This window comes from Amblyomma mixtum, chromosome 10, assembly GCF_055824585.1.
Source record: "Amblyomma mixtum isolate Tamu chromosome 10, ASM5582458v1, whole genome shotgun sequence".
NCBI lineage: Eukaryota > Metazoa > Arthropoda > Arachnida > Ixodida > Ixodidae > Amblyomma > Amblyomma mixtum.
In genome coordinates, this window is record NC_143021.1 from 46,461,796 (window position 1) to 46,605,974 (window position 144,179).

The following is a 144,179-nucleotide window of genomic DNA, read 5'->3' on the forward strand; positions in this document are numbered from 1 at the left end:
CACATCTCCTTCTCTCATCGCCCCACGTACCTGTAAGTGCGATTCAGGCATCCACTGTCCCAGAGAGACAGTTATAAGCATTTCCTTTCCTTGAAATGATCGGAGTGTAAAACGTTGTAAACGCCAACGCCAATGAATACAACGAACGCCGAAGGTTTATAGCTTCAGCGCCGCATTTCTGGCACAGCGTTGTCAATGCCAACGCATGCAGCGCACATGGGTCACTACCGACATGTAGCTTAAAGCACGATTGAGGTGTCCACTGTTCTAAAAGGGCAGTTATGCGCCCTCCCTCTGGTTCAGGTGTCCACCGAGATGTGTGAGACAGACACTGCGCCCTTCCCTTTCCTCAGAAACCAATTTACCGATTTTGCCCTCTGCTTTCCAAGCTCCGGCTCCATTGGTTTCGCAGCCTAAAGCACGGCTAAGGTGTCCGCTGCTGGTTACAACAGACAACGGCGACGGCGACGCCGCGAAATGCAGAAAGGGGCACCAAAAAGCGGCGCTCTAAATGGAAAAGGCGCACAAATAAATTGACAGGTTATCGGTGGGCGGATTTAACGCAAATGTGAAGCATAAGGCTTTCATTAACCTTTGTATGACGGGATATATCAGACACATTTCTTTACATCCGCCTCTGTTCTTTGCGTTCACTTTTTCCACCGACACTCGGTTCTGGAGGAGGTACAACCAGTTGAACAGAAGAGTGGCATCCGGCCGGTGCGCTGCTCGGCTGTCTCCTCTCATTTTTTTCGCTAACTTCCTTCCTCAGCCAGTGCCTTCCACAGCCGCCTTCCGCCGGCTTGTTACTGTGGGAGGAGGAGGAGAAGGAGGAAAAAACTTTTATTAAGCAACCGTTAAAAGGAAGCCAGTGAGGGTAGGGATGAGGGGGTTGCAGGAACAGGTTGGCCCTCGCGGTCGCGCTAGGTAGTCAGCAGACCATGGGCCCTGGTGACCTCCGTGGCCCAGGTCGCCATCCGGAGCTGAACCTCCGGCTGTGAGCTGTGCATCACGGCCTCCCATCTCTCCCGGTCGGGGAGTCGCAGAAAAGGGGGAGGAAGCCTAGAGGAAGCCCTAAGTATGTGACAAACATCCGCCTGAGGGTGTTGGTATAATTTGCAGGACGGATGATAGTCCCCTGGGTGCATGAGGGAATACAGCCAAGGGTTCGGAAAAGTGTCTGTCTGAATCCGTCGCCAAACGACTTGCTCGGCCTTATGTAGCGATTTTTGGGGAGGGGAGTAAACTTGTCGGGAACCCCGGTAGTGAAGCGTGACTTCATGGTACGTCATCAAGCGGTCCCTAGCACTGCGGAACGAGGGGAGGCCGTCCACCGCCCGGTCGACGAGTCCTCGGGCGTGATTGTGTGCAGCCGTATTCCCCGGGTGTCCGCAATGCGCAGGAACACAGATTAGTGTGATGAGTCGACTCGGTGGTTCAACACTGTTCAGAACACGATGTGCTGGCGTGTGAACCCGTTGTTTGGCGAAATTTCGTATGGCTGATTTAGAATCCGAGACTATGTATTTTACATTTGTTTGAGTAATGACCAGGGCTATAGCTGCTTCTTCAGCGCCGACGGGATGGTGAACGCGATTGAGAGTTAGAGCTGAGCAAGGATTATGATCGCGGTTAAGTACCGTTATGGCATAGGCTGAAGTGGTAGAATATTCTGCAGCATCTACGTGTGTGACTGTTGGATCACTAGCGTAGTGCTTATGTAGGGCTGTTGCCCGAGTTGTGCGACGATCTTTTTCATGCTTAGGATTGCTGTTTCTGGGCAGAGGTGGAATATAAAGATTTTTTGCTAGGTGTAGAGAAATATTATGCTGATCCGAAATTTGGTCGTAAAGGTTGATTTTGAGTCTTTACAGAAGATTCTGTCCGGTAGGTGTTCGAGATAGGCGATAGTATTGCTCCGTGATGTGGGCTCCAATTAGGTCTGCCATGGTTTGAGGAATTTGCTGGTGGTCGTTGAATTCGGGAGGTGAAGGGCAGTCTTATATATACGAGGGGCGTTCAATAAAGATTTCCTCTGACTCACTTCTACTTATTGCAGGATGCTGAAACTGCGCATGTGTAATGACTTAAGTCCCTATAGGTCACATGCTAATATGCAACTCTTAACTAATAACGGTCTTCCTTTCACAGGTGCTGAAGTGGTGTGAGGTGTGATAATGGATGCAGTGGAATACAAAGCAGTCATCAAGTTCCTGTACTTGAAAGGCCGCACTCCAAGGGAGATTTTCGATGAGACAAAACAAGTTAATGGGGAGGATTCCCCATCATATGGTGTAGTAAAGAACTGGCATCGTCAATTCAAATGTGGTCTGACTTTGGTGGAAACAGCTCCGATCGCAGGGCGACCTCACTCCATTATCGATGAACACACCATCCAGCAAGTAGAGGCCGCCATTTTAGAAAATCGCCGCGTAACCGTTCGAGACCTAGCCCAAAATATTAAGATTAATGTGGGGTCCGTGACAAAAATCATTCAGAACCATCTTCGCATGCGTAAGGTATCCTCTCGCTGGGTTCCCCGGCTGCTCACACCTTTCCGAAAGCAGGAACGAGTCGAATGCTCCCAGGCTCCTTTGAGCATGTGCCATGGAAACCAGGAGGACTTTTTCAACAGACTGATTGCAAAGTATGAAAGCTGAGTCCATTACTATGATCCGGAGACTAATGTCCAGTCGGTACAATCGAAGCACTTGGACTCACCGCCCACAAAGAAGGCACGCGCCCAGCCCTCGGCGGGCAAGGTCATGCTCAAAGTCTTTTGGAACCAGTACGGAGTAGTCTTGATGGGTTTCCTAGCAAATGGTGCCACGATTACTGGGGCATACTATGCTTCACTGCGGCGCAATTTGCGGGAGTCCATCAAAAGCAAGAGACGTGGCATGCTCACCAAAAGTGTCCGCCTTCTGACAGACAATGCCTCAGTTCACAACTCTCATGTTGCCCAGATGGAAGCACGCTGCTGCGGGTTTGAAATTCTACCGCATCCCCCTTATTCACCCGACCTCGCACCATCGGACTGCCTCCTCGCACCATCGGACAATGAAGTCATATTTGAAGGGCAAGCATTTTCCAGATGATGAGACTCTGATTTCCGAAGTCACAACACGGCTATTGGAGCTACGTGTTGACTTCTACAAGCAAGGTGTTTACAGATGCATAAAAAAATGGGAGAAGTGTGTGTCCCTGGGTGGCACCTATGTACAGAAGGACTAATAAATCTGCAAAATTTCTTTGCTCTCCGTCCAAAGGAAGTGGTTCAGGGGAAATCTTTATTGAACGACCCTCGTACCTCTGATCATTCTATCTATCTGCTCCTCCTCTATCTGAGTGAGATACAGATAGGGGTGAGTATAAATGAATTTGCTGATACAGAAGGCTTGAACGAGACGCTTATTGAACGAGACGTCGTGTGTCTGCCTCCCTCATGCCTCTGTGTTTAGTATTAATTCTACGAATGTTCGCAGTCGTATTGTAGACAATGCGGCGGAGTGATTTAATGGTGGCCGTGTTGAAACCCCCATTCGTGATGAGCATACCCAATACCCTAATGACGGAGTTAATTGTAATTGGAATGCCTTCATGTTTGAGGACAATTTGTGGCGGATCAGGATCCGGGTATCGGGGTCTAATTAGGAGTTCTGATTTGGCATAGAAACATGCCAGGCCTAGACTGTGCATAATTTTGGACCGCGTGTGTTGCATTTTGTAGTGTTTCCTCTATCTCATCGCACTTGCCTGCGCTGGTCCAGACGGTGATATCATCCACATAGATGGAGTGATAGAGGTTGGGGATTTTAGACAAGATTTGAGGAAGAGGAATGAGCGTGATATTGAACAAAAAAGGGGAGAGAACCGCACCTTGTGGCGTGCTGGGCTGCCTAGTGGGAAGGTAGGAGATGTGACTGATCCGATTTGGAACTCCGCGGTCCTGCCCGTAAGGAAAGCTGTCACATATGCATAGGTGCGCTCTCCCTTGCGCATGGAGCTCGAAGCTTCTAAAATGGCCGAATGTTGCACATTATTGAATGCTTTGGGAAGAAGTGCTTTGGTGAGGTGAGATATCGAAGGATCAAGTATGTCTTCCTTGATCGGTATCATAACATCCTGTGTTGAAAGGTGGGATCTGAAACCGAAGATGTTATGGGGGTAGGTGTTCTCTTCCATGTGTCGGATGAGACGGTTTAGGACAACATGCTCCATGAGCTTGCCCGCACATGAAGTTACAGATATGGGCTTAAGATTTTGCAGGTCTAACGGTTCCCCTGGCTTAGGTATAAAGGCAATTCTGGCAAGTTTCCACTGTTCTGGGAGCGTGCCAGCTTCCCAATGCTGATTCATCAAGTCTGTGAAGGCCGCGACAGTTTTTCCATCCAGATTTCTCAAAGCCTTATTGGTGACTTTATCTGCTAGTGGTGATGAAGTGGTCCTGAGCTGCTGTAAAGCTGCCCAAACCTCTGCTTCTGCTATAGGGGCTTCCTTCGAGTTCACAGTCACAAGATCCCTCATTTGTAAAGCGGTTAGTTGAGGGGTGTCTGGGAAGTATTTATCTCTAAGTCTTTGAATAATGTCCTGACCTTGTTGTTGTGCGGAATGAACTAAGCGTATAACAGCTTTGGAGGCCTCTTATCTAGGTGAGTGGGGATCTAATAAAAATCTGAGGAAATGCCATGTGTTCTTAAATTTGAGATTTCCATCCAGTCTGTTACAGATCTGAGACCATTGTTGAGTGGTTAGCCAGGCAGCGTGTTCCGTAATGTGCTCTAGAATTTTGGCCAATGTACGTTTAAGTTTGTGATTATATTTTTGCAGCAACCATCGCTTTTCCACTCCTTGATAGGCTTACCACAGTTGTTGTAGTCGGCTATCTACTTGATTCGACTGCTGAGTAGTTGCTGCTTCCTTTGTAGGAGCTTCTATTTCTTTGTTTAATTGGGTAACCCAGGAGGAGCAGTCCTCTATTTTCTGAGTGGCAGTGGACTCTCGCTTTTTCGTGAAAAGGTCCCAGTCCACTATGCGTTTAATTTTGACTGGCAGGTTGAGGCTTTTTGCGTAACACGTGAGTGAAAGAATAAACTGATCTCTTCCGAGCTTTTCGTCTGTATTTGTCCAGGTCACAAGGTTTAGATGTTTTCCAAGGGTGAGGTCTGGGCAGGTGTTTCTGCTTAGGCTGTTGTCTATTCTAGTTGCCTTATAGGGATCTGTGTTAAGAGTCATGTGATTTTGGTGGATGGGTTCCCAGAGATGTTTTTCTTTGGGTTAAGTATATTTGTATTCCCAGTCCGTGTGTAAGGCGTTAAAATTCCCGAACACAATTAGTGGTGAGTGCGCCTCGACAAAAAAGAGCTTTTCTTAAGGCCCTGAGAAGGTGTGGATGTTTATCCTTTGGGTGGCTTTAGGTTTTAAGGACATAGTAAGTAGGTTGGCCTGATTTGCGAGGAAGGATTTCAATGTACTGGCAGTCATGGAACATGTCTGTCATATCATGAATGATGTAGGTGATGTTGCGATGCATGAATGTAGTGACACTTGGATGTGATGCATCAGAGGGGTGGATAGCTTGATAGCCTGATAACTTATACGTGTTGTTAGGTTCCTGGATTGCTATAAAGTCTGAGATTTGAGAGGCTTGCTGAATATGGAGAAGAAGATTATCTTTTTTTTTCTTTTTTTGGCCTCGGCAGTTCCACTGCCAAATACGGAGGGAAGAATTTTGAGGGGGGTTGGCGTTGAAGAGGGAGCCATCTCTATGCTGGTTGGGAGGAAGGGTTAGACTGCAGGATGCGTTTTTGGGCAAGTTGGTTCATATTGCTTTATTAAGATGGAATGCACACATGAAACAATCACGAGAAAGAGGACGGGACGGCCGCAAACTAGCAACGGAGGTTTATTCAAGGAATCGGCATTTATACATCAGCATGTCAGCACTGGCAACAAAGGGCATCAAGGCAGAAAGGGCGGATGAAAGACGAGATAAAAACACTAGGTGGATTCAGGTCATAATGTTGTCGAGGAAACGTGCCTCTCTATTATAAAGAATGCTTGATGTGTCACTGATGCAATCTTTTCCTTTCTTTTTGATGAAATATGCCTCGAGCAGTTCCTGTGCTTTATCGTTACGGCACTTGCGTAGAATCTTCACTTGTGTCAGGAGAGGCATGCATTTGTGTTCTAAGCAATGTGACGGCAAGTGACGCTGCTCCTTGTTTTCAGTTGACCTTTCGTACTCACGAGTGCGGATATTGATACAGCGGCCTGTCTGTCCTATGTAAACCTTGCCATATGTTAATGGTATCTGATAAATTACGCCAGCATGGCAGTCCAGATAACGGTTCTTATGTTTTACGCCGCACTCATTTTTCTTCTTTTTAGAAGCATGTCTCCATTAAGGTCAGACGGGGGGATGCTAAGTTTATTGACAATATCATCAAGTACTTGCTCCAGGTGAGTAAATCGTTCAGCGATTTGAGTTTAGCCGAACTCGACTTTTTGTTTATCCTCGATCTCCCGAAGTTGTTGGATTGTTATTGTTTGCGTTCCCTCATCAACCAGGGGACGGTTTTTACAAGGAGCGAGGTCTGACTTGGGTATAGAGGTTTGCTCCAATTATTGAGACTTATCTTTAGGGTTGGATTCGTCTGTTTTCGGAGGAGGTGAATTGTGGGTTGTGGATGGGGTGGTGGGACTCGTAAGGTTATTTAAACGAGCGAAAATCTGCGCCATCTGCTGTTTAAGGATTCGATTCTCTTCCATTAGGTTGTGTATGATTTTTTGCGCTTGGGATTTTTGAGACTCTGATCAATCGCGCGAAAGATCCCTATACACCCAGCTCACCTGTTTGGATGTTCCAGACCTGGACGAGCCACTAGAGTCTCCGCTTCTTGTTGGACTTTTGCTGGAGGATCTGGAACCCTTGAGCCTGGGGAATGAGTTGGGCCTGGAGCGTGTGGTCGAGGCGCTGCCCTTGGAGCTTGCTCTTGAAGGTCGTTTCTTGGCCCACAAGAATCCCGATGCTTTTTTGGTCGTGCGCTCGAAACGATGTCTGCATCTTGCGTCTCCCGTTGTGTGGTCACCTCCACATATGATGCAGACTGGGGTGCAGACTTGCTCTGATGGATGGTGAACACCGCACCACTGGCAGTGATCTTGGACTGGCATTGGGCACACGTCACGCCTGTGTCCAACTGTGCGACAGTTCGTGCATGATTCAACTTTCGGACGGAAAGGGTAAACCGCATGTAGGATTCCGAAGAACCTGATGGATTGTGGCAGCCCGTCCGCCGCGAAGTGGATTAGAAGGGATAGGATAGGATAACTTTATTGAGCTCTAGCAAAAGTGCTTTTATGCGGTCAGATGAGTCTATCCGCAACAGTCGGTTGCCCCTATTCCAGGGCTCCGCTGGATGCTGCCGTCAGCTGAGCTCGCCGTATCAAACCGATATGGTGTTGACGTCTTTCCTAGCGAGCGTGCGTGCACTAATGGAAGGAGTGGATTTGCTCTTCTCAGTTCTTCAAAGATTTCCGTTGGAGACTCATTCCCGTAGGCCTTGTATATGATTCCCTGGATTGCAGTGTCGGGGGGGGGGGGGGTGGCAATGTAGGTTGACATTGCCACCTTGAGTCCCTGCACAGTGATGGATTTTAGCTTGACGTATTGAAGAGCGCGTTCTTTGCTGGCTGCCGCCATTGTGAGAATGTTTTTGACTGGTTTATTGCGCACTAGGTCCTCTTCGGCAGCCGCGACTTGTACCGCGCTGCCGTTCAGTATGGCTGCTCTAAGCTCACGCTCTGAGAATGTCGTGACATCAAAACCGCCGCCTGTTGGCCTAAAGACAATCTTGTAGTCGTCGCGCGGCAAGCGAGGTAAAGGCCGTGAGTTTTTGTAGCGAGGTGGAGCGGGGGGCAATTTCTCTTGTTTTCAGCTGAACCACATGCCGCGTATCCGGCTTGCGGCGTTGGCGTCTCTGTGTTGGCTGCTTGAGTTGAATTCGCAAAGTGGGCGTGATTTTCTTTTCGAGAATGTCGATCTCTCACTGTGAGGACATGTTTCCAGTCGGGAGTTCGAACCTCGTGTGGTGAAATGGGCTCACCTTGCACGGTGTACTCCATGGCGGGAGATGTGGCAGATGCGGGCCAAGCTGCCGCTGTTGCTGCGGCGTTCGGCTGAAGGCGGCCGCCGGCCACTTTTGGTCTCGAACTTACCGAAATGGTGGTAAAGGTGACAAATACGGTGTCCAACGATGCGGAACGATCTTCTGGAAGTCTAGTGGAGCAGAAGCGCGAAGTAAGCGGCAAAACTATCTCAAACACCGTGTAAAACACGAGGCTCATTCGGCGAGCGTCCGCTCCCGTTGGCCCCCTGGCGGGGAAAAAAAAAACTTTTTACTGTGGGAACCACCCTCAAGTTTGGCATTCCTCCGCCCGTGTCAAGGACTTCTCTTCCCACCTTCTGGACTCGTCCCGTGACATGAATTTCTCTTTTCCGACTTTGCCACCTGCTGACCGTGGGAGGCTTCAGAGAACGGCGGAAACTTTTTTGGGAGTTTTAATGCTAGTACATTAGAAAGATATGGTGCAAAATTAGGGGTCACTGTGATACCATGTGAGCCCTGCGACCATTGCAGCTGCGCTTAGATACCTTGCCGGCATTACAAATCTATGCATGAAAGGAAGTTATATTAAGGCGAAAGCCGTTAATGCCTCATCGTTGTAAGCAGCAGTTGTCGACAGAAAATGTCACGCTTTTCAATTGGTCGAAACGGCCGTGACGTCACAGTGCGCGAATTTCAAACGGGGCCAATTGTACTTTGCCTAGTAACCATGCAAACAATTGAAGGGATCGTATAGTGATACTCCAAGTAAGTGGGACTGAGCTTAGTTAATAGCTTAATTACTCAATTGCCCTAATTAATTTTTCTAGTCAGGTCATATTGCTACGGACGCTGGGAGGACGACGAAGTGGTTTTGTTACGAAGACGACGCTGAGGTGCGAGCTTGTGTGCTGTGAGACTACTCCAAGCCGTCGGTCCCTTGCGTAGCAGATTACCTCTGCTGTTTCTATTGCTGCATCTAGCCGCCGCGTAACATTTGGTGGAGGTGCGGGGGTCCCTTCATTGCCATCCTGGTCACGGAGCTTCGGGGTCCTGGGCCTGCCGTGGACGTCGGCCGTGAGTACCTGGTCAGCGCCGCACGGCCGTGCCCCAGCCCGCCCGACTATGCTATGGCTATGAGATGGCTATGAGATGATTTAATGGCCGCTGGCCTAGCGCGGGCGCACCGTCCCGCGCCACTGCCAGCTTCGTCTTCGTCACACTACCCGGGGCCTCCGAGCCATACATAGCCTACATACAAGACGTCCTTGCCTTGTACCGTAAAGTGGATAAAAACATGTCCGAGGCAGATCGAGTTGGCCACATACTGAAAGGCATTGCCGACGATGCCTTTAACCTGCTTCTATGCAAAGACTGTTCCACGGTCGCCTCTGTTCTTGAGGTGTGCCGGCGTTTCGAGCAAGCCAAACACCGGCGCATTTCTCACCGTTTTGACCGGCTGCCAAACACTGCTGCTAGCTCCTCCTGTGAAGATCTGCCAACATTGCGGCAGCCTTCCGACCCGGCTAACTTAACCCGTATCGTGCGCCGCGAACTGGAGGCGATGACGCCCGCTGTTTCTTCCTTGCCACTGCCGGACAACACGTTGGCCCTCATCCAAGCCGTCGTTCGACAGGAGGTTGCGAACATGGCCGTCCCTTCTCGCGTCGTGGACAACGCTCATGCCAGCCCGGACCCTCCAGTGATCGCAGCTGCCACTTACAGTCGGAGCTTCTCGCCTCGGTACCGATATCGCAATCCTGCCGAATGGCGTACCTCTGATGACAGCCCGATCTGTTTTACCTGCTCTCGCGTCGGACACATCTCCCGTCACTGCCGCAGCCGTTGGTCCCCGCCACCTCGCCCCTACTCCTTCGTCGACCGCCGCAACGACTACGGCCCGCGCCGCTTCACCCCACGTCCCGATCCGCTCCGTGACGAGCCCGCTCCGCACCCTCGTGGGTCCAGCCGCTCACCTTCCCCATTAGGCCGCCGCTCCCGTTCTCCTACCACACGCCGCAGCCCTTCTCCTTCGACCTCCCGCCACTTCTCGGAAAACTAGCCGATGCAGCCCCGGAGGTGACGCTGCATCATTGACCCGGCCTGAAAATCCTCTCTTGACCCCCGCTGCCCAACGTAATCTCTTGAATGTTCTCGTGGATGGTGTCCCGGTCCTTGCCCTCATTGATACTGGCGCCCAAGTGTCTGTCCTGAGCTCTTCTTTGCGCCGCCGTCTGAAGAAAGTTTTAACGCCTGCCGCCATGTCCACGGTTCGCGTCGCCGATGGCAGCCCCGCTGCCGTGATTGGAATGTGCACTGCGAGAGTCAGCATTGCCGGACGTCATATACCCGTTCTGTTCACCGTCCTGACCAGGTGCCCTCAGGACATAATCCTTGGCCTTGACTTTTTAACCGCCCATTCAGCTCTTATTGACTGTTCCTCAGCCCTTCTGCGATTGGATCTGCCCCTGTGCAATGACGACTCCACCAGCTCACCTCATCTTCAATCCACCGAGTTTGCTCGTCTCCCGCCACAAGCTGCTATCTACATCCCTATGTCGCCTTCTCCTCCCGTCCCTGATGGAGACTTCGTCGCCTGCCCTATCACCGCTGTGATTCTGAATCGTAACGTCCTCTTTCCCCACAGCATTGTCCACATCACCAACAACTGCACCTGCCTCCCTGTCCTCAACTTTAGCCTGTCCCCTCAGGTACTTCCGACCGGCATTTCACTTGCTGATCTGTCCCCATTGACCGATTGCACAGTCTCTGTCCTGGCTCCTGACCCAACGACTGCTGTCTCCAATGTCCCTACATCGCAGCCCTCCCGTGAGGATTCCATTTCCCGGATGATAGCGGCCGATCTACCCTCTGCTGATTCTACAGCTCTTCACAGCCTCTTGTCCTCCTACAGCGATATTTTTGACTTTGGGGACCGTCCCTTGGGTCAAACCTCTGTTGTCGCCCACCACATTGACACCGGCGAGGCCCACCCTATTCACAGACGGCCCTATAGGGTCTCCCTCGCAGAGCGCCGTGTTATTCAGGCAGAAGTGGACAAGATGCTGGCCCGCAACATCATCGAGCCTTCGAGTAGTCCTTGGGCGTCCCCTGTCGTGCTTGTTAAAAAGAAAGATCAAACTTGGCGATTCTGCGTCGATTACCGCCATCTGAATGCCGTCACAAAGAAAGACGTCTACCCTTTGCCCCGAATTGACGACGCTCTCGACTACTTGCACGGCGCCAGTTACTTTTCCTCCATCGATCTTCGCTCAGGGTACTGGCATATCGCTGTCGATGAACGGGATCGGGAGAAAACCGCCTTTGTCACCCCGGACGGCCTGTACCAATTTAAAGTCATGCCTTTTGGCCTGTGCAATGCCCCTGCAACCTTCGAGCGCGTGATGGACTCCCTCCTGCGCAGTTTTAAGTGGACGACATGCCTCTGCTACTTAGATGACGTGATTGTTTTTTTCGTCCACATTCCAAAGCCATCTTCATCGCCTTTCAACCATCCTTGCCGTTTTCCGCCGCGCTGGTCTTCAGCTGAACTCGAAGAAATGTACCTTCGGCCGCCGACAGCTCAAGGTCCTTGGCCACTTGGTCGATTCTGCTGGGATCCAACCCGACCCCGACAAGGTCCGCGCCGTGCGTTCATTTCCTACTCCGCGCTCCTCCGGTGATGGGCGCAGCTTTCTCGGCCTATGTTCCTGTTTCCGCCGGTTCATCCAGAACTTTGCGGAAATAGCCCGACCTCTTACCACGCTCCTCAAGAAGGACATCCCGTTCTCTTGGGGACCCCCCGAAGCTGACTGAAGCCTTTCATATTATCCGGAAAGATAAAGGGTGCGTGAGTGCGCCATCTGTAACATTATCTGTTAGGGAAATGAAAATGCTACACAGTGGATAGCGGTTACGGGGATACACACGTGCTTTTAAAGCGGTTTTACCTTTGTAAGCACAGTGAGAGTGTTGACTTTGCGCATGTGCGCTGTTTTTTCGTGTGTGTTGTTTTCGTGTGTGTATATTATGACATGCTTCTTCCTAATAAAAAATCAGTTGTAAGTTCAGCGCTGTGTGTGTCTTGTCTCCTTCTTGGTCTGTGTGTGTTTGCGCTGTTGAAACCATCACTTTGATAGCTTGCTTGGAGCGGAGAAGAGCAATTTTGTATCGTATCTGCTTGCAACTTTCTGAACATTATGAGAAACTCTGTGAAGGTGCGGAATTACTTGAGTTGTCATCCTCTCACTCGCTTAGCAGCGTCTCTGCAACAGCTCACAATGAATCTGGAGGAAAGCCGGACATGCGCAGTCGGTCAGTTTGCAATTGAATACTTTCAAACATTTTTTGTGGACATGGCTTGTCCAAAGCGAAATTGAGTCAATTTAATCTATTGCTTTTTTGATTATCTTCGAATGTCACTACTGTAATGGAGTAGTGCATTTGGTGACCTAGGATTGTACATTCAGCATATATGCCCATCCAAAAAATGAATTCTTAGGTCAAGAAAGTGTATACAATTTCCACTTGGGAGTTGAAAGGTAATCTTTAAGCCTTTTGCTACAATTTTGAACGATGCGAGATCACTAGCATAAGCTTCGTCAATAGATAAAACATGCGGCTTGTCCACTATTACCATATAATCATCAACATATCTAAAATTGCGAAGGTTAGGTAGTAAGCTGAGCAAGCTTTTGTACAGTTCGACATAGAGTACAGTCCGACAAAGCGGGTGGCTTTGTAGTGCTTCCCAAAGGAACGTATGAACAGAATGCTTCTCAACCCATCCAGGAAAATTTCAAGAAAACTAACTTTAAGAAGATGCTACAGAAGGCTACAGCGATCAAGTTGTTGCCGGATCTTCACCTCGAATCACTTGAGACCAGTGTCAAGAAGTCGGATATGTGCACTCTGGAAGCATTCTTCTCATGCAAAACGCACAAGGCTAATTTCAGGTGTAGAGCTATAGTGTCCGAAAAGGGTAGCTGGCAGGCAGCTACAGGAAAGTACTTCCAGAAGCAGCTGACGACACTGACGATTGAAGACCCCTTTCTTGTTAGAAGCTTTCACAAAATAGCAGAAGAATTGAAGTAAGGGCTCAGCATGTCTTCAGCAGCCACCTTGGGGTCTCCATCTATATAGAAGATCTGTACCACTCCGTACCCCGCAAAGAACTGCTTAAGGCGGTGAGATCGGTAATTGAGGATTCGGGAGAAGTGCCATTTTAAAACATGGTGGGTGTGAACAGTAACCGTTTTTTAGCCCTTTTACATTTATATATACAGTCAACTGCAATTAATTTTAACAACCGTTTTTACACACAAAAAGCAGTAATCTGCATTGTGTCGTGTGTGGCTCTCGTTCTTCGTGACATTTTTCTTTCCGACATGGACAAAAGCTTGCGCAGCTTACTCCCTAACCTAAGCATTTTCAGATATGTTGACGATCATTTGGTGATAACAGACAAGCCGCATGTTTTATCTATTGACGAAGCTGTTGCTGATGCTCTTGCATCGTCAAAACGGTAGCAAAAGGCTTAAAGTTTACCTTTGAACTCCCTAGGGGAAATTGTATACAGCTTTTTGACTTAAGAATTCTTTTTGCAGGAGCATATGTGCTGGATGTACAATTCTAGATCACAAAAGACACTCCTTCCTTACAGTAGTGCTCATTCGAAGATAATCAAAAGAACAATAGCCATGAACTACCTCAATTCCTCTTTGGAAAAGTGATTTATGTATTTATTTATTTATTTATTTATTTATACAGAATACCCCGAAAGGCCCTCGAGAGGGTATTACATGGGGGGGGGGGGGGGGGCACAGGCAATTGAACAGAATAAAACAAAACCACAAATATAAAACAATTAACAAAACCACAAATAAGACACTTTGCATGACATAAGTAAGCAAAAGAATCAAAAGAATGGCAGCGCGGCAAAGAACGAAGATTACTGCAGTATTAAAATTATACGAAGAGAACAATAATGCAATGAATCATTTTAGTAACATACCCTGCAAAAAAGGAAGCCACGAACAAATAAAATAACAATGTATGCGAAGAGTTAAGCAGTAGTTGTTGAAGATATAAGTTTAAAATATTTATCAGGATCAGTGGTGGTTGCGATATGTGAAGGCAGAGTGTTCCAGTCAGATATTGTGCGTGGTAAGAATGAATGCGCATAGTTAAATGTTCTGCACGTGAAACGTCTAACTTTAAAGGGATGATCGCGGCGGTCAAAACTCGAAGGAGGCAAAAAAAAAAGTCATTATGAAGTGATCGATGATGATAAACTTTATGAAAAAGTGATAGTCGTGCAATTTTGCGGCGGAGGCATAAATCCTGGAGACCTGCGCGTTTCTTTAAGGCTGTGATGCTGGTGTTACGTGAGTAATCGGAGTAAATAAAACGAACGGCGCGGTTCTGCAAAGATTCAATGTTATTTATTAGGTAAGATTGGTAAGAGTCCCAAATAGCCGAGGCATATTCAATTTTAGGTCGAATTAGAGTGGTATAGGCATGGGCACGGAGGCGAGGAGGAGCATGCTTTAGGTTATATTTAGTGAAGCAGCGCTACGGCACAGGGCCCAAGGGAAGAAAGGGACGAACACAGCGCTGAACTGACAACAAATGTTCATTCCGGCCATGTTAAGAACGCGGCCCGCCACATAGGTATTCACTGTCGTGAGTGCTCATGTTACCCAGAATTCAAAAACAGCCAAGTAGTTACTAAACACAAGAATAAACTTACATGAGAGATTATCGAGGCATCTGAGATCATAAAGATGGGTGCGAATTGTATCAGCACTCCTTCCGTTGCCATCTCGCTGAAAGAGCACAACTTCCTGATTTCAAAATGATCGATGTGCACTTGATACAGCTGCATGCGCATAGTGACTGGGATTAATACTTTCTGTGCTTCTCTGTTTCTTTTGTTTTTTCTAAGGTGCAAAAGAGTATATATATGCTGTTAGCATCCGGAATAAACATTTGTTGTCAGTTCAGCGCTGTGTTCGTCCCTTTCTCCCCTTTGGCTCTGTGCCGTAGCGCTGCTTCACTAGATATGTCAGACCAACTCGCCCACCAGTTGATGTTATGCTTTAGGTTTTGTTTTAAGAGACCTAATGACCGATTAGCAGATGCAAGCATAAGGTTAATATGGTGGTTCCATGCTAAGTCGGAATGAAGGTGAAGTCCTAAGTACTTATACGTGGTGACTAGCTCGATTGAGCTATTATTTAAGGAGTATGCTGTTTGAATTCGAGAATTTCGGTTAGTAAAAGACATCAATTTAGTTTTTGAATCATTAAGTTGCATAAGCCAGGTTGAGCACCATGCTGTTACTGAATCCAGGTCAGATTGAAGGGATTGGCAATCGGTGTTAGAATAAATTTTGCGATAAATTACACAATCATCAGCAAAAAGTCTGATATGGGAGAAATGTAATCCGGTAAATCGTTGATAAATATTAGGAAAAGTAAAGGGCGAAGCACACTTCCTTGTGGGACTCCAGAGCGTACTTGGCTGAAAGACGAATTGTGGTTATTGACAGATGTAAATTGAGACCTGGAAAAGAGAAATGCAATGACAAGAGGGTGAATATTAAGCAGTGCTAGTTTCATTAATAACCGGTTGTGAGGTACTGTGTCGAGAGCTTTAGAAAAATCAAGAAATATGGAGTCTACTTGAATGCCAGCATCAATCGATGAATGTATGTCTTGAATGAATCCGGTAAGTTGCGTTTCGCATGAGTAGCCTTTACGGAACCCATGTTGATATTTAAAGATAATGTTATGTTCTTCAAGGTAGTTAATTACCTGCGAGTGAATTACGTGTTCAAGAAGTTTGCAAACAGCGCTAGTTAATGAAATGGGTCGGTAATTTAGTGGTGAGGAACGATCGCCAGACTTGAAAATTGGCACAACTTAAGCTAGATGCCGATATAAAATGTTTGAAAGTGTTCAATTGCAAACTGACCGATTGCGCATGTCCGGCTTTCCTCCAGATTCATTGTCAGCTGTTGCAGAGACGTTGCTACAAAAGAAAAAGCGCATAAAAGAGACAGACAGACAAGATGAGAGGATTGCAGCTCAAGTAATTCCGTACCTTCACAGAGTTTCTCATAATGTTAAGAAAGTTGCAAGCAGATTCGATGTAAACGTACTCGTCTTCGCTCGAAGCAAGTTATCAAAAATTTGTCCTATGACGGTTAATAAGAAAAAGCCGATTTGGTCAATCAACCAACAAATGGGCTTCACCCGCTTAAATACTAGTGTAGTGTACAGCGTTCCGCTCACTTGCAACAGAGTGTGCATAGGTCAGACTGGACGCTGTTTTAATGAGAGAGCTAGGCAGCATTACACTCTGGTGAAAGAAGGGAAGAGCTGTCTGTCACCTTGCCATCCACTGCCGGGGCTGTAAGTGCAACCCTATCTTTCGGAAAACTAAGTTTATTGGGTGTGGAAAGGATCGGATGGAAAGAGAGATTATTGAGGCATATCACACCAAAAAAGCAGGTGGTCAGTGTGTCAGCACTGCTTCCTTGTCTCTTCTTGATAATGGACTCGCGTTTGTGGACCATTGCGGTTGATTGCTACGAGGCGATAGTAGCGCTGTACTTCAGCTTTGGTTTTCTCAATAAAAATCGGTTCGAAGTGCGGCAGACGTCCTGTCGTAGTAGTGTCTTTTTCGTCTCCGTTTTTTTTTTGTGCTGCTAAGTTTTTTTTTAAGATGCGCTCACACAGCACGAAAATCAGATACAGCTAGCGGAAACACAAACGGACGTGAACAATCACTCCCTCTACCTGATGGGGCCCGCCGCAGCCCCATAAAACGATAGAGGGAACAGAAACATAACAGACGCCTCAAGAAACGCATCCTCGAACTCACACAGCAGGGATTGCTACTCAGCTAGCCGACACTAACTGGGTGCAACACGGCTGCGCGCCCGATGCGTGGTCGCAACATGTGGCGCTTTTTCCGCACTCACCGATACAACACAAACACGCACGGAAACCCAACGCCACTGAAATAAGCGATCGATCGATCGATCGATCGATCGATCGATCGATCAATCAATCAATCAATCAATCAATCAATCAATCAATCAATCAATCAATCAATCAATCAATCAATCAATCAATCAATCAATCAATCAATCAATCAATCAATCAATCAATCAATCAATCAATCAACCAATCAATCAATCAATCAATCAATCAATCAAGTGATCAATCGATCAACCAATCAATCAATCAATGTAAGTAAAATTCTCTATCATCAGCTATCGACACTTGCTTCGCTAAAATCATCGCATTAACCGAAGCTTGGCTCACTGCGCATGTTCGCGAACACAGGCCACGCATTAGGTAGTGATCAATACATAACATCTACTTCCTTTCACACCACACCACAGAAAGCTTCGTTCACAAAAGCGATGGTCGCAGAGTGTGATAGGTTTAGTGATTGGCGCCACTTAAGAGCTCCCAGAACGATCACAAATCTTTCGGAATGGGTCGATTCCCAAAAGATAGACACAAAGGCTGCCACCGTCAAGCAACCGGTTGAGGAACAGTGTCAGATTTCTGACTCTAGGCTACTGCACATTCGGGAGGCCCACCTCAGCCTGCAGAAGCGGTGGAAAAAACGAAACACAAAAAATCTCTGCGCAAACGAATTTCCTAACTTGAGCGACAGGTAGAGGAGTACAGACTAGACCTACAAGACAAGCAATGGGGCCAAATATGGAATAAAATGAACGGGCATATCCCTGCTGAAAAAAGTTCTATGATGCAATAATCTCATACAGTTTATCATACAAATATCATAGACTTACCATACAAATCATAGAAAATTATCATTCAAATGTCATAAATTTCGGCAAAATCATAGTCATGAGAGAGATGTCATAGAATATCATACAAATTGTATGATATATCATAAATATTGTATGATATTCTATGATGAATGATCTATGAGGTTATTGCATCATAGAACTTTTTTTCAGCAGGGATGGGCTGTAACAGACATGGCAGCTACTGCGCCAGACAGACCAAGTCTACCGAGTGTAGTCAGCTTAGGTGACTGGTAAACAAGTGCACGGGCACTATAGCACAGAGCTTCTCGAGGACCTGCAGACGCGATTCCTAAACACTGGCCCGGGCAACCTCCTCCTCGATTACCGGGAGCTCCCCATTGACGAGTTAGACGCAGACGCAGTCAGGCGTTCATTGCTATCGCCTTTTGCCTCTGCCCCTTGGCACTACTTCTGTACTTTCTTAAGCACAATAAACAAACAAACAAACACCACGGACGCCGAGGTGTGGTACGCCCTCAGTCAACTCTGCATCACCTCAGCGGCCGGACCGGACGGAGTTACAAACAAAATGCTTAAAAACCTCGACCCTGGCTCTGCCGTGGCTTTCACAGACCTCAGGAACACCTAATGACGCGAAGGAAAAATCCCACAGGATTAGAGACACGCTAAAGTCACCTCCATTCCCAAACCGGGCAAGAAAGTTTCTGTAGAGAATCTTAGGCGTATATCACAAATTTCCTGCGCAGGCAAGTTGACGGAACACGTAATCCTCAACCGCCTACAAGGGTTTGAGGAAGACAGCGACTTACTTCCCCCCACAATGATTGGCTTCAGAGCGCATCTATCTACACAGGGTAGCATGCTTCAATTGAAGTCCGATATTTTAGACCCCGTTCAAGGGGCGGGAACGGAGGCAGTGCTCGGGCGAGACCTGAGCAAGGCATTCGACAACGTCTCGCACAAGGCTATCCTCACGAGCCTATCTGGCGTTAGTCCCGGGGAGCGGGTACCTTCCTCCTAGAGAGGACCGCGGAGCTCGCAGTGGGTGAGATCAAATCTTACCCCATTTCCCTAGGGGGCAGAGGAACACCTCAAGGTTCAGTCCTCTCGCCTTTTCGGTTCAGTCTGTCACTCATCAAACTTCTCTCTAAACTCGCCGCCTTACCTGGGTTGAATTATACTTTCTACGCGGACAAAATTACTCTGTGGGTAACAACAGGGAGTGACGGCCAAGTGGAGAGTGCACTACAGCACGCGGTGGACACGGTGGAAACATACGCCCAAGCGGCAGGCCTCTCGAGTTCGCATCAAAAATCTGAACTCTTTGTACTCAGAAGCAAGAGGCATACGTCTCAAAAACTGCGCTCCCCCACCTCCCTTAAACATATTCCTAGGAGGTTTACCCGTGAAGGAGGTGTCCACGAAACAGCATTATAGTGCTATACATGCAAACCAACCGCAAAAATACCCAAACTATTGAAAAATTCAAATCTACTCTTATTATTATGACTAGACTCATCAGACGAATAGCCAATCGCAGACGGGGCGTTAAGGAAAAGGTTATTTGTCGTATGGTTCAGGCCTTCTTTCTAAACACAGTCGGATACTCAGTCCACTACCTGCGGCTCGATGCAGCGGAGAAGAATAAAATCGATAGTATCATCGGGCAAGCGTACAAGACCGCCCTGGGTATACCGCATTACACGTCAACACATAGGCTCTTCGGCTTTGCATACACAACACGCAAGAAGAACTCTGCGAGGCATACTTCACTACCCAAGCGGCGAGACTCACTCGTAGCAGTGCGGGCAGAGCCATTCTCTACCAACTAGGAATGGGCAACGCACCTTCGAAAGCAGATGCGAAAACTCAGCTACCGAAACATATTTGTGTTTGGTTTAATGGCGCATAGGCAACTCAGACCATCATGCACCAAACTCAAGGTATAGGAATATTTTTCTGCGGCTTTTAACAGAAATGTGAAAAGTGATCAGTGGTGTAGAGGGCTTAAAAAGTTTAGGAGCACAGACCTTTGGGCTAGTTGGTTCATAGCAGACATGTACAAACGCTAAAAAACACGGACAGAGAAGAGACTTGGACAACACGAGCGCTTACTTTCAACTGAAGGTTTATTGATACACAAGCACAATTTTATACACCTTGCTGCATGACGTCAAACTGATAGCCCTCCCCACATCACGTGGCTGCTCCCAAAAACATTATTTCCTTTTTAGTCAGTGTGACAGATGGCGCGCTGACGCAGGATGGACCGGCTTTTCTAATCAAATCTGCCTCTATTATCTCTCTCACATCCTGACAACTATGTTTGGCCACAATCTTGCATGCGCTGAAGACAGGTTTACATGGTTTCTTATTCTTTACAGCACAATCATGACAATGTTCAGAAAGATTACCGTCTCTATAATTGCCTACCTTCCTCCTGTGTTCCAGTAATCTCTCGTTCAGACATCGGCCAGTTTGACCGATGTACCTAGAGCCACACGATAGAGGAATGTCATAGACCACACCAGAAACACATGGTACAAAAGGATCCCGGTGCTTGATACCGCATGGTTCTTTAGGCTTTAGAAATGGATTAGTCAACTTGACTAGTTTTTCCAACTTCTCAGGCGCCGAGAACACTACTCTGACGTCACTGCGTTTCGCAATCTTCTTTAGGCGATGGGAGGTGTTGTGCACATAGGGGATGACTACCGTTCTGTTTCCATTTGCTTCGATCTGGTTCTTGTCTTTTCTCTTTACGGTTTTTAACATTCCTTCAGATACAGATACAATGAGGCTTGTCGGATACCCAGCTGACTGAAGACGCGTCACTTGCTTTTGGAAACCATGGCTCAGTGAATGGCAACACGATTTTTTTAGTGCATTATTTAGGCATTGCTTAGCGATTGCTCTTTTAACAAGTTTTGTATGAGATGAATGAAACGGTAAGAGGGGTTTGTTAGCTCTTGGATGGTACTCCCAACACGTAGATTTGTCAGTGAAAATTAGGTTCAAATCTAAAAACTGTAAAATACCATCTTTTGGAATTTCATGCGTCAGTACTAAAGGATTAAAACACTCACCAAAAAGGGCTAAAAGCTTACTGACAGTGGTCGAGAAATCACTGCACCCTTGTAACAAAATTTAAAAATCATCGACGTATCTAAAAACAGTCACATTGTTAAAAACCTTCAGGCGGTCAGAAACGACTCTGTCACAATGAGCTAAAACTATATCGCTAAGAACTGCGGCATTGTATTGCCCCATTGGGGCATTGTAACAGTCACATTGTATTGCCCCAGTTCTTAGCGATATAGTTTTAGCTCATTGTGACAGTGTCGTTTCTGACCACATGATGGACTTTGGAATTATTTTTGCTAGGGAGTTCATTTTTACAATGAAGAGCGTAGTGCTTAATATGCATCCCTGAGGTACGCCATTCTCTTGAATGAACTTTTAGAAAGGGTGGCACTGACACGTACTTGAAATGAACGGTTGGACAAAAAGTCACTCAAGCATTTCAGCATCCTTCCGCGCATGCTGAGGTCTCTAACGTCCCGCAGAATGCCGAACCTCCATGTGGTGCCATAAGCTTTCTCTAAATCAAAAAAGACCGCAAGACAGTGTTGTCTGTGTATAAATGCTTCTCAAACTGTGTTCTGAAGGCGGACAAGATGGTCGTTTGTAGAGCATTTTTTTTAAACCTACACTAATGAATGTCGAGAAGTTCACAGGAATCAAATACAAACATTATCCTAATGTTCAAAAGATTTTCAAAGGATTTTGCATATAGTCTTGTCAGGGCTATGGGCCTGTAATTGCACGGGATGTAGACAGCTTTCCGGGCTTCAACAATGGTACCACAATGGCCTTTTTCCAAGGCTCTGGTATCTCTCCTGATACCCAAGTTTTGTTAAAAAATTTTAGAAATGATACTACAGCGGGTTCAGACAGATGGGCAAGCATATCGTAATGAATGCCATCTGGTACTGGTGCTGTCTTTTTACCGGAAGAAAGTACGCTCTTAATTTCTTGCGTAATTGGACTATTATATGCTTCGTGAGCATTGCCTGTTGTCGGCAGTTTCAGTCTTTCAACTGTGTTTTTATATTTTAAAAATGATTCTGTATAGTTAGAGGAACTCGATATAGTGGAAAAATGTTCACCTAATATATCTGCTTGTTCTTTTATATTTGTCTGCACACCAGGAGCCGACAGAAGAGCCGACCACATGTTTTTATGATTCTGTCGTACTATTCCTGAAAATTGAGGTATAGCTAAGTGTGCGGCAGCGAGAATACAAGTTGTGAACTTTTCATTTATTTCATTGACATTAAGATTCTCTAAAACAGTTTTTTCTAAAGTGGCTTGTGTTCTACAAAGTTGCCAATCTGCTAAATGAAGCTTCCAACGCCGTGGTTTTGTCGGGATTACTGATGGTTGTATGGTGATGTGTGTCGCACTAGGGATAGAGGCAACTACATGGTGGCAGGAACAAGAAGAACAGGAAGGGTTTATTAGCACGCCCTTTTATAGGCGATGGAGGCGGGCGGGGCAGTAGCAGTGCCAAGCGTACTGTTTGCGGTAGCACTGATAAGACAATGCGCTGACACGATAAGGCAGACAGCGCATGCCCGATACATCCTCCGAGGGGTAATGAAAACGACAAATGTTCCAGCTATTTGATTAAAAGCAGCGTCGTACTGAAGACGTTGAGGTGGCTTTGCTGTCCGTGCCGACCTTCTTGGAACCGGTGTGGGCCCAGGCAAAGTTAGTGGCATATGGTTCCCAGAGCCTCCGAGCGCCGAGCTGTCGGTGGCGGACTGTTGCCGAGGGAAGTCAGCAGATGTTCGTGCTGTGGCACCAGGCGAGATATTTGGAGCAGATTGGCCGGAGTTATCCGCTTCACGCTCGGACGAACTGCTGTCGTCATCACTAGTGTCTTCTGCACACTTCTCACGGGTTTGCAGAAGATGCCGCCTATTGCGCCTAAACACCCGCCGATCCTCGGTTTGCACTTTGTAGGACCTGGGAGCCGCAGTCCCAACGACAGTGCCTTTTTTTGACCATGTTTTGTCCTGGATCCTCACGACAGAACCTTCAGCCAAAGGTGGCAGAGGCTTTCCGCCACACTTCTGATGGTGCTTCTTGACCACAGTTGTCTGCACAGCGCCAAAATCTGGAAAATTAGCTCTCAAGCACCTGCCTTGGAGAAGTTCCCCAGGTGATCGGCCGTCCTCCAGTGGCGTACAGCGCTAGGCCAGCAGACCTAGCCAGAAGTCTTCCTGTGAATGTTCACATTTCTTCGTGATCCGCTTTACCACCTGGACATCTTTCTCTGCCAGTCCGTTGGATTGTGGGTAGCGGGGGCTGGATGAGACGTGAGTGAAGTCGTATGCTCTTGCAAAGGCTGCGAACTCGTGACTGGCAAATTGTGACCCGTTATCGGTGCACACTTCAAGTGGTACGCCGTACCTCGCGAACAAGGCACTGAGTCCAGAGATTGCCGTCCTTGCAGTAGTGTCGAGAAGTTTCTCAACTTCTGGGAAGTTAGAAAACGCGTCAAATGCCAGGATGTACGAGCTTCCCCCAAAAGAAAAAATATCAACACCAACGCGATACCACGCACATCGAGGAACTGGGCGCATCAGCATTGGTTCTTGCGCTTGCTTGTAAGCAAATTCGCGGCAAGTCGGGCAACCCTTGATCAATACACTGATGTCACTGCTGAGACCGGGCCAAAAAAGACGACGGACTCTTTCTTTGTATTTCTGTAGACCCAAATGCCCGGCATGAATTCTCGCTAAAATGCCACGCCGCATGGATTTTGGTATCACCACCTTCGTGCCTTTTAACAATATCCCATTTACGACGGAAAGCTCAGAAGAAAATGGTTTAAGTTCCCCGTCGACATTCTTGCCAGTTTCCAGGCAAGAAATGACTGCCTGGAGGTAGTCATCGCGGGCAGTTTCATTTACCTGCTGTTGACATGTTGTCTCCATGACCATGTAGCCCAAGGCGGCAACTGCATGTACCTCCACGTCGTCAGTTGCGCCAGTGGTGTCGTCTTGAGCAACCGGCGACGATCGTGACAGCATGTCTGCCAAGATGAGGTGCTTTCCTGGGACATACTGCAATACAAAGTCGTATTTCAAGAGTTTCAAAAAAAACCTTTGGAGGCGGGGGGGGGGCATGTCACAAATTCCTTTTGCAACTATAGAAAGTAGAGGTTTATGATCTGTCTCGATGAGAATCTTCTGTCCGTAAATGAACTAGTAAAACTTGTCGCAGCCAAATGAAATGCTAAGCGCCTCTTTTTCAATCTGAGCATAACGCTGCTCAGCTTGCGTTAGCACACGAGATGCATAAGCCACTGGCCACCATTGGCCGTTGTGGCTCTGCAAAAGGGCGGAGCCCACGCCGTCTTTCGATGCGTCGCAAGTTATCTTATGGTGTCTTCCACTGGTCGTTTCAGATCGCTCTAGAGCGGTCTGAGATGCAGCCGCACGTTCGGCTGGTCGAAATCAAGCGCTCTGACTACATTCGGCTGCTTCTTTCAGAGCGGCCGCCTCCAGCTCAGAGCGCTCTGAGGCCGGAGCGGCCCCGAGATGTGTTCACGTGACAGAGCCACTTCCGCCGTTTCGCGGAGACGGATGCGAAGCCAGGGTAGCCACGGCACACCACGACCGGTCTGGCGAGGCCTAACGCGTCAGTTTTTACGCATCCGTAGAAGCAAGTTTAGGCGCTTTAGGTATTACAGGCAGTTAAAACGTCCCTGCTGTGTGGCTCTGTGAGGCGAAATGTCGAAAAGAAGACGAATCATTGCGCTGGGTACGCCATCTGTGTTGCTGTCACATCTAGGGCATCACAACAGCGACTACAGCAGCAGCAGCTCGGACGAGGACGACGGCGCTGTTTACAGGACAATGTTTCAAGAACTCTTTAGTGTTCCTCCGTGTGTACCAAAGGTTCAGGATTACATCTGCATAGTGGTGCAACACTACTCCGGAGAAGAGGTAAGAATTTGTGTTCGTGTATGTGCCGATATGCAATGATGAATGAATAGAGCTTGCGTTATATAGCCCCCAGTGGATGGAGCCCTTAGTCCAGGGCCCCATTAGCTGCTGCAATCCGGCTTGCGCGATCGATCAGTCATATGCAGTGATGTTTTACAGTTCCACAGGAACTTCCGACTGAGACGCCAGGCCTGCTATGACCTCATTGGCAGGTTCGAGAAATCGGACTTCTTTCCATCCGATAGACACCATGGCGGTTCTCCAGCAAAGACGCCAGAGGAAAACATTCTTTCCTTTCTCTGGTGAGCTTCGTTTTAAACACCAAAAAAGTGATACGTTTGGCGGGCACGCGCATAATGCGTTATTAGAATTATTAGAATCCTGTTATTAGAATCCAGTATGTTTTTATTTGGCATACAAGGTTTGGTTCATGGGATTTACCGTCGAAAACAACTCAGGCTATGAGAGACACCGTTGTGAAGGGCTCCGGCATCGCACAGTACACGGATGCATTGCGTTTCGCCTCCATCGAAATGCGGCCGCCGCAGCCGGGTTTGAACCAGGGTATTCCGACTCAGAGGCATAGCGCCCCTAAGCACTGAGCCACCGTGGCGGGTATTTGGCATGCGAGGACACGTTAAAAACATCTTATGCAAGACCACGTGTAAGACTGAATACCAGAAGCACGGCTTACTCCAACAGCTTTGTTGAAGTGTCTTACTTTCTATTCTCTTGTGTGTTCATCTCATAACTGCAAGAATGTTTGATCTAAGCTGGTTTGATAAATTATAATCATTCGCGTTGCAATTTATTTAACAGGTATGCAGCCAACAAGGCATCGATGCGTGAGTGCTCTGCACTGTTCAACATGGCAGAGTCGACCCAGCTAGTGGTCATCAACAGGGTCCTGGATTTCCTGTGCCAGATAGCCCCGAATGTAATTCACTTCTCATCCGACAAGCACGCACTGGCCAAAGATTTCCTGAATGTGAGTGTTTAAATCTCTCTCAGGCTCCTCTTAAGCCTAGAACAACCGATTGACTAGTGCCATGCCCATAATTTTAGGCTTTTTTTTTTTCAATCGTAACACATCAAATTAAATGCTGCAATCATTCATGCATTGCATTTTCTAGCTTCTTACTCAAGCTTTAAAGAAAATACTTCTTTAAATGTCAAACTGTAGCCAATAGAAAACGCTCAGACGCATGAAGTAGTGACCGTTAGGTTTTGCTTACATTTGCACACTGCCTTAAAATGGAGGTATCAGAGTAAAATCAAAAGTACCACATGCTGCTTCTATGTAGGCTGTATTCTCCCATTGCCACAAGGTTATAGCTCCATGCTTAAGATGTTACATTGATCAACTCTGCAGAAGACCTACCTTTCCCCTAGTAACTGTAGCTCTCTCGTCTTTTCCAGCTTGCAGGCTTTCCCAATGTCATTGGGTGCATTGACGGAACATACATCCCAATACGCTGCCTAAGCAACAAGATCAGATCAACCTACATCAATAGACATGATCAAGTCTCAATCACTATGCAAGGCATATGTGATGCAAGAGGGAGATTTCTGGATGTGTTCACCGGGCCACCAAGCAAAGTGCATGATGCTCGAGTTCTGAGGTTGTCTCCAGTGCATGAAGACTTGTCAACAGTGTGTGAAGTGAACAAATTTCACATTCTGGGTGACGCTGCCTATCCCATTAGGGAGCACTTGTTAACGCCTTACAAACACTATGGGCCAATGACAGCAGCCAAAGTTGCCTATAACCAACGCCATGCAGCAACTAGGGTCATTATTGAAAATGCCTTTGGCATGCTTAAGCAAAGGTTTCGGCAGCTCCGTTATGTAGAATTCACAACTGTGGATAAAATAACAAAGTTTGTTATATCATGCTTTGTTCTACATAACATATGCTTGGATGCAGGAGATTTTGATGTCAATGATTTGCTCACAGATGCTGAAAGAAATGAACGCAGAACTGATGCTACCCTTCACAGCAGGCTCAGCCTAGCAGAGTTAAGGGCAAGTCGACAGCCAGTGTCTGCAAGTGAAAGCGCTCTTCGCAGATTGGGTAAATTGAAGCGAAATGCTTTAGCCGAGAGTTTCTAAGCTGCTTCCACAGAGACTGCAACCTTTTTTTTGTGAAAAGATTTATTGTACGCTGCAAAAGCATTTCATAAATAGACGTTTGGCTTTATGAAAAATGAGGTTGAAGTATTGCACATTGCAACAGCGTTTTACAAATAAAGGTTGGTAAATGAAGTGTTGCGTCCTACTTTTCTGCTAGTAAGACATGATGTTGGGCTAGTCGGTTCATGGTTAGAGCGAAACAAAACTGCGCGAAGAAGACGGGACAAAAGAAAGGCCTTTCTTTTGTCCCGTCTTCTTCGCGCAGTTTTGTTTTCTGCTAGAGTGCGCAAAAATGCCATGTGCTCTGAATGAGCTTTTAGCACCTCCCGGTGTCGTCGCTCCTTCCTTTCTTCTCTTTCTTCCTTTTTTTTTCTTTCTCACTGTTCAATTTGTCCATCTGTTCAAAGAACAGCTGCATATGTTGAATTCTCGTATTGCTTGCGCACATCCTGCGGTCAGCCCTTTTCTTCTTTGGTTCTTCGTCGTCCCGAGACTCTGTGCTCAGTTTCAATGAGCTGTCTCCCGATGTCAGGGGCAGGCTATCGTCGCTCATCTCCTAAGCTTTGCAGAACGTCTGTGCTTGTCGACGGTCGAGGCGTTGATTTACTGTGAGATGCTTTTTTGTGCCTCACCATGTCCACGCCACGCGGCACTTCCGGCTCAAGACTGTCATCCAGAGCCTTGATGGCATTGAATTCTTCCTCATACTCAACGCGGCAGCGGGAATTGCGTTGTTATGCTTAACTTCATTCATCTTGCGCTTTGAAAGCGTTTTGAACCGCGTTTCACACTGCACGGCATTGCGGTGTATCCCCAGAACACCGAACATGTCGCATGAAATCTGTTCAAACATTGCATGCTTGCTGCGGAATTTCTTCAGTGGGCCCACTTGTCTAGCATAGCGTGCATAGTAATCCAGCAGCAACTTCGTTTGACTTTCATCCCATGCAGCTGCACTGGAGAAGAAACAAGAGAAATAAGATTGACATCTTTGACTACAAAGTCACATGTTTTAGTGGCTGTTGAAATGCTTTCAATGTTCGTTACACCTGGACATTTAGCTTCATGCAGACCTTTTTGGGTACGTTGCAAAAGGTGAAACTGTCGAGGTTGTCCGAACAAGCAACAATTATTTTATCCATATGCTCATCCATGCTTACTATATGAACTTTTTTCTCCCAAGCATATTCACCACACCAAGTCAAATGAATGAATGCGTGCTCTTTGCAGGTACGTGCATAAAAATAAGAATGCAGCCGCAGCATTAAAGCCCAACAGTGATCGACAGACAAAACAGACAAATTGTTTAAATGCATGTAGGGTAGCCAACTTGGCTTTGTCATTTGTGTATGCACTCATTCAGCATTAACATGCATTCTGAAAAGTGAGTTGAGTATCATTTGTGAACTAAAACTAACCAATTGAGAGCACTTTTTCACTCAGCTCCTTTTCTGAGGCCCCATCCACAACTTCAGGGGTTGTTCGGTCTTCCTCCCCTGTGTAGAGGAAAATCAATACAACATAAAATAAAGAGCGTGATGTGCAGCGACTAGCGAGGTAGGTGCTGAATGCTACACAACTGACACGGGTAATGTGAACACTGATTGAATGCATCGATTGCTAGGGCATTTGTGCTGACCACGTGAAAAATCATTTCTCGCGCCAGTTGTATTTTGGTGAAGGCTTATTCCAACAGCACAAATAATTCTGTTACTCATTCCCGGGCAGACAAACTGCACCGAAGTTTTTCTGGAGATGGTAATGCAAGGGATAAACTATGCACAAATATCCTTTGTCAGCCGCTACAAAATGTGCAGAGCACGAGGGAAAGGCAAAAAAAAAACGTGAAGTTGAAAGCACTCATACGTGAGCAAATGTTATTGTCCGAGAGCAGATTGTAGCTATTTCGCGCAGTTTATTTTTTTTTATGCGAAGCATATTACTAGAGCTACACTACAGCCTGTCGAGCGCGGCGGTGGAGCTACCATTGACCTTTAGCGTGACAACATGACGTCACAGCAGAGGAGAGATGGGCTGCCGGCTCGCGCGGTCGGCCGCGGTGGTGGAGGCTCCACATCAGAGGCGCGGCGGCTGACCACGTGACGCTACAGCAGCGGTATAAAGCTGAGCTTGCCTCGCTCTCCGGGCACTTAGGAGGCGGCCAGGTGTTGGGATGCCGCCTAGAAGCAGGGCTGATTTGAACGAGAAGCGAAAGCTTCAGCGTGCCACAGAGACCGATGAAGAGCGGGATGAACGTCAACCAAGGAAAGCCATGTATTACCAAGCCTAGCCATCAATATGCTTCGCATCTGGCTAGGCTTAACCTTAGCTAAGCCTCAGCCATTTTTTTACTTCTCGCACCAGCATTCACACGTAGTACGAATGCCAATGCGTAGGATATTCGCTATATCATGCGCACTTAGGGCAGAAAGCACAATGCTGCCTTCGGCATCATCGCTGGAAACTTTCACAGCCTTCTAGTAGAACTGTGGCAGGTCCGTTTTCCCCCACACCTGCCGCCATTAAGCGCGCGCTGCGAAAAGGCGCCAAACCACGTTGTCCGTACTGAAGACGAATAAGGCTGGACTTACCGTCCACTGTGGCAAACATCACGACTTCGGCAGGTGAAGGGCTTTCGGGGCGTTGAGGGGTTGCCGCGGCATATCCAGAGTGGTACCACGGGACACTCATTTTTTTTTTTTCGACGCGAGCCGAGGCGGAGACAGCTGAGGCAGCGATACAGGTTCAGCGGCGTGGGCGGTGCGGACTGTGTGATTGCTGCCGTTGACACCAGCGGCAGCGGCGGAACCACTGCGGTGTGGCGGTTCCGGAAGTTACGTCCTTTTTCTGCTTCCTGCGCTTTCGCTCTGAAAACTTGCTGACTATTCGGCTTGACCGGTCTCGCTATGCGCTCGGAGCTAGAGCGGCTCTCACTTTACGAAATCCGAAGCGGATCGTGGGAGCGATCAGTCGAAGACACCATTGGATTCTTTTCGGGGATCAAAGATGGCTAACACGGGAGTCGTGCTTAAAATCTGGACGACACTTTTCCACTCCCTCGTGTGGTTTTCAGTCCACTGCAACTCTGAGTGCGACTTGATAAGGGCTCGCAGCAACACGGTTCGCTCAGACAGGCGCGGAACGTATTTGCCAAAATAGCTCAACACACCGAGCATGCGCTGAACATCGGATTTGTTCTTGGGCACTGGCGTTTGCAGCAAACTTTCCACAAGCTTTGGGTTTGGCGAGATGCCCTTGCGTGTGATGATATCGCCTAGGAACTGCACTTGGTGACGCAAAACTTGCATTTCTCTGCGTTGAACGTTAGGCCGGCTTTTTCAGCTGCTTTCATTGCTGCCACTAGTCTCTGGTCATGCTCTTGCTTGGTTTCGCCCCACACCCAAAATATCATCGATGTAAACGTGTACACCGTGAAGGCCATCGAAGACTTCACTCATCCGCTGTTGAAAAACTTCGGGAGCAGATGAGATACCGAAAGGCAACCGGAGATAACGGTATCTTCCAAAGGGTGTAGAAAAAGTGCATATTTTGTACGTCTTTTCGTGAAGTGGTATCTGGTGAAAACCAGAATTTGCGTCCAAACAGCTGAAATAGGCTGCGCCGGCCAATTCCCCTTCCATGTCCTCACGCTTTGGGAGCTGGTAGTGCTGCCTTTTTACGTGCTCGTTTATTTTCCTTGGGTCCATGCAAACCCTAAGTTTGCCATCCTTTTTCTTAACCAAAACCAATGGGCTTACCCAGTCTGTCGGGCCATCCTGTTTGACGATGACGCCTGCACGCTCCATTCTACGCAGCTCCTCCCGAAGTGGTTGTCGCAGGGACAGGGGTACCCGTCGAGCTGGTTGAACAACTGGAATCACGGATGGTTCCATGACCATGCTGTATGGTTGCTTCAGGCAGCCTAGCCCCTGAAAGACATGTTTGAAATTCTTGAGAGCTTGGTACTCCGAAGCATTTACAGTAGCCACCGTGCGATGGACAAATCCCAGAGCTTCGCTTGCATCTAGTCCCAGAATGGCTTGACGGCCATTCTTTACAACAAAGAACTTCACGGTGGCGGAAGCGTTACCGATAGTTACTTCCTGTGTCGTTGTTCTGAAGTGACTTATGACACCCCCGGTGTAAGCTCTCAGAACCGCACTTGTGGGCGTTAACTGCTGTGACTCCCGAGTCTTGCGGTACATACAGAATGGTAACAGACTGGCCTGGGACCCGGTGTCTACTTTGAAGCAAATATTTCTTCCGGCAACTTGTGCTTCCACTATCCAGTCTTTGCTGCTTCCTTTTTCAGTTCCTACTTCTAGAATGTCAAAGTCGTCATCGCTGCTGTGTTTACTAACTTGTTCAACTTTAGATAGTCCTTCACAGCAAACCGCGAAGTGGTGAAGTTTTCGACATTCATGGCACTTTTTCCCGTAGGCTGGGCACTGTGTGGGCCTGTGCCGCCGGTTGCACTTTTTGCAATGGTACTGCTTCTTGCAGTCATCACTTTTGCTTCGCGATGGTGGCGCATGCCTTGAAACAGCATCGACCCTGTCATCCGCGGCTTTCCAGACCTCGTTTCGTTGTGCGAGAGACTCTGCTACCTTGCACAATTCTTCAGCTTTAAGCAACGTTAAAGATTTCTCTTGAAGCATTTTCTCGCGCAACCGAAGCGTGGCCTTGCAATAAAGAAAAAAAAAGCGTGGCCTTGTGGTAGAGCATCCGCCTCGCATTCGGGAGGTGGTGGGTTCGATCCCCAGTGTCGCCGGGTACCCACCGGTTTCTTTAATGGGTACAAGATTTCCACTGGCCTGGTGCTCGGCTCTTCTAGGGTGAAATGCTTGGGAAAAGGGTCTTAGACCAAACAGTTGCCTTGCCGGCCAAACAGTTCCCCCGCCAAGCAACCATAAGTCCGCCTTGTGCGGCGTAAGCCCAATTTGTGGCCCTTTTTTCGTGCCAAACACGATCTGATCCCTGATCAGCGAATCATGCTGATCTCCGAAATTGGATTGCGCGGCTTGCTTTTTGAGGTCCCGGACAAACTTCTCGAAAGGTTCTCCATCTGCCTGCTTCCTTGAGCGAAACACATAACTTCGGGGATGACAGGCTAATTTCCACAGGCTGATGATCGTTTCCATACCGGTTGTCTAAAACATCCCATTTAAAATCGCTAAAAGCAGATGGATAACTAAAAGACAAATCTAAAACACACATTCTTCCTGAGCTAGGACAGCAATAAGCGGGCTTACCGGTGTTTAGTAGACAAATATTATTAGAAAGTATAAAATCCTCAACGACATGACCCCTGCTATCCGTTTTCTCACTGTCCTCAGAAAAGATTGTGCATTAAAATCTGCCACTGCCAATTATGGCTCGGCAACTGTTCTGAAAGGTTCTCTAATTAATGGTGTGTTACTTCGTGGTGCGGTTGAAGATATATGAAGCAAAGTGTGATGGTTTTGTGAGCAACCACAGTGGCTGCTACGGCTTCAAATCTAGTTTTCAGTTTGAGCCTGCGAGCTGCTACTCCAGGCTGCACAACGATGGCTACGCCTCCCGAGAGTCTACGCTCCTTTTCTCGGTCATGGCGGAAGACAGTGTATTTCTTTAGCACCTTTATGTGCCGAGGACCTAAATTGGTTTCCTGCAGGCATAAAGCAACAGGAAAATTTGTGCTTAAAATGTCTTTTATATCAGTGTAGTTATTTACGAGTCCTCGGCAGTTCCAGTGTATTATAAAGCCGTCTTTATGTTCGGTGCGCGTGAAGAGAAAACTGAATTAACTTGGATTCGGCCCCGTGACTCGGGACCTCCAATTTTTCGATCGATCCAAGGAGCTTCGCCGTCCGTCCGACGTGGACGGCACGGGGCTGCCTTGGGTTGTGTCCATCGCCTCGGCAGAGGCGCTGGACGACCGTGCAGGAGGCATGTTGATTTTCAAGGTAGACCTCGACCTGTGGGAAGAGGTCTTGAGGCAGGCCCGCCGACCCGGGGGTCTGCGTTGCTTCCTTTGGGGTTTGCGGAGTAGCGCTGCCTACTCCACACGGGGGCGCGGATGGCCCCGCCACAGGCTCACTGCGTGTGGCCTGGACAGGTGCCGAAGCCGGGTGTGGTGTGCCGCGCCCACGCACCACATCGGCGAAGTATGCTTTTGCGCTGAGGGAGAATGTGTTTGTTTGAGCACATCGTCTTCGTGCTTCCTTGAAAGAAATGTTTTCAGTAGTCTTGAGAGTAATTATTTCTTTTTCTTTCTTCCAGGATGGACAAGGCCTGGAGTAGGCAGCATGGACTCTTTCACAGTTTGCACACCGCGGTGTAGCAACACATTCTTCAGATTAGTGTTCCTTCGACGAGCATTTTGCGCAAGTTTTGCGGCCGCGACAACTCTGTGAGCCATGGCCGAATCTCTGACAATTGAAACATCTTCGTGTGTTGGGTATATATTAATTTATTTATTTCAAGATACCCCTAAAGGCCCTCTTCACGAGGGTATTACATAGGGGTGGTAAAAATTACAAGTTGTATACATAAAAGGAACATTTAACATGAGTAACAGGGCAAAAAAGAAGCAAGAAAAGAGCAATAACTGGTAGTCAGGAACAATCGAAATGTGGCGGAACAACAAGACGCAAAAAAACAAAAAAAAAATAAAAACATCGGAATAAACAGAACGAAAAGCGAAACTCAAACATATTACGGTGAACAGAACATAACTAGAAGAAAACTACACATCGCTTTGATTTTTTAAAAGTTCATGAAATGATGTCGCGTTAGTTTCAGTTGCGATTGTGGAAGCCAGCCGGTTCCAATCAATAATGGTTTTGGGTATGAATGATTTGGCAAAACTTGAAGTGCGACATGTGATGCGTTTGATCTTGAAAGGATGGTCACGGCGTGGAAACACTGCTGTGGGTAAGTGAAAGAAATCGTCGTGAAGGAAAGGGTGATGGTAAATTTTGTGAAAAAGAGTTAATCGGGAGAGTTTACGACGATGGGAAAGGCTGCCAAGACCAGCACGAGCTTTTAACGCCGTGACGCTAGTAAAACGTGAGTAGTCGGAATAAATGAAACGAGCAGCACGGTTTTGCAGGGATTCTATGTTATCTTTGATGTAGGCTTGATCTGGGTCCCATTTGCTATTAGTCCAAATAAGCTACTGCTACTGCTGCTGCCCTTGGCGTCTTTTCTTGTTCGGTTTTTTGGCCGTCACTTGCTAAAAGTGCGTTATGCCTGATAAGTGCTCGTCCTGCCATGAAGTCTTTGATAAAGACGACTTGATAATGACATGTTCTGAATGTGACTTGCAGTTCCATCTTGGAAAGTGCAGTGGCATATCAGAACGGTCCTTTCGACAAATGAAAGAATCAACTAGAAAAAAACAAAAATGCTCATCTTGCAAGCCTTCTGGAAGCGAACATGAAACACAAAATCCGTCTGAAAATATACATGCAGAGCTGGCGAAAATCAACAGAAAGCTGTCCCTAATTCCGGCACTCGAAGGTAAATTGGATAAATTGATGAACTTGCAGGAAACTGTTGCAAGTATCGAGAAATCCGTCCAGCATTTGTCGGATACTTATGACGACATAAGAACCACACAAAACAGGCACGACCAGGAAATTAGCGACCTGCGTCGACGGGTAGAGGCTATGGAAAGTTCCCCAGAACTGGAAACTGTGCGCGGACTAAAACAACAGATAAACGATCTAGAGCAGTACAGTCGAAGGCAAAACATCGAAATCCACGGTCTTAAGCCACAGGAAGATGAGGACATCTTGGAAGAAGTAAATAAAATAGCTCAGCACCTTGAAATCGCAGAACTGTCTAAAGATGACATTGAAGGATTGCACAGACTGTCCTCTAAACCCGGCAGGCCAGATGTGGTAATTGTCAGATTTGTGTCGCGAGCTCTCAGATCAAAATGGTTTAAAAGAAGGAAGCAGTTGCAGACTAAGAAACCTGGAGTCATATTCTTTGACAACCTGACGGCAACCAACAAGCGTCTGCGCTGGCTCGCGAAACGTAAAGCGAAAGAAAATGGGTATCAGTACGTTTGGATTTCAGAAGGACGAGTCTTCGTGCGCAAATTCCCTGGTGCAACTGCTGTCAGGATCTAAAACGAAGATGACCTCGAACAAATTGTCTAGCGTTCAGTTCATGCACAGTGCGGCATCCAAATCAAATCATGGCCACTTACACGACTGAATCCTTTAACAGACTGTATAACAGTGAAAACTGGTTGCGTGGGAAGCACGTTGCTGTCTTTCATATGAATGCGAGAAGCCTCCGGAACAAACATGTGGAAATCGAAACATATCTTTCTCTTATTGCATGTGCTTTTGACTTCTTGGTTTTTACAGAAACTTGGTATTCTGATAGCTCAGAGGTACTCAGTTTTTGTGATTATAGACACGTTTCTGTTTATCGCTCGGAAAGACGCGGTGGGGGCGTTTCCATTTATGTTCGGCAGCATCATCTGTTTGAATGTTTGCAAGATTTCACATTCAAACACGTTGATTGACCTGTGTTTTACAAACATTCCAAAGGATATAACTTTGTCCGGTGTCCTTTGTTCTGATATTAGCGACCATCTATCTATATTTTCAGCCCTTCCAATAGATGAAAATTTTCAAAGTATCAAATACACTAGAAGGCATATTAATCACCAGAGTGTCAGTTTTTTCACGTCTTTAGTTGCTAGCTCACAATGGGTAAATGTGTACTCTGAAAGTGATCCCTCTCAGTCATACGATGCATTCATTTCCACACTACAACACTGCTATAATGCTGCCTTCCCTTTATCAACTGTGCTTCAGTACAAAAAAGCCCGGAAACCATGGATAACTAAGGATCTTTATAAGCGCATCAAGCAGAAGGAAATAATGTTTAGTCTGTTTCTGAAAACACGTGACGTTGAAACACTGCATGAATTTAAACGCTTCAGGAACAGGTTAAATTCAGATTTAAAAAAAGCCAAATTCGCGTTTTTTCAACATAAACTTGAGAACTTATCGCGAAATAGCAGCAGAGCGTGGAAAGTTTTTCGCGAGTTGACCAATGCTCCTACAGCAGACTTACCATCTGAATTACAAATAAATGGAAAAACATATTCTCGCGAATCGCTAGCCGGTCTGTTTAATGATTATTTCATAAATGCCGGAGCTCCAGTGACCATTCCCGATAACCAACCAGAGTGCAGCCCTTTATATTATATTAACGATGTCATAAATGACAGTGTATTTCTTACTCCTACTTCTGAAGATGAAGTTATTTCTCTGTTAAGTTCCCTTGACAACAAATCCGCAGCTGGCGAAGATGATATTAAAGCCCTACCGATTAAAGGAGTTGCTAGTGTTATCGCAAAGCCCCTAACCCATATTTACAATCAAATGTTATCCCTTGGTGTTTTTCCACAAAGATTAAAAATTGGTCGTGTTACTTTAATACACAAAGGTGGTCAATACAATGAGTTAAACAATTACAGACCAATCTCAGTCTTATCACTGTTCTCCAAAGTTGCAGAGCGTATCCTATATAAACGATTTAGTACCTTTTTATTGTCAAAGAAAGTTATTGTCGAACAGCAGTATGGATTTCAAAAAGGGAAATCAACAGAAACTGCGCTGCTGCGCATTAAGGACAAAATCATTCGGAATATTGAAGCTAAGTTATTTACAGTTGGAATTTACTTAGATTTTCGGAAGGCATTCGATTCTATACAGCACCATATCTTGTTGAACAAGCTTGAAGCATATGGCTTTAGAGGCATCACACAAAGTCTTATACGCAGTTATCTGCATGAGAGGTCCCAGTTCACATCCATACACGGCATTGCATCGGGGAAAGGTAACATTAAATACGGCGTTCCTCAGGGCTCTGTACTCGGGTCGCTATTATTTGTCCTGTATATAAATGACATCGTTAAAATTTCGTCAGCGGAAGAAGTGTTGCTCTATGCTGACGACACAAGTGTATTTTTTTCCGGAGAGAGCCTTGAGGAACTTGAGGCGACGTCAAACGCATGGCTGCATGAGCTTACTTTGGGTATTAACAAACAAGCTTCAAATAAATACAAAGAAAACAAAATATATAATATTTTCTTCAAAAAATAAACCCAGTGTCTTCAACCTAAACCTGAACTTTAATGATGCATTGCTTAAGCGCGTAGATTGTCATTCCTTTCTAGGTGTTACTTTTCAGTCGAACTTGTCATGGTCCTATCATGTAGAAAATATAAGAATGAAAATAGCCAGATCTATTGGAATGTTATGCCGCCTTCGAAATCTCGTCCCTGCCAGGCTCAAAAAACAGCTTTATTTTTCACTTGTACACTAACACTTTAATTACTGTGCTTTAATATGGGGAACCGGAATTAAGACCGATAATGATAGATTATCTGCACTGCAGTGAAGGGCGATTAGAACATTACATAAAGATAATGTACACCCTGAAACCTTAATGAGAACACAAAATATCCGACCTTTTCACGAAATATACACAGAAATTATCTGCCTACATATTCTCTGAAGTATCAAGCAATTACACTAGATTTGTTAGTCATTATCTAAATAGAGATACTGGACACAATTTGCGTAGGACTTTCATTGGCATAGAAAAACCAAGGACAAATTATGCTAAACAGACAATTGATCATCAAATTATGAAACTATGTAATAATTACCCAGACATTCTCGAGATCGCAAAATCATGTAGAAGTCTGAGAACTTTCAAGCGCAGAATACAACTTCTTTTCCCTACAAATAGCTTGCCAAACATATACGAATAATGATTTCTAATTGCAAACTTATTGTGTTCTGGTTTCTATATTTGTGTACAAAGTGTTAACAATATGTGTTTTTCTTTTTGAACTTGCACCATGTGCATTTTTGTACGGTGATGACTGCTGTATCCAGTTGTATGTGTACTGTCTCCATGTATTTTGTAACCTGAATTGTATTTTGTAACCGCTGCTGTTGTGCCCAGTGGGGCCAGGGCCTCGTCAGGAGACAATTAACTCCTTTTGTCGTGCCCCACGGGCAGTACCATGTATTGCCCATTCAATAAACAAATAAATAAATATGGCGGAAGCGTACTCAATTTTAGGTCGAATTAGTGTAATATAAGAAAGTTTACGCACGTGTGCCGGAGCATGTCGAAGGTTACGTTTTAAAAGGCCAAGAGAACGGTTAGCAGCTGCTAGAATGAAGTTAATATGATAGTTCCAGGTTAAGTCTGATTGAAGGTAAATCCTAGATACTTGTAAGTGGAAGTTGTTTCAACTGTTATGTCATTAAGAGAGTATGTGGTTGGGATGCGATAAGAATTTCTAGTGAAGGAGACGAGCTTTGTCTTAGAGGGATTTAGGGTCATAAGCCACTGCTGGCACCAAGTGTTAATAGAATCGAGGTCAATTTGTAAAGATTGTCGGTCAGAGTCGTTTGTAATGGTTCGGTACACAACACAGTCGTCAGCAAACAGTCTAATGTGTGAATAAATGCAACTTGGTAAGTCATTAATAAATATTAGAAAGAGAAGGGGACCAAGAACACTTCCCTGGGGCACACGAGATGTGTCATGCGCCTATGTAGAGTTAGAACCATTAACAGAAGTGAACTGAACGCGAGATGAAAGGAAGTCTTTAATCCATGCTAGTACCTGAGGGTGAATATGAAAAATGCGATAGCTTGAGAAGTAGTCGATGGTCTGGAACCCGATCAATTGCCTTTAAGAAATCTAAAAACAAAGCATCGACTTGAATTGCTGCATCCAAAGAAGTAAATAAGTCGTTAGTAAATCCGGCGAGCTGAGTGTCGCAAGAAAAGCCCTTGCGAAAACCGTGCTGATATTTAAATATGATGTTATGATCTTCAAGATAATGAATGATCTGAGTGTGTAGGACGTGTTCAAGGAGCTTGGAGAAGGTGCAAGCCAATGAAATGGGTCTATAGTTTAGAGGATCAGAGCGGACGCCAGATTTGAAAATTGGAATCACTTTGGTTACACGCCAGTCGTGAGGGATGGAGCCAGATGATAAAGACTGAGAAAAGAGTGCAGACAAAACTTCGAAAATACTGTGAGATATCTTTTTTAGTATTATATTGTTAAAGCCCAGTGAATCCGTGCTTGTGGTAATTTTAAGATTATTTAACAAAGAAAGAATTCCATCTTCTCTAATGACTATTGGGGGCATAGAATAATCATGAAATGGGTCGAGAACTGGAGAGGTAGTGATGACTTCTTGAGTGAAAACAGATGAGAAGGCATTCTTGAAGAGCTGAGCAGAATGGACATCGTCCAGCTGGTCACCATTAGAATTTGTCAAAAAAGAATCAGCACGCGAATGAGGGTTAATAACGCTCCAAAACCTACGGGGGTTATTTGATAGCATGGTGGGCAAAACACCACTACAAAACTGGCGACGGGTAGCTTTAAGCATTTTTTGGTAATTTTTATCACTTTGTCTGTATTTTTCCCATGTGTTTAATTGGTTGTTAGCAACTGCCTGCCTATACAAACGTTTTTTCTTATTGTTAGCTCTTCGCAGCCGCCCACTGAACCAGGGCGCACTTTTGCTGCACTTAATTGTGATAACCGGAATGTATTTTGTAATGAGAATAATTAGAGTAGTTTTAAACACTATCCAGTCCTGTTCAATGGAACGGAAGGAAGATTCAGCCAAGAACCGCCCAGAAAAAGAGGTTAATTCAAGGTTCATTTGGTCAAAATTAGCTCTGCTGTAACACCTGATTATCTTGGTGGTAGTTTTTCTCTCGATAATTCTGCCATTGATGCACCCAGTAATAATATTGTCCCGAGTGGAAGAAAAAGACGAGGAGTGTTTGCCGCGCGCCGACGACGACGTTGCTGCTGGTGGACCTCCCTGTGTTTTCTGTGCTCCCTGTCTTCACCCGTTCTCGCCGCCGGTCTGTACGTCAAGCCGTGACATTTGGTGGAGGTGCTGGGTAACGCATCTCATGCAGCGCACCCCGCCTCGTAGTTCGAGCCCCGTCCTAAGTCCTGGCCGTCGAGTTTTCTTGGAGGAGCCCTCGGCGGAAACTGAGACTCGCGCTAGCCGACGCCAGCAAGGCCAAACGCCGGAATTCGGACTCTTGCCCGAGGGATCGCGGACATCTAGGACAGCCAACGTCACCATGGCGTCCCAGTCACAACAAACCGACCCCGCGATTGCATCGAGGATCGTCTACGTGCCTCTCACTCCAAGATCTGTCGTGCCGTTCCGTGGCGATGGCCTTGACGATGTTGAAGACTGGGTCCAAAATTATGAAAGAGTAGCGCGACATAACGGGTGGACTCCAGACCAATGCCTGCAAAACCTGTACTTCTCCCTGGAAGCCACAGCGAAGTAATGGTTTGAGAACCATGAGGCTTCCTTAACATCATGGGAGACGTGCAAGAGCGAACTGGTCCGCACGTTCGCGAACCAGCACCGGCGACAGCAAGCTGAAGATCTGCTCCACGCTCGCATCCAGGGACCTACCGAAAGCGTCAGGAGCTTCGTCGAAGACGTGCTGCGTCTGAGTGCTCGCACCGACCCGCGGGCTACTGAGGAGAAAAAGGTACGGGCGTTGATGAGGGGTGTCCGGAATGACATCTTTGGAGGCCTCATCCGCAATCCTCCGATCACAGTGGCCGGATTCGTCGCCGAAGCTACAAACATCGAGCAGGCATTGGCGACAAGAACCAGTCACTTTCAGAGACTGAGCGCCCTTCCTGTCGTCTCAAGTCTTGCCTCGTCTGACCTGGGCGAAGTTGGTCTCGCCGATGTTCGAGAAATAATTCGCGACGTCATCCGGGAGCAGCTGAAAAAGCTCTTCCCTACTCCTGAGCAGCCCGCCTCTGTCTCCATCGCGTCGGCCGTTCGCGAAGAACTGCGACACGCGCTGGCGCCAGAAGACGTCCCAATTGTAGCTGCAGCCGACCCACCAGCTCTGAGCTACGCCGCCGCAGTTCGTCGTCCTCCTCCCGCCCATCGCCAGGACCAGAGCGCTCCCGATTCCGGCCTTCGACGCCGTGAGTTCCTGCACTCGTCTGATGCACGCCTGGGACCGCCGAGACGCAGGAAGACCGACATCTGGAGGACTGCGGACCGGCGCCCACTGTGTTTTCACTGCGGTGAGCCTGCGGTGAGCTCCTGTCCATGCCCTGAACTCGGCCTAAGGGGTTTTCACCGGGCCGATCCGTGCCCCCGCTACGGTGAGCAGCCCCGCGACATACAAGACTACCTTCGACGTTCTCCATCACCGGTTACAGCTGCTCCTCGCACCTCTCGGTCGCCGCCACCTCGCCGCCCACCATCCCCTTCTCGCGGGTCTCGCCGTGAGAGCCTTTCGTCACTTCGGGAAAACTGAGTACGGCGGCGCCTGGAGGTGGCGTTGCCGGAGTCGCACGAAGCAAAGAACCTCCGTCTACGTTAGTGTGTCCCAGCTCGACTGATGGTATCCTTGGAAACGCAAACCGTTTTGAAACCTCTAGCAATGGGAACATTCTGATTGACGGGCGCGACGTAACGGCGCTTGTGGACACCGGCGCTGATTAATCGCTCTTCAGCGGCAGTTTCTCTCGGCGTCTTCGCAAGGTTACCACCCAGTGGGACGGACCGCCCATACGTACCGCGGGCGGCCACATCGTAAACCCTGTTGGCAAGTGCACTGCCCGCCTCGAGATCCACGGTGAGACGTGCCCCGCCACTTTCGTGATATTGGAGAATTGCTCTAAAGATGTTATTCTGGGCATGGACTTTCTCCGTGAATATGGCGCCGTAATCGACATAGGGCAGAACAGGTTGACCCTCCGCGCAAGTTCTTCATCGCCAGTACCGCCCCGGGCCACAGGCTTTGCGATGAAAATTGATGCCGACCATGTCCACTTGCCGCCGTTGTCGACAGTTTTCCTGCCGGTCCGAGCCGATACAACAGCATGTGGAGAAGGCGTTCTGGAAGGCAGTGTCCAGATGTTACTTACGCGCGGCATTGGTGTTGCCCGAGGGGTCGCAAATGTTCAACGAGGGCGAGCCAACATCTTCGTGACCAACTTCAGGAACGAGCCGCAGCACCTGACGAAAGGGTCAGTAATAGCCCAAATGGAAGAGCTTAGCGACGTTCGTGAAGCAGTTGCGCTGCCTAAGGAGGCGGCCCCGCCCGGGTCACGAGACCCTACAACGTTGCCCCTGGATATCGATCCCAAACTTGAGCCTTCCCAAACACGCGAACTGCTCTCCCTTTTGCATCGGTACAACGACTGTTTCGCGACGACATCCCGAGTTCGACAGACGCCAGTCGCCAAGCATCGAATTATTGTCGACACCGCAACGCACCCGATTCGCCAACCGCCGTACCGCGTTTCCTTGAAGGAAAGGGAAACCATCCAGGAGCAAGTGCGCGAAATGATACGCGACGACGTCATCCAGCCATCCAACAGTCCGTGGTCCGCACCTGTAGTGCTGGTCAAGAAAAGAGACGGGACCCTTCGATTTTGCGTGGACTACCGGCGACTCAATAAGGTGACCAAGAAGGACGTGTATCCACTCCAACGCATCGACGACACCCTCGACCGTCTTCGTCATGCCCGCTATTTTTCGTCCATCGACTTGAAGAGTGGATACTGGCAAATTGAAGTGGATGAGCGCGACCGCGAGAAGACCCCATTTATAACCCCGGATGACCTCTACGAGTTTAAGGTGATGCAGTTTGGCCTGTGTACAGCGCCCGCGACATTTCAACGAGTCATGGATACTGTGCTAGCCGGTCTGAAGTGGCAGACATGTCTAGTGTATCTGGATGACGTTGTCATCTTCTCAAGCACTTTCAGCGACCATCTGGTGCGTCTTGAAGCAGTTCTTCAAGCTCTTCTGAACGCCGGACTTACGCTCAAGCCTTCGAAGTGACGCTTCGCATACAGTGAACTGAAGTTCCTTGGTCATATCGTCAGCCAAGTGGGTGTGAAGCCAGATCCCGAGAAAACGGCTGCCGTTGCATCCTTCCTTCCACCGTCGGACAAGAAGACCGTCAGAAGCTTTCTCGGTCTTTGCGCATACTTCAGGCGTTTCGTTCGAAACTTTGTCCAGATCGCGGCGCCACTTTACCGCCTTACGAAGGATAGCGTTGCCTTTGAGTGGAACGAGCAGCAACAATCAGCATTCCGCCAATTAAAACACGCCCTCGCAACATCTCCCATACTAGGCCATTTTGATCAAGACGCCGACACTGAACTCCACACGGACGCCAGCAACAAAGGACTAGGAGCAGTGCTTGTGCAATTCCAGGATGGCGCTGAGAGGGTTATTGCGTATGCCAGCCGAGCTCTTTCGCAGGCGGAGGGCAATTACTCGACAACTGAAAAAGAGTGCCTCGCTGTCATCTGGGCCATCACCAAATTCCGGCCTATCTGTACGGTCGCCCTTTTCGTGTCGTCACCGACCACCATTCGCTGTGCTAGCTCGATAATATTACGGATCCCGCAGGCCGCCTTGCTCGGTGGAGCCTTCGGCTACAGGAGTACGATGTCACCATCACCTACAAGTCCGGCCGCACCGGGAGGCGAAAATGACGAAGAGGACGGCTTTGTTGGGGCATTGGACACGGCAGATATGGCTGCTCGGCAACGCAGTGATCCTCAGATTGGTCAGCTGATGGCGCACTTGGAAGGCAACGAAGCTGCGGTGCCTCGCCTTTTCCAGCGCATGCTGCCGACGTTCAAGATAATGCACGACGTATTGTACAAGCAGAACTTCGACAGCAGCCCGAGGTCGTGGCTCCTTGTTGTGCCGGAGGACCTGCGCTCCGAGGTCGCCCAAGCTTGCCACGACGATCCTACAGCTGGTCACCTTGGCTACAGCCGGACGCTTTCACGTATTCGAGAACGGTACTACTGGCCGACACTGTCAAAGGCGCAAAACACCACCCATACGACCAGCTGGTCTTCTCCAACCACTCGAACCACCGCTTGTTCCGTTCCACACCGTCGGAATGGATTTTCTTGGTCCATTCCCGACGTCGCAGTCGGGCAACAGGTACATTATTATAGCGACGGACTACCTAACGCGATACGCGGAGTCCCGAGCACTTCCGTCTGCGACAGCTGTTGAAGCAGCCAAATTTTTTATTGAGTGCACTCTGATCCGTCACGGTGGCCCTGCCGTTTTGATCACTGACCGGGGTGCCGCGTTTCTGGCCAAGCTCACACAGGAGACCCTCCGTCTCAGCTGCACCAGCCACCGCCGAACTACTGCGTACCATCCGCAAACGAATGGGCTGACGGAGCGGCTGAACAAGCCCATGGCCGACATGATCGCCATGTACGTGGATGTCGCCCATCGCAGTTGGGACTCGGTACTGCCCTACGTTACATTCGCTTATAATACCGCTTTCCAGGAGACGACCGGTATGACCCCTTTCCAGCTGGTCCACGGCAGACAGGTCACCACGATGCTTGACGCTATGCTACCGCACGAGCCGCCTGTCGACGTTGACGATGGTGCCCGAATAGTATGCGAGCGCGCGGAAGAAGCTCGGCAACTCGCTAGACTCCGCATCCAACAGCAACAGCATGCCGACGCTCGTCGGTACGATCTCCGTCGACGCGACGTACATTTTTACCCTGGAGACAAGGTCTGGGTGTGGACGCCAGTACGCCGTCGAGATCTCTCCGACAAACTCATAAAGCGGTACTTTGGCCCGTATACAGTTCTTCGCCGCATCGGTGAACTTAACTACGAGGTGCTGCCCGAAGGAACACGACCGTCATCACGTCGTTCACCCCACGCTGAAATTGTGCACGTAGTGCGGCTTAAGCCGTATTATGCGCGATGATCGTCTGCCCCGAACTAATTTTCCCACCTCCTTCTGCACTGGCCAGCAGGAGTTTTTGTGCACGTGTGCGGTTTTCCGCCCTGTGCCTTTGTTTTCGTGTTAGCATCGGGACGATGCTTCTTTATAGGGGGAGGTAGTGTCGCGAGTGGAAGAAAAAGACGAGGAGTGTTTGCCGCGCGCCGACGACGACGTTGCTGCTGGTGGACCTCCCTGTTTTTTCTGTGCTCCCTGTCTTCACCCGTTCTCGCCGCCGGTCTGTGCGTCAAGCCGTGACAATATCATGGTCAGAAAGACGATTAAGATGAAATATTTTAGAACAAGCATCGGGATTATTGGTTAGAATCAAGTCGAGAATGTTTGCAGTGGTACCTGATGATCGCGTGGGCTTTGTAATGAACTGAGTTAGGTGAAAATCAAGACAAGTCTGTAGGAAAGCGTGCGCATCCTTATCACTTGGAGAAACAGATAGTGTTTCCCAATTGATACCAGGAAAATTAAAGTCGCGAAACATAATTAGGACAGAATTTGGAAAGCGCGTACACACATCGGCCAGCAAGCGACAAAATTCATCTGCAAAGCCATCACACAGGTCGGGTGGACGATACAACACACCAGCAGTAATGTTCGTAGTAGTACATTTCAAGGATGCGAATACACACTCGAGAAAAGTAGAAGCAACGATTGCTATAGATATCAGCTGCTGCTTAATCGCATGAAGCACACCACCTCCTCTTCTGTTCTTTCTGTCGCACCGAAAAAATTTAAAGCATGATTCGCATGAAAGGATGTCATCATCTGAGATATAATCTGTTAGCCACGTTTCAGTTAATGCTATTAACGAGGTTCCAGAGGAGTCGATGAGGGAGGAGAGGGCATCACTTTTCGCTGTAACGCTTCTGATGTTAGTATATAGGAAGAAAATGTTATCTAAACACTTCGGTCCCGGCAAGATTGGCAGTGCACGATCGGAAGCACCATGATGATTTGAATGTTCTCAATTGGTAGAAGGCTCACTTAGACGCACAGCCCGGTAGCCAGTAGTGTCCCAGAGATAAACGTCGTCGTTTACATGAAGTTTATTAAAATACAAATGAATCCGGTCCCCCTCCTTCTTTATCGTCTTTGAAAACTGCCACAGTTTACGGCGCTTATCACGAACAGCCTCAGAGTAGTCGCGTGATATGCTAATATTGGTATTCTTTAGTTTGTAGCCAAGACTAATGACAGATTCTACTTCTTATGATTATAAAATTTGGCAATAATAGGACGTTTCTTGTCAGTCGAAAGACGCCCTAAGCGGTGTGCTCTGGCAACTGAAGTGACAGTAATGCCAAGTTTATCCGTGCAAAATTCTCTTACATACCGCTCCGAGTCTTCCCAAGGCTCAGATGGATCAGAATCATCGATGCCAAAAAACAACAGGTTCTTGTGAAGGTATAGGTTGCGCAATCAAAGGACGAACCACGAAGAAAGACACAGAGACACACACAAGCGCTTGTGTGTGTCTCTGTGTCTTTCTTCGTGGTTCGTCCTTTGACTGCGCAACCTATACCTTCACAACATCATGTACCAACTAGGCCCAACCCAAGTTTTATTGAACAACAGGTTCGACCGCCTTGGCGATTTTCCAAGTCATCAACTTTGTCCTGAATGTTTTTAGAGATATGGTCTTACATTTATTTTCAGGTAACCGGCTTCAATGCTTTCAGGCAGTGTGCTGGCATTGAAAGTGAGGACCAGGTGTTTCGTGTCTATTTACTTGTTATCCTTGCAGATTTTTATGCGCTGAACATTTATGACATCTTCGTCAGTAAGGCCCTCAAGCATTTTTTTCTAAGAGAGGTGGATAAAGTCGATTTCAGATTTGACGCCTCGGACAGTGTTTAAAATCGATGTGATGTGACGGAGACTGGGATTTCCCCAATGGACACAAGGTTTGAGAGTTGGAACACCACGGGTTCCTGAGCATCCGCAGGGACATCCCCGAGGGGGATGATGGTGAGCGGTGCGCCACCACGTACCCGAGCTCCCTCGCTTAGCCGTGGGTAGCATCGCCGTGTCCGGGGAAAACGGGATCCTGGTGGTTGAGCCAATGCCGAGCGTTTGGACCTTTAAGGCCCCTCGGCGGAGGCAACACACCACTTTGGCCACAGCTTCCTGTAGACGACACCTCCGGCCTGACCCGACCGGGGGACATCGGCAGTCGCCTTTTCCTGTTCTCCCCTCTATAACTTTCCTATCTATTTCTTCCAACTCCCGTGTCTCCTCCTCTTTTCTTCGCTTTTTTCACTCTTCATAGGCGGCTAGGGATAACCTTGTGTGGCCAACTACCCTTAGTTGCGTCATGTTTGGTTATAGTTGAGGTGTACAGCTGGTGTGGACAGGGCTCGCTTGCAAGTTCCTGATACCTTGTACCCAAGCCCAAGGTATCAGTAAGACACTTTGCTACCACGAACGGAGATATCAGTCTTTCTTGTTTTCTTGTGCTTCGCTATGGACATCATGGAATTTTGGGAAAGATAGCTTTCTTTTCTGAAAAAAAAAAAATCATCTGCATCGTTCCGCCCTCTTTTTGAGAGAGTGATCTGGTTTGGAAAGGAGAGAGCCACAAAAAAATTAGTTTTTCGGTCATGGTGCCAGCCACCCACCATGGAGCCCAATAAGGGGACGGGACAGGAACTTGCAAGCAAGTTCTGCCCACGCCAGCTGTACACCTCAACTATAACCAAATATGACGCAACTAAGGGTAGTTGGCAACACAAGGTTAACCCTAGCCGCCTATGGAGAGTGAAAAAAACGAAGAAAAGAGGAGGAGACAGGAGTGTTGTAAGAAAGAGATAGGAAAGTTAGATAGAGGGGAGGACAGGAAAAGGCGACTGCTGATTTCCCTCCTTCGGGTCAGGCTGGAGGTGTCGTCTACAGGAAGCTGTGGCCAAACTTGTGTGTTGCATCCGCCGAGGGGCCTTAAAGGTCCAAACGCTCGGCATTGGCTCAACCACCAGAATCCCGTTTTCCTCGGACACGGCGATGCCACCCACGGCTAAGCGTGGGTGCTCGGGTCAGTGGTGGCGGACTGCTCACCATCATCCCTCTCGGGGATGTCCCTGTGGATGCACAGGAACCCGTGGTGTCGCAACGTCGGCATGAATCAGATGCCCCTGCGCGGTACTGAAACATACTACGAAGAGCGTGCTCATAAAACCACTCCCCAAGAACATGCATCCCGTGCATCACGAGGGCCGTCGTCGAGCCAGAGCAAGCGCTCCGCAATGAACGTACGGGCAGCTTTCGGAAGTGGTGTACGTGGATTCTGCGGAGTACCAACACCACAAGGACTGCGCGCTGGTGGCGGTGGATGCGCCCGACGGACTTCTCCCAGCCGCGACTATGAAAACAAGCTCCTCCGAGATCGTGGTTGAAGCGGCAATAGCTTTAGCTATAGCTAACATCACCACTAATATTATTTTCAGCGGCTCAAAATTCGCCGTTCGCCATTTTGTTGAGGGGCCGAATAGCACCCACCACCCTTAGCATTCTTGAAAAAGCAGCCCAACCTCCCCGAGAGGTCCAAATGATTTGAGTGCCGACCCATTCGGACAATTCGGGGACTGAAGCAGCTCACAACCAATCCCGAGGTTTCGTAAACCGGGCAGGGAGCTCACCCATTTAGTAAAGTTAGTTGCTTAGCTCGTTGGTATTCTCGAAATTAATTCATAGGAAACAGCGCAAAGGCCCAAGGCCAAACAAATAAAGCGAGGCGACGGACGGGAAGGAAGACGAACACAGGGCTGACAGACAACTGTTTCTTCATAGGCACCCACACAGCTTAAATACCCTCAGACAAACGCAGGCGCACATCATAACAGGAGAAAGCAAGGAAAAAGAAAGAAAAAACTGTCACACGTTTTCCTCTGAAACTTCGAAAGAAACATCTTTTCTGCTTGATGCAAAGCAACTGAAGTGTCACTAACACTTTTCGAACCAGCTTTCTTGACATAATACGCCTCTATCGTTTCACGTGTGGTCTCCAGTTTGCTCCTGCTAAGAGTCGTCACGCTCGAAAACCTCAGAGTACAGTCCTTGCAAGTTCTTCGCTTTCTGCATTAAGAAGTGTATGACCGCAGCTGTAGTGAGTGCCTTGTCTGAGGCTGTTCCGCCTTCGTGGGGGCATGTGAAACGAGTGTGCAAACTCTTACGGCTTGAACTCTGGAGACAGGTACGGTTATACACCGAATGGCTACGCGCGGCTTGCTTTGCTCGCAACCCGTATTGGATTGCCGCAAGACGGTTTCACCCCCTCAGGAGTGAAGCGCCAAGACTGACGGAAGTTTGGTGGAACGAGAACTTGAAATGGATTCTTGCCACCTTGAGGAAACCTGAGAAACAAGGGCGCAGCAAGGGTGCATTTGTAGTGATGGGCGAAGCTTTTGTCGCTGCCTTCATTTCGAACACTCTTGACAAAGGTCCAAAATTCGGACTGGATCCCTGTGTGCAACCCATGAGCTCGTGGGCTAAACCGACGCATAGCTGAGAACACTGCTCAAGAAGGTCGGGGACGTTGCCTTTTAGATGGCATAGACGGTCTGGCAAAGAACGTTAAACTTAAAAGACGAGACAAGAATAAAAAATGTTTGGAAGGTATAGTCAACTTTTGTCCACCTTTTGCAGGCAGACAAAGTCACTGGCTTCGTGGCCATGCTTAAAGCTGTTTTTAATAAAAAACCTTTGCAAGCAGTGAGGAAAATTTTCGTAGCCGTTAAAAAGCGATATGCAAAGATTAAAGGCAAATTCGCGGACTCTTGCAAGCGTTTACTGTTTGCTAACGCAATCACAAATAGCGATAGTGATGGGTTGCAGGTGTTTTTCTCTGAGAATACCCATAAAAGTTAAGGTCCTCTTCGCACAACTGTAAGCGGAAGGGGCACATGGCAGTACAAAGTTAGCAGATTCCTTTAAAGATTATTGAATGGTCTTGAGAATAACGATCCCTTTATGGCAAAGAGTTCCACTGATGTAGTCCAGTTCCTAAAAGAAAACCTTTATATAAGATGTGCGTTTTCGCTCGATTTTGACGGACTGTTCTACTCCATTCCGCATCAACAATGTTTTACTGCTACCAAGGAATGTTTTGATGATAACGGTCCAGTGTCGTTTCAGAATGCTTCAGGGATGATGGTCTAAAATTTTTTGTCGCTTTTAGAACTTTATCTGTGTAGTACGTTTATTGTCTTTGACAATGAGTTTTACCTACAAAAGAAGGGGATTTGCATTGGGTCGTCTGTTGCCCCTGTTATATGTAATATCTTTTTGCTAGTATTGACCGCAGTTTGCACTATATCTTTAACTTTTAAGGAGTGTTTCTTTGCGTGGATGACTTTTTATTTGTTTTAAACAAAAACTGTACCATTGCCGATAAAGACACACTGAAGAGTGTGCTGAATGGCTTACAAAAGTATGGCAAAGGACTCATTTTCGCTTACAAGCTCCCAGCTGAAGCCAGGCTGCAGTTCTCGGACTTAAGAATCGGGTACTCGAGTAGGCACGTCTGGTGGTCGTATTCACACAAGGCACAAAAAGAACTACTACCTCACACTTCATCCCTTCAAAAATAGTAAAGAGGGGGATCGCTCAACTCTGCTTGGAATCGGCACTCAGAAAATCATGTGTACATGATAGGCAAGATAGCTTCAATAATCAATTGGATAGGCTTGAGGCCGCAGGCTTTCCTGCGTCGGCTGTTACGGCGGTGGCAGAAACATTCCTGAAGATGAAGCCCAGATCTGACAAGGAAGCAATGCCCCCTCCGTAGGATAAAGGGCCCGAAGTGATGCCTTACGTGCACAAGATCTCCCATGGCCTCAAGACGGTAGCAGACCGGCATAAGGTGCCGTTGGTCTTTTCCGCCCATAGAAAGCTGGGCCAGCTGTCCCGACGCATCACCATTTACATCAGGAAGCCTGGACGCAGAAAGAGGCACAAGAAACTTTTTGTGGATTGGCCCACTGGCGTTGTGTACCAAATTCCTTTGACACGTTGCAGATCGTACATTTATTTATTTATTTATTTATTTATTCAAGTACCTACATATCGCCCTGGTGGGCATTACAGTAGGGGGGACGAGGCAGAAAACTGGAACACTTGTCAGCGCCAAAGTTCTAAAGTGTAAACAGTACAGGCATCAAATACATTGTCCTGATGGGCATTGCAGAATTGAGGAACGATAGAAACCCATTTCAAAGCATCAGAGTGATAACAAATACAAGAAACAAACGCGGGCAATCAATAATTGCTCCAAAGTAATAAATAAACACACGCAACATACACGGGTAATCAATCAGTAGACACAAAGGGGAAAAATGAAGAAAGTTACGCGTAATGACTAAGTGCATCGACAAACTTTGCACGATCAGCAGTTTCAACAATGTCAGGACGCAGCTGGTTCCATTTACTGATAGTGCACGGAAAAAACGACTTCTTATAAACAGATGTGCGGGCAAAAATTTCTTTAATCTTTAGGCTGTGATCTCGCCGCTCAGATACATAACTCGGTGTCTGTAAATATCTACTTTTAGCTAACGGTGTTTCGTTGTACAGAACGTCCCGCAAGAATAAAAGGCGAAATCGTTCACGGCGCAGGGAAAGGTCCTCCCAGTTAATCTGACGTTTTATACCGGAGATGCTGCTGGGAAATTGGTAACAACTAGTTACAAAGCGAGCGGCACGATTCTGAATGGCTTCTATACTGTTAATAAGATGCTGTGTGGGAGGGTCCCACACAATACAGGCATATTCAAGAATAGGGCGGACATTGGTAACGTAAAGTGTTTCCCTAACGTTTTGTGGGGCTTGTTTGAAGTTTCTTTTAATAAAGTTCAGAACGCGACCTGCCTTCTGGGTTATACATTGAACGTGATGATTCCATGTTAAGTCTGAAGAAAATGTGACACCTAGGTATTTAGCTTCGTTAACTGACGCGAGGGGCTGACCATCGATGTAATAATTTGACTGCATGAAATTACGCTTTCTGGTGAAACGGATATAAGAGCACTTGGAAACGTTTATAGACATAAGCCAGTTTTGACACCAATGGGATATTCTATGGAGGTCGGACTGTAAAGCTAATCGATCTGAATCATGTTTAATTTCCCTGTATAAAACACAATCATCAGCGTAGAGCCTGATTTTTGAAGTTATTCCAGTACCAATGTCATTAACGTAAATTAAAAAAAGAAGAGGCCCTAATACAGAGCCCTGTGGTACCCCGGATGTCACAGAAGCGGTAGCAGATTCAGCTCCATTTACGATTACTTTCTGCGAACGGCCAGTTAGGTAATTTTGCAGCCAGAAAAGAATATGCTGAGGTAAACCGAGAGCAGATAGTTTGCAAAAGAGAAGAGCGTGACAAACTTTGTCGAATGCTTTCTGAAAATCAAGGAGAATGCAGTAAGTTTGGAAACCATTATCGAATGAGCTAAATATGTCTTCAGAAAATTCAATTAGTTGGGTAACACACGACCTCCCTGATCTAAACCCATGCTGATAATCTACAAAGAAATTGTTATTATCAAGATGGGAACAAATATTAGTGTAAATTATGTGTTCAAGTGTCTTACAGGAAACGCTAGTTAAGGAAATTGGTCTGTAATTTGAGACGCAGTCCCTCAGTCCTTTCTTATGAATTGGAACTACATTCCCTATTTTCCATTCATGGGGGAGTTCAGTTGTGGCCAGAGATTTTGTGAACAATATGGATAAATAATAAGATATAATGTCTGCACAAGATTTAAGAACAAAGTTCGGTATTCCATCAGGGCCAGGAGCAGAATTGTGTTTTAGCTTTCGTAGAAGATTAAAGATACCAGACCTACTAATCGTAATGTCAGGCATGGTCTCAGTACCCGTAGTAACTGAAGTAAGCCCTGGTGCTAAGTCCGAGAAAACAGAGGTGAAATACTGATTAAAACAGGTTGCCTTATCTGCATCACTAGTAAGAATGTTACCTTCATCTTTTATCGGAGGTATTCCGACCTCGTCTTTGTTATTGGCTTTAACTAAATGCCACAGAGTTTTTGGATTACTTGCAATTTTCGGTCCTAGTGAAACAAAGAACTCTTTTTTTGCTATTTTGATTTTAGACTTGATTTCCGCACTCAACCGCTCAAGTCTCTGAAAAGCAGGAGAGTTAGTCTGGTCTCTATAGGTTCTAAACATGCGATTTCTTTTGTTAATAAGTGTCTTTATTTCTTTCGTGAACCATGGCTTAGACCTTCTGCGTTTTACCGAAAGTATTTGGTAAGGTATATAAGTATCAATTAAGCTCAGGACCTTATCTTTGAAGTCGGACCACAATTCATCTACATTTCGGCTACCGCTAATCTGAACAAGGCTTTCGAGTTCACATTGTAGGGCAACGATAATACTATTATAATCTCCTCTTTCGAAGTTGTAGACTTTGCGAGGCCACGGCACAGGAATGATCGGTTTTGGACTTACAACGCGGGCTACTACAACGTCATGATCGCTTATTCCAGGCACAACCGAGAGAGAGTCGAGCAATGAAGGGGAGTTTGAAAACAAGAGATCAAGAATAGAACTTGTCCCTCTTTGTCGTCTGGTCGGAGTTGCCACAAATTGAAAAAGACCATGTGTTGAGATAAGATTATTAAAGGCGTAGGACAAAGACGAGTGGGAGGAGAGCACTGGTAATTTATTCTGCCACTGAACGTCAGGCATGTTAAAGTCCCCTCCGATCAGGAAATAATCAGTTGTAACTTTCAGCAAAACATTCGAAAGGGCACTGAGGGAATGGGAGTCGTTATTAGGCGGGCGATAAAAAGCGCCGATAGTAAGGTATTCATGATTTTCAAGCACCAATTTACACCACACCGATTCACATTTGATATCACCAGTAGTGACCGCAAAGCTTGCTATATTTTGCCTTACGAGCAAGAACACGCCTCCTCCGTGTGTGTTTCTATCTTTTCGGAAAGACACATATTCAGAAGGAAACACTTCAGCGCTGCAAATGGATTCATCTAACCATGATTCGCAGCCGATAACAACATCCGTGTTCGAAGAAGATATTAAAGCAGCTAGTTCATCACTTTTATTCTTTACACTTCGACAATTGATAAGCATGACACTGATGCCTGCCTGATGAGAGGAAAAACGGGGGTTAGATTTAATACGAGCATCACATGCAGGTTGACGCGGTCGAGATTGATTGCGTGCTACTTTTTTTGTAGAATCACAGTATCTGAGCTAGCATCGTAGACATAGCTTTTACCATCAATGACAAGTTTGTTGTGCCGCAATTTATAAGATAAGTCTTGGCCACTTGCAAAATCAAGCAGCTTTTTGCGGGCGAGACGAAGTGGGCGTGAAAGGTCTTCGCGAACATAAAAGTCAGTATCTTTAAGCTTGTGACACAAACCAAGAACAGCATCCTTGTCTTTAAATCTGGCAAAACGCACAATAATGGGGCGACTTTTGTCCTCTTGGAAAGAGCCAACCCTGTGAGCATGATCTATGTTAACTGGGTCGATTGAGATACCAAGTTTAGTAGCACAAAGGGAGACAACAGCCTCTTCGGATTGCTTCCACGTCTCAGATACGTTATCTTTGAAACCAAAAAAGAGAATATTGTTCTTTCGAAGTCTGTTTTCGGCATCATCAAGAGTAGCCTTCAAGGTCGCTATTTCGGTAGACGGGACTTGCGCAGTGTCGCCAGTTGAATTCACATTAACACATTGCTCCAGTACTTTGACTCTCTCCGAAAGGCCTTTGATTTCTTCATCAGTAGAACATTGTCTATTGCGTATTTCCGCAAGGTCCGATAGAATCTGCACCTGGCCCGACTCAATTCTACTTATGGCTTGTAGAACCATTGACAGATCTAGAGTATCTGTCTGCGTACAGGAATCACATGCAACTGAGGGGCCAGGATTTAACTCGACATCACCTGATAAGAAAATGAGCAATTTGGAAAGGTAAACATTGCACACAAGCAGCGCAGAGCACTCAGCGAAGCACAATAACCATTTTTTAACATGAAAGAGCTCAATGGGGCACGACACTGCGAAAAAGCAAGGGTTTGACGTCTTAATGCAAAGAGAATTCTGACGGTAACTAACCTGTACGAAAAGCACAAGTGAGCGCATGGTGCGACGAGCAGTGTCGTGTCCCAATGGAAATGCCGGTGGTGGGCGTTTAAATACGTCTGCTGCAGTTCCAGGTTGGCAGACGTGAATTCCACTGTGTTCCAACTTTGGCATGAAGACCGGGCTTTTTCGTGGGGGCGGAGAGGCGTGCAATTCCAGGCTTGCATGCTCCAGCAGATAAGGCGATGAGGGGCAGTCGATGAAATCACCCGCACGTCGTGAACAGGTAGCGAAGATTACCTGTACGAAAAGCACAAGTGAGCGCATGGTGCGACGAGCAGTGTCGTGTCCCCATCGGACGGACAGGCCGTTGCAGCAACGACAGGATAGGGAGCACGCAAAAGATCTAGAAAAAAGAGAAGACGCCAACCTTCTTGGCCACTGCAGTACATGCAAGGACTGTACTCCAAGGTTTTTGAGCTTGACGATTCTTAGCAGGAGCAAACTGCAGACCACACGTGAAACGATAGAGGCGTTTCTAACAAGAAAGCTTGTCCGGAATTTGTTAGTGACCCTTCAGTTGTAATGTCATCATCATCATCATGAGCCTGACTACACCCACTGCAGGGCAAAGGCCTCTCCCATGTCTCTCCAATTAACCCTGTCCTTTGCTAGTTGCCGCCACTGTATCCCCGCAAACTTCTTAATCTCATCCGCCCACCTAACTTTCTGCCGTCCCCTGCTACGTTTGCTTTCTCTTGGAATCCTTGCGTTTGCTTTCTCTTGGCCTTTGCCCTTAAGGACCAGCGGTTATCTTGCCTTCGCATTACATGCCCTGCCCAAGCCCACTTCTTCCTCTTGATTTCAACTAGGATGTCATTAACCCGCGTTTGTTCCCTCACCCACTCCGCCCGCTTTCGATCTCTTAACGTTACACCTATCATTTTCCTTTCCATAGCTCGCTGCGTTGTTCTTAACTTAAGCTGAACCCTCTTTGTTAGCCTCCTCGTTTCTGCCCCATAGGTGAGTACCGGTAGGGTACAGCTGTTGTATACTTTTCTCTTCAGAGATATTGGTAAGCTACCATTCATGATCTGAGAGAACCTGCCATATGCGCTCCACCCCATTCTTATTCTTCTAGTTATTTCCCTCTCATGATCCGGATCTGCGGTCACTACCTGCCCTAAGTAGACATATTCTCTTACTACTTCCAGCACCTCGCTAACAATGGCGAACTGCTGTTCCCTTGCTAGGGTGTTAAACATTACTTTGGTTTTCTGAATGTTAATTCTTAACCCCACCGTCCTGCTCTGCCTGTATAACTGATTGATCATGCTTTGCAGTTCATGTCGTGAGTGGCTTAGCAAGGCAATGTCATCAGCGAATCGCAAATTACTCAGGTATTCTCCATTAACTCTTATCCCCAACTGTTCCCATTCCAGACCCCGGAATACCTCCTGTAAGCAGGCAGTGAAGAGCATTGGCGAGATCGTGTCTTCCTGCCTGACACCTTTCCGTATTGGAATTTTATTGCTGACTTTATGGAGAACTATAGTAGCTGTGCAATCGTTATAAATATCTTCCAATATTTTCACATAGCACTCTTCTACACCCTGATTCCGCAATGCCTGCATGACAGCTGAGGTTTCCACTGAGTGAAATGCTTTCTCGTAATCAAAGAAGGCTATATATAGGGATTGGTTATATTCTGCGCATTTCTCTATCACCTGATTGATAGTGTGAATGTGATCTATTGTCGAGTATCCTTTACGAAAGCCTGCCTGATCATTTGGTTGACCAAAGTCCAAGGTTGTCCTGACTCTATTAGCGATTACCTTAGTAAATACTGTCGCGAATCTTTGTAGCGTTTGTTTGTTGTGTTTATTTGTTCATGCTTCAAGGCTGCCGGCACGCCGCTTTATCGCTTCGTTTGTGACGCAAGATACGCCTAGAATTATCTCGATTTATCGCATCCAGGCGGACCCGATTCTACTTTGTGCCAGAAAGTTCTAGAACCTTCCACGCGTTATCTGGAAGCTTTAAAAAGAGCACGGCCGACAGCGGCGGGGATTCTGTTCGACGACCGCCGAGCACGCTTGTTGCTGTCGGCCGAGCTCGTCCAGACCCAGCGAAGATTTTTCGGCGCTGGCTTGCTGAGAAGTTTTGACAAGTGCAGGCGGGCCTCGGATCCACTGCGACCCCGAGGTTCCGCAACCAGCCTCCCAGCCCAGGCGCCGTGCCTTTGCCGGTGCTCGGGCAACTTCCAGACCTTCAAGCAGCAGCCCATTCGGCCGCCCGTGACGTCATGGGAGGCCCGGGACCTGCTGCCCCTCCGGTGTTCCGTGCGCCGCCCCCAAAGGCGCACTGTTTTAGAGCGCAGCTCTTTGGCGTCCGTTCCTGGGTTTCGCGTCGGCGTCGGCGTCGGCGTCGGCGTCGGCCTCGTAACCAGCTCCGCCCCCAATGTCATGCTTTTCAATTGGTCGAAATGCTCGTGACGTCACAGTGCGCGAATTTCAAATGGGGCCAATTGTACTTTGGCTAGTAACCATGCAACCAATCAAATGGATCGTATAGTGATGCTGCAACTAAGTTGGACTGAGTTTAGTTAATTGCTTAATTAATCAATTAGCCTAATTAATATAGAGGAGAATGAAGAGGTCAGAAGAAAAGAAAAGAAAGACGCGCGCCGCAGCGACAACAGCGTCCGCGGAAGGAGACGCTGCTGAAAAAAAAAACAGATAAGTACGAAGCCGCGTTCCCTCCACCACCACGCACTTCCCCACTCAGTAAGACGTTGCTCGTTTCATATACGTTGTGTCGAACATCCTAGACAGTTCCAACAATTGACAGGTTAATGACAGAACACGATGGATAGAAATGCAATAATGTAAATATGAAATAGCCTAATTAACCTTTCTTGTTAGACCGCATAAATCTATAAAACTGAGAACGAAACTGGTCGAGTTGGGGAATCGAACCAGGGTCTCCGGAGTGCGATACGAGCACGCTAGCCACTCCGTAATGCCAGCTGAATGGTTTGGAATGAACAAAGGCGCGTCTAGCTAATACGGCGTCTTCGTTCACTCCCATCTTCCCCCTTCCCCTTACGGCGAGGTGCAGGTGTCCACCCAGATATGCGAGAGAGATACATTTCCTTTCCTCAAAAAATAAATTTACCGTCCAGCAAGGCGTACAGCCGAATTGGCGATGGCGTTCTGTGGACTCCCTGGCAGCGTTGCAAGACGCTGTCGCGTTCCACTCTTACAGGCGAAGCTTAACATGTTAACCACACATCAGTAACACACGCAGACAGCCAATGGACGCGTCATTCGCTGGCAGCACTTGATTCATCATTCACAACCACATTCTTAACGTACGCTCCCTTGCCGCACATGCCAAGGACGTACACCACGATCACATTCTGCGCCATTCCTCTGTACTTTGCTTTGCTGAAACCTGGATGGATCCCGAAGAGCCTCTCGAAATCATAGATTTCCTATACTGCTGTGGTGCTCGCAGAGACCACAACACAGCGGCGGGAGTCGCTATCTACTTGCGCACAGGTCTCTCTGCAATACCAGTCGAAATGTTTGGCACGTCACATGAACTTGGCGAACTGTGCGCCGCAAAGTTGCCCAACGGCTTGCTGGTAGTAGCTGCCTACTTCGCCCCTACCGCACTCACGAAAGACGTCGTGCACTTCCTGCAACTCGCATTAACCGTCCATCGATCCACACCGATGTTAGTAGTGGGGGACTTTAATGTTGACATAAAGACAAACAGCAATTTCCTAACACTTATGCGGGAGAACATCCCGTTCCTCTCGCTCGTAACGCGTCCCACGGCTGACAACCTCGCGAGGCACTTGTATAGATCTCGTCTTTGAGAATCAAGCATTGGTGTACCAAGTCGAACATATATCAGTCTATTTCTCCGACCACAAAGCTTCCTTCATGACTGTCAAGAACTGTTAGTGGAATCTTTGTTAAAGGAATACGTGTGAAAAAATAAAAAAAAAACTCTGTGATAGCGCATACATGTGTTGCTCGATTTCTTTGCCTCAATCTATCGAAAAGGCGAAACAGCTTTTTGCTGCGCTCAAATTTCGCATTAGGAAGTAACGTAATCGTCGGTAATTTTTTCGTTCACAGTTACTTCCGATGCGACAGCTGACGACATCTTCGACGGCATCGAGTCGGTTGTCGGCCCGAAAGGGCTAGAGAGCCTCCAGCACCATGGAGGCATGAAGTTTTGCGTCGCCATGGCCTCGGCTGCGGCGGCGGAGAAGATGCTCGTGGAAGGCGCCTTCAACGTGAACGGCACTTCCGTCCCAGTAGCCTGCGTGGGTCCTGCCGTGGTCCACGTGACGGCTTTTCGTGTGCCGCTGTTCGTGGGAGACGCGGCGCTGGCGGCGGCACTGAGCTCTTTCGGCAAGGTGCTGGACATCACCCACCCCGTCCTCAAGGGCCGTCGTCACGTCGGCAACGGGACGCGCGTTGTCCGGATCGAGATGAAGCAGGCGGTGCCGAACTTCTTGACCGTCCAGGGCCACCGCGTCATGTTTGACTACCGAGGCGTCCGGAAGGTGTGTTCCCACTGCGGGCAGGACGGCCACATCGGCGCGGCGTGCCGAACGCCGCGGTGCGCTCGCTGCGAGGTGTTCGGCCACGACACGGCCGGATGCGGAGCGGCTTGCAGGCGCTGCGGTGGAAGCCACGCCATAGCGGACTGCCTGCGGCCACGGTCCTATCCGGCGGCCGCCGCCTCGAGGAAGGAACCGAGTAAGGACAACGTGGCCGCAGAAACGCGGAGCCCTCCAACCGTCCGGACGCCTGTTGCCGACGCGGACCCTACGACCAGCAGCCCGAGGGAGCCCGAGCCCACCCCCGCGACGGAGGTGCCCGTGAAGGAGCAGCTCGAGGGGACGCCTTCAAACGAGGTGGAGCCGTTCGGTGCTGTTTTCGCGGAACCCTTACCGCCGCTACCCCGCACAGCTTCCTTCAACACCGAGAGCAGCAGCGGCGATGAGTCGAGCGTGGCGTCGGGCGACCTGGTGGACCTACCGGACAAAGTCACGCCGCTTCGCCTGACAGGCGACTTGACGTGCGGCCAGGGTTCAGGACCGACGACTCCTGGAGTTGCAGACGACGCGCGCTTCCCGTCACCAGCCAGCCACACCCTCCCATCGGCGACCCTGGCGTCGGCATCGGCTTCAGCTGCGAGCGTCGCCAAGACCACGCAGCAACCGGCGAGCGAGGCCACAAGCCCCGACGACCCCGAAAACATGGACTTTTCCCGACCAGACTTTTCCCGACCCGATGTGCTTGACTAATCAGAGCATTGAGTTCAGCAGTTTCTTTGTATTTTTTGTTGACATTAGAAAAAAATAAACTTCTCTTTCTACGCCGCCGCCGAGTGATTCAGTTCTTTGCGGGCGCAAGTCAGCCCGAATAAAGCATTTCGTTTCGAAGACGTTCTCGCTGTTTTCCTGTTCGCCGTACTGCAGTCACCACTACGTGACATCTGGTGTAGGTGCTGGCCTGCTATGCCCCCCAAGATGGAACCTGGTGCACAGCCAACGCCCGTCGTGCTTCGCCAGCCCCGTGAGCCACCGACTTTTCGTGGAGAACCATACCAAGATGGGGAAGACTGGCTGGACATGTACGATCGTGTAACAGCGCTGAACGCGTAGGACGACTGCGCTAAGCTTCGTAACGTTTATTTTGCATTGGACGGCTCCGCCAGAACGTGGTTCGAAAACCACGAATCTTCCCTCACGACCTGGGCGACCTTCAAGAAGCAACTACTGGCTACGTTCACAAGCGTCGTACGCAAGGAAAGAGTGGAGATCCTGCTGCAGTCGCGATTTCAACGCCCAAACGAGACCGTACTGCGTATGTGGAAGATTTGAAACGCCTTTTCAAGCCCGCCAACCCTGACATGAACGAAGAACAGAAACCCTCCTTCCTAATGCGAGGCGTGAGGAGCAACTCTTCGCTGGACTGATCCGGGATCCTCCAACAACCGTCGCCGAGTTTGCAGCTGAAGCTTCAACCATCGAAAAGACCCTGAACGCCCGGACCCGGCACTACAACCGACCACTTGAAGTACTGTCGGCGAGCCCCCCAGAAGATACCCCTGCAAGTGGAGGTAACCTTCGTGATCTCATACGCGAAATTGTTCGCGAAGAACTTCGCCGACGCTGCCATCGCCAACACAGCCGACGCAGCAGACTCAGGTTAATGCGATCGTTCACAGACACTTCATGTGTAATTTCCTGACAAGACCAAGTCATTACGCGCATCTTCCATTGGCGCGAAAGACCTGTATTATTCCATCCTTCATGACAAGCTGTTAAAGTGCGTTAGTGAAGCGATTGACGACTACGGAGCGGTAGCATTTAAGAATGCCGGTGGCATTTCTGCAGAAAGCTTTTTAGACCTGCTGAAAGTGTACCTTCAGTCAACCTATGCAGAATGGGAAGGCACTGTTTTTATTCAAAAGAATGGGATCTGCATAGGGTCTTGCATCGCTCCTTTGCTAAGTGACATCTTTCTAGCTAAGCTTGACAGGGCACTCGAACAATCGCTGATGAACTCTACAGTTGCCAGAGTGTTCAGATGTGTAAAGGATTACCTTATTATGCTAGATTGTGACCCGGCTAGGTTCGCTTCGGAAGTGAATGACCTGTGCGCGATGTTCTCGAAAGTGCTTTCGCCGCTGGAAATTACACATGAACGATCGCATTAAGTTCCTTGATTTGACCTTGTATTTCACTGATTTCCATGTATGCTGGGCTTTTGAACCTACAAGTAAAAAGCCCTTAATTCCCTATAGTTCAGCCCATTGAAAGCTCGTGAAAAGAGGCATTGTGGCGTCATGCTTTCAAAATGCCTTGAAAAAATCCTGTTCACACAAGATAAAACATAGTTTCTCCAATCAGGTTGAAAGACTAACCAATGCAAAATACCCCCTTCATATTCTGGCGTCAGCAGCAGAAGGGATTTTGAAAAATCTAGAGGGGGGCAACGCTTTCCTCCGTTCTAAACAAAGAAATCTGGCAGTAATACCCTATGTCCTTGTTGTGTCCTACAATCTGAAGAGAATAGGTAAAATGGCTGGAGTTGATGTTGTTTTTTCGGCGCCTGTGAGACTCAGTGGCTTGTGTGCGAGGGTAAATGGCCCGGATAAAAGATCAGAATCTGGCCATGACTGCAAGAAAAACCACAGGACGAGGTACGTGCCATGCCAAGATAACGTGGTGTATTCAGTCCCGTTGACGTGTGGTGCTTCATACATCGGCCAAACGGGCCGTTGTCTAAATGAAAGATTTAGAGAGCATAGAAACAACCTTAAGAATGCGGCCCGCCACATAGGTATTCACTGTCGGGATTGTTCCTGTTTTCCGAAATTCAAAAACAGCCATGTGGTTACCAAACACAAAGATAAACTTACTAGAGAGATAATCGAGGCATCTAAAATCATGAAGCTGGGTGCGAATTGTATCAGCACCCCTTCCGTAGCCATTTCGTTGAAAGAGCACAACTATCTGATGTCATATGACCGATGTCTCGCAGTCCGGTGGAGCACCGAGCTACGTGCTGATCTTGCTGCTTACTTCTAGGTCCTGTTTTTGCGATCGCCTGCTGCCCCCGTTCACTTTGCCGCCTGCCGGCTACTTGCCGGCTGATCAACGAGCGAGCAACGGAATACGCACGGCGCAACATCTAAGCCAAGAGCGTGGGCGGGCCAGCGATAACATCATCGCTTGATGTTCAACGGCAGCGGTGACGTCAGGGGCCTGGAAGGAGCTGAAGCCTACAAAAAGAAGAGCCAAACGATGCTGGGGCGCAGTCCGGTGGAGCACCGAGCTACGTGCTGATCTTGCTGCTTACTTCTAGGTAAGAGGCCTTTCAGCTGAGTTCAGACGTCTTTCTTTGCTCCACTGGACTGCATTCCTGTATTGAACCATGCCGCCGCGAGATTGCATGAAATGTTCAAAGTTGCTTGAAAACGGTCAAGAGAGTGTATCATGTGCTAAATGCAAAAAAGTATACCATGCAGGTAAATGTGCGGGAATGACTAAAAAAACTTTCAAAAACATGACAGCACGCGAAATCGACCGCTGGATGTGTGAGAGCTGTAAAAAGAAGGACACAGAGGAAGAAACATCAGAAACCAGTGACCCAGAACTAAGTAGAGAACGAAGGGGAGAAAAGTCGAATGAGTCATGTAGCAAAACTGATTGAGGAGATTAGCCAAAAGATGGCTGCAGTCTTGGTTCGGCTGGAAGCGCTGGAAACAAAGGTAGACAGCCAGTGCACGACAACAGCAGGAATAGAAGCATCGATGGAACTCCTGTCGCATAAATATGACGAAGTTATCGCCACCATGGCAAGGCAAGAAAAGGATATTGCTGAACTAAAAACCACTTCAGCAGAGCTGATGCAAAGGATTTCAGAAAAGGACACTGAAATCGCACGACTGAAGGAAAACGTTGAGAGTGCTGAACAGTACTCAAGGCGGAAGAACGTCGAGCTGCATGGCGTTCCCTATAAGCAGAGCGAAGATCTGTACAAAGTTCTAGCGGAACTGAGCGCAAAGCTAGAAATAGCGACAGTCGAGCGTCACTCACTAGAAGCCGTTCACAGGTTAAAAGAGCAGAAAGATAAGATACCCCCAATCATTGTCAGATTTAAGGACTTGGCTGATCGTGACCTTTGGATTTCGAAGAAGTATGCACTGAAGTCTGATGACATTTACATAAATGAAAATCTGACACGAGCACAAAAGAAGTTATTTTGGCAGAGTAAACAGAGGGTCAAACAGCAGGGCTACAAGTTTGTCTGGATGCGCAATGGCAAAATCTTTGCAAGGCGGGAAGAAGGAAGTACTGCTATCAACATTGCAACGGAAAGTGATTTGGAAAAAATTAATTAATGGCTGAGTTCATGTCTTTTTTTGAGTGGGATTCTCATGTAAAACAGGTTGCAAAAGAAGAAGGGTTGATTCAGGAACTAAGTTTATTGCATGTAAACATACGTAGCATAAAAAAAACTGGGATCAGCTATGTGCTTATGTGAATAGCCGGCAGAAGAAAGAAGATGTAATTGTCCTAACCGAGGTTAATCTAGACGCAACCCAACAAAACATTTACAGCCTTGTTGGTTACTCTCATTACACTTGGTGTCGAGAAAACAGAAAAGGAGGAGGTGTGATCGTGTTTGTTAATGATACCTGGCTGTCATACGAAATTCAGGTATCCATAGACAACGCAGAAATGATTGTTGTTTCTCTTAACAAATTGAATGTAACTTACACTGTGTGTGCAATATACAGACCACCCAGCAAGAACACCACTTTATTCCTGGAAGAACTTAGCTCACTAGTAAAAACATATATGAACGAGAAGCATTTTATTTTAGCCGGAGATCTAAATAAAATTCAGGGGGCACTTTGACTGTCTAAAGTGGGTAGAGGCGGAAGCGTTTTCCGCACCACCTTCGCTGTTTCTGTGGCAGTGGTGGCCTCACATATATTTGAGTACTAATTACTAAGTGATGGCAAATTACTAATTAATTGTTAATTACTGATTAGTGCCCGAATGCTAATTAACTGCTAATTAATGACGCTTAAGCTTCGCCTTTAGGAGTGGAACGCGACAGCGCGTTGTAGCGCTGCCAGGGAGTCCACGGAACGCCACCACCCGTTCGGCGCGATGCCTTGCCCTTTGAACGCAACGCTTTTTGAGGAAAGGAAATGGCGCAGTAATTCTCTGTCATCTCGGTGGACACCTGAACCGCACCGTAGAGGAAGGGAGGTGGGAGCGAAAGAACATAGATAAAGAGGAGCCGTAATGAAGAAAATGAAAATTGTATTTGAGGAAAGGAAATTAGGCAGTAACTGTCTCACATATCTCGGTGGCCACCCGTCAAAATTCAGGGGGGCACTTTTTTGACCTAAAGTGTGGTCACTGATGTGTGGTTAAGATAAGCTTCGCCCCTAAGACTGGAACGCGACAGCGTCTTGCAACGCTGCCAAGGAGTCCATAGAACGCCATCGCCCATTCGGTTCTACGCCTCGCTCGTCGGTAAATTGGGTTTTGAGGAAAGGAAATGTATCTGTCTCTCATTTGTCGGTGGACACCTAAACCTCGCCGGAAGGGAATGGAGGAGGATGAGAGTGAGTGAAGACACCGTATTCACTAGACGCGCCTTTGTTCATTCCAAACCATCGAGCTGGCATGGCGGAGTCATGCCAGCTCGATGGTTTGGATGGCGGAGTCATTCTGCTTCCGGCAGCCGAGCTGAACGGATCGCAGGGTCATGGGCTCCAGCGGAGCAGCGATAGCGGCCTTTGACGGCCGCGGAAACAGGATCGATGACTGCGGTGATAAGGATTACCAGATTATTTTGCCGACACTGCCAACAGGACGTGTTGTTTTCAACACCGTTTTTCTTCACGGCGACGTGCGAGCGAGGCCGTTCCGGGTCGAGGATTTCCGTGACGCCCTGGCCGAGACCGGTACGCTCCCCGACGTGGTCGCGTTGGGGGCGTACCAAATCAACCACGTGTGGGCGGTTACCCTGCGGAACACGGAGGCAGCAAAGAAGTTGCTCGCCTTCAACGAGCTGCAAGTTAAGAAACGCCGCTGCCTCATTATCGACCCGGAAGACCAGCAGGTAAAGCTGCGGCTACACTGGATGCTTCACGGTGTGGCCGACGACGACATCCGGACGGCATTCGCGGCGTTTGGCAAAGTGACCGACGTTACGCGTGAGCGGTGGCGGATACAAGGCGTCAATGACAAGAGCTCAACGACAAGAACGGTCCTACTGAAGTTGAAGCCCGGCTTGAAAGTGGATGACCTGCCACACCAGGTACGTGTCGCCGGAGAGTTGGCTCTTGTCGTAGCGCCTGGGCGTCCAATGCAGTGCTTGCGCTGCCATGGTACAGGCCACGTGCGGCGTGAATGCAAGGTTCCCCGCTGTACGAAATGCCGGCGGTACGGCTACGCGGATAATGAGTGTGTCCGCACTTACGCGGTGGCTACGGGCGGGGCGTCGAAAGACGACTCTGCGGAACTCCTGATGGATGTAGTCGAGGCTGAAGAATCTGCGAAAGGCATAGAGGAACCCGAAACGCAAGCAGGATCGACGGGCTCTTCGATGCCGGACGCAAGCCGATGCCGGACGCAGCAAGCCGATGCCGGACGCAGCAAGCCGATGCCGGACGCAAGCCTGAAGGGGCAGTACCTACTAGAAAGGAGACGGAGGCGTCGAGCGGTGAAGTAAGCGTGCCAGCGCTCCCAGAAACCGAGCCAGCGACTCTGACCGAGGAGAACCTTGACCAGAGCGGCGCCCGCACGACCTGCGTCCCTGCCCCAGCGAAGCGGCCACACGCCCAGACCGGAACCGAAGACGACAAGGCGGAAGCCCCCAGCGTCGAAGAGCCGCCGGCAAAAACGACCCAAGGACGGCGGTCGTCCATCCGGCCACGATCAAATGTGTCGACGGAGAGGAGAGCCCTTGACAAGCCGCCCCCGCTGCCAGGCCTGGCACCAGCACCGGATGGCTCCGGTGTCAATGATGTCGTCTAGCCAAGCGCTAGACGTGAAGGGTAAGCACCATGTTCCCGGCCTCTTTCTTCTGCATTAAAATGGCTCATGCGTTCCCCATGAAAGTCGGTACACTTAATGTCAGGGGACTGGCAAGTAAGAAGAAGCAGAGCCAGGTGTACCGCCTTTTAACTGAGCACGACATTGACGTCCTGGCAGTGCAGGAAACGAAAATTGACGGGGAAGAGGAGACCGGGAGCATGGTGAGACGTTTCACGTCTAGGTTTTTTGCAGTTGTCGCCCACGCTGTAGGAACGTCTGCGGGTTGTGTCATCTTTGTAAAGAATGTACCGGGACTTGAGGTTCAGGCATATACGGCGTGTCCTTCGGGTCGATTTGTTTTGGTTGACCTCCTGTACGACAAAACATATTGGCGCATCATTTGTGTGTACGCCCCAAATGCGGTGGATGAGAGGACAGCGTTTTTTCAACGTGTACAAAAGCACTTCAGTTGTGAGAAATGCCTGATCGTAATGGGTGACTTCAATTGCGTCCTGAGGGGCTGTGACAAAACCAGTGCAAGGGCATTTAGGGACAGAAGCACTGAAGTACTCTCAGAAATTATAGACACGTGCAACCTCGATGATGTGGCCGAATGTTTAGAAGGCGAGCGTTGTGTGAGACTCACCCATTTTCAACGGTCAAGCCATGCACGGCTAGATCGCATTTATGTGTCACCGAACGTTATTTCAAAATGCAGTAGCTACAATGTAGTACCGGTATCATTTTCGGATCATTGTTTAGTGAAGTGTGGGATAGGGACAAAGAAACGAGGAAATCAGTTTTCTTGGGAGATGTGGAAATTAAATAATAAGCTCATTACAGACGACATCTTTAGAAGGAAAGTAAACGAAGAAATCAGTAAATTAAAGCCGAGCGGGGAACTGAAAGTATGGCAGCAGTGGGAACTTTGCAAACAACAAATAAAAATAGCTGCAATCGAAAGGTCAAGCTGCATACGACAAGAGGAGAAGCGTGAGGAGGACAATTTAAGATCTTTACTAGCTAGACTTCTCGAAAGAGGAAGCGAAGAGCCTGGCAAATGGATGGATGACATTAGGAAAATAAAAAATAAGATTGAACTCTTTGAAGAAGAACGCTATCGTGGCGCACTGGTGCGGGCTAGGGCGCAAGATATAGCTGATGGGGAGACACCTTCATAACGAGCGCTAGGAATGGAAAAAACGCATGCTCAACGAAACCACATTGAACAGATTGAATGGGGCGGGGCGTTATCTGGAGAAAGCGGGCATATCCAGCAGGCATTTCTTGAATATTATCAGGCGCTGTTTGCAAAGCAAGAAGTGGATGTGAGCGCATTCAAGGAAAAGTTTCTTGGCGCTTTGCCGCGATTAGATGACGAACAGAAAGAAAGGCTGGAGCTGTCGATAACTGCGTCGGAGGTCGAGCAAGCGATAGAAAATTTGAACCTGGGAAAATCTCCTGGACCTGATGGGTTAAGCGCCGCTTTTTACAAAGCATATAAACACGAAATAGTGCCAGTACTGACAGCAGTTTTTAACGAAGCCTACAAAGAAAATGAATTGCCCCCGTCTTATGGTAAATCCCATACAGTGCTAATCCCTAAATCCGATGACGCAGAAAAGTTAAAGCAGGTCACAGCATATCGTCCTATCGCCCTCACAAACGTGGATTATAAAGTTTTCATGAAGATTTTAGCCCGTAGACTACAGTCAGTAATTCAGGATATAGTCGGTCCCCACCAGACGTGTGGGATCAAGCGACGCTCTATTGTTTCCAATATTCATAAAGCGAGGTGTGTGCTGGAATGTTGTGATTACACAAATAGCTGTGTAGCCATCCTTCAGCTAGATCTTGAGAAGGCATTCGATTGTGTTTCGCACGATATCCTGTTCTGCATACTCGACCATGCGAATTTAGGGTCCATTATTTGTGAGGGAGTGGCCTTGGCGTACCGGAGCTGCACGACAAGATTAATTGTAAATAAGAGTTTGGGGGCCCCCATTAGCCTGCAGCGTTCGGTGCGCCAGGGTTGTCCCCTCAGCCCTTTTCTATTCTGCATTTACATTGAAGCGTTGTGTTTGAATATCATGGAAAGTGAAAAAATTCGAGGATTCCAGCTACAGGCAGCAGAAGTTAAGCTGCTGGCTTATGCGGATGATGTCGCGGTGTTCACAGTGAACCGGGAAGGTATAATCGAGGCCGTGGCATGCGTAAAAGAATTCACCAAGATCACCGGTAGTAAAGTGAATTGGTCAAAGTCCCTGGCCGAGTGGCTCGAAAGAGTCGAGCCTTTGGTGACGCTTAAGGAGTTTTAATATGATGAAGCCACGCACCCCCGGGCGGATAGTGTTGTTAATTATTGCTCATTGCGCTCTGTAAGTGTATTTGTGTACTGTGGTTCTTGCCGAAGTCAGGCAATAAATAAAAAAAAAAGCTGGCATGGCGGAGTGGATAGCGTGCTCGTCTCTCACGCCGAAGACCGGGGTTAGATTCCTGAGCTCGACCAATTTCTTAATCGCTTTTATTTATTTATATGGCCTGACTAGTAAAGCTAATTAGGTTAAGCAATTAACTAAACTCAGTCCCACTTACTTGGAGCATGACTATACGATCCTTTCAATTGGTTGTATGGTTACTAGCCAAAGTGCAATTGGCCCCGTTTGAAATTCGCGCACTGTGACGTCCCGACCGTTTTAACCAATTGAAAAGCGTGACATTTTCTGTCGACAACTGCTGCTTACAACGATGAGACATTAAAGGCTTCCGCCTTAATATAGATATAATGCAAGAGTTAAAGAGGGTAGTCAGGGACTATCTTGATCTACTGGCAGAGTTTGGCTTAGCTAACCTTATTAATAAATGTACTAGAGAGGAATTTTTAGGTTCCAAGATAACGACATCGTGCATCGACCATATAGTTGTTCCAATGGCAGACAAACACTGCTCTTCAGGAGTAATTAAGCTGAAACTCGCAGATCACTACTTTGTGGCACTAGTAACCATGACAGAAACTTCCAACTACGAAGGTAGTGCGAACATAAGACCTATAGCTAGGAAAATTTTAGAAGACAGGAGTGTAGACAATGCAATTCAGCAAACAAACTGGGATGCGATGTTATCTCTGGATCACATGACTTTGTATAATACATTTCTTGCAAAGTTGCACCTAATATACTCGACATCATACAAATCTGTCAAAATTAAACAAAGAAAACCAGACAACCACTGGATAACGCAGGAAATTATGGAGTTGTGTTACTTAAAGGATAATGCCTGGCAAAACTGTAGGAAGGACCCTGAAAACACTGCACTTAGACAGCAATTTCGCACATTGCGAAATCTTGTAACAGCCAAAACGCGACTGGCTAAAAGAAGATACCTATCCCAGCAGTTTGCACTGAACAAGAACGACGGAAAAAAGACATGGAAATTAGCAAACAGTTTAATGGGCCGGGTCAAACAGTCTACGATTGAGGAGACGATCGAAAAAAACTTTCCGAAGGAAGAAACACAGTCATTGTGTGAACTGTTTAACGACACATTCATTCACGCAACAGATAAGCTGCGCGTCGCTCATGGAACAAAACGTCTAGAATACAAGCCAATACTTACATGCGCACAAACAGCGTACCTTCCCGAGTTAACAGATACTGAGTTGTGGAACATCATACGTAGAATGAAGATGTTCAAGCCGCCAGGTTTTGATAAGATCCGTGTGCGCGATCTGTACTGCAACATTAACATACTAAAAGGTGTGATCCTCAAAATACTAAACGGCATATTAGAAACCGGAATAATGCCCAGACAACTGAAAATATCGATAGTGAGGCCTGTGTATAAAACCGGAAAAAGAAATGACTGCGCAAACTACAGACCGATTTCTATTATATCTGCTCTTGCGCATATTTTGGAAAAACACGTGGGATTAGTTATGCAGTCTTTTTGCGAGAAGTTTTCTTTAAATAACCCGGCACAATACGGCTTTACAAAGGACCGGAACACAACTACGCTCTTAGAAGAATTCTCGGATTACGTTAACACCGCAATTGAAAACAATCATCTTACATTAGCACTATTTTTAGACCTATCGAAAGCCTTTGACACTATTGATCACGCATTAATGTTGCAAAAGTTAGAAAACATGGGTTTCCGGGGACGATTTCATCAATTCTTTCAGGGCTATTTCACAGACAGAGCGCAGTGCGTTAGAATTGATGATAAATACAGTGAATTTAGGGCGATCAAATTTGGTGTTCCACAAGGAAGTACACTGGGCCCATTACTATTCAATATGTACGTCTCTGAACTCGGTTTTTTGGAATTAACGTCGAGAATCTTTCAGTATGCAGACGACACAGCACTAGCACTAGAATTCACTGATCTTCATTTTGCAAGCAAAAGCTTTCAGCAGGATATATGCAAGGTAATAGACTGGCTTGCTCAAAACTCAATTTATTTAAACCAGCAAAAAACGAAACTTCTCTGTTTTAGAAACCCGCACAAGCGAGTACTCCTAAATGAGTCACTTTTTTTTACATGGCTCGCATTGTGATTCGCGCACATGTATTGTCATACCATTTGAACCTTCAGTAAAATATCTCGGAATAATATTTGATGAGCATATGACATGGACTAATCATGTGCAGTATGTATGTAACAGGCTTAGAGCCGTGTCCGCGATGATGTACAACCTCAGAGGTAAGACTTCGATGCACTTAAGGCGCGTCATATTCAAGGCACTAGCTGAATCTATTATAACCTACGGCATTACATTATATGGCACCTGCTCTGATCACAAAATGTGATCCATAAATCGCATAATTAAAAGAATTGTAAACAGTATAACTTATGGTACTATGCTGCAGGAGGTTGATAAGGAGGAAAAATACAGTATACTAGGTGTACTGGAAATGCGGGAACTATTTTATTACACAGTGCTCACACGTCATTACTTTACAAATGCTTTCAAAATACCCGTCAAGAAAAACGCTGCCTTAAGAAAGACAGAAGCTTATATTAAGCCGCGCTGCTTCACGCATTATGGGAAAAAGATATGGAGATATTACGTACCACAGGTATTCAATACACTTGGTGAAGAATTTTACAATTTCAAAACAAAACGTAAAATGACTAAAGCAATAAGAAAATGGTGCATATCCTTGCAGATAAATCACTGATGGCCTCTTACATGTTATAATCTACTTTCTCTGTTTTTGCTATAATCTACTTTCCCTTTTGCTTCAGATTTTAGAGTTGTTTAGATATTTTTAGATTTGTTCAGTTGTTTAGATGGCTCATTTCAAGTTGTGATGACGTCTGTTCATGTTTGTTTTCGTTTTTCTCGAGTTGCATTTCTATTTGCTCAATATGCATACATAATTTTTGTATAATATGCATGCATTAGTGTTCTCAAATTTATTGTTTTGTGCATAATTTTTTGTACACATTCGGTGATTCACTGTACTGCCTGAACAACCAACAAGCACGCTGTGCTTAGGTTGGACGGGAAAACTCATGTACTAAATGAAAATGAATAAATTTGATTTGATTTGATTTGATTGATGTACACGCGATGCAGCTGCATGCGCATAGTGACTGGGATGAAACTTTCCTCTCCTCTCTCTTTCTTTTTGTTTTTTTTTCCAAGGTGCTAAAGTATATATATGCTGATTGCATCCGGAATAAACATGTGTTGTCAGTTCAGCGCTGTGCTTGTCCTCTTCTTCCCTTGGCCTTGTGCCGTTGCACTGCTTCACTAGATAAGAGAGGAAGAACCAGCTCCGACAACTGCAGGAAAGTTTCTTGTGAATTGCAGCGTGAAGTTTGCAACTGTAGATTATTTCAAAAGTACGCTCTTTGCTCTCTCTTGTTAGGCTCCTGTCATTTACTATAATTCGAATTTACCGTCGTGAAGTCGTGGTGGTGTCTTTACTCGATGAATATTGCCGCGTCTACAACAATAGCCGCTCGGCGGCTGTTCGGCACGCAGCTCGTGCGCCACGCGGTTCGCTGCTGAAGAAGACGAAGCTCGACGTTCCATCCTGGCCGTCTCGGTGTGCGCTGGCATCATCTCGGTGTTGGCGTTCCTCTGCCGTCTGGACGCGGCGCTACCTGTACCAACTGCTACGTGACACTGGTGGAGGTGCGGGCTCGACGTCCCATGTCCAACACCTCTTCAGACAGCCGCTCATCGAGTCCCGACCAGCTACCCCTTGTCTGCACGCCCGTTCACCGCAGCAGCCGCCGCCTCCTGGGACTGGTCCCAGAGTTTGGTCTTCTCCCAAAAGAGGCACGCACTCATCGACCTGGTGAGCATACCACCATGGCGCAGGCTAGCGCTTCACACTTGACGCTCCAGCAACCCCGCGTGCCAGCCAGCTTCCATGGCGTCACCTTCGAAGACGTTGAAGACTGGCTTGACCAGTTTGAGCGGGTTGCCGATTTCAACCAATGGAGCCCTGCGCAGAAGCTGCGGAACGTGTATTTCGCCCTCGAAGACGGAGCCAAGATTTGGTTCGAGAACAGGGAGGCCGATCTCCAAAGCTGGGATACCTTTCGCCAGCAGGTCCGGGACACCTTTGCTAGCACGGACCGCCGGGATCGTGCGCGGCGCCTCCTGGACGCCCGCGTCCAAAAGCCTAATGAGAGCGTTGCCATGTTCGCCGAGGACGTGACCCGTCTTTGTCGGCGCGCTGACCCAGATATGGCGGAATCCACAAAGCTCCGCCACCTGATGCAAGGTGTGAAGGACCACCTCTTCGCTGGTTTGGTCCGCAATCCCCCGCAGACGGTAGCCGACTTCATCAAAGAGGCGACCGCCATTGAGCGGGCCTTGCATCAGCGCTGCCGCCGAAATGACTCCTTGTGCGGTGAGCCAAGCGCCAGTGCGGCTTCTTTGAGCGTGTCCAGCGACAATGCGTCGCTGCGTGAGCTCATACGCGCGGTGGTCCGTGAAGAGCTGCAGAACCTGACCCTTGCCTCTTCTGATCCGACGGCTGCGGCTCTTACCGAGGTTGTGCGCGGCGAGATTCGCCAAGCATTTTCACCGCCTCCTCCAGTCATGCCGGAGCCACGCCCCATGAGCTACGCCGCGGCTCTCCGTTCCGAGTTGCCACCTGTGCAACGCTTGCCGTACCACCCGCCGCCGCCAACCGCTCCGTCACCGTCATTCTACCAGCGGCCTCAGCGAGGACCTGCCATGCGTCCACCGGCCCGGAAGGCGGCTGTTTGGCGCACTTCTGATCAGCAGCCGCTCTGTTACCATTGCGGGGAAGCCGGCCACCTGTATCGCCGTTGCCCATACCGTGAAATCGGCCTCCGGGGTTTCCCACGTGACGCTCCCTGTCCCCGTTTCGGTGAGCGACCCCACGAAATAGAGGAGTACCTTGCTGCCCATGACACCACCTCTACCTGCCGACCCCGATCTCCGTCTCCCGCACGCATCACGTCGCCCAGTCGCCAGGCTTTCCCAGATGGACGGCGGGGCCGGTCTCCAAGCCCGCGCCGGGGAAACTGAAAGCGGCGACCTCAGGGGGGAAGGTTACTGACAGCGGATATAACGAAGACCCCCGAACGCCGCCGGAGCGCGATGCCGAGATCCCGATGCCGCCGCAGCCCGATTCTGTGAACCCGAGTTTCCCTGACACCGATGCAGTTAGCGCCGACCTCCGCATTCACGTTGACGGGCACCCAGTGACTGCTTTAGTTGATACAGGCGCGGACTTTTCGATAATAAGCAAGCACCTCGCGGATCGCCTCAGCAAGGTAAAGACAGCATGGGATGGACCTCAAATTCGTACTGCTGGCGGTCACCTCATGACGCCTGTCGGAAGATGCACTGCTCGAGTCACCATTGCCAATTCTGCTTTTGTTGGCACTTTTGTTGTTCTGCCGCACTGCTGCAAAGACCTGATCCTCGGAATGGACTTCTTGCGTGAGCATGGTGCCATCATAAACCTTCCTGATCGTCTGGTAACATTTTCGACCCCTGGAACGATTTCAGCCGACACCGAACCACGCAGAGTGGCCCTGCGCATAATCGACGCCGATGTGACCGTGCCTCCGCGATCCTGTGCCCTCGTTACTGTCATTTGTGACGACCGGTGCAGTGCTGACGGCGTAGCAGAACAGAACACTGCGCTTGTGCTCTCTCATGGGGTCTGCATCGCGAGGGGTATCGTCACGCTACGGAACGGCCTGGCAGATGTCCTTCTAACGAATTTCGGGACCGAACGGCAACACATCGCCAAGGGCACTGCGGTCGCATACTTCGAGGGAATCGCTGAAATTAACGACTGCCTTGCCCTCCAGAGCGAAACGTGCAATTCTTGCACACCTCAGCTGATCCTCGACGTGAACCCAGACTTACCCCCAGCCGATAGGGAGAGCCTAGTCGGCCTACTGCATCAGTTCCAAGACTGTTTCTCGTCTACGTCGGCAGTCAAACAGACGCCTCTCGCTAAGCACCGCATCATTACGGACTACAGTACCCGACCAATTCGACAAAACCCATACCGTGTCTCACTGAGGGAGCGTGAAGCCATAGCTGAACAAGTCAAAGAGATGCTGCAGGATGGTGTTATTCAGCCGTCGAGGAGCCCGTGGGCTTCGCCTGTGGTTTTGGTTAAGAAGAAGGATGGTAGTCTGCGATTTTGCGTTGACTACCGGAAGCTTAACCAGGTTACCAAGAAGGACGTCTACCCGTTACCACGCATTGACGACTCTCTTGACCGGCTGCGGCACGCGCGCTACTTTTCTTCGCTGGACTTAAAAAGTGGTTACTGGCAGATCGAAGTTGACGAGCGGGATCGCGAGAAGACAGCGTTCGTGACGCCGGATGGCCTTTATGAGTTCAAGGTCCTTCCTTTCGGTTTGTGTTCAGCTCCGGCAACATTTCAGAGAATGATGGACGCTGTTTTGTCGGGCCTGAAATGGCAGACGTGCTTGGTATACCTGGACGACGTTGTTGTATTTTCGCCAACGTTCGAAGAACACCTCCAGCGCCTCTTGACCGTGCTACAGGCTATAAGATCTGCCGGCCTGACGTTGAAGCCCGAGAAATGCCACTTTGGTTATGAGGAGCTCCTTTTCCTGGGCCATGTCGTCAGCCATCGTGGAGTCCGGCCGGATCCTGCTAAAACAGCTGCCGTCGCCAACTTTCCCACTCCTTCGGACAAGAAAACGGTCCGGCGTTTTTTGGGCCTTTGCGCTTATTACCGGCGGTTCATTGCCAACTTTTCCCGACTTGCGGCACCGTTGACGCATCTTACAAGAGAGGACGTCCCATTCGCGTGGACAGAACAGCAGCAGCAGGCATTTGATGAATTACGGCGACGCTTGCAATCCACGCCTGTCCTTGGTCATTTCGATTCTCGTGCGGAGACTCTCGTCCACACAGATGCCAGCAACGTGGGTCTCGGTGCTGTACTCGTCCAGTGGCAGGACGGCGCTGAGCGTGTAATAGCATACGCCAGCCGCACTCTGTCTCGTGCTGAATTTAATTATTCCACGACCGAAAAAGAATGCCTTGCCGTGGTATGGGCTGTGACAAAATTTCGACCTTACCTGTACGGCCGGCATTTTCAAGTTGTAACCGACCACCACTGTCTCTGCTGGTTGACGAACTTACGGGATCCCTCTGGCCGCCTTGCGCGTTGGAGCTTACGCCTTCAGGAGTTTGACATGTCCATCGTGTATAAATCAGGGCGCCAGCACAACGATGCCGACTGCTTGTCCAGATATCCAGTCGAAGCTGCGCTCGACGACGACGAACCGGACTTTCCTCTCATCGCAGCCGTAGACGCAGCGACTATTTCCAGTCAGCAACGTGAAGACCCGGCGTTGAAACCTCTCATCTACTTCCTGGAAGCACGTACCGAGGAGGTTCCCCAGCCCTTCGCAAGAACCCAGTCCTCCTTTTGTCTGCGCAACAACGTGCTGTACAAAGCCAACTTTTCTCCAACCGGAAGCGACTACCTCCTCGTCGTTCCAGCGAATCTCCGTGAAGAAATCTTGCAGGCGTGTCACGACGAGCCCACCGCAGGTCACCTCGGCTACGCCCGCACTCTGGCTCGGATCAAAAAGAGCTATTACTGGCCTAAGCTTGCAGCGACTGTACGACACTATGTGCGCACGTGCCGTAATTGTCAACGAAGAAAAACACCCCCTGTCAAGCCAGCTGGACTTTTGCATCCCGTTCAAGTGCCCAGACTCCCGTTTGAGCAAGTTGGCATGGACCTTCTCGGCCCTTTTCCAACATCATCTTCGGGAAACCGGTGGATTATCGTTGCCACCGATTACCTTACGCGCTACGCTGAAACCAAGGCCCTCCAGCGCGGCACAGCAGCCGAGGCTGCGAAATTTTTCGTGGAATGCATCGTCCTCCGCCATGGCGCTCCAGAACTAATTATCACAGATAGAGGCACCGCTTTCACTGCCAAACTCTTGGAATCCCTCATGCGGCTGAGTGGCACTACTCACAGGAAAACAACCGCCTACCATCCCCAGACGAATGGCCTGACCGAGCGCCTCAACAAAACTCTCGTCGACATGCTGTCCATGTATGTTGACGTTGAGCATCGATCTTGGGACGATATCCTGCCATATATTACTTTCGCGTATAACACGGCTCAACAGGAAACAACGCGGAGGACGCCCTTCTGTCTGTTGTACGGCCGCGAAGTGTCGACAATGTTGGAAGCAATGCTGCCCCATGATGGCCGCGACCCCGACGTTGGCGCCCAGGAGTTCACGCTTCGCGCAGAAGAAGCTCGACAACTTGCAAGAGTGCGCATCATGAACCAACAAGACCGTGACGCCCGACGTTACAACCGCCGCCACAGACTGATGACGTTCGCCCCGGACGACAAAGTGTGGGTATGGACCCCCATTCGACGCCGTGGTCTTTCCGAAAAACTGCTCAAGCAGTATTTCGGCCCCTACCGAGTTCTCCGTCAGCTAAGTGACGTAACCTATGAAGTTCTCCCGGATGGGGCTTCCCAGACTACTCGCCGTCAGCAGAGACCAGAGATTGTTCATGTAGTGCGGATGAAGCCCTATTTTTCGCGAGACATTCAGTGACTAAGTGCTGTGTGTTACTGTGTTTTTTTTTTATTTCTTTCTCTCTATTTTCTTGTTAAAGCATCGGGCCGATGCTCTTTCCGAGAGGGAGGGTAATGCCGCGTCTACAACAATAGCCGCTCGGCGGCTGTTCGGCACGCAGCTCGTGCGCCACGCGGTTCGCTGCTGAAGAAGACGAAGCTCGACGTTCCATCCTGGCCGTCTCGGTGTGCGCTGGCATCATCTCGGTGTTGGCGTTCCTCTGCCGTCTGGACGCGGCGCTACCTGTACCAACTGCTACGTGACAATATCATGGAAATATAAATTGGTGCACTGTTCCAGAAATCATGCAAACTTTATTCTGTAGCGAACCAAAATATTTTTTATGGCAGCGTGTTCTGAGCTTGACTGTTCCGCTTTTTGTATTGAGGCTCACTGGTAGAATGTATAGGACGGCTGCTTGGCTTAACCTAATTCCATACTAGTTTTGTTTTTGTGCGCTGAGTTATGGGGTCGGTGCACTTATCAGGTTTTTAACGTTGATCCGGTGCAAAGCACAATGGGCTAAACAAAAGGACGACGATTTGGTCGGAGCGCAAAAGGAGCACAGAGGGTGCCCCTGTCGTCAATTCCCCCGAGTTCATTGCACTGGTTGGTCAAAACCATGGAAGCCTAAGGGCAAGCGTTAGGTTGTCAGATGTTGTGTTACTCGGGGCCCTTTTAGGCTGCGTCTAAGGAAATGATAAACAAAGAAAGAATGAAAAGAAATAAAGAAGGAAAGAAAGTAAGAAAGAGAGAAAGAAAGGAATGAAGAAAGGAAGAAAGAAACAAAGGAAGAAAGAAAAAAGCAAATTGAAAGGATGAAAAAAAGAAGTAAAGTAACAAAGAAAGGAAGAGAGAAAGAAAGAAAGAAAGAAAGAAGGGAGAGGGAAGGAAAGGGAGGAAGAAAGAAAGGAAGAAAGAAAGAAAGAGAGAAGGAAAGAAAGCAGAAAAAAAGCTACATACAGAGAGAGCCGTCCGACCATGGCGATTAGCTACGCGCGAAGCTCGCGAGCTTTCATCACCTGTAAGGGATTGTCATGTCATGAACACGTGCTTAATTTTATGTGTGTTTCTGTCCCCACCAGGAGGGTCATATATTTTTTTTAATTTTGAAGGCGGAGGGACTCTCACCAGCTGAGAAGAGGCTTTACTGTCGCCACACGAGTGTAATCACGAGGGATTATTTCCCTGGAGCTGCACTAAATGACACTGCTGAAGGTTTAGCACAGACGCAGTGACAGAGAAGTACACACCACAACGCCAACTTTCAACTGGACGTTTTATTAGCCCTTCACCCAGACAAAAAAAAAGAGCATGTGCCCAGGGGCGCAGCCAGAGGGGGGGGGGGGGCTTATGGGGCTTCAGCTCCACCCCCCCTCCGGAAACTTTTTCGAACTGTCACGCACCGCTGGCCAAAAGAACCACTGGCGCCGGAAGTCATTCTGGATTTTATCACCTACAATGTCTTTTTTCAGACTAGAAAAGACATTTTGGCGCGAACATTGCTAACTCGGGTTGGATTTCGGGGCAACGCCCATACACCTGGAGTCACGTAACGCAAGCATCAACATTAATGTCAAAATTACGATGCGAATTCGAAAATTCTGAAGTAAAAGTAAAAGTCTTGTTTTGGCGAGTTGGTTCATCTTTCAACACACGACATATACAGAGCGCAACTTCCTACTGGTTTATTTTCGTAGAAGACAGATACATTTATACCGGCGCTGGGCAATCACAAGATTAACAGGCAAATATACGCACTGTTCATGTCAGCATCCCGCCGGCAAGTATGCCACCATATAGCAAAACTTGTAAAATTGATATCCTTCAATACAATAATCAAATACAAGAAAACACCATGACACAGACAAAAGAAAAGCTGATGCATGATGTGAACGATGAACATAGCATAAAAAAACATCTCTTAGCAAAGGCAGTGTCAAAGTAAATAAAAACAACAAAGGAGTCAATGCGTAAAATTTGCATATCGTAGGAATAGCAGAGACAAAAATGGCCTGGCTTAGCTTATGGTTAAGCCTAGGATGCGAAGCATAGGCCGCCGGCGAAGGCTGCGTCCGCAAGCGAGCGCACGAGTTGAGCCCCAGCTTTCACAGCTGTTGTGACGTCAGCGCCCCTAGCGGAAGAAGCGGGAGTTAGGCTGCCGGTGGAGACTGCGCGTCCGCAAGCGAGCGCATGAGTTGAGTCCACGGTGTAAGAAGTAGCTTAGGTGAGAGGGCGGCGGCGCGGGCCGCACGGCGGAAAGGCTCTGCTTCTAGAGAGCGCCTACAGATGGCGCGAGCAACTGCGCCCCTTTGGCCCGGTCTCCCGCACGCCCCGTCAATGCGAAAACTGCGCCCCGCTCATGGTGCTGACGGCACGGTGTTAGCTGAGGGCATCGGCATTTTCCGTTTTAACACAGTGCTTTCAAAAACCTTCGAGCGGTTTGTGCTTAATATGAGGTCTGCTCGTTTAACCCCTGTTCATACTTAGTTGTGGGGTGCCGACAGAGTCTGACACCCTGATTATAAACCGCGCGCAGTAAGAAAGAAATCTGGCCGAGGAACGGTTTGGTTCAGTTTTGCGGGAGGCTGGATATAAATCATTACCTCTCCTAAACAACAAAAGCCGAGGCCTGAGCAATTAATTCGTATTGACAGGATGTTATAGGGTTATGGAACAGCTACTGTTGCGGCCGTGCTTGCTGTCGCAATCGCGTTATGATACAAGCTAACAGCGGTTTTTTTTTTCATTACGCGTGCAGTATTTTAATCAACCTTATTTGGCGTCGCTAGTTAAAAAGCCACCGGCATTATTTCTTTGCTATTCCGCGCATATGTAGCATAGCATCGCATCAAAACACTTTTTTTCATGTCATTTATTTAGTGAATTTTAGAATTTTCAGGCAAGAAAGCATGTAATACAAAACGTCAATACAAATAACATGCTCGATAAAAGAAGTGAATAAAGCGCGAATAAGCAAGAAAAGGCATGTTCAGTTCGTTGAAGCGGTCCTGCTTACACAAGCTTAGACATTTTGCGCAAGTCTTGGCTCTTCTTTTCATGCTTGTTCTTCAGTTGCCTGCAGTACTGACGCATGCGTAGGCATATGTAGTAATGTAGCAACTTGGCGAGCATTTCTTCTTTGTGCGTACCACAAGGAAACGTGAAGTGGAAATTCTCTAGCACGGCATCAGTAGTTTTGTCGTATGCATCCCTGTTATCTGCGTACTTAGCAAACCTTTCCTCAGTGTATTTGAACAAGTCAAAGAGGTGCATATTTGGATGCGTGAGCCAGCCCCTGGTTTTGCAGTTCACGAGATCGGCTTCAGGCACATTTGCGAGACCTTTCTGTCCTTCAAGAGCACCCTTGCAAACGGAGCAGTTTGTAACATTGCGAAGTTTTCTTGACACAAACCCTGTAACGTAGTAGACAATGCAGTCAACTACAGTTGCATCTGTGTCAGGGCCGTCGAAATCGAAGACATCGTCGCACTCCCAGTTTCCACCATCGATGAGCCCGTCAAGTCTTTGCTTCAGTTCATGCAACTTTCCCGCATGTTGCGCAGCTGAGCCCTTATATATTTCTCTGATGTCAGCCAAAGTCACAACAGCTGCTTGCCTTTTATCAAGCACCGTGCAATTCCCAAACTTCGGCGGTTTTACCAAAGAATATAAGCTGAGCATGCGGTACAGCTGTAGGAAGGTGGGAAACGTCGGGTGCTCATTCTGCCCACCAGCTTGCCTGATTATGCCAAAGAAGCGCTCCAGCGGGTCTTGGTTCATCTTTGCCGTCAATACATACTTGAAGCCGCAGTTCTTCAGCAGGTGAATTGACAGCTCCCGCACAGATTGCAATGTTACGCGTAGGCCTTCGGCAGTTGACTGCGTCAGAAAGAGGTCCTTGTGGATTTCACCGCTAACGACCTGTTGTTCCCACGAATCCAGCCACTCGGATGCAGATTCCAGGACACCGAAATCCTTGCCCTCCAGTTTTAAACCTTCTGCAGGAAAGCGCCGGTTTAAAGCGTCAAACAAGTCATTTAAAAAAAGCGTGAATTCGACCGTCGGCTCCACATTGGTTAGACGAGGCGCACCCCTCTTTGCATAAAAAAGAATTCCTTTAGCCACAGAGTTGCTGAACACCTGGGTGGCAAGCTTTACCCTCATCCTGAGCATCTTGGAAGGGTTTATGTGGCTGTATGTTATTTTGGGACATACTTTGAGCTCTGTTTTGTTCTTGCTGTCTGCAACGAACAAGGCATCATAGCAGGACCACCTTATCAGCCTCCCGTCTTTTTTGAGAACCTTCTTGTCTAATAGCCTGTTTCTGATGCACTTGAAAAGATGAGGTGTATCAGACAGTACGTACACATTTCTTGAACTGTCCATTGGGTGCTCAAATGAATTACGAACGTGACCCAGAGAACCAGTGATACCGAGCTGCTTCCACATCGCGCGGTTGGTGGAAGCACCGTCACACACTACTCCGTCGACGAACAAGCCGGCGTTTTCAAGGTGTACGATACACTGGATCAGGAGTTGAGAAAGCAGCGTTCCCTTAGTTGGTCCTTTCGACGCAAACACGGCTACTGGCTGTAAGTATGTTTCACCAAACGGTGCAAAAGCAAAGACGAGGCCATGATCTGCGATTTCATTGCTTTGATTTTTTTCTCCATAATCAACAAGACCGGTGTACGTCATTGTCTGCGAGTTGACGGCCACTTCTTTTCTTACTTGAATTTCGTCCAAGATAAGGATTCCCCTCCGCTGGAAAGCGGTCTTTGCGGCAACCTTTATCTTGAGGGCTTTGAAGAAGTTCTCATCAAAACCGCACTTCTGGCCAACCATGCTAATATATTTTCTCACGGTGGTGACGCACGGCAAAGGCAATATGTCATTGTTGCGTAAAAAAGAGTAGGTGGCCGGGCTCCGTATATGCAGCAAGAGGCACAACAGGATCCAGTCGTCCGTGTACCGTCTGCTTGATTTTGATGCGCACTTAGCCGCTGCTATACATTCTTCTAACAAAAGCAGCTGTGCTGGCGGTATATCAAGTCCCTTCAGTTTCTCCTTGATATCTTGTTCCTGCAAATCTGTTAGCTGCTTCATCGCCGCCTGCAACTGCCCCAGTAGAAGCTTGTTGCGCTTTGCCAGTCGTGCTCTTGAACGCTGAAGGGCTGACCTTGCACGTCGCAAAGCAGAAAGCTTCTGTTGCTGGACAGGCCCCACCGACAACCTGAAACGCTTGAAAGGTATTTGCTGCTTGGCTCGCGCAGCTCGGCGATCAGCATGTATCCTTAGGGTGTCAGCAAGGCCAGAACACAGACGACAGATGGCACCCCGAAATGTCACCAAAAGGCATTTGTTGTGTCTCCAGTTTTTTTGACAGTCCACAAAAGCACATTCAAGGGACACATCAGGGAAGTCCTTCAAACTAGGTCCTCCCCCACAGACATCTGTGTTGTCAACAACTTTCAGCATGGTTTGAACTTCAAGGGGTGACGTGGCGAAGGGGCTTATGCCCACTGCAGTAGGGTCGATCAACTTGTCGCATATGTAGACTTGCACGGTCATGTCGCTTTTGATGTGCACCGCCTTCCTGTTAAACAGTACCGACGATCCGTCGCTTGTCCTATGCGCTACCGCGGCGTCAATAAACACGACGTCCCTCACTCCTGCTACATTGATGAGATGCGCTGCCCATGAAGGCTGTGGTAGGCTAATGCAAGATACTCCACTGAAAAGCTGCTCGAACGATGAGTGAGATGAGTTATTCTCACTGGATTTTGCAACACAAGCGTTGTCGTCAGAAGATGTTTCCATACTGTCCGCTGGAAAAACATCTATGTTGCTAGCTGACATCAGCACGCTGCTGCTGTCACTGTTCTGGTCACTCACAGAAGCAGCCACAGGAAGCGCTAGCCGTTTCACATGCTTTCGAGGGCTTTTAATCTTTTTCGAGAGGTAGCTTGGAGCGCCTTCGAAAATTGACGGCACAGCGTCTTTTGAAAGGCCCGCTCTTCTTGTTGCAGACATCAACACATGACCGTCGATTTCCGCAGACCACGTCTTCAGGATAAAATGAGAAGCGAAATGCTTTTCACAAACACGGTCCGTCCTTTGGAGTATGCGGTCTTTACGAGGTATAGCCCGTCTCCATGCTTCAAGTCTTGCTTCATCGTTTGGCGGCTTGAAAAGCGAGTACTTTTCTTTGCAAGACTTGTAACCAGTGTTGCAAAACGGTACGAAGCACTTTCCCATTATGCAGGCTCATGAAACAGTCCGAAGGTTCAGACGTACCTGACGGCCAAGTGAAAAATGCGTTGAGAAAACACGGTGGGCAGCAAACACGTGGCCACGCTGCACGTGGCAGCAACACAGCGGTAACCAGCCGATGATGTAGGCGCGCGCGAAGACGGCGCGCGGGGGTCTTAGCGGGCGCAAGTTGCTAGCGCCCTCTCTTGACGCGTGGAGAAAGGAGAACTCCACGCCTTCTCCTCCGCTTCGCGCCCAGCCCGCGCCGCTCAGTCACCGTGGTTGAGTCCCAGCTTTCACAGCTGTTGTGACGTCATATCAAGTGGTGCGCCGATGTAGGTCAAGTGGTAGCTACGCGGCCGCGCGCGGCGCAGCAAGGAAGAGCTTGGTTGTGCGGCTAGTATGCTTCGCATAAAAGTAAGAACCAACTAGAAGCCGAAAGGCCAGTAACATGGTAAAGCCAGTGGACAAAGACATAACATTCTTAGATGGACACGTGTGAATCGCTTTTCTTGTTTGCCTTACCTTAGTTTTCTTGGTGGTTTTTGCTGGCCTAGCCTTCGATTGGTGTTTCGTTCAATCAGCCTTTCTCCACTGGTTTACCATGTTGCTGGCCTTTCGGCTAGTTGTTTTTTACTTTTTGACACCGCTACTGCTACGATGCGCAAATTTTAAGCATTGACCGCTTTATTGTTTTTTGGTCACTTTTACACTGTCTTTGCTAAGAGGTGTTTTTTATCACTCACCTCATGCATCAACTTACCTTTTGTCAGTGTCATGGTCTTTTCTTGTATTTGATTATTCTATTGAAGGATACCAATTTTACACGTCTTGCTATCTGGTGCCACACTTGGCGGCGGGATGCTGACATGAAAAGTGCGTATATTTGCCGGTTAATCTTGTGATTTCCCTGCGCCGGTATAAATGCATCTGCCTTCTACGAAAATAAACCAGTTGGAAGTTGCGCTCTGTATATGTCGTGTGTGTTCCTTTGTTGTGTCCCGTCTTCTTCTTCGCGCAAGTACGTACACGTTAGAAAATCTTGAGGACGTCAATAACTTATCGCAATTGCACTTGCTTATTGAAAGCCCTGCCCACGCGGCGTTTCCCAACATACAGGGTCTGTTATGAAAGTAGTAGGACTGGTTTTTTCCGGGGCGAACGGGCGGACGAGAGGTGGTCTGCGCGTGCAGGATCGTTGAAGGGGGATATTGGGAATGCTGGGGAAAATCGGCTGTCGGCTCTCGGCCGTTGAAGAGAGGAGGTCGTTTGTACTGTGAACCCCTGTCGAAACGTCTCGTCACGCAGAATCGTCGAGCGTTTACTGGATCAGCGATACGCTATCAAATTTTGTGTAAATCTTGGTAAAACGGGCAAAGAGACTCATACCATGATTAAGGAGGCCTACGGTGACGCTTCCATGGGTAGATCAGGTGTTTTTGAGTGGCACAAGCTGTTCCGAAAAGGTAAGGAAATAGTGGAGGAAGACGACCGCTCTAGACGCCCTTCGACCAGCAAGACCAACGAAAATGTGTAGCGAGTGAAACATTTACTTAACAGTGATCGTGGAATGAGTATCAGAATGATTGCTGATGACTTGAGCATTCCTCAAACCCAAGTTTTTGAGATCTTGACAGAAAACTTATCCATGAGGAAAGCGTGCGCGAAGTTGGTGCCGGGAGTGTTGTCAGAGAAGGAAAAGGCCAACCGGAAAGCGATCTGCCAGGGATCCTCTTCATCATGTGAATCAGGACCCCGATTTTTTGCCCAGCACGAGGCGGCAACGCTGCCTCAGCCCCCTTACAGTCTCAACTTGGCCCCGCCAGACCTTTTCTATTCCCGAGAATAAAATCGACGCACAAGGGGAAACATCACGGATCGGTAGAGGTGGTTCAACAGGCCGTGACGAGGGAGTTAAACAGCATTCCGGTCCAGGCGTTCCCGGAGGCGTACGAAAACTGTGAAACTCATTGGCAGCAGCGTGTAGGTGCGGAAGGGTGCTACCTTGAAAAATTGTAATCGTCTGTACTATTCTCTTGAATAAATTTTGTTTAAAAAAATGAGTCCTGCTACTTTCAGAACGGACCATGTATACATTCGGATAATGGTTATTTCAACTTGCGGCATCATTCGTGGCTTTCGTTTGTCCTTCCCTTTCCTTTTTAGCTAACTGGTTTCGCTTTTTTTTTTATTCAAAGGAATACCCTTCTGTAATTATGGATCCAGAATAATTGTCGGCGTGCAGGCAGTTAAAAAATACATGCTTTCATATTGATTTCTGCATTGTTCCTCTATTTTTCTAACCATATGGTCCCGTCGCGGCCGCAGCATGGCCCAGGTACACATCGCGTCTTAAGCTATCATAGTTTTGTTCTTGACTAGATCGTCTGTCTTTCCGTGTATAAAGCATACCATCTGTGATTGCGCAAGATGTTTATTTGCCTTTTTTGGTGCATTACATGGAGTAACTTTTGCTTAGATACGTAGATTTAATGGAGACATACGTGTATTTAAATATCTTGTTGCGAGGTTTTGTGTATACATACAGTGACTTTGTTTCCATTGGTACTTTTTTGTTCTTTATGAAGTTGTATTTTCGCACTTCTAAGGCATATTTTGCAGAACTCCTCGTTTATAGCTGTGCTCGTTGTTGCGACTAAAAATGTCGGTGCGATTACTCGCAATACATGACCGGGGACCGCTGCTGCTGCGCAGTACACTGGAACGAAGGACAGCGTCGGTGAGAGTTTTCCTGGCCATTGCAATGCGCAGAAATGTAAAAGTTCTTCAACGACAAAGATTCATTATAATTTTTTCAACAGCGCATGCTACACAAGGACACAAGACGAGGAAACACACACACGAGCGCTGACTGCAACTGCAGTCAGGCTGCAAGTTGCAGTCAGCGCTCGTGTGTGTGTTTCCTCGTCTTGTGTCCTTGTGTAGCATGCGCTGTTGAAAAAATTATTATGAATAACCAACTAGCCCGTGAGCTCACCCTGTTCAAGTAATTGCTTATGGCTTGACACGTGCAGTGATTTTAGGTTTTACCCTAGTGGGCGGTTCCTTGAGGGTATATATGTAGAGGTTGGCGCCTTTTCTCAAATAAAGTTGCAGTTCAGCGCTCGTGTGTGTGTTTCCTCGTCTTGTGTCCTTGTGTAGCATGCGCTGTTGAAAAAATTATTATGAATAACCAACTAGCCCGTGAGCTCACCCTGTTCAAGTAATTGCTTATGGCTTGACACGTGCAGTGATTTTAGGTTTTACCCTAGTGGGCGGTTCCTTGAGGGTATATATGTAGAGGTTGGCGCCTTTTCTCAAATAAAGTTGCAGTTCAGCGCTCGTGTGTGTGTTTCCTCGTCTTGTGTCCTTGTGTAGCATGCGCTGTTGAAAAAATTATTATGAATAACCAACTAGCCCGTGAGCTCACCCTGTTCAAAGATTCATTAACATATTTGTCCTCTACTTGCTAATTTCATGGCCTTTAAGTTTTTTATGTCAGCGGCATACACTGATTTGCTGGTTTCAGACTGATATAGTTCTTGACTTCATGTGATATTTTCTTTACTCATTAAATACGCAAAAACACGGAAGCATTGGTATCATGCAGTTATGTCTGCCACGATTTTTAAGACACACGAATACATTTCTTTTATTTAAAAAATACATATTTCACTTTTCTAGACAGTGCGCAGCGTTATGTGATACACAATGGCATTATCAATGGCAATGCAGTTATTACCCCCCCCCCCCCCCCCGAATAAAATTTCTGGTTACGCCACTGTGTGCGGCCCACTGAATAGCAAACACGTCACAGTAGTTTCTGATACAACGCGGGAGCTCATGAAGAGATTGTGACATTTTTCAATGGAACTTTGTGCGGGGCTTGCTGGTGAAAGTAAAGAATATGGGCGACACGACTCTATCTGCCCGTGCTTTCAAAGGCGTAGCAAACACGTTAACCTTGCAGTGTACGAGCGGCATATTTTTTTTCAGTTGTTGCTTGTCAACATACAGCTGCTAGCCTACGCTATGTTTACTCGGCTGTTTTGTCTCCATGTTCCAGCTCTTTTGCAGCGAACCTCCGCGCTCGTAAGAAATGCGACGTCGAAATGGTGGTGTCACAGAAGAGCCCCCATTAGCGTATTCCGTGTTCTTCAATATATCAAGCTTTATGTTTCGGTATATTCCAAAGACATCCCGTTTTCTCTGTTTGCAGCGATTTGAGATAATAAAATGTGGGTATTTATTTTTAGTTTGGTCTTCTTCTTTCACGGCGCAAGAAGTGGCGATCAGCGCTGTAGCATTTTCGCTCCCTTCCGCTGGGGGACAGCGGGTGCCATCAAAATCCCAGTTTTGGCCAAGAGTGGCTCTTGTACATTGAGGAAGGAGCGCGAAAGTAGAGGGTGAACAAAGACTAACTTACTAACAGCTCTGGCGGCAGCCGCAGTGGGCCTCTGCTCGCCCCGCCTTTCCGTTCTAGTGCGAGACTGAACCATTCGTGGCCGATGTTGGATGGTGGCTGGAATGTTTTGGTTTATTAATGCAGCATGTGGCATGGCAGCATCGCACAACGTCGTGTTGCACGCCGGTGGCCGGGCTTCCATGCGGATACCTTGGATGGGCGCCTCTGAGAGCAGGAACGAAGGTGCGGCGGCAGAGAAGTTGCTGCAACACGAAGCAACCGCGTTAGTCTCGAGTGCACGTCTATCGCGCAGCTTCTCCTAAGTTCTTCACAACTTTCACTATTGTTCCAGGCTACCCTTTCGCCAGCACGTTTGGCCCGCTTCGATCACGCAGTCGACAATAAAAAGGCTCAACTTGAATGTCTGAACATTTACAGCTTCCTGGATGAAACAAACGGCACAATATCGAGCAAAGGAAATATTTACGGCAGCTCAGAATAACAGAACACCAAATACCAGAACTGTTGATCTACGGCAGCCGACGTCCGACAGTGCTGCACCAACTCCATTCTGTCGCCACAAACCAGTTATATTTATAGCCCTAGTTTACGCGATCAAGCACACATAAAGGCGCCAAAACCACACACACACAACAGGATAGAACGGGACGCAGCGTGTCACTAACGCCTCCTGAAAAAATTTGGCGCTTCCCATTCTCTTCTCTTGTGCATGCGTGCGTGTGTGTGCGCTGCGTGCGCGCACGCGCGTGTGTGTGCGTGCGTTGTTTTCGAGCCTTTAAATTACATTTATTGCATGATTACAGCTTCTACTGGCACATGAATGCAACTGCTGCATACAACTACTGGCACATGGAAGAGGAATTCAAAACCCACCTAAAATGACTGGATTACATTTACTTCCAGCCGCAATCAGGAAAATGGCCGACTAGTCAGCAGTCATAACTGGCGTATGTTCATCGTATCGTTCCCTTAAAAGGCAACCGGAATATCCCTCAATATTTAGAGGACACTTGCGGGTAGCAAATCAGAATTTTGAATTTAGATTTAGTGCGGATAAGTGGGGGGTAATAGGCTAGGGGTAAAATGATGATTGGCGCGCAATAACTGCGCAGAATACGGAACCAGAATGAGCTTCCGATGATTAGTTATTACCCCAGAGCTTCTTATACAGTTCTCTAAAAAGAAAAATGATATTGCCACGTATCATTGTAGTATTTGTTCGTTCACGCTCAAGGCTGCAGGAAAGGGTTGTTATCACTTTTGTTCGTGGCGCGAGAAGCGACCAGACTAATCTCGATTGATCGCAGCCATGAAGGGCTGCATCTAGGTTTTTCTAGATTACTGTAGATGATCTTGTCCTGTTATCTGGAAGTTTCCTTGCCGCCTTTAAATTGAGCGATGCCGCGAGCGGCGGACATTCGTAGTTCGACGACCGCCGAGCACGCCTGTTGCTTACGCCGCCGCCGAGTGATTCAGTTCTTTTGAGGGCGCAAGTCAGCCCAAATAAAGAGCTTCGTTTGCAAGTATTTCTGGTGTCTTCCTGACCGCTGGACTGCCGTCACTACAACGTGACATCTGGTGGAGGTGCTGGGTAGCCTCCCATGTTCCGGACACCCCCTACAAGTCGAGACGCCAGCCCTTTGAGTCATCTACCGCAGGACCTGAGTCCAGTCCACCGCGCAAGCCGACGCCTGCAAGGGGACGCACCTGAGTTCGGGACCCTGCCGGACCCTACCCGGAAGCGAAAGCAAGTACCAACGTCCATCATGACCTTGCCCCAGACGACCACTCCAATCATTCTGCAGCAGCCCCGGGTGCCACCAACCTTCGACGCTTCGCCTGGCGCCGACCCCGAGGAATGGCTGGAGCAGTTCGACCGTGTGGCTGTCTTCAACAACTGGGACGACGCCATGAAATTTAGGTACGTCTTCTTCGCCCTGGAGGGACCAGCAAGAGTCTGGTTCGAGAATGAGGAAGCCAGCCTTGCCAACTGGGAAACCTTCAAGGAACAGCTTCTGAAGACCTTCGCAAACGTCGTGCGAAAGGAGAGAGCCCAGCAGCTGCTACAGTCTCGCATACAACACCCAAACGAGACCGTTGCAGTGTATACTGAGGAGATGAAGCGTCTCTTCCGGCGTGCCGACATGAACATGAAGGAAGAAGAGAAGGTGAAGTTGCTTATGCGAGGAGTTAAAGAGCAACTATTTGCCGGCCTCGTTCGCAACCCACCGAAAACCGTCGCTGAATTCGTAGAAGAGGCTTCCACAATGGAGAAAACTCTCGACGCCCGAGCCCGCCAGTATGACCGCCAGCAGCGCTTTTTGTCAGCAAGCTGCATGGACACCGCTAACAATGATAACCTGCGGGAGGTTATACGTGAAGTTGTGCGAGAGGAGCTCCGACGGTTGCTGCCAAATGGAACGCAGCCGCAGGTTTCACCACTTACTGACGTAATCCGGGACGAAGTTCAACAGGCCTTGGGTGTGACGCCGACACCCACGCAGCCTCTGCAGCCCCCAGCCATGACTTACGCCGCAGCTGTGCGCCGTCCTGCACCTCGACGACCGGACCCAAGCCCCTATCGCCCTCAGCCAGCTGCGTGACCGTCGACCGTAACTTCAAGGTCACTTGTTCGCGTTCTGGTATTGTACGTTGTCTTCGGTGTCCGATCTCGGCTTCGTCGAGTAGTGAGGCTGCGGTGGGCGTACTGCGACGTTACTTCACTGGGCAGCGGTAAAAGCTTCAAGTCTGGCCGCGTCGTCGTCGGTGTCGTCGTCGTCGGTGTCGTCGTTGTCGGCGTTGTCGTCGTCGGTGTTGTCGTCGTCGGTGTTGTCGTCGTCTACTTAGATGACGTTGTTGTCTTCTCCTCAAGCTTTGAAGACCACCTCAGAAGGCTTCGGATAGTGCTGGAAACGATCAAGTCTTCAGGCCTGACACTGAAACGAGAGAAGTGCCACTTCGCTTACGAGGAGCTGCTGTTCCTTGGTCACGTCGTAAGCAAGGATGGAGTTCGCCCAGACCCCGAGAAGACGGCTGCGATCGCAGAGTTTCCACAGCCTAATGACAAGAAGGCTATACGCAGATTCCTTGGATTATGCGCTTATTACCGGCGATTCGTCAAGAACTTTTCGCGCATCGCTGAACCTTTGACCCAACTTACCAAGGCTGACGTGCCTTTTAAATGGGAAAGGCCGCAAGAGGAAGCTTTCAACGAACTGAAGCGCCGCTTACAGTCCCCTCCTGTGCTCGGGCACTTTGATGAAAACGCCGAAACCGAAGTTCATACCGATGCAAGCAGTGTGGGCTTAGGAGCGGTCCTCGTTCAGAAAAATGGCAGACAGGAGAAGGTTATCGCGTACGCTAGCCGTTCACTGTCGAAAGCCGAGGCCAACTACTCGACCACCGAGAAAGAATGTCTCGCCATTATTTGGGCCACGTCGAAATTTCGCCCCTACCTGTACGGACGAGCATTCAAGGTTGTGAGCGATCACCATGCTCTGTGCTGGCTAGCCAGTTTGAAAGATCCCTCCGGCCGCCTTGCTCGTTGGAGCCTGCGCCTTCAAGAATTCGACATAACTGTAGTCTATAAATCTGGCCGCAAGCATTCCGACGCAGACTGCTTGTCGCGAGCCCCCGTCGACGCAGCACCGGAAGAGGAAGACGACGACGCTTTCTTAGGACCGGTAAGCGCGAGCAGTTTCGCGCAGCAGCAGCGCTCGGATCCTGAGTTGCAAAGCCTGGTTGATTATCTGCAAGGCAAGACCGCATCGCCTCCCCGAGGGTTCAAGCGCCAACTGTCGTCCTTCGTCCTTCACAATAATGTCCTTCTGAAGAAGAACTTCGCGCCCAACAGGACAGTGCATCTTCTTGTCGTGCCCAAAAATCTCAGGCAAGAAATTATGCAGGCATGTCATGATGAGCCGACTGCAGGGCATCTCGGGATTGCTCGCACGTTGCACCGCATCCAGGAGAAGTACTATTGGCCGCGGCTAGCTACCGACGTTTCGCATTACGTGAAAACGTGCCGTGAGTGTCAACGACGCAAAACGCCTCCGACTAGACCAGCCGGACTCCTGAACCCCATACCACCGCCAACTAAACCCTTTCAGCAAATCGGGATGGACCTACTCGGCCCCTTTCCTACTTCATCATCAGGTAACAAGTGGATCATCGTGGCCACCGACTACATGACCCGCTACGCCGAAGCAAAAGCGTTGCCTAGTGGTACCGCAACAGAAGTTGCAAAATTTTTTGTCGAACAAATTCTCCTCCGACACGGCGCACCCGAAGTACTCATCACAGACAGAGGAACAGCATTTACAGCGGAACTGACGCAAGCCATTTTAAAGTACAGCCAGACAAGTCATCGGAGGACAACTGCCTATCATCCGCAAACCAACGGACTCACAGAGCGTCTGAACAAGACCATCGCAGACATGCTCTCCATGTTCATCGACGCCGAACACAAGACGTGGGACTCTATTCTGCCCTACGTGATCTTCGCCTATAATACTGCCACCCAGGAGACAACCAGGTTTACTCCATTCCAGCTGGTATACGGCAGGAAGCCCACAACAACACTCGACGCAATGCTCCCGCACGTTTCCGACGAAGACAACCTCGACGTCGCCGCCTACCTTCATCGCGCCGAGGAAGCCCGAAGACTTGCACGGCTTCGCATTCAAGACCAGCAGCACACCGACGCCCGACGCTACAATCTGCGCCGACGAGACGCGCATTACAAGCCAGGTGATCGGGTTTGGATATGGACGCCAGTTCGCCGCCGCGGATTGAGCGAAAAGTTGCTGCGACGCTACTTTGGCCCGTACAGGGTTCTCCGTCGCATCGGTGACCTCGACTATGAAGTCATCCCCGACGGCACGACAGCATCTCAGCGACGCCGCCCACGCCCGGAAGTCGTACATGTCGTACGCCTGAAGCCATATTATGAACGCTGAAGGACTCGAAGTTTCATTCTCCGTGTTTATTTTTCATTTTAAAGCATCGAGACGATGCTTCTTTGGAAGGGGGGTAATGCCACGTATCATTGTAGTATTTGTTCGTTCACGCTCAAGGCTGCAGGAAAGGGTTGTTATCACTTTTGTTCGTGGCGCGAGAAGCGACCAGACTAATCTCGATTGATCGCAGCCATGAAGGGCTGCATCTAGGTTTTTCTAGATTACTGTAGATGATCTTGTCCTGTTATCTGGAAGTTTCCTTGCCGCCTTTAAATTGAGCGATGCCGCGAGCGGCGGACATTCGTAGTTCGACGACCGCCGAGCACGCCTGTTGCTTACGCCGCCGCCGAGTGATTCAGTTCTTTTGAGGGCGCAAGTCAGCCCAAATAAAGAGCTTCGTTTGCAAGTATTTCTGGTGTCTTCCTGACCGCTGGACTGCCGTCACTACAACGTGACAATATTGCAGTTCGTTTACTGTGCACAGTGCCGCCACTGAGTGTAAATTTAGCCCTTCACTCGCGTAGCGTTTTGACGAGAACGAGAATTTTCATGAAGAAGGTTGACTCTTGATAACATAAACCTCATATTGATGCACATTAGTTTCGAGTTATGCTCACATGCATTGAAACAAACTCTTTCGAGGAAGAATTCTTTTCATCTTATGTCCAAACTAAGAAGCTATCTAATAGTTGAGAGCGCTCACTGATTTTAGCGGTAGAAATCGTAGTTGTTTGCAACCTCATGCATAAAGATAAGTGGGCGCGAACCTCACCGACAAAACAAAAAATAAACAACATGCGCGCGGTGCCTTGGTCAACTTCCAATTCGCTAAGTTTTTTATTTTGCTGATTTCTAACCTCCTATACTTTCGCGGATGGGTGCACGTTTCAGGTGAAGCTCTTATAGGCAAAGGGCGCAGTGACAGCGGAACTCGGACAGGCAGCGGAACCTCTCTTGCTCTGGGCAATTTCTGCAGCCACTGAAGCGATCGCCACTCAGTCGGGAAGTGGCCAACTCGTCGGCTTACACGCGTGGTACAGCGGGCTAGGCTGTTGCACCTGGTGACGCTTTTTCGTCTGGTTGTGTGCCGAAGCCTGTGGTAGTTATTTTGTCTTTTTCTTTCATCTTCGTTTCGCGGCCAGGCTGCTTTTTCCAGCGTCGGAGCTTCGCGATTTGAGCATGATAATCGATATGTGCTGCGCTTCGTCTTTCATTTGCTCGTCAGCTTCCTTTGCCTGATGCTCTGCACTGGACCTTGGCGGGGCGGAAAAGAGGGACAAGAACCGCAAGGGGCGCCCACTCTGCGATCGCGTGCTGCCATTGATTCGGAGAACCGCAAAAGCAACCAGACAAACGAGTGTGAGTGGATCTGTCTGCTGGCCTAAGGATAGGCTTCTTCTTTAAGTCCTAAATGGTTTTGAACGCACAATTGCAAGAGGCTACCTTTAAAGCCTCCCCGTTGTACAGAAAACCGTTCCCTCAGAACCACGTGTGAATTCCTTGCCAAAATAAAAATATTCCCTTTTGTGCCTGAAAAAAAAAACACAAAAAAACATGAAGAGTAGAACGAGATAGCGTTAACACATTTGTCGCAGCTTCTGTTGCAACTTCTGTGTGCGTTTGCGTCACTTTCTTTGGAATTTTCGCCATAGTCACACCGCCAGCTGCGAAAGCAGGTATCCAGTATGCTGTGGTGGGGCCGAGATTTGCATACTTTACTCGTTTTGTTTTAGCCGCCGCGGTGGCTCAGCGGTTATGGTGCTCGGCTGCTGACCCAAAAGACGCGGGTTCGATCCCGGTCGCGGCGGCTAGAATTTCTTTGGAGGAGAAATTCTAGAGGCCCGTGTGCTGTGCGATGTCAGTGCACGTTAAAGAACCCCAGGTGGTCGAAATTTCCGGAGCCCTCCACTACGGCGTCTCTCATAGCCTTAGTCGCTTTGGGACGTTAAACCCCATAAACCAAACCAATCGTTTTGTTTTTTCATTTTGGTTTCGACTCTCTTATTTGCTGTCTAGAAACTAGGTTGCTCACAACCTGGTGGACAGGTTGTGATAGCACCACAAGGTCATGCGACCTCTTTCGATCAGTCAGCGTATTTTTTTCTCGGAAATTGGCGTGGTATTGGTGTGACGAGAAGGGTAATGCTGCCGCAGTGAAACCGTCCTGCGCGGGAATAAATTGCTTATTTATTCCCCTTTGACGGAATAACGTCGATATCCCTGAGGGATTGCCCTACAGAACAAATTATTTTATATCCGCCTGGGAGTCTGTGCGGCTTATAGTGGTGGAGCGCGAGCCGTAGTTTCTCCTGAACAGTGCCAGCAGCGAACCGGTTTGGTTCGTCGCATGACGTCATTGAGGCTGCCGCCAATAATGTTTACTTCGCGTTCGTGGTGAATACTCTCGGACCCTTGACTAGCGAAGACGGTGCGCCAGCGAACGCGAGAGCGGTCTTTTGAAAGAGGGACTCCGGGGTGCGAGTGGCCGAAGCGGAAGCAATGCGTAGAGAACGAAACCGCCGGCGAGACAGTTGACGCCCCGCTGTCGCAGATATACCGCGTCACTATGCACGATTGCCCAGTTTTTCTGTCATTGTTCGTTCTTTGTTTTCTAAGCGCTTCTTGCTACCTGCCCGCTACTTCCACATTTCGCGGGCTTTACATTTATCTCTGATGCCTTCTAACCAACAGGAATTAATGCCAAGTTTATAAATATGTGAGCAGCCTAAGTGTCTTGTTTTTTTTTCTTTTTTTCCGGCTATCTTTGCGTGCTTCGCAATGCCTGCCGGAAGCGTCCTTATGATGCGGATTTTTGACACAAAGAGCTCTCTCGCAGAATTAATTGGACCATTCTGTGCATTGCATTGCAGTTTACTTAATCACGTAAATAAAGCGCAAAACATGACGACAGTGCAAGACATGACACTACGTGAGCGCTGACTTGCGACTTATTAACTTTAAGCGGACGGCTCTCACGTGCTCTACACAAAAAGATCCTAGTCAGAAGCAGGTGAAAGCTGGCTTTCTACAACGTTGGTAACAGCACGAAGACGGGAGGACAGAAAAAACACACCACCGCTGGTTTGGCGTTTTTTCTGCCATCCCGTCTTCGCGCTGTTTCCAACATGATCGTGAACTAAAAAGCCCAACTCACCGCTGTTGCTTTCTAGAGGCGCACACATTTTCCTTGTCGCAATGCGTGCGGCCCAAACTATTCAGTGTACCACAGTGCGGTTTTAGTGTAATGATTCACCGAGTGTTCAAGACCACTATCGAGGAAGCCCATTCATCAATGTAATTTTTGTCCATTTTCTTATTAATGTATAATATTTTGTTGCCGTGTTATCCCCACCCCTCATGTAATGTCCCGAAAGGGACCTTTGAGGAATAATAAATAAATAAATAAAGCACTCTCTGGGTAACCAGCGAGAAAGGCGTGGGTGAAGCCAGAGGCGCTGAGGGTCACGTGGCCCGCTCGGTTCGGCAGGGACCTGAACTGCGGCGCCCAAATTGTTCCATTGGGTGAGTAGAAAAAAACTGTACCACTGAGCCACTGGACCACTACGAACGCTGGACCATATTCTAAACGGCCCTCGTTTGGCAGAAAGCATTGTATTGCCACCTGGTGTTCCCAGGTGGCGCCTAAAAAGGAAGACGTTGAAGTGCCTCGCGCTGGCTGGCTGCCGTATTCTACTTGTTAGCGACCTGTCGCCCTGTCTTCCTTGACAATATGTAGCCAAAGCTAGGCAGGAAAAGAACAAGTTCCTCTGTCTCCTTGTAATGTTACTGCCCCAAATAGTCACTAATTAAACGAGGGTTTGTTACCTCCGCCTCCGGAGACAGAAGAGAAGGCGGCTCGCTGGGTTGCTCTGTTAGGGCCCCGCCCCTTGACCCTCTCTTTATCGCCAACCACCTAATACTAAAATTGCGAGGGGCGACTGGCAGGGGCATTAAATTGTTAAACCCGAAAGAGGGTCGGTTCTTTTGTGCGAACTTGTTGACCTGGTCCCCGTCGTCTTCATGACTGGTCCTCGTCGTCTTCATGACACTTGCGCATCGGTACTGAAGCCTTGAAGAAACAAATGTCCGTCTTCCTTGCCTAGCCTGACGCACGCCGCGTGTGGTTTGCACAGCGCGCGCAGGATTTCTACAGCGTTTGCTTCGCAAAACCGTCGCGGTCCTCTCACGCCGGGACTTGTAATGTCGATCCAGATGCTTTGAACCGGGCAAAACGGGCTCAACACCAGCGTAATAGACGGAAACAACAGCATGCGACCCTACGGTCAGAGCGGACGCAGTGCGGCATCAATGCCAAAATCGTGCAAGTTGAAGCTGCCGAAGAACGAGCGTAGCTCCTACATGCAGATGCCTTTACGAAGCGGGAACCAATGTCAAAGAATTGCGTGGAGGGTGCTGTCGAAATGCGGCATGGACAAGCTTCGCGAACTGCAGAGGAGGGACTGGAAGCGGACCGCTAGGGTAAGGCAGCTCAACGGAAGCGGAAATGAAGGAACGAACGGAGCAGCACGTTGCCGCGACATATATATTCAATTGGGAGAATACATGTGACCATGCGTGTTCTTTGTGCAACCGACTCTGGCACAAGTGGTACACCAGTGACATGAGAACATGTTAGACAATCTTTCCGGACGTGAGTTACGCAAGTGGGTTTGGTGGGTTTAGGATTTTGTAATGCGTCCTTGAGACAACAAAAATTTTGTTTATACTGCGTGGTCATGTCCATAAGGCCAAACCTACAAATTTTCTTCCGTGATCTGGTTGCGGAACGGCTTACCTCCTGCCGAATTCCGTTTATCCAGGTTGGCCGACTGCAGTAAAATTTTCTCCAGCATCAGGAAGCCGATTGTGAATGTTGCAGTAGCGACAGAAACCATGCTGAGGGCTTTGCCTAGTAAAATTTAGGACGGCCATTCCAGTTTGGTAAGCAATAAACGGAAATTGGTTAGCAAAACTGCCTACCTTTCGCATTTGGTTGCAAGAGACATGCTTATGTCGAGGATCTCAGTTCTTCGTATCCTGACAGAGCTGCACAGGGGCGGAAAACTACTATCGCACATGTAACGCATTTACAAACAGGGCAAAATATTCAATTTTTTTTCTCTACAGTGCTGCCCCGATCTTACAGAGTGTTCTGGCGCACGAGACAAGTGAAGCGGGATGGACGGTGCGCACCGTGCGCGAGTGCAAAATGAGGCCACACCACCCACCGGCGGGGCAGTATGTACAGCCGAGGCGGCCCCGTCCTCCGGCCCCGGTGGTGCAGCCGCCCTACGAGGTGGCCGCCTGGTCCGCGCTCGTCGTCGTCGTCGTCGTCGTGGGCGCCGCCGTCGTGCTGCCGCCAGCGTCCGTCGTCGTGCTCTGCGAAAGGCGCCACGCCGTCAGATCTCGGTTATAAGGAAAAAAAAAAGGGTTCGTGAGTAACAGCCGCTAAAAACGCATCTGCTGCTGGAAGAAAATTCCTTTAAGAGAAGAGCATTTCCCTGTTAGTCGAGTGAAAGCTGTGACGTGAAGGCGTAAAATTAGGCTGCATTTATCGCAGCGAAGAGAATGGGGGTGAATCTGAGACCCGCGCTTAAGTAACTGTGTTCAAGCCGTCGCAATTAGCTTGCGAAAACGGCGATACCTGCCTCTTATTCGTTTCTGGCTACATCTGTTCACATGAGAGGCTTTTCTTTAGGATGAGCTGCGGACTAACGAGGCACTTTTAGGTTCCTGACAATGAACACTGAGGACTGTATCCAGAAAAGCCAGCAGGGAAACGCCGCGCGCACGAGCCACGGCTCCAGCTATTGGTTGCGCAGTGTGGTTTTATCTGAACATTGCATTTGTGTGCCGCAGGTGGCAGCGATAACCACCGACTATTCATCCAATATTGGACTGGAACGGGAGCGCTTCTGCCGCATACAGAGAGATCTTCAGCTGCTACAACCGTAACGTTTCCATAACACCATTCATTTAGATTCAACAAGAAGCAGTAAACCTTTTCAGTACACACCTGAGTGGGCGCTTTAAGGTACAGCGAGCTCTCGCACATTTATACTTTAATTCCTATCGGATCACATTTGCGCGATTTCGTTCGTAGTAACAAAAATCCGCTCACTAAACTACGACGGTTCAGATATCTTGCGCTGAGAGTCAATCTGGATCGACGGAATGCTATGATGGGGAAGGATAGAATAAATAAATTGTTGGCTAGGCATCCAGGACCTGCAGGAAGCTAGCATGGACAGTTCTTTTGCAAGGCATGCGAAGGAACAGTGTAAAATCAAACGAGCTACTACTGGGGCGAGTTGGAAATACATTCTTGAAGGTATTGGTGAGCGCTGTCACAATACGGAAAGCACTTCGTCCGCTGCGTTCGACCTTTTCTGTATTGTGATAGCACTCATCAATACCTTCAAGAAGAGTTTGAGATCGTGCTGGCAAATAAGAAATGCCAAGGTCAGATTTCATACGAAAGAATGCTGCTTATTCCACACTCATTTAAAAAAAAAACATTTAAAAACTTTATTTATTTTAGTGTATTGTCATATTTAGGGACGTTATTTGAAACAAATCTTAGATCAGAAGTCCTCCACTAGTACCTGCGCAAGCTGCAGCGGACCACTGCAGAGGGCGCCGCGGCCCTGCTGCTTGGAATATCCTGCACGCGACGCTGTGACACGGAAACGTTCTTCGTATCCGTTGCGTCTTTACGGCAGGGCCATGCTTCACCCACCATTTAGGTGCAATGCAAGCGATAGCCATGTGTAGTGATGTGTAAACGTAAGGCTCTTTGAGCACCGCAACTTACTCGGCAGTGACTCGCGAGACAACCTACCCGCACACTGCCGGGTTTGCAAATGCACCCCCCCTTTTTCCGAGGACTAATGTGCTTTTTCGCCACCAAGACCCGGGAGCTGATGGAAGACTTCTTTATTAGAAAAAACGGCCACAGGTGCGTCAGCAAACCTGCAGTGGCCCTGTCAGATATGGAATTCAGGTACTTGAACAACCGGGTGCAAACGCTGCCGCTCTTGTTTTGATATCTCTTTCCCGCCATGCACGTAATCTATTTCCCCGTGGTTATGACGTAATCAGTCTGAGGTGGTTACTGCATATACTCTGTTCCGTTTTTCTAATAAACCTTGGTTGCGAGTCAGCGTTTCTAGTGTCTCCCCTCTTGTACTGTGTTCTCTGTCTTAGCTTGCGCTGTTGTTCCCCCATGCATGTGTAGTGCGCTGTCATCGGGCTTCACTTTATGACATTACCCACATTCCAAGAGGCTGTACTATCGCGCTCAATATGACTTGCAACCTCAAGCAGCGTGGCCGGAGCGCTCCCCGGAAGCATGGTGGAGCCGACAAGCGACGCGCTAGAAAACTAAAGGGAAATAATTTTGCTGTTCCACCATTCTGCCTTCTCCCCTGCGGTCTAGGCTGTACCATAACATTCGCATCGCCGGCGCTTGCGTGACGAATGCAAGGCGCATGTCACGGTTGATTTTGTTTCATTCCTTTCGCTTTCACCTGTCATGCCCCACAAACCCGTGGCCCAAATCGCTCTTCAATCACAGTATGACTGGAGCGGTTTTGAGGATTTGAAATCACGCATGTGCAAGGCTAGACGCGCCGGCGCCTGTGAGAATCAACCAGCTATTTCGTTGAGCAGACGACGCGGGGGATGCGCCTGGCTGCTAGAACAGCAGCGACATTGCAACTAGCGTGGAAAGCACAAGGACAGCGACAAAAGGAACCGACGGGACAGCACGCTAGTGTCCCGTCCTTTTGTCGCTGTCCTTGTGCTTTCCACGCTAGTTGCAATGTCGCAGTCACTAACGAATTCACACCAACTAGCCCAACTGTCTTCCATGATCTAGAACAGCAGATCCTTTCCCACTTAGTTTTCAGGCGCGCCGCTTGTCGGCTCCACCATGCTTTCGAAAACGCTGCGGCCACACGCTCGCGGGTTGCAAGTCTTATTGAGCGCGATAGTACTTAACCAGCCACTACAGCGCCTATATCCCCCTTCGTTCGTGAGAAGTGCTGGTGTCCACCGAGAGAATAGACAGTAAGGAGACATCTTTGAAACGCTCCTTATCTACTACGGTTTCTACAAAGGTTGTTTTCATCGTTTCTCTTTCCGGCCCCAAGTGCATGCATTCTCTGAGTGCTTTGTGCACGGAATCATTTTCCTATTTGACGATATATGGCATCTGTTGGTATTGATTGATGTTTCCCTCTAGAATAAAGAGCTACTGCGTACAAATGAACATAATTGGCAAAAAAGAAAGCATAAATCAACAATATTGATCTTGAATTTTAGGTTCCTGTTTAAGTGGTTTAGATGGGTCGGCAAGTGTCATCAAATTGTTTACGGGGCAAAGGCAGCAGTAAATGCTCGAGTACAACAACCGGACGCATGGAAGACAAATACGGCGAATCTGCATACAGGTAGTACAGCATGGACGAAACCGCCATTTTTAACTCGTCATTGTCGCAGCCGCCGAAGAAGTCGCCCTGCTGCGCATTCTGAGGGGTCGCGCTGTCAAGCAGGGCCAATGAGCCAGGTGAGGGTTCATGAAGGCAGCGTGGACTCCACAAAAGTCGCCTCAGGGAAGGCCTCACTCCTTAGTACGGCCTACTTGAAAACTCAGAAAAGGAAGGTGGGCTACTTCTATGCCACCTTCACTAAAATTTGGCCGAAAAAGCGTTTTTTTTTATCTTCGGTGCGGCGCAGCAAAAACGCAATTGTAGCTCCACACGTGCTTCCCGACGTTACTGGGAGAAAAAGCATGTAACTCGCTGTTATAGTGAAGGCTCCAGGCAGTTCTAGTGAGACCCTTACGCTCATACAACCGCCCGAGGATTCGCTCTGAAAAAAAGCGGCTTCGCCTGACGTCCTCCGCATCCACAGGGCCAAGTTGCGTGTCCACTGGAGCCTTCCAGAGCGGTGGTTCCGGTGGTGCACGCAGCCACCGAATCGTGCGAACGGGATTTCGAAGCTCCGTTGAGCAGCGCACAATAGCAGGGAGCGGCAGCCTGGAACGCAAAACTGTGCCGCGCCCTTGAGGAAAAACCAACGGCGAACTACTTAGGCGCTCGAGCGATCAAACTGCCCTCAGTAGCGTGTTTAATGTAAGCTACTAGTTGGCGACAGAAATGGCTATGCCGATAAGAGCAAATACGAGAAAGCGCCGGTTGTACACACGCCATTTTATGCAGATAACGGGTCCGCTGGCTGTCAGCCATGAAAGGGAAGAAGTCGCCTCCCGGTATCTTGAAGGAGTACGAACTGTCGGGCCACCTCCACCATGTCGCCACGCCGCTAGTTGGAAAAGGGTTCACTGTATACCTATTACTTCGTGTCACCTAGGATGTAATTAATTCAGGTTTGTTCCTCGAGCCTCTTCATGTCGCTTATTCCGACTCCTGCGATATTCCTTTTCATGAGACGCTGCACTGTTGGCGACGTAAACTGACGTCTTTAATGCGATGTTCAGGCTTTGTGGTAAGATGATAACGGCATACACGTCATGCTCTTAAGACCCCCCGGAGCCCTCCATTTAGTGCGCCGGACATGAACTTTGTCTCAATAGAATGGAAATATAGAAATTCAAAAATCCGTTGAGCGGCACTCGCCCTCATCTTTCAGATATTCGCTTCAGGAATATAAAAAAGCGCTTGTAAAATTTTTTATGTAAAAGCAATGGTGGTGCCATTACGACAAAAGCTGGTGGTGTGTGTGTGTTGGTGTGTGTACTCGCAATTTATGCAGTAAATCTCAGCGGTGGCAAGAAAAATGGGGTGACGTCATTGAGCAGCCGTATGAGCACCTTCCAATTCACGCAATCATAAGCATGTCGTTCTTCTATGTATACTCGCAAAATGGCCGACCTCCATGCGGTGCCAGTTTTCCCGATAATATTCGTGCCAAAATTGAGATGAAACCTGTCGTCGTACAGCGTCCCGGGTGATGTCATACGATTTCTCTATGCATATAGCTTACACGCGGCAGTCAAGTTAGAGGCTAGCTTGCGACAGAAATTCGAACAGACGACATATGCACCTTCACGTGTATGCTTTCCCAGACTGTTCACCCTTTTCCTGAGGGCGCGGTTGGGCCGTCCACCATGATGTGACACAGTTGCTGGGCAATTTCCTTCCTTCAAAGAGCACCCCCCTCCCGCGTATGCGTAGATGGGGGGGGGGTCAATGCCCCCAGAGAGAGCAATGCTTTCGCATTCCCACACGTAAAGAGTCTCGAGTGCCTCCGCCGAACTTTTTATATCTTGAGTCGACACATGTTCTTGTTTCTGATTATAATTTCTTGTTTTCTCCTTTGTTTCCTTTGCAGTAATGGCCCTTCAACCGGGCTGGCAACATCAGCAAGGAAAGAAGGAATTAGCCCCGATTGTGGCAGTGTTTGGAGAGCTGTGTTTTTACTTCCTTCTGCGCAGAATGCACGACTGCAGAGTCCATCTTTGGTGACTAAAGCAGACGTTTTCGGGTACGGAAAGCCATTGCCCGAATTCGGTGGAAACTTTTCTCTCTCTGCCGTGCTGACACCTGGGCATTCTTGACGCTCACTGGCAGCGAGATGGCTGGCGTAACTCCGCCGGGCTTGCAGGGTTTGAAGACCCTGTCGGCAGCACACTTCGCGTCTCGCACGCGGCCACTGCACGGTCGCCATGCCGGCGGGCGGAAAAGCTTCGCTGGCACTCTCCGCGCGTGGAAACGAGGGCGCTTGTCTCGCCATCACGGAGGCCCATCTCCGTGCCCGTGCACCATAACCTGGTCGCGCTGCTGCAAAGCGACCTTCTCACCGTGTCCGCCGCTACAGCCTCATGCGGCTGACAGTTGCTGAGCGCGCTCGGTTGAATTCACAATCAGCGTTCGTCACATACATTGAACCGAACTGATGTCGTTGGTTTATGCGCCACTGCGTTAAACTTGAACAACTGTCCTTTAGACAACTTGTCTATAGGGAAGCCTCCCTTTAATCAAACTTAAAGGCCTACTTGACTGAAATTTTGAAAACCGTAAGAAAGTTGTTTTTTTCATAGTACACCCCCGTATTATGCTACCCAAAAAAACATTTTTTTCCAATTTCAAGAAGTTCAGGTGTCAACGGCACGCAACAATCAGAGTTTCCAATACCGAAAGATTTATGCGCTGAGTTCATTACTGCATTTACCTAGAATCACTTAAAGCCTGTGTACTGCAGGAACGGAAAAGTTTTTCTAATATTTTCAAACCACACAGCAAGACAGAACGGCGTGGTTGCCGGGCCCAAGTCGACCGTATACGCCTACCACGCAGATTGCCGGTAGGCAGTGTATCTGTATCGACTGAGTAATAGTGCAGAAGATAAAATCAAAATTACGTGTTGTCTTCCTTTGAACATATTATGATTCAAAAAACATGCGTTCAGGACTCAGAGGTCTTGGAGACGCGCCTCGGATGGTAATGCTGAAGCTTCCTGTAATCGACCTCAAGTATGAACGGTGTGAGGCAGTAATAAATTCCACTTTTTGAGTAACGCACGTGTGGCCTTCCAGGATTCTCAGCTCGGCATGCGAGTCTTCGCTGCAGCGGGTACACTCGGCGCACGACGGCATTATTGCGCATTGGGCAGAGCTGTACCTGCAGTAAGCGCGTGCATGTTGATTCCTCTTCAGACGAAGCAGACATTTCCTTAGACTTCTCTCTTGTGTAAACAAAGTGACGTCAAAAGGGCATTGCTCGATGAGCAAAGCCATCCACTTTAGCTTCGGAACCGCCTGAGCTAGCTTGTGACGAGCGGTCCTTCATCCTCTTTATTCCCTGATTAGAGACGCCTCGAAGTCTTTCTTCTCCCAATTATAACCCTCTCGGTTCGTGAGGTTGAGATGCCCGCAGGCCTCCCACTGCTGAATTAATCTTCCTCTGGCTTGCTAATAACACTGATTGCATTTATTTTTCAGCCCGGCCATTGTCTGCTGCAACATCGCCACAAGATGTCTTTCGACAATGCAGTTACACAAGACGGAAATAATGAGCACTGGTCGACGGCGTTTGGCTGCCACTCCACATTTAAACAGCACCTCAAACACAACCAGGGAAAGCGCATCCCACTTAAGCGCAGGGAAGGAAGGAGGGAATGAAAACGCTAAGGGGGAGAAGGCATAGGCTAGCAGAGAGAGCATAGCAGTAGCTGAGAGTACTGCCCCTCTGGCACGAAGGGAAGCTAAGGGGTGGGCGTTGAGCGTGGCCGGATGGAGGCTCCGTCGAGACTCCCAAAGTGCGCGCGTGCTGTGCAGCTTGTTTCCGCGGGGCGAAAGTTAAGGCAGGGCCGAGAGAGCGCTGACCCGACTGCGGCCTTCTTGAGCGTTCCACATCGGTAATGGTCGTCGCCATTGTTCGCGGTCGTCCTTAATGGCGCGGGCGGCCCGGATACCTGTCTGCCCCCCTTATATTGACTGAACTAGATCCCTGGTTCGACTTCTTTGCCAAACAATGCGTTGTTGTGACCTGCCTTTCAAGCCTGGTGTAAATTTTGATTTTTCAGCAGTGTAGACCACAATTGTCAGCCGGAGAAATGCGTCTCGGGTTTCATTCGGCTCAAGGAGGCACCATTGTCTGGCCGTCCGCGAACTCAGCCGGTCGCTTCAGTGGGGGCCGGCAACCGGGCAGCGAGCGCATGCCGAGGGCTCTGGCTTGAATCCACGCAGGCGAAGATGAGTAGGTGACAGACCGTGGGCCCATCCGTGCGCCGCGTTCACTCGGTGCGGTTTTATTCGATGATTTCCCTACGAAACTTTGAGAATGTGAGCAACTAGTGTGGCGCCAACATCAGAGCGTCGGAAATGGGCACGCGTTCAAGCCGGTAGGTGTGGGGACTGGAGCGACTGTGGGTTGATGGGGCGATGTGAATGACGAGCTGCCACAGTCAGTTCTCGAAGGAAGTGCAGCATGCTACTGGAAACGAGAGGAAACGTCCGTGTGCCCCAGGCGGATCGGGGAAAGAGAGGGAAAGATCTTACCGGCGTTGCTGCTCCGCTCCAAAGGCCAGGCTTAAGCGAGTTGTAGGGCTGCAGAGTGCGTCTTGAGGATCTCCAACCAGCATGCGCGCACTGGATTAGGAGGCCGACATTAGGGCGCGTAGTGGCGGGATTCATGCCTTGAGGCGAGCTGATGCCGGGTGTCTCCGGGTCATTTTTTCACCTCTATATTTGTATGCGATAGCATTGGAGCCCCGGTTGCAGCCCCGGTTGCACTCTGTGGAGCCCCCGAGGAAGCGGCAGAAGGAAACAAATTCATCCTGCTTAGGGCACCAAGCGGGATTGTAACCCATCGGTTAAAACACTCGCCATCGCCGCCGCCCCTCTCCTATGAGCATATTCTCGCTTTCATCAAGTTTCATTCGTTAGCGAGTCAGTCCGAACGCAAGAGCACGCGAGCAATTGAACACAGAAAAATACCCCACGAAAAAAAGGCGCAAGGAAGCTTCACCAGAGCAGCATGAAGGAAGTCACACGGAACGGCCGGAGACAGAACACACCATGCAAGGGCAGCTAAAATGTAAGCTGTCATTGGCGCGAATGAACCAAGATCGTCAAGATCGCTTAACAAATCGGAGCTCACATGGGAACGTAATACCTCCACATGAATCGCATTAAACGCAAGGCGGCATTTGGGGTTGTTCATATTGATGATTTCACGTGCTATCACTAGAGAAGCGCACAGGACAAAACGAAGACCACAAGAAAAGCGAGCATGCCTGCAATAAACGCGCTGGCAGCGTGCACAGTGGAAGTGGAGCGGTGCTTTGCGAGTCTGAAAAATCTACAAAGCCTTGGCAAACTGACCTCGCGGAAAGTGCGACGCTAGCCAGCGCTCATTTCTGGGGCAGTCTGCTCGAGCGGTGGAAGAAAGCACAATGATTCGCCCTTGTTTTCAGAACAGAGGTAAATTTCCTGAGCTGTCGGTCGTCCCTAGTGGAAGGAAGAAGAGCGGTGAAAGCGTGACGGACTGTTTGTTTTTCCTCCTGGAGCGCCCCTCCTCCCGGGAACTGGTTTCCTCATCGGCCAATCTCGAAATAGGCGGCCCGCTTTCCGCGTGCGGACCCGTTTGCGGCGGCGCACGAGGAAGCGCAGCGTGTGGCTAGGTCAAGTGCCGCACGTCTGCACGCGCTGCAGCCACGCTGGGCGCACTCGCTGCTCGACGACAGTCCGCGCTTTGGTCATCGGCAGAGGCCGCTGTAGGCGACGTCTCCACTCGAAAGAGACAGAAAGGAGACATGGTGCCAACACGCACGTCGCAGCTGAGCAACAGGTGCACCCACCGCGGTGGCTGCTCAGCAACCCCCACTTTCTGGGGGAGCGTCCTCCCCAGGCCGCATTTGGAGAAAGTATAAATTCAACAACTTCGCCCACTTGCATCTAAGTGCACACTGCGCAGAGTTGAGCGCCCGCAATAAATCTGGCGCTCGCTGCTACCACGAATCAAAGTGAGACGTAGTGCTTCTTATGCCATAAACGCCTCAAAAAACGTAATTTTCACTTCTGCTCGCAGAACTACATCAGTAGCTAACTTAACAGCTAAACGACCTTTTCCCGTATATTTGTCATGGGAAGAAATGCTTTCTGACGTACAAACTGATGCAAAAGCTAACGCCAGCAACATAACAGCTCACAATGCCAGTGGTCTCCAAGCTGCGTTGCCAGGTGATGAAGCAGTTTTCAATTTGCCTGCATCTTACTGCATGCGCGAAGTTTTATCTACTTTGAAATTGGGGCATACTAGTTCAAAGTGCAAAGAAAAAATGGGCTTGGGCAGAACATATAATGCGAATGCAAGACATCCGCTGCTCCATAAGGTTAACAGAGTGAATTCCAAGAGAAGGCAAGCGTAGCAGGGGGCGGCAGAGAGTTAAGTGGGCGGATGAGATTGAGAAGTTTGCAGGGTTACGGTGCCCGTATCTGGCAAAGGACAGGTTAAATTGAAGAGACATGGGAGAGGCCTTTGCCCTGCAGTGGGCGTAGTCAGGCTGATTATAATGATGATCGGCTGGCATTTGATTTATTAAGGCTAAACTTAAGCTAATTTTAGTTATTTCGTATTCGTGGTCTTCCAAATGAATCTGCCAGCTGTATATGCTTTTAAAATGAAGAAAAGGGAGCATAAATGATCAAGACCTCAAGGTTCCGAATAATATCGGATGTTTTTCGGGCATTTCAGCCCTGTACGAAGCGCTTCGAGCGCTGTTCGTTCTTGCTTTTGCGTCTTGCCTCCTCCGCGCGGAGGCAAAATTGTGGTCCCGTGGCTACGCTATGTAGACTCGAGTCCCCCGTGCACAAATGGAGAGGATAGGCGCCCGGCAGGAAGGAACGGAGACAGCCACCTCAGAATACAGTTATACCGGTGCGCTTAAAATGGCAGCGAGAAACAGAGCCCAGGCTGCTCATGTAAGCGCTGCAGGACCTCCGACCAAGGGCTGCCCGAAGACACGCCTACGTGCATGCGGGCAAGGCGCCTTCTCCCCGTCGCCCGCGGCCATTAGTCACCGAAAGGTCACTAAAGGCTGTGCATTATTTTTAAAGAAAGGAAAGGAGCAGTCCCGCTTATTCCAGGACACCTCACGAGCGCCGTGCAGAAAGGAGAGAGGGAGAGTTGCAGACGGAGCAGAGGAAGAGGGCCGTGGAACAATTTCCATCGGCTGGTGATAGTTAACAGACTATGACACCGCACAGCAGACGAGCGCATATTGAGTTTCCCCTCCGCCAAGGCCACCTGGTGCGGCCGGATGAGACCAAGAGGTTTTGCGGGGTGGCCGCAGCTGCCGCAGCACCCAGTTAATTTGAGAGGCATGATCTTTGCCCTGCAATGGGCGTAGTCAGGCTGATGATGAGAGAGCAGTGTAGGAGTGTTAGCGACATTCCTTCGCAATACGACAGAAAACATGCAGGTGTGCCACAGGGCTCCTTTCTGGTACCGCTTTTCTTCCTGTTACGTGATTATGACATCAATATTCCGAACACGCTGAAAGAGTACTCGGTGGTGATTATAATAATCATGGTATTTCTTTTATGGGTAACCTATTCAAACTGCAGTTAATAACTGCAGTCAATGGCTGACCGACCTGCTGGTTTACCGAAACAACAAAGCTATAGATATGAAGCAAAATATTAAATTTAGAAACAGCGTTACCTGGCCTGCTGAGTCGACACATTTTCTCCAAACAATATTTAACAAAATTAGTCGTGGAATGACCGCGTTAGGTTTGTGTGATTAAAAGGCGCGAGCTCTATGGGCGTCATCAATAAATGCGGGCCCATACTACTGCCTTGGTTAAAAAAACTTTACTTTGCACATGTGCAATCCCCTCTTCTATGGTGCCTACTAATGTGGGACAGCTCATCAGACGCTAACCTAAAAGCCCTATCTATTTATTACAAAAAAAGAGGAATAAGAACTATTGCTCACATTTCTTACTTTGAGTCCACAGTACCACATTTGGGAGGATTAGAGATGTTAAATGTTTATTAACAAAATATACTGCCTCTTTCCACTCATGGTGATCATTTATTTTACAAAGAAACACTTTAAAACATCGTGTACACTGAACAGCAACAAATATGCAAGCTAAGAAACTATTCTATTAGGCCACCCAGAATTATGGTTCCCAGAGTATACTGTACAAGGTAACTATTCTTCTAAATTTAAACACGTGAATAAAATATTTTTTCCGTAGATAGAGAAGTGAGCGCAATTAAGAAAAACTTAATAAAAGTGTTGTGTTTAGAACCCGCATAAATCTACTATATTGAAAGTGTTGTTTGTCCCTGATGAATGCGTCCTTTTACATTTCATTCTTCATCTTAGCGTGTATATATTGAAATTTTCAATTGTAATAATTACACGTACGGAATTCAGCATGTTGTAACACTATGCATAAACGATATGTGTAACGTGGATTAAGGGGCATCGTCAGGGTTTTTGCCCTCAGGTTCGTGCATGGAATAAAGATTATGCAGAACTAAATTTAATCATTCATGCAGTTTCGGTTTCAGCACTCTGAAGACTATTTCAGCGTCGCCACAAGTGAGCACCAAACCGTTTGTGGCATACAAAAATTGCGCTATAATCGTTCTTTGTTGACTTGCGGCCATGGCGGCATGAATTTGAATGAATTAAAATGAGAAAGCAGCTGTTATTTTAACAGTTTTGCATGCCTCAAGCGATCTCGTATTAACTTCCGACGTCGCAACCATCGCCTGGCAACTGAAGCCGAAACTGAAACGACAGACCAAAAAAATTTTATTACAAAGTGTTTGTTTTTTGAGCGCGGAAGAGTTCTATGCGGTGACCCATATTTATGCGGGTGTTATGTCTTACACATTAGTCCACAGCAAGACCATATTCCGAAAACTTTAGTATCTGAACTCCTTCAAGCAGTCTTTCGAATTTAGAAAGTACTGTGTAGGAATACAGCATTTGAAAATGAAAATTTCATTGACCTTGTAGGAACTGTGAATTGCAACTTGTGCCTTTGGTCATTGCCGAGCTCTTAAGACAGGAATCATACCACCGTTCCTTCTTAACGTCTACCGCCGGTTCATTCACATTGCATTCGTCATCTCTGAACCCTCGGACATGCGGTCGTGCCCTCCTCGACATGTGGTGTATACGGCCAAAGACAAGCAGATATGCAGTGAATGCGTAATGAATATGAATTAAGGCATTGATGCAGGTATGAAATGCGACAGAGGCAGCAAACATGGTTCAAGCGGCAAGGGCTGTCAAGCGGTTTTCTTACGCGAAGTAAGTGGTTAAGCCACAGAGCTCTGTCGCGCGCGCCAACCCGTCGGAAAAACCACCACCTGGTATCAGTGCGAACCTGGATGGAGCGCGTGTACAAACTGGCCTGCTGCCCTGCAATGCGAGTCTGAAACGAGCCTGCGGATCGAACCGAAGGCGCAGTTTGGCGGCATCGGGGGATCGGAAGTGGCTCGCTAGGGCGGTTTCTTTCACGCAACCGATCCCCGCAGCTGAAGCCGCTGACGACCCGCTTAGCTAGCGCGCGCATGCTAAGCTTCAGCGGAGTGACGTCCCATTCGAAGAATGTGCTTGTTTTCGGGCACTTTGAGGAGTAAAAATTAGTGGAAAGGGAATTTTTATCTGCTTTCACAGAATTTGAAGAAACGGAATTTGACTGTATTTTTTTAGTTGCCGATTTTCACAACTTTCCCCAGTGAGAAAGTGCCAGCCGTAGAGATTTTGGGGCCTAATGAAGAAGGCATGGAACCTCTGTGGCTGCCTTCCGGCGCCACCAGAAGGCCGCTTCGAGTGTGTTTTAAGTGCTCTTGGTGAAGGTGGTTACTGAATTTTCAGCGCTTGAATACTCGTGCCTGATGTGCGTGGTCTTACCATGCCCCGTACTCAGCGATGATCGGTACCTCGATGATTGTGTTCTAGCGAGCCACTTCGCCTTTCCCATCGAGTCTGCATCGAGCCACCAGTGTTAGTCACTGTCCTGTTCAACTGCCGTCTCTGCATAATAGCCTTCATTTGATGGGGCGTTTTAGGCGATTTGTCGGTTTCAACTTTCATCTACACTTGTACTTTGAATTCGGATTACCGTTGGCTTTTTTGTACTTCTTTGTGCGTCCTTTATCGCTGGAGATCTGCAAGTTCGCGTCCGTGTAGTTGTTCATTGGTCATTTGGGCCCGTGAAGCATAGTGTGATCTATGCTTCCGCTCTACGGGCTCCGCTCTACGGCACAAAGCTTTTCGCACTTAGCAGAAGCGAACAGTCGCTGCAAAAGTCGAACTTGACGAATTCGTGCCTTCACCAGGTGCCGAGGCGGTGGACGAAAAAACGCGGCGCTGCTTGGGCACTGCATACCGTGGGCTGCACAACGACGAAATCTGGGCGTCTCCCTGTGTCTCGGGCCCATGAGCACAAACCGCACCGCCGCCCAAGCGGAAGAGAAACGAAGGAATTGCGAAAAAAGGCTGATCGCAATGGCGGCTGGCCTGAAACGACGCCGCGCACAGCCCTCGGCAGTGCTTCACGCACCGACGACTGAGCTGGCGCGGTGGCCCATTCTACTCTCGACGGGTTTGCCTTGCCCATAAAAACTAGAAGGAGTGACCAATTTGCCGCTGTTCTCATCGAAATACTTAAACGCGACTTACGCGCAGAACGTGTGCGCCTTTTCGCATTCTTTTGAGTCATGATAGCGCATCGCCGGTCGAGTCGCCAGTGCTGACCGGACGTCTGCTCTCGCCGAGTACAAACCAAGATAAGGCATAATGTATGCTGCCACCACATAGGTTTTTTTTTTCCACCTGTTCTGCGCAGTGTCAGCAAAGCAGCACAGAATTGTTTGCAGTAAACCGGCTTTCGCCGGAAATTTTTGTGACGAGCGAAAAACAGTAGCACTTCCCGCCTTTTTTTCTTTATTGCTTTCAATGTTGGTGTCTAACGTCACGAAAGTGCGCATGGGCTAAGCGAGGCGCTGCCGCAAGGGCTCGGGATTAATGCAGCAGGCCACATGGGGTGCCTTGACGCGCACCGAAGCCTTCCCCGAAAAGCAGGGACTCGGTGCCGTGTCTTTAGGATGCACAGCCGGACGCCAATGCCGGTGTGCAACCGCGGCGCATTGCATTATGTCGACATGGTTGCTCACACTAGGGAAACATAAAAATACTGCCCATCCGCGGTAGGATCCGCAGCCTATGGTGACCACAATCTCCATTTACCAATTGCGCGCGATTTTTTTGACATCTGCACACTAGAATGCTAGCTGAGGTGGAAGAAGAGTGATCTCCTCAGGCATGTTCAAAGACACTACGCTCGCTACGCTCGTCGGGCAGTCGTTCGAATCAAATGCATCGTGATCGCCCCCTTCGTGGTAAAACTTGTTCCATTTTCAGTTTTTTAATTGATCCTTTACTCTACAGCGCCAAGGCATTACAGTATATGTAGCACATAACATGATAATATACAATTCCAATATCCCGGGTAAATATTACCGAACGGCTATTTCTTACTGAGTTGATGATTGTAGTTCGGCAGAAGACGCAATTATTGATGAGAAAATTAGAAGAGGGAAGAACTAGGTCGATGGGCAAGCTGTAGATTTTTATGTTTTATATAGTCTTGCTAGTATTAAGTATTTTCTACAATATTGCTTCAATGCTTGAATTGTTTTATTGGGGCATGTTTGTTTTAACAATCTCATGATTTCAAGGATTTTGTTGTTTTCACTCTTGTACATCATCAGCTTATTTAACGCGTAAGGTTGTTGTACGGCACAGAATTCTTCATATCATCAGCCTGACTACGCCCACTGTCGGCCAAAGCCTCTTCTTGCCTCTCCAATTAACCCTGTCCTCCGCCACATTCGGCCACCGCATCCCCTCAGATTTCTTGTCCTCATCCGCCCGCCTAACTTTCTGCCGCCACCTGCTGCTTGTCTTCTCTTGGGATCCATTTAGTTATCCTTAAGGGAGCGGCGGTTACCTTGCCTTCGCATTGCATGCCCGGCCCCAGCGCATTTATTCCTCTTGATGTCATCACTAGGATGTCATCAATACGCGTTTGTTCCCTGACCTACTCTGGCCGCTTCCGGTCTCTGAACGTTACCCCCATAATTTTTTTCTTCTATACCTCGCTGCGTTGTCCTTGAGTGATGCTAATAACTCGAACACTTTGTTTGCTCTTTTCTGACACTTTTGGACAGCCATGAAGTCAGAGCCTCACCTGCGCCTCCGCTCCGCTGTCGGCTGGGACCACGTGCGAGTTGATGTAGTAGTACTCGGGAGCACGGCGGCAGGGCAGCGCCTCGTGAGCGTAGGCGCACGTCAAGCTCAGCTGGTTGAAGACGGTCTCGTTCGGGCACAGGTAGGCGGCGTGCAGCACGAACTGGTTGTTCTCCGGGTCGGCGAACGGCTCGCAGTAGTGGAAGAGCGAGCAGTTGCTCGGGTCTCCGTAGTAGCCGAAGATGCGCCCCTCGCACGAGAAGCCCGCCTCGCTGCTGCTGTTGAGCGCCTCGGCCACCACCGTTGCGTTCCCAGCAGCCTCGGTCACAGCGGGGCCCGGCTCCGGCTGCAAAGGCCCCACTGTTTTGCTGAGAGGACGCCTGGGATTAACGCTGCTCAATTTTCAAAGCTTGCACCCGGCATCTTGTTAAGACCGACAGCTGTCTTTCTGAACGAGGCTTGGTAACTCGAACGACGGCATTGTGGACCCGCTCCTGAGTGAAAAGTCAGCGCGGCCTTCATGAGTCGCGAGTGCAAATGCACGCCAAAGTTCGTTGCGGCCTGCGACCGCACGCATCCACCCAGAACGGGACTGTTTCGCTTAGATGCTTTGTCGGATCCAGAGCGCAGCGGACGCGGGAAAAAAAAAAAAAAAAACTTGACAATCACAACCTTTGTGTTGCGCGACCAGAAACGTCAGACTATGTGTTTTTTTTTTTTGTGGGAGCCCCGCTCAGGGCGCGAGTAAAAAAATCCCACATGTTCTACGCTCTCAGTGATCCCCTTTTTCCGTTCAGTGACCGCCCTGGTTGGTTTAAGTATGCTCGAAGGAAGTATTCGGCAGTGGAGCGAATGCTCAGTCGATATCAGTCATCAACCTCTCGAGACAGACGTTGCCTCGTGGTTGCACCTCGGCCGCTATCGCATAAGTCGGCCTCGACACTCACGGGCGGCGACGCGGAAAAGTGAACAACGCACCACTGCATACAGTGCAGTACACGCGTGCTACATGTCCAGCGTTAGCTGTAGCTGCGCACCGATTAAAATGAATCGTAACGAAAAAGTGAGGTTGCTCTGTATTGTACTGAATTATTTGCAGGAAGCAATACAGATGAATTCTGCAGGTGGCATGGGGCATGGGCTTGATTAACCTCGTTGTGATACTGAAAACCTAAAATAGTGAGCAATATGTGAGGAAACAAATTTTTTGCACAAAATTGGGAATTTTTCTGTTATTCCTTCGTTAAATTTGAGAACCACTTCTGGATAATTCTTATATAAATCTGAGGCGCCGAAAAATACACTTCATTCGCAGGACCTACCTGCATTAAAACGTAAAATAATTCATTATTCAGCACGATCACAGGAAGAATTGGTTGCGCCTGCCACTGGCTAAGTTCCGGCGAGCAAATGCTGTGTAACACGCTGTCTTCAATTCTACCAAAACAATAATATAAATATATACGCACGTTACATCACGACATGAAAATAGGTTCCCTCGTTTTCGAGCAAAGCGCTATATTATCCATATCTTCCATCGACAACTTATTTTTTAAAATCGCGTTAAACCCAATTTCTCCCCACAAGTGATGCTTTTTGAAGATGCTGACCTTCCTCTTCACAAAGCTGAAGACACCTCAACAGAATTACTGGATATGCAGTGCTCATTCCAAACAGGTTCCTTCGGTCAACTCAGCGTCTTGAAACTCTTTTAACGCTCGTTTCAATGAGGGTGACGAATTTGAGTATAAGTTCTAAAAGTGCGATTTAGAAGCTAAAAGCCGAAACATGGCTGCCGATATGACGTTTAAACGGAGTCACTGTAAGCGCTACCCACGCTGACAACACCCTTATCCAAGGGCCTTGCTGAATTAAAGGCGTCGCTACAATATAGAATGTCTTCCTACTGTACAAAAAAATGCAGGCCACGGTCTCGCTCATACGCGGGCGGTCTGTGCATGAGACTGGTAACGCAGTGGACGAAATATTTGTAATAGATTAGCAAAAGAAGTTCATCGGTAAACAAGCTTTACGGGAAACCTGCGATTTCTATGTTGTTTCTGAGACAACGATCGAAAATAGGGCATTTTATGTGCAGGAGAAAAACAAATGGTTTTAGTAAACTCTCTATTGCTGCAAGAAGTGAGCCAGAAAAACCCGAAGTTCCGAAATTTTTTATCAACAAACAAATTTTCACCGAATTTGAGGTCGAAAAGTATCGCTCGATTTTCACCCGCTCAATTTCAGTAAAAAGTAAAACCCGAAAACGAAGAAGGGCCTTAGTTGTGTAGGAGAGCAGAAAGTTGCTTGAAATGCACACGCGAAGAAGACTCGAAGAAAGCTGCACATGAAGAAAAAGAATTACAAGGACTGAAGTTTACTGAAGAAAGGCACACGTTCTGAAATAACAGCGCCTGTGCTTTTAATGCTTTATTTTCGTCCATGTGCTCCCTTTGCGCTTTTCTCAGCTAGGCGCTACAGCTATCGGACAAATTTTGTTTCTGTTCAATCATATGCTTCGTGCCCTACTTTGTTCCATGCATAATCTCCGCTGCCACGAGGACTAGGCCAGCGAGCGAATCGTTTCCCCTGGACAGCTTTTCTCAGCTCCCCTTTCATGTGTTGACTTAGAAATAGAAAATAAACTTTTTGTTTTATATTGGTTTGGGGGATTTAACGTCCCAAGCGACTCAGGCTATGAGGCACGCTGTAGTTCAGGGCTCGAGAAAATTCCACCCCGTGGGGTTCTTTAAAGTGCATTGACAACGCACAGTACACGGGCCTCGAGAATTCCGCCTCCATCGAAATTCGGCCGCCGCGGCCGGGATCGAACCCACGTCTTTCGGGTCAGCAGCAGAGCGCCATAGCCACTTAGTTACCACGGTGACCGATTTGATAATGGTTAGAAAAAAGAATCCAGCTGTGCTTGTTAACGTAACATTTATAAAGTATTCAAGAAATGAATAGTGAGACATTGTTCCCTCTCTTTATACCCACGGCCGTAGCATTCATAAGCGCGAAAAGGGCGAAAACTAAAATGCACGTGTTACCAACGGGGACAGTTCTTTGTGCCCCTAAATTTCAGTCTGGATAGCTGTCTGTCTGCGAGTACCTCCCGCACCACGCGCTTCAACCGAGTATCGGGATTTAATTTTCTCGGCTTCAAATGATTTGGGGTCAACACCAACAAGTCCAGAAAGGGGCGTGGAAGAGAGCCCGAATGTTCGCAGTTTCACTTGGAGTGCCAGAATAAATGTTTTGCGCTGTTTCGCATGAGCTTCACGCCGTGCGTCCGCCAACGCAGAGACGGCGCGACCGGGCCCGGAGAGAGCTCCGTCTCAGTCAAGCCGATAGCGCACTGGAGGCCCCGTTTGTGCATTTCCACCAACTCTGAGATCCGGACGTTCGCTTTTCGTGTCTGTTAGGATGATGGAGATTCTGTTCCTATAAAACTCATATGTCTGCCCCTGTCTTACCAGCGCCGGCAATCAAACTGAGACCTCCGAAGGATATCGTTTAAATAAGAAATAACTTATGTTAATTTGATTGCCCAAGGAGCAGTGCCAGTACTCATATCAGTGTTAATGGCATTACAGTAAGTACATTATTCCGTCAGAAAGGATGATCAAAGCTCAGAGAAAAAGACGATCGCATAGCTGGATGCCCTAAACAGTTCTACAAAATCGTCGGTGCAGCCTGTCAGTGAGAATCAAGATGCCAGGGTCACGGCTTCAGCAACCTCGACACCACATGCAACAAATTTCAGGAAGAGGTACAGAGCCTATAGGAAGTGTAGGCGCAGCTCTTATGCGAGCACTTGCCTTTCATTGGCGGTCGCGAAGGCTGTTTTTCACCTCGCACCTTCAGAACTCTTCGATTTGCGAGCATAGCTTAGCGTCCTCGCTACCTGCGCGGGTGAGGTCAACACGACACGTAGCTCCCCAATGCCAGGGAATTTTCTTTCGGAAGATTACGGCCAGTGAGTGTGAGAGTGCGCGAGACAAGTTGCAGCATTATGTCCTAGATCTCCGACAGCCCAGGAATGTGCAAGCGAGGGCGGCTCCGACGACTAGGCTCGATTTGTCGATGCCATAAGGATCCCGCGGAGACAGCGCGTCAATCACAGCGAAGGCTGCGGCCCCAAAACGTGACCTGCTCTTCGACGGCGCCGTCTTCGGGCGCTCGCCGATCGTTTTCCGCTGTTGCCGCCAAGAAAGCGACGCGAGTGCCGCGCCTCGGACAGCAGTGCACTCACCGTGGTCGGAGCCGCCCAGGAGCCCGCCAGGAGAACCACCACCACCAGGAGCATCGGCCACGCGGCGCACTGACCCCGATGGGTGCCAGTGACCCCGGCGACCGACCGGTGGCTTCCCAGGCTGATGCTCGGCATGGCTGCCTCTCCCTCGCTGGACACCAGAGAAGAGCTGTTCGCAGATGCGCGACCGCCCGCCGGGAAACGGCTTCTTATAGCGCGCCAACCACGTGACCTGCAGCCCTTTCTCCGCGACAGCACACTAACCTACTTCGGCGGCGGCGGCGGGGGAGGGAGGGAGGAAGGAAGAGTGGTCGGCCGCCAGACCCGGGGCCGTCCCGGGTTCCCCCGATAGGACAACAGCGAGGCCGCCTACAAGCCAACATTCTTGTTGTGGCGATATGATAGTATTTTGTGCCACTTCATGATCAGTCGTTATGATTAACAGATAATTTGCTCTGAGCTGTGCGCTTGTGTTGAGTTTACGATCTAATCTGTTCCTGTTGCTCGTGCCAGTGCCAGTGCCAATTTTTCTGACGGCACGTGCTTCGATTCTAGCGCCGCGAAATGCCGATTAACTTCACGAGGTAAATTTGAAGGGAACACGTCTACATAGTGCACGTAGTGACCACAGATCCGACACACGAGAACGAAATAACTGGAGGAATAAGAATTGGCTAGAGCGAATTTGGAAGGCTCTCTTAGATCATGAATGGCAGTTTCACAATATTCCTTAATAGAAAAGTATACAACAGTTATATCTTACTGGTACTCGCATATGGGGCAGAAACGTGGAGGCTAACAAAGGGGGTTCAGCTTAAGTTAAGGACAACGCAGCGAGATATAGAAAGAAAAATGACAGGTATAACGTTAAGAGGGTAGAAAAGGTCAGGGGTCCAACAAGGGTTAATGACATCCTAGTCGAAATCAACAGGAAGAAAGGGCTGGGGAAAGGAGCCTAATGCGAAGACAAGATAGCCGCCGATGCTTAATAAGGGTAATGGAGTGGATTCCAAGAGAAGGCAAGCTTAGCAGGGGACGGCAGAAATTTAGGTGGGCAGAAGGATGAGATTAAGTTTGCGGAGGTGCGGTGGCCGCCACTGGCAAAGAACAGGGTTAATTGGAGACATGGGAGAGGCCTTTGCCCTGCAGTGAGCAGAGTCAGGCTGCTAATGATGTTATTTGTTCAGGTGCAAAATATGTATTGGGTCTTGCGTTGCCGCGGTGCTGAGTGATCTGTTTCTCGTGTTATAAGAAACAGGCTCTCGTATTGCTCTTAGATGCATTCCCAGCAATCGTCAAGATTTCAAGGTATGTTGATGACTCCTTGTCCCTTTGAATCATGCCCGTGAACATTGCCAGACCCAGAACGTTCCCTTTTGAATGAAGAGGTTGTTTGCGGCATCCTCGCTCCGCTTCAGGTGTACCACAGATGTCCTCCAAAACATTCTGTCGAATTTCTTGACCTAAGCCTGTTTTTTTTCATCCGCACATGACGTCTGGGCCCAGGAATCAAGGCAGACGAAACCTGTTCGGTAATTAGGGAGTAATTACTCATCTGCATCGATCCCAAGCACAGCCATACGGCTACAAAGAGCTATACAGCTTTCTCTGAAACTTCGTAGTTGAAGAAAAATTCGCCCTTGTCCGGGGTTCGAACTCGGGACCCCGAACTTATAATCAATAACTGCTGAGAACCCGAGAGGTATTGATCAATTCGCTCTCGCCCTACCAAAAGCTTGTCGTGCCTCGATGAAGCAGTGGTCCCGAGATCGAACCAGGGAACAGGACGAATTTTCTTTAACTACAAAGTTCCTCGGAAAGCTGTATAGCTTTCCTTCGTAGCGGCATGGCTGCGCTTGGGTGGCTGACAATGAGTGTTTACTCACTTATTATAAATGTACTCCACCTTGGGGGATTCGCCTAAATATTTGACAAACCTGTTCTATCGTACCATTCGGCTGGCTGACTCCAGACTATAGGAAAGAAGCACTGTCAATTTGTGACTTCTCAATGCTCACAGCACATCCTGAATTATTTCATTAGGTACAGCTTAAGCTAACATGCTGAGTGACTCATCGCTGCTGCGTTTCCTCTGATGTACAGCTTAAGCTTAGCGTGGCGCCCGATGCGGACGCATGTGCGCGCTGCTCCCAGCCCATTCGTGGTAGGCAGTAATTTTTGCCGTGCGCGTCTTGCATTCAGCGTTTTCACTGCAAATGCCTCAACATACAGGCCGAGGAATACAACATCCTCATGGAATCCGGAGCCAGCAAGTACAAATATGTTCACTGCGTCAGCGGCATGATCCTTCAGCGGCAGAGCTTATCGGCGGAACCGGCGACAGGGACACGCCCCACGAAGTGCTGCGCTCTTCCCCGGATTTTCAAGACTCAGATTCCACCAGTGTTTCCCCGAGTGTTATTTTAATGCTACAAAAATGGCTAGTTCAATTAATGTGTTGACTGATGAGGTGCGACAGCTTCATGCGGAACACGCGCTCCTGCGTGAAGCTTTGAGTGGCCTCAGTGCATCGGTTCCTACCGCCAGCCAGAGTGAGTGCTCGCATACTGACTGCTCGGAATCTCGCAGCTACGCTTCAGCCTTGGCGGCAAATCTGCCTGCTGGAATGTCGGCCCCTCCATCGAAGGCTCCTGCTCAGGACTACAGTACTCAAACGTTTGGCACAGCTAAGCAGTCCATGCTTAAAGTAGCGCCGAAACTACCGGCGAAGAAAAGTTTATTTGTTTCTCGCCTGTACCGGAAAACAACAGCATCGGGCATACAGGAACTTTTGGGGGACACAGTAGGTGACAAGATTGTTACTTGCACAAAACTGAAAACGAAGTGCGATACATATTGCTCCTTCCAAGTTTCTCTGGATGAGCATTTATTTGAACTTGTGAGCAAACCGGAAGTGTGGCCTGATGGTTGCGTATTTCGCCCTTTTTATGGAAAGCTGTGGTCCTCACGGCGCCTTGATGACCCTAATGGTGCTCTTAACACATCCGAAAATGGCACAGGAAATTACGGTGTCTTACCAAAACACGAGAGGGCTGCGAACTAAAAGGGAAGCTCTCTTCGCGAATGCATACGAATGTGAGTATGACATTATGTGCCTGACGGAAACGTGGCTAAACTCATCATGTTTAAGGCGGGTGTTACTTTTAAGATGAGTATGCTGTATTCAGGGCCGATAGGGTGTATTCTGACAACATTAAATACGCGGCGGAGTTCTGATAGCCTGCCGTTCTGTGCTAAATGCATTCAGGAGACCAGACCTGGAGACATACGAAGAATGTGTGTGGTTGTAAATTACAACGTGTGACAAATCGCACTGTCAAGTCGGCTGTTACTACTTTCCACCAAATTATGCTGCAACGTTTCTACCGGTCATTTTTCGGATAAAAATCGATTTTTCAAAGTACAACGTTGACATCTACGGGGATTTTAATCTTCCTAAGGTCGATTGGTCCCTCGGGTTTGGTCATTAGTTACTGCGCAGCAATCCGAGAAAAAGCCGAATGTATAATTGATTTCAGTAATTTCCATGGTTTACATCAATGTAATGCAATGAAGAACTGTGCTGGAAACATTTTAGACGTAATTCTCTCTAATGTGCCTCTTTTTGGCGTGCAAGCGGTGCGCACTCCTCTTGCTCTGGTAGACAAATATCATTGCCCGTTTACCTTGCCGTTCTTCTTGTTTTTTCGTCCAGTTCGTGAGATGGTGCCAGAAAAATTTAGATACGCGTATGGCAATTACCTTAGGCTGTACAATGATCTTCTGGCCTACGACTGGTCAGAATTGCTTGAGGTTTAGGATGCAAACACAGGCGTTGAGCTACTGACATCAGTTGTACAAGGTATAATGAAAACATGTATACCTCGCCGTAAATCGAAGTGTAGATTTTCTTGCTGGTTTTCGCGCGATTTGAGACATTACTTGAAGAAAAAACAGAAGTATCACAAACGCTACGTGAAATCAGAAAATAAATATTGGTACTAAAGATATTCATTGTGCAGAGAAAATTGCGAAAAAACTGATTGCACGTGATGAAACCGAGTAGCCCAAACTTCTTGAAGAGAACATTAAAAAGGAAGTAAGCAGTTCTTGGGATTTTGTGCGCAAGCAAAGAAATGATAAAATCAGTGCTGCTGTGATAAAGACGCGCGATGGTATCTGTTTTAAACCTCAAGATATGTGCCAAGCTTTTGCTGATCACTTCAGCTTTTGTTTTGTGCGCCATGATAACAAAACTGCTATTATCACTTTTGAAGACAGCGCTGAGTGCTTAGATTACGATATTGTCTCCGAGCATGAGGTTCTTTCGGCGATTCAGAAACTTAAGCCAAAACTTTCAACAGGAGTTGATAAAATTCCCAGCTTCGTAATCAAGGGATGCGCTGACATTTTTGGCCCTGTTTTTGCGCATTTGTTCAACTTGTCGCGGCGAACTGGTGTTTCTCCTTGTCAGTGGAAGTTGTCAGTAGTTGCTTCTGTATTCAAGTCTGGCGATGCTTGTGATGTATACAACTTTCGACCTGTGTCACTGATTTGTTATTTTGCGAAAGTTTTTGAAATGGTTATGTACGAACGCATGAGCTCATACTTCAAGCACAAAATCTCAATTCTGCAGCACGGTTTCTTAAAAGGTCGATCTGTGGAAACGAATTTATGCAGCTTTCTTGATTCTACTGGTCCACATGTATTTAATTGCAGTCAGGTAGATGACTTTGACATGACTAAAGCCTTCGATATGGTTTCCCATAAGGTACTTCTGATGAAGATGGAAAAATACAGACTTTGGCCCATGTACTGCAGGTAGCTCAAAAGCTACCTTGGCAGCCGCCGTAACATGATCCGATTTTCCGGCTGTGTGTCCAATAAATTTCTGTCATCTTCGGGAGTGCTTCAAGGCTCCAACTTAGGACCGCTGTTGTTTTTAGTGTTTGTTAATGATTTGCCGTTAAATGTCAAGAACTCGAGAATTTTGCTCTTCGCAGATGACTTCAAATTATTCCGTGATATTGGAGATATTGAGGACTGCCGCCAATTGCAAGCTGACATTAACAACGTCGAAAATGGGTGTTTGATGAATCGCTTGAAACTGAATATAAGAGGACTTCCGTCCTGTCACTAACTAGGAAACGCTACACAGTTACGTTTCGTTATACACTTTTGGCGGGTCAAATTTCTCGTGCGGCCCATATACGAGACCTTGGTGTTGTTGATTGAAGGCTTGATTTTATATTGCATGTGAATTCAACTGTGTTAAGCGCATTCAGGCATATTGGTCTTACCTCTAGACTAACAAAAAAATTTCGACGGCACGAATGTCTACGCACTCTATACTGTGCCCTTGTGAGACCGCGTCTTTAGTTCGCGTAAGTAGCCTGGAATATCTTATCTGTCACCTATTGTACGAAAATTGAAAATGTCCAGCGTAAGTTCATACGCATCTTTTATGATAGATATATTGGTCGCCATCGTTTCTACGGTTATGATTCTGTCTTGGCAGACCTCAATCTGTGTGCCCTTGGTGACAGGCGACTCATACGTGACATGTAGCTTCTGGAAAAAGTCGTGCGCGGTTTCATTAACTGGGGGCCTTACTGATGTCGCTGAATTTTCGTGTGCCGCATGCAAAAGCCGCTAAATGTTTTGAGACATTTTATTCCGATTTGCACGCCATCAGTCTAATGACTCGTTTACGAATCCTGTACAACAAAACGCTTATTGCCACGGACATATTTTCCTAATTGTTGTTTTCATGCCTGGTTTTAAATGTTTTTAAGTGGTCATTCTGATGCATCTGACCAAGTGTGCGCAAGTTTAGGTCACTTGGCTGTTGAGGCACACTCAAATATACATATCTTTCTATCTATATCGCTGTCTTAAAATCTGTGGCAGTGAAATTGAAAGTTCAGTTAACAATGAGCTACCCCGCCGCGGTGGCTCAGTGGTTACGGCGCTCGACTGCTGACCCGAAAGACGCGGGTTCGATCCCGGCTGCGGCGGCTGAATTTTGATGAAGGCGAAATTCTAGAGGCCCGTGTACTGTGCGATGTCAGTGCACGTTAAAGAACCCCAGGTGGTCGAAATTTCCGGAGCCCTTCACTACGGCGTCTCTCATAGCCTGAGTTGCTTTGGGACGTTAAACCCCAATAAACGAAACCAAACCAACCAAGAATGAGCTCGCTTGGAAGGCTTCATCGCAGGACACTTCTTGAAGAAAAGAGAAATAAGAAAAAATTACGGCCAGTTTAGCTTATTTGGCCAGATGCAAATTATGTGTGCTAGCCCGTCAAATCGCTTTCGGTTCGAGGGTAGGGATCAGGCTTGAGGCAAAGATCGGCGAAATCTGGGATGGCGGAGCATGCGTTGGTAAGTGGCGGTTTATTAACAAAAATAAGAATGGAAGGAAAAGATGTTGGTAGCCGCACCATCTGCCATCGAAACCTCGAGCACCTGCTGGCGGAAGTAAAAGGAGAGGACAGGGAGATATATAAAAGGGGGGAGCGATAGAAAGAAATGATAGGGGTACGGCGGTAGTGTACAAATACAGGATGTGGAAATACACGTGGGGTGCTGTACCACGTATGGTTTGCCAGGAGTACTGGGTGCGCGGGCTTGCAAATTGCTTGGGGGAGTGGGGCGAATGGCCGGTCGCGATGTTTCTCACTCCGGCACAGGTGGGTGTCCCTGCGCTAGGAGGGGCATCGTGCGGGGCCATTGTCTGCGTGCGGGGGCATCAACGCTCGTACGCACTCTAGAATTTCGGGAACGCTTAGCTCACCTTACGAGGGTAGAGTGCCTGCGGTGCGTTCTGGATTCATTGCGCAACGCTGAAGATTGATGAAGAAGACGGCATGAAAGGAGCAGCGCGAGACAGTGTCAGCTAAACAGGAGAGACCATCGGTTGCGGTGATCTGTTGCGGCCATATATCACAGTGCAGTAGCCACAAGAGCTGTTCTGTTCTCGTCGCCGCAGGTTCCAAATCGAGACGCCGTGTAATCGTGGCCATCTTTATTTCAGTTCTGCTTCTCTAGCTGGCTTCAGACACTCAGGCAACAGTTTTTCATGAGTTGGAAGCCTTAGTACTGGCGCACTAAAAGGAACCCAAGCAACCACCGATATCCTTCGGACGGTCGACGGAGGTCCCTTTGGATGTTCCGGACGTCCTCTGAACATCCACATACAGCCGGTGGACGTCAGTCGGCAGTCGTTTCTCCCGCCGACGGACGTCCAGTTAATGACACCCGCTGCCGGCTCGTTCTCAGATATTCGCATGTATGGTGCATGCGTGCTTTTGTCACTCCCGCTGTAGAATAAAACGGTAAACAATTTAATGTATAGCAGGAATACTTAATTGTGGTTGATGGCAAATCAGCAGAGCCCTGGGTTATATTCGTAAAACTTCTTAAATCGGACCTTTCATCGTGACTTGGCCCTCTTTATAGGGACAGTGAACCTAGCGATGTGCTAAAAATTAACAAGATGCGATAATACTCTGTCCCACAACTTAGCAGAGGAGTGGGAATGAGCCGCGCGAGTTGAGGGCTTCCGCAGCTGTGTGGAGTAGGCTCCCGAAAGCGTGAGAACAGTACACTTGGAAGCCATCGCCTCGCGCCTAATGCTGCCGTTGTCTTGCGAACGAATGTTTAATGATCATGCTGCATTGTCCTAAAAGTAAGTTCCAAGCAGTGTACTGTACATACCTTCGCAGGCATCACACTAAGCCTTCATTAATCCGAAATCGGAGCTGTACGGCACTCCAGCGTTCCAGAACAGCTTCAGGCGCTTGCCGCATCTTTCGAATTGCTTCAAATGCATACCAGTTTCGCCCACAGACCAAACGCAGCCACTCATTATAAAAACAGAGCTATAAAGTATCACAACGCTACAAAGCACATTAACAACGGTGCTGCGGAGCCGTATTGATTGACTGGATTCGACTGACCGTGAACTGACGTCTAAAATGGTGATGGTAGTGCAATATGCGGGATTTTTGAATTTACGAATGGTTTCAATAGCCAGTTTAGCGAACAAAGCGGCGGACATGTCGCACAATTCCACTAATTTCTGGAAGTTTTCTAAATATGAAGCCAGTAATTAAGTTGTTGCAAAATTTTGCAACAGCTGCTTCTCCAGTTAAATGAATTTAGCTCGTTAGCAGCTGTTGCACTGCAGGTAGGAGTGGAATCTCATCAATTTAAAATCGTCTTCGCGTCAAACCATCCAACTGATGCAAAAAAATTCCTGAAAGCAGATATGCGGAATAAGTCTTTCGCGGTTAAAAGAGCTAAAGGTATAGTCTAACATTATATATATACGAAAGGCGCGAATTTTCTGTGGAAAAAAAATCTTCGTACTTATGGCCTGGGAAAATACTCGGCCTTACATCTTTCGGACGTACACCTCATCTCTCATGCTGATATACAAAAGTGGAGATTGTCCCTACCTCCGACGAACGTACGGATAAGGATCCGAAACCGCATTGGGTTCGTACTCCCGACGAATGTGAGATCTCGGCGCAGGATGTTAGGATCTAGATCGGACGTAGGACGGACATCTGTGGTTGCTTGGGAACGAGCACCGCGTTCCTTACAGCCACATTTGCTGTTACCGCCTAACGAGAATCGGGCAACGAGCCAACTTGGACCCTATGTTCTCCACGCCTAGCAAGCTTTCTACACTTTGTAGTCCCATAAACCTGCCTAACCGAGCCCGTACCATGAACCGCAGATTGCAGTTCGTGCCGTGCACTGTCGGAGTTGACTCCATACCTTTGAGCTATGGCGTGGTCTACATTGGCTAATCCGGTAGCTGCGTCAACGATCGCTATACGTAAATACCAACATAGCGCGGAAGAAGTGGTTTCTGGGTGCATTGCTGTCCACTGCATAAAATGCGGCTGCCTGCTGTGCGTCGGAAACTGCTCCGTGGGTACCATAGAGATTCTTACTATTACCTAGAGGGAAAGCTGGCAGCCCGTCTATGGGAGTTTGCATGGCGACCCCTCGAGACCACTTCAGCCACCATGGGCGCTCAAAGCATCATGGGGCGGTGAGCTACTTGTTGCGGAACTGCAACTTTTGGCCAAAAAATAATAGAGAAATAAAGCTGTTTGATAACTACAAACGTCCTAACATTCAATATCTGGGCTATTGATTGCAACAAACGAGCATAAAAGCATTTATGTGCAAAGTTTGCCCAAAATAAGAGACTACTCGCTCTCCTATTGGCCAAGTAAAGAACACTATAAAAACTAATATTGCGTAATTAACAGGAGCACTTTTAAAAGTAAATATGTTTTTAAAAAAATGTTGTTGCTTAGATACTTCAAGAAGTTTTTAAAGGCATTTCGGAAAAGTGAAACCTCTTATTGGAGTCGTGTGTCTATGCGTTTTTACTACTATGGTTTTTGCACACTGCATTCGCGCGAAAGTCGTCTGCGCTCACACAAACAGCGTTTTCGGAATGAAACATCTCAGTAGTGCCACTCCGTGTTCCCGAAAAACTACGACTGTTCCGCAACAAGTAGCTCACCGCCCCATGATGCTTTGAGCGTCCATGGTGACTGAAGTGCAGCGCCGCCAGCTTTCCCTCTAGGTAATAGTAAGAAACTCTATGGTGGGTACCAAAAGTGGCAGTGAACTTGCCACCAACAGAGCCGTCAAAATTAACAGCGGAAAAAGCCGCCGCGTAAGCGTCCCTTCAGTCACCTTCACTGAAAGCGTACCTTGTGCTGGCGAGCATCGAAGAGAGGTTTTTCCGGTCTCATGGTGTTCCGCGCTTTCTTTCTTTTTCCTTCTTCAGTGTTCCTGCCTTTTTACGGTCTCTTTTTTTCTCGAGAAGCCCCCGCCCCCCCCCCCTCCCCCCCCCCATTATTTTTGTCGTTTATTTTTCAGATTTTCTTTCGACCTCAGCCACACCCTTTCCGGGTGGATTTGGAACAGAGCTGTCTTAACCCCGGTTTTTTCCTGGCCTTTTTTTTTTTCCTTTCCCGCTTGCCGACTTTCATTGCGCTCTTCTTGGGGCGCGTTGGTTTGGGGCCTCGCTCCGCTGTGCTCACAGGTGGCGGCTCTCCACGCCTTCGATGTTTCTAGAGGGAGCCCTGAGGAGGCGAAGTTTGCCGCGGGTGGCCATTCAGAAGAAGTGCCACACGTGCGGAGTTTCACCCACTGCTCTTGTTGTCGATTTGGCCTTGTTTTATTTTTCGCTTTTTTTCTTCTTTTGATTGTTTTCCCCCCCCTGTGCAGTGATGGCCTTTGTCGCCCGGCAAAGACAAATTACAAAAGCCAGCACATTTTCTTTTCACCACCACTAGACCTGCTACTACAACGCATGCAACAGTGAACTTCTAGCAGTTAAAATTCATTGTAAGCTTAACTGCACCAGAGCCAATGCTAACAAACGGCGAAAAGGGCTACACAAGCGCTAGAAACCACAAGGCGAAGGGTTACCTTTCGTTAAAGGTGCACTGAAGAGGAATCTGAAGTCTTTTTGCCGCGGGAACTCGATCTACGCGTTCCGAGCGTTCTTAGAAACTTCGACTTATTGCCCTGTCTGGCCGATTTCCCCAATTAAATCAAATTAACCTCCGGCTCCCACCTTTATTTTTTGAATTCTCCCCGTCCGGTGGGCGGAGTCGACCAACGCGTGGAGTGGCTTTCAGCCAGCTCCGTGGAGGCTTTGCTTTCGCTTTATTTTGTTTTTTAGGTTTCCGTGCATAAATAGTTTAATTCGCAGATAATATGGCCGCAAAATATGCCCGCAGAAAAATAATATGCGCGGACTATTTGCTTCTACGAAATACTGCGTATTACTCCGCCGGTGACAGAGCGGCACAGCACCACGGGACAGGGTGAAAGCTATTCCAAGCGTTGGTCGACTCCGCCCAGCGTACGGGGAGAATTTAAAAAAAAGGCGATAGCAGGACGTTAATTCGATTTAATTAGGGAAATCGGCCACACAAGGCAGTGAATCGCCGTTTCTAAGAATGCTCGGAAAGTGTAGATTGAGTTCCGGCGGCAAAAAGACGAGTTCAGATTCCTCTTCGCTGCACCTTTAAGCACTTTCGTCTGTGCGAGTTGGTTCATAACAGCAATTAAAATAATATCACTGCGCAAAGGGATTGGAGGAGAAAACGCGAGAGGCGCGAGGACAGGACAGAGCGCACTGCTCGCGCCTCTTGCGTATTCTTCTCCAATCCCGTTGCGTAATTTTATTACTTTACCTTTCGTTCTCGTTATTTCGAGCTGTTTCATTCTTTCTTCGTGGCTAACAAAAGGGCAAACTTTTTTAAGGTGATCAAAACGCTGAAAATCAAAAAGAAACTCGGCAAGAAGTAAAAACGCAACCGATGATGGAAATGTGGCGTGTACAGGAAAGAGCGAAACGGAGAGCAAGAAGAGAAATACGTATTGTGTTGAAGACCGAAGTAGCAGACAGTGCTGATGAACTCTACAGCCTCGTGGTGGAAAGGATATATGCTTATCCGTCAGTGAAAGTGAAGACTCGACTTGTTTGCGCTTTGATTGTTCGTCCCTTGTGTGTTACCATCTCGATTATCTTACGCGTTAGCATCATTTTGTTTTCCTATCACTGCAGTTGTGATGTCCGGCGAGAAGCCAGGGTGCAGAATTTCGCAGTCACGAGAATGAATGCCTAGATGGCGATACCCATGAAGATTCACATTATAGTCGCGGTACTTTAAGCTCTCATGCAAACCTGTCTCAGCTATGCACTTTTTACTGCATGCAAGGCGAACAGAGTGAATCACTGCTTCAAGGCTCTTACGAAAGTGGTGCTGGTGACAAGTGGGCCAGATACTCGTTTCTTGTCTACCTCCGTTAACACGTGTGTGCACAGGCGAGGCGAACGTTCCGGCGCATTGAACAACACCTCAGCACCGACATTCAGGTTTTCTCAGGCAGTGGGAAATTAGAGTGGCGTTAAGGCGTAACAGGCGATTTCTGCGAGCTTCTGGTTCGGTGAGAGATCGTTTAGATATATTGAGCATAGCGTCAGCAACCGAGGCTATGTTAAGGCGGAGGATTGGGCAAGTTGGTACATCATATGTAAGTAAAACAGCGCTAGACACGGGACAAGGAAGAACAACACAACACAAGGCGTTACTAGCAACTCGATTTTTATTCCGCCGTAAGCGAAATATATATCCGGAAAGTAAGACAAAAACATAAAGATAAATAGTACAGTCACTCAGATACATAAAGTGCAGTCATTGCAGGTGCACGCACAAGTCACGAAGTTAGATAGCGAATTTCATTGTCAAGTAGCTTAATGGATGGCTTGCTGACGCAGTTCTGTCCTCTCTGATGAATGATTAGTGCCTCGAAGACTTCCCTTGCTCTTCATCAGAGAGGACAGAACTGCGTCAGCAAGCCATCCATTAAGCTACTTGACAAAGAAATTCGCTATCTAACTTCGTGACTTGTGCATGCACCTGCAATGACTACCCTTTATGTATCTGAGTGACTGTACTATTTATCTTTATTTTTTTGTCTTACTTTCCGGATATATATTTCGCTTACGGCGGAATAAAAATCGAGTTGCTAGTAGCGCCTTTTGTTGTGTTGTTCTTCCTTGTCGCGTGTCTAGCGCTGTTTTACTTACATATAACCGAGACTAGAAGCTTAGAATGGTAGGTTGCTTTTGCTAATCTGGCTTTCTGCTAGTTGTGTGAATACATGATTTTATGAGAGCATTGTTGAAGTGGCTAGAACTATTCTTTTTTTTCCAGTTTCGAGTTAGTCGAATGAAATGGAAGACTGGATTTGTGGCCGCTAGATATATATGACCGGAAAACATGGAGTGAAATGATTTGAAGGCCCAGTTCTAGGAATTGTGAAATGTTTGTATTTGGCAACTGATCATTTAAAATTGAGTACATCGAGCACAGCGAAAGAGAGCAAAGGCCGAGGAGACTTCAGAAATAAACCTATTGCGGTCACCATCAAAAATTACCTGAAGATTTTAGTTATTTTTGTTTCGTCCGAGTGGCTATTCAATGTATTGTCCGCCTAAGCCATGTTCCTCCTTCTGACACTTCTAACTCGGAGAGGGCTGCCTTGATTTTGCGTATTTACCGTGAAGAACACCTTAAGACTAAGTTTCTGTTGTTTTTAATAGAATTCCGACGCTTTTGCAGAATCATTTCTTTACTTATCTTCTCTTCCATTCGCTGTGCATGCCACTGGCATCTCTGTGCATGTCGACGGATGATATATATACATCTGAATTTTTTTGATCAGTACATACATGGTCTGTTCTGAAAGTAGTAGGACTGATTTTTTTTGATAAAATTTATTAAAGAGAATATTACAAACGATTTGAATTTTTCGACGTAGCACCTTTCCGCACCCACACGCTGCTGCCAATGAGTTTTCCAGTTTTCGTACGCCTCCGGGAACGCCTGGACCGGAATGCTGTTTAGCTCCCTCGTCACGGCCTGTTGAACCGCCTCTACCGATCCGTGATGTTTCCCCTTGAGCGTCGATTTTATTCTCGGGAATAGAAAAAAGTCTGGCGGAGTCAAGTCGGGGCTGTAGGGGGCCTGAGGCAGCGTTGCTGCCATGTGCTGGGCAAAAAATCAGGGTCCTCATTCACATGACTAAGAAGGTCCTGGCAGATCACTTTCCGGTTGGCCTTTTGCTGCTCTGACGACACTCCCGGCACCAACTTCGCGCACACTTTCCTCATGGCTAAGTTTTGTGGCACGATCTCAAAAACTTGAGTTTGAGGAAAGCTCAAGTCATCAGCAATAATTCTGATACTCATCCTACAATCACTGTTCAGGAAATGTATCACTCGCTACACATTTTCGTTGCTATTGCTGGTCGAAGGGCGTCCGGAGTGGTCGTCGTCTTCCACTCTTTCCTGACCTTCTCGGAACCGCTTGTTCCACTCAAAAAACACCTGATCTACCCATGACAGCGTCACCGTAGGACTCCTTAATAATGTCGCGAGTCTCTTTGCCCGTTTTACTAAAATTTCCACAAAATTTGATCGCGTATCGCTGAACCAGTAAACGCTCCATGATTCTGCGGGACGAGACGTTTCGACAGGGGTTCACAGTACAAGCGACCTGCTCTCTTTAACGGCCGACAGCCGACTGCCCATTTTCCCCAGCATTCCCAATATCCCTCTTCAACGATCCTGTACGCACAGACCGCCTCTTGTCCGCCCGTTCGCTCAGGAAAAAACTAGTCCTACTACTTTCAGAACAGACCCTGTATTGCATCAGTATATGACCAAAACACTCCTTCTTTGACTGAAGTCAGAGAAAAATAAACATTTTTCATTTCAAATCGGCCCCAGGTCTTTGAGAGGAAACTTCCTTCTTGTAGTTTCACAATGTGTGAGCTCATCGATGAACTGCTTGTGAAGCGCGTCTATTGGCTGCAGCGCTGGCTCCAGGTAAGCCGGGAAACTTGCCTGACCGATGTCTTGGTTCGGCGTCGCTAAGTTGGCCTCGGCTGAGCAAGCGCTCTGTGCATCCAAGCCGCGAGGTGTGTAGGGTCCTTGTACGCCGGTTGCGTTTTAGACTGTTCAGTGTGTGGCCCACAACCCGTGCATTACGAGCACCCATTTCATCGGTAGCTTGAAATAAGTGCGGCGTCATGCTGCTGGCAGCGGATATGCCATCTGGTTTTGCGCATTTTCACAGAACCGCTGTTGGCAAAGAGTGGAAGAGCGCTTTGATTGACTTCTGACAATGAAAGAAACAGCAATGAAATGAACATGATGAGAACTAACACAACAGTGAGGCTGCGAAGCACTAAAACTGTGGCATTACGAATTGTGCGTGTATTAGTTGCACACGGCCGTGTTCGTCTTGTTGTTCATCCTGTTGCTTGCACTGAGTAAGGCCGTTGCCCACTGCCTCGTTTAGAACCGGCCTTGTGGAATTGTTAGATGGCAGGGAGGCCTAGAGAGCCGCAACGAACACGCTGTCCTCCCTTGGGCGTTCCCATTCCCGTTGGAGTGTTGTGTAAAAGTGGTACGGCTAAACAGCGCTGACGGACGGGACGGAAGACGCGACAGACACATGCGGCGAACTAACAACCAAATGGTTTATTGCGAAAGAGGGGGCAATATAAAGCATAGAAGGGGAAGAAAAATGCGGTGCAAAGCTTTACATAGCATACATTCGGGATATCATCATTGATAGAGAAAAGCGATCTCCTGTGGGAATAGAGCCACCGATGGTTGGCTGACACATTCGTTGCCTGAAGCGGGAATGTGAAATGCCGCCGATATCAGGTGCGAGGTGTGATCTCTATACTTGGCGATGATAGTGGTTTCGTTAAAAAATGCCTCACATTCGTCGCAATCTGCGAAATGAATGACCATGTTATTACTGCGTGACTTGTTTTCAATGTCTTTCGCGTGTTCACGTAGCCGATCGTTGACGCACCGTCCGGTCTACCCGATGTAAAAACGGCCGCATGACAGTGGAACCTTGTAAACATCACCAAAGGAACAGTTGACAAATTTGTTCTGTGTTTCTTCTGACAAAACTTCTTTCCCCATTCCTGATTTACTCTTGCACTGGCCTCACAACTTGTTCCTGGCAGAGAAAAGGAGCTGCACGCCGGCTTTGTTTACAATCTTTTTCAGGTTGTGCGATACTTGGTGAACATACAGAATATATGTTGTGTTAAAACAGATGCTTGGACAAGTTGGTAACTCATTAAGGCTGGTTATCCCAAGCAGCTAGTAGTATCAGTGTCCGAATCTAATCTCAGTAGATTGAGCAAAAATGGAAAAGGGGAGCAGGCAGATTCAGTGACGCGGAAGGAAAAAGAAAAAAAAACTACTGTTGTGCCTTACATTCATCATTTCTCCCACAGACTAAAAAAGACAGCGAATATAGCACGTGTTAAGGTTATGTTTTCGGCTCCGGATAAGGTTGGGAAGATGTGCAAAATGGTTAACACTGATTTCGTTCCCAGAGATTGCGACATCAAGCATGAAAATCGGTTTGGTTTGGTTTATGGGGTTTAACGTCCCAAAGCGACTAAGGCTATGAGAGACGCCGTAGTGGAGGGCTCCGGAAATTTCGACCACCTGGGGTTCTTTAACGTGCGCTGACATCGCACAGCACACGGGCCTCTACAATTTCTCCTCCAAAGAAATTCTAGCCGCCGCGGCCGGGATCGAACCCGCGTCTTTTGGGTCAGCAGCCGAGCACCATAACTGCTGAGCCACCGCGGTGGCAACGAAAATCGATTCGTGTCATGTGAAGAAGGTGTAGTGTATGCCATTCCCTTGTCATGCGGCAAGCTGTATGTGGGTCAGACGGGGAGATGCCTCAATGAACGCCTGAAGGAGCACAATAATGACGTGCATAATACAGTAAAAGGGCATCTCGGTATCCATTGTAGAGACTGAAAATAAAACTTGCCACCCTGACTTCACTCGCACACAAATTTTAAGTAAACACAGTGACGAATTAACACGCGAAATAATCGAAGCAGCGCACATCGCCTGGTCTAAAGACGCATGCGTCAGTAGCCCCTCTTTATCGATCGGTTCTAAAGAATTGGCATTTATAGCGAAGGGAAAATGATAATGTTGTTATCGTCCTTGTTCAGTGCGACATGCATGAATTGACTATGAATCTATGAATGGATGGTTTGTTTTCCTTATGTTGTTGGAACTGTATATATGCCTCGTTTCAAACAATAAACACCAGTTGAAAGTCTGCGCTCGTGTGTGTCGTGTCTCCCTTCGTGTCCGTGTCTTAGTGCGCGCTGTTCCGGTGAATATGTTATGTGCTTATTGTCCAGTTTGCGCGTCTCCTTCTGAATTCAGCATTCTTTTAATATCAACTCTGCTATGCTAGATAAGATCTTCGTCGGGTAGCCTGCAGCGGTAAGTCTAGTAACCTGCGCGTCAAAGCTGGCTTGGGTTTTATGCGCACATGATCTAAACAGAGCGGCTTTCATGCATGTTTTCGCTATTCCGCGTTTAACTATCTTACAGTGGGCCGACCGGATGGGGAGCAGGCTCCTGTCGGCCCACCCAGATTCCATCTCTCCTTCAATGATTTTCTTCTTCTCTGGGTATTTTTTAAAGTGTGCAGTCTCCGGAAAGCCAGGCAGTGGTTTGCGCCAGATCAATTGCTTTCTTCTTACGCCGAGCGCGTGCCCTGTCCCATTGTCTAAAGGTGAATTTTGGCACCCATAGAGCTTGGGCCAGGTGAGACAGGTGAGACTCTTACATGACTGGCTTCGAGTTTTGTGCCCCACCGGAGGTAGCGAACACCTTGGGGTTCGATGCCTTCAAGAACACCGTCGCATCGCAGACCGAGCTACTGGGGTGTACTGGAATCAGCTGCCGCGGCAATTGCCAAGAAAGGAACAGTTTAAAGTGCACAAAGACTTTGTTACCTATATGGGGGTTACGTGTGTACCTGCTAAATGGGCCCAAGTACCGTATGGAGCCGCGTGTCAATAGACATGAGCTCCTTGCTACTGTACATCGTGTTGCAGAGAAAGCCGACAGAGATGAGAAGCACAGGTGTTTGTCTGAAGGCATTGACGTCCTACGCAAGATAGACAGTAAACAACAAAGGCACATCGACCTTACTCTTCACCAAGTAGTGGACCACTTCATCGAAAACGACTTGACACTTCTTCAAACGGACAAGGAAGGAGGCTTTGTGGTTCTTCTACAAGCACGTTTGGTGATCAGGCTTTGTCAGCCCTACACAAGAATTTTCATCCTATGAAACGCAAGCCTTGAAAACTGAAGACCACAGCCGTGAGACTTGTAGAAGCCAACCACTTGGATAGTCAGGCTCAGAGGGTGAAGAATCGCAAAGGTGATCGCCTCCAAATCCTTTTCTCCGCAAAAACGCAAAAGACAGACTGCCCTCTGAGGGCCATTGTGACCGAAGCTGACACTTTCCAGAAGTTAGTGGGCCAGTATTTTCAGCGACACCTGCAGTTCCTTGATGTGCAAGACCCCTGCTACGTTGCGAGTGCAGCTGCAGTGGTTGAAGTACTCAGCAACGGCATTCCCGGAGCCAACTGTGGATTCTCTGTTGGCATTGAAGACTTGTTTTACAGCATCCCTCATGACGAACTATTTGTTGCAGTACGTGAAGTGATTGAACAGAACGGCCTAGTTGCCTTCCAAAACGCTTGTGGCATCGCTATCGATGCGTTCTTAGAACTGTTAACAACCTATCTTTCGTCTACCCGTGTAGATTTTAAGGACGGTCTGTTCATACAAAAAAAAAGGATTCTGTATTGGTGCTAGCGTTGCTCCTATTTTGGACCAGATTTTTTTTATCGAAGTTTGACAGCGCACTTCAAGGCCCTCTTTTTTGACAAACGAGTGTGGAAAGTTTTAGATATGTTGACGATTTCTTGATAATGTTAAATCTTTCACCGAATGGCTCCTAGCATGACGTTGTAGAAAATGTCTTAAATGCTTTTAAAGCTTGCTCGAGTTTCTTTTCTTCAACCCTTGAAGTATCCGCTAACCATTCGATTAGATTTTTAGAACTTCAACTAAGTTTTCGTGACGACGGCCATGTATGCTGGTGTTTTTTACCTAGGAGTAAGAAGGAGTTGTTACCGTAGTCATCTGCACACTCAAAAGTCCTCAAGAGAGGGATTGCCATGAGCTGCTTTCGCAATGATCTGCAGAAGAGTTGCCACCAGAGCATGAAGTCAAGTTTTGATAACCAGGCTAAGCGGTTGCAAGAGGCCGGTTTCCCAAAACCGCTTTTTAATGCTGTCGCTGAGTCGTTGCTGCAAAGAATTAAGAGTCGTGACGAAGAAGTGGCTGACCCTTCGGGGGCTGAAAAGAAAATGCACATAATGCCTTATGTGCATAATGCCTTATGTGCCTTATGGCTTCCCATAACATCAAAAAAGTTGCTGCAAGACAAGGCGTCAATGTTGTTTATTCTGCTCCTTGAAAACTTTGACGCCTTCGTTTACGTGTAGCGCGTGGCAGAACTGGACACCCTGTTTGTTCGACGCGGCATCAAAACTGCTATGTTCCATGTGCGACTCGAGTGATTTACAAGATTCCGCTAGACACGCGAAAAAGTTTACATCGACTAAACTGGACGGTGTATTAATGAAAGGCTCCGTAACTCTCTGACTCCGGTTGACGGAGCAAACTTGCCTCACCATTGCCGCGATTGCGGGTGCTACCCGTTGTTTTCCAATGTCACCTTTCTCGGTAAATGCAAGGGTAAGGTTGAGCACGAAATCCTCGAAGCATATCGTATAAGTAACCAAGAATATAACTGTATTAGCACGACGTCTATCTCGTTGATGCAGAAGGAAATAGGCTACCTGTCCCGTTGACACTGCTGCCTTGACTATATCGCAAGCACCGCGGTCTTTTGTGCTGGTTTTGCGTTGCCGTTGAGCTGCGCATGCTCTGTTAGGTTGTTGAGGATTTTCGGGGTCGCAGCGGAGCACCAGAGAGAGACGACCAGCGTGGCAGGCTTCTAGTTCCGAACTGCGTGTGCCGGGCGTGCGCTCCGAGCACGCGCTGTCGTTCTTTATTTTCTTCTATCGCGGGAACGCCGATCTCAGCGCCTGCGTTTTATAGCGTCGCCGGGCGCTACAGGGCCCCCCGCCTAGACGGAACGTCGGAATGTACGGGCCGACGGGGCAGAGATGGAGTAGCCACGGCAGGCAAGCAGGCAGCTAAAGTAACAGTGTCCCCACGGGGTCGCTACAAGGTCCGGTAAGTTCAGGTCAGGGGCCGGGAAGAGCACTCGGGTGGAGTGCGCGGGCTCAGGTGGACGAGCCTGGCTGCTTCGCAACGGGCGAATGATGCTGGGTGCCGAGTTGACAAAGGACATGGAGGCAGGGAAGGCCATGGTCGGGCAGTCACCGACTGTAGTGCCGCCCGCGGACACAAGTGTCGTCGGTGTTGGAACGTTGGAGCCGGTGTCGGTGGGAAGCTGGCACGCCGAGTACGTCATCACAAGCACAAGAGCGGGCGAATCGGCTCCGTGGACTGACAGAAGCGGTGCTGCGACATCAGCAGCTGTAACAATATTTGGCACATGTGTGACCGTCGACACAACGGTGAGAGCCGTGACGATGGCGGAGGAAGTTGCAGGGCGCAATGTCAGGTTCTTGGGTGAAGGAGGATCGACATTCCGGAGCGGTTGGCCAGGGATGATGCGCGTGTGAGCATGGTCGGCTGTAGGTGGCTGCAAAAAGGTTGTTGCAGTGACAGGCCGTACAGCTGAGACTGCTACATCAGATGGCTGGCTGGCAGCAACAGACACAGCTGGTGGATGGACAGTTGCTGCGCTACTCGGTGCGGGTAACTCTACCATTCGTTGCTGAACGTTGCTCAAGTCAGGCACCAAAGCAGACGCTTGCTGCGACAGTGTCGGGCTGCCAGGGTCAGACTCCGAGAAGCGGTTGACAGTACTGGGGGCTTCGGGTGGGGCCTCTTGGGCAGGCGGTGTGGCCGCCGGTGTAGTGGGGCTGGTATGTGCCAGATACTGCGGTGGCGGCAATCTCACTTCGCCTTTAGCACGATCGCTCAGGTCAGTGACTGACGGCTTTGGCGGAATGAGCGATGAGGCGGCAGGTGAGCTTTCGGCTAGCAGCGATGCTACGCAGTAGGTTACAGATGTTGGCGGAATGGGGCACTCGTCGAGGAAGAGCTCGACTGACGGCAGCACTATTGCAGATGAAAGAAGTTGCTCACCGGGCTGCGCCGAAGACGCTGTATCGTCCTTATTGGAGGCGGTATGGCCGGAGGCGCTGAACAGGGTGGCGCGAGGCGCACGCTGAGTTCGCTGACGTGGCAAACCGCGGTGGGCCAGGCACCTCACAGAGCTGCTGAGGGAATGACTGCGGACTTGGGGCAGTGGTGTCGTCGCACAGTGCTGCTAGCGCGTCCGGAGTAGCAGGATGTGTTGTCGGAAGCGATGCGGCAGCGTCTGGTGCGGTCGGTGCTAAATAAGCTGGGCCGGAGACGCTGGACTGAAGTGGCGGCGAGGCGGCGAGGGGCTGCTGAGGCGGGCCGAATTCTGATGAAGGCTGCGTGGGCGCGAGCGAGGCCGGTGCAGGGCCAGAGGCTGGCGGCGGCGAAAACGGGTCCGCTGCGTCGTAGAGCGGCGGCGGAACGTAGTAGGCGCTGAAGTCCGCCAAGACGGCCGCACGCAGCTCATCGTATGGCCGGCAGCCGAAGGCAGAGTAGGTGAGCCGACGCAGGAGGTCGGACGGGAGGATGTCGCAAAGGACTGCGTGTTTGAACGGCTGGATGGTGATGCCGTTCAGGTACATCGCAGCCTCCAGTTGGGCGAACCACCCGCCGACGCCTGCAGGCCGGAACGCCGGGAGCGGTGGGTCGAAACTTGGGTGCTGCCAGGATGCCACTCTGCTGCCGAGTGTATGTGAACGCTGCTGTCGATGTGCGCACTTTTTGTAGCGGTCCTGATGTGACGTAGTGATGAAGTGGTGATGAACGGAACAGGTCCGTTGTCTTCTGGTAATCGGCTGGATCTGGGCTTCACGAAGGAGCAAGGCACTTGCTGGTGATGGCGTGAATTTTGTAACATATGACGGGTTGTCTTAGGCGAGCGCCAGGAACATTCGGAACCTCTGCTGCCGAGTGTATGTGAACGCTAATGTCGATGTGCGCACTTTTTGTAGCGGTCCTGATGTGACGTAGTGATGAAGTGGTGATGAACGGAACAGGTCCGTTGTCTTCTGGTAATCGGCTGGATCTGGGCTCGAGGAAGGAGCAAGGCACTTGCTGGTGATGGCGTGAATTTTGTAACATATGACGGGTTGTCTTAGGCGAGCGCCAGGAACATTCGGAACCTCTGCTGCCGAGTGTATGTGAACGCTGCTGTCGATGTGCGCACTTTTTGTAGCGGTCCTGATGTGACGTAGTGATGAAGTGGTGATGAACGGAACAGGTCCGTTGTCTTCTGGTAATCGGCTGGATCTGGGCTTCACGAAGGAGCAAGGCACTTGCTGGTGACGGCGTGAATTTTGTAACATATGACGGGTTGTCTTAGGCGAGCGCCAGGAACATTCGCAACCTCTGCTGCCGAGTGTATGTGAACGCTGCTGTCGATGTGCGCACTTTTTGTAGCGGTCCTGATGTGACGTAGTGATGAATTGGTGATGAACGGAACAGGTCCGTTGTCTTCTGGTAATCGGCTGGATCTGGGCTTCACGAATGAGCAAGGCACTTGCTGGTGATGGCGTGAATTTTGTAACATATGACGGGCTGTCTTAGGCGAGCGCCAGGAACATTCGGAACCTCTGCTGCCGAGTGTATGTGAACGCTGCTGTCGATGTGCGCACTTTTTGTAGCGGTCCTGATGTGACGTAGTGATGAAGTGGTGATGAACGGAACAGGTCCGTTGTCTTCTGGTAATCGGCTGGATCTGGGCTCGAGGAAGGAGCAAGGCACTTGCTGGTGATGGCGTGAATTTTGTAACATATGACGGGTTGTCTTAGGCGAGCGCCAGGAACATTCGGAACCTCTGCTGCCGAGTGTATGTGAACGCTGCTGTCGATGTGCGCACTTTTTGTAGCGGTCCTGATGTGACGTAGTGATGAAGTGGTGATGAACGGAACAGGTCCGTTGTCTTCTGGTAATCGGCTGGATCTGGGCTTCAGGAAGGACCAAGGCACTTGCTGGTGATGGCGTTAATTTTGTAACATATGACGGGTTGTCTTAGGCGAGCGCCAGGAACATTCGGAACCTCTGCTGCCGAGTGTATGTGAACGCTGCTGTCGATGTGCGCACTTTTTGTAGCGGTCCTGATGTTACGTAGTGATGAAGTGGTGATGAACGGAACAGGTCCGTTGTCTTCTGGTAATCGGCTGGATCTGGGCTCGAGGAAGGAGCATGGCACGTCCTGGTGGTGGTGTGAATTCTGTAACATATGAAGGGTTGTCTTAGGCGAGCGTCAGGAACATTCGGGACCGCTGCTGGTGAGTGTATGTGGACGCTGCTGTCGATGTCGGCCCTTTTTGTAGTAGCCCTGATGTGACGTAGTTATGATATTGTGACGAAGACGAAGCTGGCAGTGGCGCGGGACGGAGCGCTCGCGCTAGGCCAGCGCGAGCGGCTGGCCGCCGCGTAACATTTGGTGTGAGGTGCTGGGCTCCCTTCATCGCCATCCTGGTCACGGAGCTTCGGCGTCCTGGGCCTGCCGTGGACGTCGGCCGTGAGTACCTGGTCAGCGCCGCACGGCCGTGCCCCAGCCCGCCCGACCTGAACCGACCTCGACGCTCACCCCAGCCCCGTCCCCCGCCCGGACCACACTACACGACGACCCAAGACCCGACGGACCCAAGACCCGACGGACCCAAGACCCGACGTACCCAAGACCCCAACGACCCAAGACCCCACTGACCCAAACGTGAAGACACCGTCCCCCTGCCTCTGCCGTTCGGTGCGTCCAGAGACCTCGGCCGTCAGCTCCTGGCACCCTACGGCCCGGATGCTTCGTTGACCGGGACTCATTATCTCATCTTTCTCATCGTGGCGGCCAGCACTGCACCATCTTCTACATATTGTTGGATCCTTCACTCAAGACCATCGCCATTTCGCCGTCTGTTCGTCACCGAACGGGACGATCGCTCGGAGGCTCCGGGTAGTGTGACGAAGACGAAGCTGGCAGTGGCGCGGGACGGAGCGCTCGCGCTAGGCCAGCGGCCATTAAACCCATCTCATAGCCATGGTTCACCACGTCTCATTCTTCGGCTGGCCGCCGCGTAACAATATGGTGATGAACGGAACAGGGGCGTTGGCTTCTGGGAATCGGCTCAATCTGGGCTTGAGGAAGGATCAAGGCACGTGTTGGTGATGGTGTGAATCATGTAACATATGAAGGTTTGTCTTAAGCGAGCGCCGGAACATTCGGGACCGCTGCTGCAGAGTGTATGTGACCTTTTCAAACTCGTGTTCTAACATCGCCTCACGTATCATTTGTGCAGTGAATTGGGAAACTAAAGTCGAAAGAGCTAGTACGGGGGCTAGTTGGAAATACATTTTTGAAGGTATGGGTAAGCGCTAATACCAGCTGTTAGAAAGCGCTTCGTCCTGTGTGTTCATCCCTTTTCCGTATTTTGGTAGCGCTCACCAATACCTTCAAGAATAGGAAAACCTTCACCGCGAATAAACAGCTGCCAGTTATAGCCTTGTGAGTTGTTCCATTTATATTAAGTCCGGTGGTCAATAATATACATCGCGTTGCATGTATGCAGCCTCTGGCAGGCTCCGGAGTCTTGAGGTTTATTTGTGTAGGGGAATATTTCTAGATTTACTTTACGTATCTGATTTATGTATCTGAAGTATCGCCACCAAAGGCTTATCATCAACACTCACGCCTCTAATACCATAGAAATTAATTCTAGGATTCCACGAGGAAGTCTGTTTGGGCCCTTACTCTTTAATATTTATATTGCTGACATCACTAGCACTGACGATTCTGCTCAGTTCATTTTTTATGGTGATGATGCTAGCCTGTTTTTTACATTCCTTCTTAAACAGCGCAAAAAAGACACGGACGCCACCAAGACGTACAAACAGCTGTTTTAGAATGAATAACAACCAACTCTCCCAAGCTTTTACCTGTTTCTTACTTCTTCTAATACTAATTAGCTACGAGCATAGTGTGAATAACAAACATACACTCACCAACAAATTACTCAAAACGAAACGACGTTTCGGGCCCCGTACGGGTCCCCTTGATTGCATAGAGCGCTGCATGGAACGACAGTGGCCTATATACGGTTAAAATTTCCCATTGAGCGATTGTAGATTTCAGGCAGATTACCACGAGTTGCGTTAAGAGCATGGATTGTGCTATGTATATGGAATGATTCCAAAAGGAGGCGCGATGATAAGTTTTTCTTTGTGGCAGTGCTATATGCTTCGTCCCAATCAATGGGGTGTCCTGTTGATGCGTTGTGCTCCGCCAAAGCATTAGATGTATTGCGGCCGTTCATGACGTCATTCAGATCCTCTTTGAACCTTCGTGTGAAATTTCCAGTTTCGCCAGTGTAGGCAGCGTCACAGCCTTGACATGGTATTTTTTACACCACACCAGGGTATCTTGAGCGTTCTAGGTGGTCTTTAACTCGGACCAACTGCTGTTTTAACTTGGTGGTAGGCTGATGAGCTGCGAGCATGCTGCAATGATGTCTTAAGTAAATTACATAAACAGGCACATTCAAGGCATTTATTATTCATAGTGCTAAAGCCAAGGCCGTTTTATTACAAGATAAATTAAGGTCGCCAAAATTAAGAGAGACCTCGTTATGCTTCTTTCGTGAATCGAACTTGTTCCTTGCACGAAGAGCTTTGGCATATATCTGATGACTTAACACGAAATAATCTCGTCGAATTCATTTCCAACGATGCGAGAGTTGTTGGCAAACTAAAAAAATTACGCTCGCATTTTCCACAACCCATTACGGTGACTTAGAAAGAAGTGGTTGCTGGCCAGTTAGTAGGACATCGTGAGGAGCAACACCATAAATCAAGGCGGAGCAAAGGAAGACGACAACGCAGGGCGACAAGAGAGCACAACCCACCGCCCTGTGTTGTCACATGCCTTTGTCCCGTCCTGTTTTGCGGCTTTGCTAAGGCGCTAATATAGTAAAACACGTTGCGAGGCCAATTGGTGATGCATTTTCTTTTCTTCAAATTTAAACAGCGCTAACTTTTCAGACGAATGCACAGGTAGACAGGACAGGAGGGACGGTGTTCTTTGACAGCGCCCGTCCTGTCAGGTCTATCTGTGTATTTGTCTGAAAAGTTATCTCTGTT

General features: G+C 48.5%; 2 protein-coding genes and 1 pseudogene across 5 annotated transcripts; all 3 read right to left on the reverse strand.

Moving 5' to 3' along the window:
- Positions 1–23,183: 23,183 nt before the first annotated feature.
- Positions 23,184–29,687, reverse strand: LOC149325700 (uncharacterized; annotated as a pseudogene).
- On the reverse strand, positions 23,943–118,554 carry LOC149325701 (uncharacterized). 4 transcript variants are annotated; one of them, XM_089563640.1, is made up of 5 exons: positions 118,355–118,554; positions 114,101–114,445; positions 98,578–98,728; positions 28,496–28,573; positions 23,956–24,059 (listed from the first exon to the last, which is right to left on the reverse strand). In XM_089563640.1, exons 1-3 carry the CDS (start codon positions 118,487–118,489, stop codon positions 98,639–98,641), a joined length of 570 nt encoding a protein of 189 aa, XP_089419766.1. In that variant the 5' UTR covers positions 118,490–118,554; the 3' UTR covers positions 23,956–24,059; positions 28,496–28,573; positions 98,578–98,638. The 4 variants fall into 4 exon arrangements, with proteins under 4 accessions (XP_089419764.1, XP_089419766.1, XP_089419765.1 ...); XM_089563638.1 differs by lacking the exon at positions 28,496–28,573 and having other exon boundaries at positions 23,943–24,059; XM_089563639.1 differs by lacking the exons at positions 23,956–24,059; positions 28,496–28,573 and adding an exon at positions 50,967–55,308.
- Positions 79,921–84,245, reverse strand: LOC149325702 (uncharacterized). The gene has a single exon (XM_089565156.1). It carries the CDS (start codon positions 83,969–83,971, stop codon positions 80,726–80,728), a length of 3,246 nt encoding a protein of 1,081 aa, XP_089421282.1. The 5' UTR covers positions 83,972–84,245; the 3' UTR covers positions 79,921–80,725.
- Positions 118,555–144,179: the final 25,625 nt, after the last annotated feature.

What these genes read in the sequence shown, in the direction of transcription:
- LOC149325701 (XM_089563638.1), bottom strand. Translation starts at nt 118,489, where the DNA reads ATGCCGAGCATCAGCCTGGGAAGCCACCGGTCGGTCGCCGGGGTCACT. An exon ending in CCTGGGCGGCTCCGACCACG is followed by an intron (nt 114,446 to 118,354) that starts GTGAGTGCACTG and finishes GGGCCTTTGCAG; the next exon opens with CCGGAGCCGGGCCCCGCTGT. An exon ending in ACAGCGGAGCGGAGGCGCAG is followed by an intron (nt 98,729 to 114,100) that starts GTGAGGCTCTGA and finishes CGCCTTTCGCAG; the next exon opens with AGCACGACGACGGACGCTGG.
- LOC149325702 (XM_089565156.1), bottom strand. Translation starts at nt 83,971, where the DNA reads ATGGGAAAGTGCTTCGTACCGTTTTGCAACACTGGTTACAAGTCTTGC.